The sequence below is a fragment of the Aquarana catesbeiana genome, linkage group LG02, assembly GCF_042186555.1.
Source record: "Aquarana catesbeiana isolate 2022-GZ linkage group LG02, ASM4218655v1, whole genome shotgun sequence".
Lineage (NCBI taxonomy): Eukaryota > Metazoa > Chordata > Amphibia > Anura > Ranidae > Aquarana > Aquarana catesbeiana.
Genome location: NC_133325.1, coordinates 260,921,943 through 261,066,121, shown reverse-complemented (window position 1 = coordinate 261,066,121; position 144,179 = coordinate 260,921,943).

Genomic DNA, 144,179 nt, shown 5'->3' with positions numbered 1-144,179 from the left:
GGCACCAGCACCAGTGCCTAAGGCCTAATTTTTCAGCTCCTGTTCAACAGGGGCATGTAATTACAATTCTTGATCTAATATTTCACAGCAGGGCCCTGTGAGGGCTTACAGTGTTGTGGCCACAGCAACACCTAAGGCCCAAATTTCTGTTGAGTATATAGGGCAGGACCCTACTTTCAAACAACTAACTTTCAAACGACTCCTACTTGCAAACGGAAGGAGACAACAGGAAGTGAGATGAAATCTACCCCTAGGAAGGGAAATTCTCTCCTGTAAGAGTTAATATGGGAAAAACATTTCTCCTTTCCACTGATGCTTTCCAATCCATTGGGACAAAAAGTGAGGTGAAATCTTCTGAAGAGGAGGAAAGACAGCAAAACAAATGTCACAGGGGTGATAACCCTTCCCTATGTTTTCCAAAAAGCTTAAAAAAGATTTTTTGGCTGGAGCTAAACACGTTAAAAATGTACCCATTCAAAATTACAAAGAGATTCTACTTAACAACAAACCTACAGTCCCTGTCTTGTTTGCACCGCCTGTATACTGCTGTTCAGAGTATATAGGGCCTGGTGGCCCCACACCTTTCCTTATTTTAATTTGGGTGTGGGGTTCCCCTTAATATCCATACAAGACCCAAAGGGCCTGGTAATGGACTGGGGGGTACCCATGCCGTTTGTCTCACTTATTTTCATCCATATTGCCAGGACCCAGCAAGCAGTTTTAAATGAGATTTTTTCCTTTAAAAATGACATTTGGTGCAGGGACTGTTCTAAACACGGGAAACACGCGTCACTTTACAGGCATACTATAGACACCCCTCAGGTACGATATTTAAAGGAATATTTCACTTTTTTTTTTTTACTTTAAGCATCATTAAAATCACTGCTCCCGAAAAAACGGCCGTTTTTAAAAGTTTTTTTTGCATTGATACATGTCCCCTGGGGTAGGACCCGGGTCCCCAAACCCTTTTTAGGACAATACCATGCAAATTAGTTTTTAAAATGAGCACTTTTGATTTCGAACGTTCGAGTCCCATAGACGTCAATGGGGTTCTAACGTTCGTGCAAACTTTCGGTCCGTTTGCAGGTTCTGGTGCGAACCGAACCGGGGGGTGTTCGGCTCATCCCTACTTCTCAGTTACAAATTCACTCTACTTTACTGAAGATCCACTATAACATTACATACACAGCAAGGCAGACTAATGCCGCGTACACACGGTCGGACTTTTCGTCTACAAAAGTCCAACGGACGCCGACGGACTAAAGCTGGCTGGTAATCCGATCGTGTGTGGGCTTCTCCGGACTTTCAGCAGACTTTTTCAGCCTCAAATCCGACGGACTTTAGATTTGAAACATGCTTCAAATCTTTACGTCGTAACTACGACGGACCCCGAAATCCGCTCGTCTGTGTGCTAGTCCGACGGACAAAAACCCATGCTAGGGCAGCTATTGGCTACTGGCTATGAACTTCCTTATTTTAGTCCGGTGTACGTCATCACGTACGAATCCGTCTGACTTTTGTGTGGTCGTGTGTAGGCAAGTCCGTTCGTTAGAAAGTCTGCTGCAAGTCCGCCGAAAGTCCGCCGGAAGTCTGTCGGACAGGCTGTCGGACTTTTGTAGACGAAAAGTCCGACCGTGTGTACGCGGCATAATACCTGAAGCAAATGTTAGGTCACTTCCAGCTAGTGCTCCAGCTGGGATAACTAAAAGTTAATGAATTTGAATATTTTCCAGGCGTTAATGAACAACCTTTAAACCTAAATGCACTATTAAAGATATAAAATTCTTTTAGGTGAGAACTATGTAAAGAATAGAATAGACTGCAACAGTAGAAAATGGTACGAAAGTTAAAATTTAACAATTTATTCGAAAATGAAAGTAGATATGTGATTTAGGCTTTAGAGTACCCATGTGAAAATTTTTGATTGGCCAATTTTAGAGGTCAGATTGCTGAAGCACTTTTATAACACTGAAACAAAGAGAAAAATTCAATGTGTTCCATTACAGTTTAGAATTTGTCAGAATGCTGACCCTAAAGGTAAGATAATCTTGGGGTTAGAAGGTAAGAAGAAAAATTCTGATGACTAATTTAAAGATGGAAGTCTTAAAAAGGGAAACATGCTTGGTTCATAAATTAAAAAACATTGAAGCCATATAGGATGATGTCACAGACCTAGCCGGGACAGAGGCTGTTGGAGAGGACTGTATGCAAGCCTGTTGCCTTTTGATTATGGGCCCTGGATTTTCAATGGATTCATTCTGTTGGGACACATCCTGTGAGGAGATGCTGGTGTCATCAACCTGTGTTTATGTTAATTGAATGAGCTAATGACATTGTCCTCTATACAATGTAGGAGACGGGACGACTGCTATTGTGTTAATTAACTGTATGAAGCTCGGTGACCACAAGACTGGGCGAAAGGTCATGTCTCAGTCACCTAGGCTGTATAAAGGATTAGATAATTAGCTCATGTTAATTAAGTTACAGTTGTATTGTTAGAGGAGGTTCCAACGGCATATAAAGTCTTGTAACTTTGATTCATAATAAACAGTCCATGTTAGCAGTGAAGCAAGTGTCGCCTTGTTTTCTGCTCAGAGAGGTTGGAATATCTGATATCTGTATACAGACTGGGAGGAAGTGGTATATGACGGAAGCACTCAAGCGGAGTGTGGGACGTTCCGTGACATTGGTGGCAAGCAGCGGGAAAGCTTCCTGCAGTCTGGGACATCCAAACTTCCATCTGGATCCAAGGTCCAGATAGCAGGAGAGGAGAGGTACAGATACCAGCCGCCATGGATGAGGAATTCAGAAGGAGGTTGCGAGAGATGCAGATGCAGCACAGAGGACCAGTATCAGAGCAGGTCCTGCTGGGATGGTGTGATTCTATTCGCTGCAAACTCTGGAAGGAAGCGCTAGCCCGTGAGCAGCGACACCAGGGAAAAGTTCTCCCCTCCATCGAGGAAAGGTACTGGTCGCAGTACGGACTGCGGGTGCGGTTTTTGGGAGAAAAACCACACAAGAAGCAGACAGCTGAATTAAGCAGGCTGGTCTGGGCAGAGATAAAGCTGGATGAGAGCTACAGAGCCCTCCGGTGGCATGTATCCCAAGCATGTCCCTGGATAGTGGATGACAGCCCAATGGAAGGCTTAAGCTACGGCGGCTTGGGACTGTTGTTTGCGAAGCTGACAGGGGACCCTAACTTTGGGAATGATTTGGAGCGGCGGGTGGACGAAATCATGGATTTCAGAGAAGGGCTACTGAACATTTCGGAAGTGCACTGGGCACAGGAAGATTTGGAGTTTCTGGCCGTTCAGGAATGGGAGCTAGAGATCGCCTACAGACGGCTGCTAGACATTGCTCAGTGCCAGGGCTGGGCTCCCTTTGCCTGGGACTATCAGGAAATACCAGCTGACAACCCTGAAATCCTGGCTGAAGAGTCGGCAATGTGGCAGAGCAATAGTGTGCTTTGCCAACCTGCCCCCACAGCTATGGAGGCGGAGGTCTTATGGCGGATGCAGCAAGTGCTGACTGACCTTGATGATCCTGTTTCTGCATGGGATGATCTTAGATGGAGGAATGTGCCTGTCCAGCAGCATGCCAGAGAATCTGCAGTGGAAAATCTGGAGATTGCCGTTCCCAAACCTGAAGTGCTGACAACAGGGCAGAGCTCTGCTAACCTCTGCCCAGAAATGATAGCATCTTCTGGGTTCCATGGACAGGAGATGGTGAACCTCTATCCCCAGACATCAGTTGCAGAGACATGGGATTTGATAGACTTTTCTGCTGAGGAAGAACAACCTGATGAGCCTCCAGCAGAAGAGCTGCTATCAGGGCCAAAGTTCACTGTGTTCTGCCCAGCACCAACAGTGGCTTCAGCCTTCCTGAGAGAAGAGGTAGTCGGCCTTTCTCCCATAACACTGACAGGGACATGTGATTTTCTGCCAGCAGCATCTATGGAGTTAAAACAAACTTCTCCAGCTGAAGATCTGGTAACTGAACAGAGGGTCCAAGACCTCTGTCCCACACTTTTACCAATTCCAGAGACTGGGGATTTAATAGATGTTTCTGTAGAGGAGGAACCACCTGGCAAACCCCCAGCAGAAGTGCTGGCAACCGGACAGAGGGTCCAAGACCTCTGCCCCACACCTGCAGCAATTGTGGAGGCTCAGGCTGAGAAGATGGCAATCACTTCCCAGCAGCAGATACAGGGGGAGAAGGGAGAGGAGGTGTGTGTTGTCCCTCCCCAACAGTTGGCCAGGGTGGAGGAAGTGGGCTTTCCTCCCCAGCAAAGATCCGTGTACCTGGGAGACAGTACCATCGACATGTCGTCCCAGCAGCCAGATGAGGGAATGGAAAAGGAAGCAGCCGGCTCACCTCCCCAATGGCAGCTACACAGTTTGGGAGTGGAGGAAGCCAGCCTCCTGCCCCAACAGTTAGCCGGAGCAGAGGATGCGGAGTCCCCAGCAGAAGTGCTGGCAACAGGGCAGAGTGCTACCAACCTCTGCCCAGCACCGGCAACAACTACAGAGTTCCAGGGAGGCGGGGCAGTCTTCGTCCTCCCTCTCCAACAGTTAGCCGGAACAGATGGTGTGGGGTTTCCAGCAGAAGGGCTGGCAACAGGGCCGAGGACTGCTGGACTCTGCCCTCAACTAACAGAGGATGGATTTCCTGTGAAGGTGGATGGGACTTCAGTCTCCACCTGTATACCCCAGGGATGCTGGGCAGTGGGCCCCGATCCCCAACAGCATGACAGAGTGAGCCCAGACACCCTGTCTTCTCTCCAGCGGCAGAAATGATTCCAGGGAGAAGAGCCAGTCCAGGCCTCTCCCCAGCGGCAGATATGTTCTCTGAGAGAGGCAGAGGTTGGCTAGGTGAGTAATACTCTGTTTGGAACAATTTGTTTGGGGTACTGTGTGGGTACAGGCAGTAGAGGACTGGAACTATGGACTAACTTCGGAGTCAACCCGTCTGGGGTCTCCTCCTGTGTTAGTCTCCTGCCAAAAGGGGAGAAATGTCACAGACCTAGCCGGGACAGAGGCTGTTGGAGAGGACTGTATGCAAGCCTGTTGCCTTTTGATTATGGGCCCTGGATTTTCAATGGATTCATTCTGTTGGGACACATCCTGTGAGGAGATGCTGGTGTCATCAACCTGTGTTTATGTTAATTGAATGAGCTAATGACATTGTCCTCTATACAATGTAATAGACGGGACGACTGCTATTGTGTTAATTAACTGTATGAAGCTCGGTGACCACAAGTCTGGGCGAAAGGTCATGTCTCAGTCACCTAGGCTGTATAAAGGATTAGATAATTAGCTCATGTTAATTAAGTTACAGTTGTATTGTTAGAGGAGGTTCCAACGGCATATAAAGTCTTGTAACTTTGATTCATAATAAACAGTCCATGTTAGCAGTGAAGCAAGTGTCGCCTTGTTTTCTGCTCAGAGAGGTTGGAATATCTGATATCTGTATACAGACTGGGAGGAAGTGGTATATGACGGAAGCACTCAAGCGGAGTGTGGGACGTTCCGTGACAGATGAATGTAGATATAAAATTGAATTAATAGACGTAGATACATTGGGCAACCATATCTAGATTCCATTTGATCATGGAGGCTATGTAGGATCAGGCTTGGTCAGTACTTGGAAAGGAGACCTCCTAGAAATACCAATTGTCAATTACAGAGCAATACAGTATATGCAGTAGAATGCATTAGTGTCATTATGAATCATGTACAGTATATTTCACAATGTTTTAAGTACCGTAATGTTTATTAGATACACACAATATGTATTAAGTTTAGGTAGTGTAGAGATGGGCCACCACACACGCTTGTAGGTGTATTAGCCTTTGTGCAATCAATGAAAAAATGTTAGTAGTGTAGCGCATGACCCCCGTAGGAGCTGCAGTTTGTGTGTTCTATCTAAATCACATTCACCATCTAGCCCATCGCAACCCATAAAAATAGAAACAGTCCATATTGTACTTTTCTCTTGCTATTATTTGTATAACATTAACCACTTGCTTATTGGGCACTTAAACCCCCCTCCTATCCAGACCAATTTTCAGCTTTCAGAGCTAACGCACTTTGAATGACAATTGCGCGGTCATACAACACTGTACCCATATGAAATTTGTATCATTTTTTCACCACAAATAGAGCTTTCTTTTGGTGGTATTTGATCACCTCTGCAGTTTTTACTTTTTGTTAAAAAAATGTAAAAATCTGAATTATTATTATTATTATTATTATTATATTAATAATTATTATTATTAATATTATATTTTGTTATAAAAAATTTAAAACAGGTAATTTTTCTCCTTCATTGATGTACACTGATGAGGCGGCAGTGATGGGCACTGATCAGTTACACTGATAGGCAGCACTGCTAGGTGGCACTAATTGGCACTACTGGTGGGCATTGATAGGTGGCACTTGTGGGCATTGATAGGTGGCACTTGTGGGCATTGATAGGTGGCACTTGTGGGCAATGTTAGGTGGCACTGTGGGCACTGTTAGGTGGCACTGTTAGGTGGCACTGTGAGCACTGTTAGGTGGCACTGTGGGCAGTGTTAGGTGGCACTATTAGATGTCACTGATGAGGCAGATGTGCCTCTTCCACTTCAGGACCAATGTCCCTGACATCTGAGCCAGTGATCGGCTTCTTTTTCTACTCACGCTGTCAGTGTGAGTAGAAAAAAAAAACAATTACCGATTTTTTGTTTACATCATGTGATCAGCTGTCATTGGCTGACAGCTGATCACATGGTAAGGGGCCGGGACCGGCCCCTTCCTTAGATCGGTGATCACCCGAGTCTCAGTGACTTGGTGATCACAGCGCGCTCGGCACAGGGGAGGCCGTCATATGACAGCCTCCCGGGAATTCAGGTCCGTGCTGTGGCCGTCATTCGGCCATAGCGCGGATGCCAGGTGGTTAACTGGGATAGGAAAAGAGGTTTTCTGAGATGCTCTTTTTCTGCTTCATAATCTTCCCTTTGCCTTCTTATGCAAAGACTTAGAACAATGCGAATAATGAAAAGTCACTCTGAATAACTTTTGTTCGGGAAGGTGGGAGTAGTCTGGTCCTTGAGAACAATGAAAGCGAATAGCAAAGAGCAACTCTGAATAACTCTTTGCATATAGACTTGGGTAGATTTATTAGAGAATACATAGGCTGTTGTCGTAAAAAGTCACTCTGAATAACTTCTTCACCCGTAGACCTTCTTAGAACAATCTGTATCTCTATCTGTGCTCGGAGCTCTACCGCCACCTTTTGACCACTACTTCCCATCTGTACAGTACTTCCAAGTTGAGCTAAAGAAGAGATTACTCTGAATAATTCCTCCCGCCTGACTGATTAGAACCCCGGGGCATTGTTGAACCCAAAGTCACAGGCCATCATCACCTGTCTTACTGACTTGAGTACCAACATCCCTCAGCCTCTGGTAGTACCGTTCCCCTGGGCTTTCACTCACTTGATCAACAGTCCATGTGCCACTCACAAACGGTCGATCGCCCAGTTTTCTTCCGCTTAGTTGCTACTTCTTCCCGATGGTTTCTCCATCCCTCCTCTCCGGTCTGGCACGCTCCCCTACACCACTACATGCTGTGTGGTGTCACTAACTCTACTCCTCTGTGTGGCCTGGTCCCCCCCTTCCCCATAGGGGGGGCTCCGCTTTTCTCCCCGCAGGGGGCTCTCTCTCTGATCTCTCCCTCTCCGGAACTCTCAACCAGCATGTGACCCCAGCTTATATGGGAGTCCCGCTTCCTGCCAAACAAATTAATGATTGTCCAGAACTCTGCACATGAGCTGCCTGCCACTCAGATGCCAAGTCCAACCTTTCTTCCAGAACCATTTCCACTGAAAGTACAAGGAAGCATCTCTGGGTCCAAGCACAGGTGGCCACACTCTGCACTACACTGACACTCCCAGTTCACCTTTAGGTGAGTAGAAACTTACACACAATAGGAAAAGGAGGTTGGCCTTAGCCTAACCCCTCCCAGTCTAGCAGGCTCCCTGTTAGTAGCAAGGAATAGGAAAGCAGACACAGAGGTGTGGGAACCCTGTTTTCTGTGATACAATTAAAGGAAAAATGTTACAGCTAAGTAAAAAAATCATGTTTTCTTCATTGTACATCCCAGAACACAGGGTTTTCCAATCATTACCGTTGGGACATCCCAAAGACAGATGTTTATGTCCATGTGTCGTGCCTGTGATTGTTACTGGGAGCCAGTAGCCAGTTGGAGTATAGCCCTAGAGGGACAAAAGTGCATTTGACCTCGACTATTGATTAAGGTCCAGCCCAAGAGGTGAGCATAAATAGTTCACTGGGTGTTATGCATGTGACACGTGGGTGATCTAATAAAGAGTAGGCTGGGATGTCTAGTATCCACTGGTGGTTGGCCACACATACATATGTGGGACGTTTTTGTTTCACTGTTGGGACTTGTTTAATTAGGAGACAAGGCTTGTTATTTACAAAAGGAAAATCCACTTTGCACTGCAAGTGCACTTGAAAGTGCACTGAAAGGGGGGGCAGGAGGCGGAGCCTAGCGGAGCAGACATGCATTGTTAGAGCTCCACACCGCTGAGGAGAGAAGAGAAGGACAAAGCGGAGCCATTTGAACCTTTTTGCCCCAGGGAACAAACTGTGAAAGTTTGGGCAGGAAATATGGTACTGGGAGGAAACCGTGGCAGAAATAAAAATCACCTCACAAAGAGCTCACAGGCACTCACTGCAGCTGAAGCAGCTCCAGTCACCTCACAAGATACAGCATCAGGGCGCTCTCACAGACAGAAAATGTCACAGCAAGACTCTCCATTTGAGTCAGATACAGAACAAATCCTCTCACAAACTTCTCCACAAACCTCTTCAGTATCCCCAGTAATATTATTACAATTTGAAAAGATGCTTCATAAGGCTTTAAAACAAACCTCAGACCAAATAACAAAAAGCCTAACCAAAGAAATAAGAGAGCTGGGAAACCGCACCGCAGCCCTAGAAATAAAAATGGATGAAATTGAAATTACAACCCAAGAAAATATAACAGAATTGGAACAATTAAAAAAAGAGAATTTAATACTTCAAACTAAGCTCGAAGATTACGAAAATAGAGCCAGACGCGTTCAAACTTGCGCATAAGGGGAATACCTGAAACTGTGACAGACCTGCAATCTACTATTACTGCTCTATTACAAGAACTAAAGCCAGATATCCCTATTGAACGTTTAGAACTGGACAGAGTACACAGAGCCCTCACAGCTAAAAAGAAAGATGGACCCCCACGTGATATAATCACAAAATTTCATTATTACAGAACGAAAGAACAAATACTAATTGCTGCAAGAGAAAAAAAGGAACTTAATTTTCATGGACACAATTATCAAATTTTTGCTGACCTATCCCAACTTACTATTACTAAAAGACGATCCATGAAACCCCAACTAATGGAACTGCAATGCCACAACATTATGTATCAATGGGGCTTCCCCTTTTCAGTCAGATTTAACTACCAAGGTACAATTTACAGAAGCAGATCAGCAGATGAACTACAACAAACCCTTTTAAAATTAAATCTGACAGAACCCACAAGCAGCAACACTCCCACACGTAGAAGAATGGCATCATCTTCACCTTCAGGCAGCACTCAGAAAATTTCAGAACAAAGTGGGAATCATCATTCTCACAAAAGAGGCCGTTATGCCACATCATCCATGGACCAAGAAGATTCAATGGACTGACATCCTAATTCCTGATATCTCTTCATTTATTATACTAAGAGATGGTTCTCTATAAAAAACCTATATTTATAACTGAATGTAACTGCATTACAGTTACATTCCAGTTATATTTCTTATTACTTCTGATTCATATAGCCTTAGAATATATAAGTGAAATAAGGAAATTCTTGTTCAGTTATATATTATCAGGTAATAACAATAGATTTATTACTTTTTAGGACAAATATGTTCAATAATCCATAAGTAATGGAAGCTTTTTCTTTCTTTTCTTAGAACAAATATATTATTACCTAACTAGTTCCTAGAATTATTTTTTTGTTTATTCTAATCTGAAGCAATACAACCTCAATTTTATGAGTTAACATATCTAAACAGTTACATATGAATAAAATATGTAATTGTTTACTCTAAAAGGGTTAAAATCCCAAAATAATTCAAACTATCTTCATCAATACCAAAGTTATTAACAGTACCTTTCTAACTGAATTATTTAGCCTAGGGCAAGACTAACCATATACAACCACCCTGGAATAAATAATTTCAACAAAAACTATATTCTGCACTCCAATTAATGAAACATCATTTTGATGTCTTTTGACATAGCACTTCTCTCCTGTAAGCGGAAGATCCGTGTACCCCCATTAGCCCTCCTCATTCTCCCAACCATATTATGTGGGAGTGTGACGAAGGCACTTATTCCCCTGAGAGAGATATTTATTCTCTTTCACGGGTAAATTGTGATTACTTGCAAAAAATAATTTATACAATGTATCATCTAATCTCATATGTTTTTTGTTTACTCTTTACTCCAGAATTCACTGGTTTCTTTTCTATCTATTCATCTCTTCAGTCCACACAGGTTGATCTGCGCAGTCAGCTCTGCATAACAAAAAGTAAGTCAAAACTATTTGATCTATTGCCATGGCACCACTGAATATACTTTCCCTGAATGTTCAGGGAATAAATGTCCCTCAAAAAAGGACCAAAGCCTTCCGTACTTTCCATAACAAAAGGCTCACATAGTATGCCTCCAAGAAACACACTTCACCAAAGATTCTACTCCAAAATATATTTCTCCTTTTTATCAACAAATTTACACGGCTTCTGCCTGTACCAAGCAAAGGGGAACTCTAATTGCATTTCACCGATCCACACCATCCACCTTATCATCAGAAATTAAAGACCCAGAAGGTAGATACCTGATACTCATGGGTTATATAATGGATACAGCAATCACGGTGATTTCCTACTACGCTCCTAACAAACAACCTACACCATTCCTCTCACATATATTACAAGTGATTAATACACACAAAATAGGAACAGTGATAATGTGTGGGGATTCGAACCAGGTCCTCCTCCCATTTCTAGATAAATCACCTTTTACACCATCCAAAATAACCTCTAGATTACCTTTTTCTCAACTTCTTTCCAAATACAATCTGGTAGATTCATGGAGAGAAAGTAACCCAATGAAAAAGAAATTCACTTATTTCTCGCACCCTCATCAAACCTTCACCAGAATAGATCATATTTTTCTAACAATAGGAATGCTACCAGAAATTATTGCATCAGATATAATTCCGATTCCGTGGTCTGACCATAATGCAGTATACACTACTATAGCCTCAGCCATACCAAAAGCGCATGACCCAACGTGGTACTTACCGGACATAATGCTCAAACACCCACTACATCAGATGGCCATTGAACAAGCTTTAAAGGAATACATATCAATTAATAATACAACAGACATCTCCCCAATAACACTGTGGGAAGCTCATAAGCCTGTCTTGCGTGGTACAATACAAAGACAAATGGCACTATTTAAATGGGAACGCAAAAATCTAGCAAAAAAACTAGAACTCAATTTTAATGCAGCCTACATATCATTTCAAGATAATCCATCGCAGAGTACAAAATCTCATCTGGAAAAATCTAGATTGGAATACGATCTATTTCTCACTGAGTCAGTTGATAAATCCCTCAAACGCTCCAAACACAATTTCTACATGAATACAAACAAACCAGGTACATATTTGGCTCGGGCATTAAATTCAACTAACAAATCTTTCAAACCAATACGTTTCAAATTATCAAAAAATGTTTACACTTGTAATCCAGTTAAAATAGTCCATAAATTTCACTCACATCTCGCAACTTTATACAAGACAAACAATGAATTTAATCCTACAGAGGCTGAATCCTATTTCTCAAAAATAACCTTACCTGAGTTATCTCAGAATCAAAAAAGCAGTTTGGATGAGCCTATAACTATAGATGAAGTTGCTAACGCCATAAAAGACCTAAAACTTAACAAAAGACCAGGCCCAGGCGGATACTCGGCTTTATACTATAAAACATTCTCAGAAATACTCTCTCCCATTCTCACTGAAACTTTTAACAAACTTCTAGATGGACATTCTTTTCGGCAAGAAACACTAATGGCAATTGTTTGTATGATCCCAAAACCCCTTTCTGATGATACTTCCTGTGTAAATTATCGGCCTATCTCTCTGTTAAACCTCGATATTAAATTATTAGCAAAAATAATAGCAAAACGCCTCAATAGCATTATAGGAAAATTAATACATATAGATCAAGTAGGCTTCATGCCAAATAGACAGGCAGGCGATAATATACGCAGGGCAGTGTTATTGGCACATATTGCTAAAAAACGGAAAATCCCTTTATGTTTTCTATCTCTCGATATTAAGAGGGCATTTGACACAGTATCCTGGCAATATATGCAATATTCATTACAAAAATGGGGTTTTGGACCCCACTTTTTAACATGGATCAAAGCATTATATAATAAACCCAAAGCCTATATAAAATATGCTGGATACAAATCTGAAGCCTTTAATATCGAAAGAGGTACCCGACAGGGTTGCCCATTATCTCCCTTATTATTTGCCCTTATACTCGAACCCATGGCCCAATACATCAGAACAAACCAAACTATAACTGGCATTGAAGTAGGAGGTATTACACACAAATTATGTATATTTGCAGACGATATATTACTTTTCCTATCATCACCACAGGTCTCTGGTCCTAATTTAATACCAGTTCTTGATGGGTTTGCAGCCCTATCCGGCCTTATGATTAATCCTAAGAAATGCCTAGTGCTTAATATTTCACTCACAAACATGGAATTGATCCCGGCTAGGGCTGCACTCCCATTCACATGGGCAGAAAAATCAATCCCATATCTTGGAATTCATTTAACAGCATCTCATTCTGACTTATTCTCAACCAATTATCCTCCTGTATTAAGACAGATCACAAATCTAATAAAATAATGGTCGCAACTTCCTTTATCCTGGATAGGGAAGATTAATGCAATCAAAATGACTATTCTACCCAAATTGCTTTATCTATTCAGAGTCCTCCCTATTCCAATTCCTTCCTATTTTTTGAAAATAGTACAAAAAAGAGCAACTTCGTTTATATGGGGCTCTTCTAAACCACGTATACCTATACACACACTACATCTTCCCAAAAATAAAGGAGGCCTGGGATACCCTAATTTTACTAACTACTACAGAGCAGCACATTTGACCAGTCTGTCCAAATACCATGCAAAACAGGAAATCCCATTATGGGTATTTATAGAGGCTTCAGAAAATGACCCTCTATTAATATCAAATTTATTATGGCTTGATCCTAAAGACCGCTTTAAAATTCATAATCCCATAACTAAACACTTCTTATCTCTCTGGGATAAACTAAAAACCAAATATCAGTTACAATCTCCACACAATCCTCTCCTTTCTTTTATCAGAAATCCGGCCTTTTATCCGGCATGGATCTACCCAAATTCTTTTAAAGCTTGGACAACATCAGGCATTCAGACACTAAATTACTTCATAGCATCTAAATCATTCCTTTCATTCCCATCGCTTAGAGAAAAATATGATCTACCAAACTCTGAGATATTTAGATATCTCCAAATCAAAAATTTCTATACACCATTCCTAAAGGGGGATACACCATTATCCCAATTATCCATTTTTGAATCAATCTGTACAAAAGATCCATTTGCTAAAGGTACAATTTCATCACTTTATAATCAATTATATGGAGTAGAAAATCTTAATAGACCCTCTTACGTTCAGAAGTGGGAGGAGGACCTGGGACGAACTTTAGAAGACACGGACTGGTCTAACATATGGCTCACATCTAAGTCATCTTCACCCAACATCTTAGCACTGGAGACAAATTATAAAGTCCTAACTCGCTGGTACCTTGTACCCGCTAGAGTGGCAAAATATTCACCTAATACCTCAGCTCTTTGTTTTCGAGGATGCCCAGAAATAGGCACATATTTACACATATGGTGGACATGCCCAGTAATCCAAACCTTCTGGAAGGAAGTCTTCGTGATTGCATCTAAAATATTTAAAAAAATAATACAACCAGATCCATATTTAACTTTACTTAATCTAAAACCGGAATGGTTAACACTCTCTCAATTCAAACTTATGATCCAACTAATAACGGCTGCAAAACAAACAGTGGCCAAGGCATGGAAATCTCCTACATTGGTACTAGCAGAAACAATTCACAGAATGAATAATACAATGTCCCATGCTAAGATGGTAGCCATCGATCAAAATCAAATTCCAAAATTTGAAAAACTTTGGCATCCTTGGATAAAACAACAGTTCCTGTCAAACTTCAATGACTCTGTCCTGTTGCCATGGTAACAGATTAAATGACTTACAGAGACACCCATTCTAAGGCTTCAAAGAGAACTAAAAAGAATAATAAACTGACGAGCGGGACAACCTTGTGGACCATACCTCTACCTTTCAACCCTTTTTCTTCTTTCTCTTTCCTTTTCTCCACCTTACGATTAAAGCTCATTATCAGAATTTATTTGACCTATATACACTCTACTTGTAAACAATATGTATAGTAGGTATAAATCATTTAAATACCTACAAAGGTAACTAAGGAAATGATATATATCTTTAATTTAGGTTTACGTGAACCCAATGTTTAATATTTGAAATTTCATGATATTTACCTATATAAACCCTACTATAAAACAATGAGCTTACTTTAGATCCTTGTAAACTTACTTTATGTATCTTTATAACATTGTGTACTCAATAAACTTCTTTTGACAAGGAAAGTGCACTGAAAGTGCACTTGGAAATAAAGTCGCTGTAGATCCAAGGGGGACATGCAAGGAAAATAAAAAACAGCATTTTAGCTTGCACATGATTGGATGATAAAATCAGCAGAGCTTCCGCTCATTTCAGATCTACCCCATAGATTTAGAGCGACTGCACTTCCAAGTGCACTTGCAGTGCAAAGTAGATTTGCCTTTCGTAAATAACCCCCAATGTTTTAGTTTCCCTACATCATTATTTGTATCATATCTTAGGGGGGTGGAGTGAAAATGCCTAACAGTGCTGGACAGCAGCTAAGAATTCACAAATTTGTGAGCTTGTTGATTTGCTTGTGATTTATGTACAATAGGTTTATACAGTGCCTTGAAAAAGTATTCATACCTTTTGATATTTTCCACATTTTTAAGAACCAAAACGTAAATTTATTTTATTGGGATTTTATGTGATAGACCAACACAAAGTGGCACATAATTGTGAAGTGGAAGGAAAATGATAAATGTTTTTCAAAATTTTTTACAAATAAATATGTAAAAAGTGTGGCGTGCATCTGTATTCAGCCCCCCTGGGTCAATACCTTGAAGTACCACCCTTTGCTCACTTACAGCTGCAAGTCTTTTTGGTTGTGTCTCTACCAGCTTTGCACATCTAGAGAGTGACATTTTGCCCATTCTTCTATGCAAAATAGCTCAAGCTTTGTCAAATTGGATGGAGAGCGTCAGTGAACAGCAATTTTTGAGTCTTCCCCTTCCACCACCTGGATTCTGTTTACATGACCCACACTCTATGCTATCCTCCAATTTGCTTGCAATTGAGGATTGGTGAGCTGACAAACTTTATTTACCATCCCGGTGTGTTTCAGAAAATGATAACCTGCAACCAGATATGTTTAGTTTCTGGCATGCGTGGTAAATCTGTAGACCCTGGTGCATAGGCGTGAAGGGGTTAAGGGGAGTTGAGCCATAAAAGTGATGTTAGAGCCATTTTGAATTGACCCAACAATATAAAGGTCTGAAAATGCCATGACAGCAGGAATACCCCCCAAATAACCCCGTTTTGGAAAATAGACAGTCCAAGGGGATGCCCAAAATCTGACTATCTTAGTGCAGACTTCTGGGAAAATCAAAATCTTCACATCTTATACAGTGCCAAGGGCTGATCTTGTTGGGAGACCATCTGGACATGGAGAAAGGCCTTGGCTGGGCTAAAGCCACAAGCGCTAACAATCACTTGTAATGAGGGATCAATAGGAGCTGGTAAGCGAGCCTTTCAGCTGTTGGTGGAGGCACTGATATTAAAGATCACTATGGTGGTGGATAGTGGAGATTGACAACGGGATTTATTTTCACACCACTTGTGGACTGTTCTAAGCATCTAATTTTTACATTTGTATAAACATTATTGAATAGCGCAACCTTTTCTATTTTAAATTTGTAATTGTTGCCACAGATTCTCAATTGGATTTAAGTCTGGACATTGACTGGGCCATTCTAACACATGAATATGCTTTGAGCTAAACCATTCCATTGTAGCTCTAGCTGTATGTTAAGGAATGTTGTCCTGCTGGAAGGTAAACCTCTGCCCCAGTCTCAAGTCTTTTGCAGACTCTAAACAGGTTTTCTTCAAAGATCGCCCTGTATTTGGCTCCATCAACTCTGATCAGCTTCCGACCAGCTTCCCTGTCCCTGCTGAAGAAAAGCATCCCCACAACATGATGCTGCCATCACCATGTTTCACGGTGGGGATGGTGTGTTTAGGGTGATGTGCAGTGCTAGTTTTTTGCCACACATAGCGTTTTGCTTTTTGGCCAAAAAGTTCAATTTTGGTCTCATCTGACTAGAGCACCTTCTTCCACATGTTCGCTCTGTCCCCCACATGGCTTCTCACAAACTGCAAATGGGACTTCTTATGGCTTTCTTTCAACAATGGCTTTCTTCTTGCCACTCTTTGGCCAGATTTGTGACGTGCATGACTAACAGTTGTTCTGTGGAAAGATTCTCCCACCTGAGCTGTGGATCTGTGTAGTCCTCCAGAGTTACCATGAGTCTCTTGGCTGCTTCTCTGATGAATGCTCTCCTCACCTGGCCTGTCAGTTTAGGTGGATGGCCATGTCTTGGTATGTTTTCCAGTTGTGCAATACTCTTTGGATTTTTTAATGATGGAATGAACAGTGCTCTGTGAAATGTTTAAAGCTTGAGATTTTTTTTATAACCAAACCCTGCTTTAAACTTCTCCACAACTTTATCTCTGACCTGTCTGGTGTGTTTATTGGCCTTCATGATGCTGTTTGTTCACTAAGGTTCTCTAACAAACCTCTGAGGGCTTCACAGAACCACTGTATTTATACTGAGATTAAATTACAAGTGGACTCTATTTATTAACTAGGTGACTTCTGAAGGCAAATAGTTCCACTAGATTTTAGTTAGGGGTATTAGAGTAAAGGGGGCTGAATACATGCACGCCACACTTGGTAAAATGCTGTTTCCACATAAATTTGCAAATGTGTGCAACAAAAACCCTTTGTTTTTAACGTGAATTGTTAGACAGGGTCAATTTGGTTTGTTTGCAGGCTAGCTGGTAAGTATGATGGGAAATTTTTGTTTGTTTGTAATCTAAGAACTCTACCCATGTTTTTCACTTTGACACAACACATTATTGCAACTTCCTAAAGTGAAACTGAGCATATGGTACTGCTTTGAAGGAGACTACAATCAAACCCAACATAGAATGCTTACTTGCCAGTGAAAATAAAAAAAAGGAAAACATTGTGCATAGAGGATTGGTAAGCTGCCAACACACCACTAGACATATAGGGGGTCAGTTACTATAGAGCTGCGGCACTAATTAGCGCTAATTACCGCGAATTAGCTCTAATTAGCATTAATTTGCGGTAATTAGCGCTAATTAGCGCAAAAACGGTATTCAGTATAGTGCTGGTGAGAAAATACTCCCAAAATCAAATTTACTATAGTTCCCTGAAACCAAATAGCGCCCAAACCCTTACTCTGCTAAAACCTGGAGTAGTGCACATGGAAATAATGTTTGGAGCATGATATAATTGCATAAATGGTACTGAAATATGCGGTATATAATTTAGAAATAATCTGCTTTTAAACTGTGTGAAAAAGTGATTTCGACACTGAAATATCTTTAAAAGTCTGAGAAGTGAAAAATTTCCCGTTTTGTACAACTAGGTGCCAACACAACTGAGCATGCTCAGACCTGAAAATAGCTCTCATTTTAACTCATGTCTTTTTTAGCCGGCGCTATAGTAAATACCAAAATGAGAGCTAATTAGAGAGCTTTTTTTGAAGTGAAAATCTGCTCTATTTTAGTCCAAATTAAGTTTCAGCCATTGATTCTAATGTAACAATTCTTTCACACGATCGGACCATTCAGGTCCGCCTGTCAGTTTTGACGGCGGACCTGAACGGGCGCTCCATGTTAGCCTATGGAGCGATGGATGTCAGCAGAGACATGTCCGCTGACATCCGACCCGGTCCAATCTGCTGAAAGCAGACGGATGGCCCTACGTCCAGATCCATCGCTGGCGGATCAGATCGGGTGAGATCTGATGAAAACGGACACGCTGTCCATTTTCATCCGATCCCTCCATAGGCAGCAGCGCCGCCTGACAAGCCCCTCCTCGCTCAGTGAGCAGAGAGGGACCTGTCATCCGCCGGCTCAGCGGAGATGAACGGAGAGATCTCCCGCTGAGCCGGCGGACCGAGGCGGGCTCCGTGGAAGCGGAGTCCGCCTCGTGTCAATGAGACCTAAATGTTGAGATGAAATGTATCTTTCTGTGAAATAAATTTTCCTTTGCAACATTGTTGCTTCTACTTAAAATATTTTGATTTTAAAAATGCTAGAATGTGGAATGTTTTGATGTTTTGGTAAAATATATTTTTCTCTGTCACTTTCACTTTCACAATCTTTACCCCAAACTTACACAGGTGTCTTTACAATCCACAAACAATACCATTGCTGATGCAAATTTAAAATGAATCACAATTTTTTGTGCTTTTTATTATTTCCAAATATTCACAATTTGAGCCCAAAAAATGTGATATGTGTACCAACATCAGAAAGCAAAATGTAATTCCCAAAAATTTGAGGGTAATATTCTACTCTCACCCACAAAAAACACCAAATATCACAGGATAAATCAAGAAGAATAACTCTTGAGTAATGTAATTCCATCACTTGTATGTCCAAAGAAATGCAGTATTTATGTGTTTTTATGTGTATTTATGTGTTGGATGTTCTCACATGTGGCAGCCCTGTGGCTTAGAGGTTAGAACTTCTGCTTAGTATCCCTGAGGGTCTGGGTTCAAATCCGAACCATGTTGCTTCATGTAGAGAAGTTGTCTCATCTCCCAGGTCCTTTAACTATGTCTATTTATGTGTAGGAGGGTATTTATTTGTAGGAGGGTTCCACCACCATTGTAAGTCTTTTCCAGATACACTATTTAGCCAAAAGTATTGGGACACCTGCCTTTACACACATGAACTTTAATGGCAGCCCAGTCTTAGTCCGTAGGGTTAAAATTTGATTTGGCCCACCCTTTGCAGCTAAAACAGCTTCTGAGAAGGCTGTCCACAAGGTTTAGTGTGCCTATGGGAATGTTTGATCATTCTTCCAGAAGTGCATTTGTGAGGCCAGGCACTGATGTTGGATGAGAATGCCTGGCTCGCAGTCTCTACTCTAATTCAGCCAAAGGGTGTTCTATCAGGTTAAGGCCAGGACTCTGTGCAGGCCAGTCAAGTTTCTCCACCCCAAGCTTGCTCATCCATGTCTTTATGGACCTTGATTTGTGCTCTGGTGTGCAGTCATGTTGGAACAGGAAGGGGCTTTCCTCAAACTGTTTCCACAAAGTTGGGAGCATGAAATTGTCCAAAATGACTTGGTATACTGACGCCTTAAGAGTTCCCTTAACTAGAACTAAGAGGCCAAGCCCAACCCCTGAAAAACAACCCCACATCATAATCCCCCCTCCACCAAATCATTTGGACCAGTGCACAAAGCAAGGTCCATAAAGACATGGATGAGGGAGTTTGGGGTGGAGGAACTTGACTGGCCTGGACAGAGTCCTGACCTCAACACAACAGAACACCTTGGGGATGAATTAGAGAGGAGACTGTAGGTCAGGCCTTCTCGTCCAACATCAGTGCCTGACCTCACAAATGCACTTGGAAGAGTGGTCAAACATTCCCATAGACACACTGTAACGAGCCCCTTGCTCGCTCGGTTCCACTCTCCCGACACTCCTTTGCTGCTATAGAATCAGATTGCAGATCGCAACATCTGATTGCTCGGTCATCCAATGCTCCGGGATTAGAACTACAGCTATGTGCCGTTCTAACCCAGTTGTGATAGCTCAGAACAAACACCAGGCAGGCTGTATGTAAGTTCAGCCAGGAATATATATTTATTGACAGGAATACGGTCTTATTTATACAATAAAAGAGGAGGTGCAGACCTCCTGCTCATATTACTCTAACAATACAGCTGTAACCTAATTAACCTAATTAACATGAGCTAATTAACTAATCCCTTTAGACAGCCTAGATGACTCAGACATGACCTTTAGGCCAGACTGGCCGTCTTGTAGTTCAGAAAATCCAATCAACATTATCATAATAGCAGAGTTAATTAAACACAAACAACAATGGGGATCTAATGACTCTTAGATCCCATACTACAGACTTATTTACAATACACATTTTAGCAGACAACAGACAGGTAGCTGGAATTGATGACATTAGCATTTAACAGTAGGAGTCCCAACGGTATAAAACAGGCACTATTCCAATATGGCAAATCCAGGGTCCCCAAAATCTGTGTGTCCTGGGGGGACCAGGACCCTAATCCACAGTAATACCACCTCAAGGGTCCCCAGGCATACAGCTCACCAAGAGCACCATTCCCCCAAATGCCAGGGCCCACGATCGATTGGCAAGAGACTAGCATACAGTCCCCTCCAAAAGTCTCTCTCCTGGCTAGGTCTGTCACATTTCTCCCCTTTCGGCAGGAGACTAACACAGGAGGAGACCCCAGACGGGTTGACTCCGAAGTTAGTCAGTAGTTCCAGTCCTCTAATGCCTGTACCCACACAGTACCCCAAACATATTGTTCCAAACAAAGCATTACTCACCCAGCCAACCTCTGCCTCTCTCAGAGAACATATCTGCCGCTGGGGAGAGGCCTGGACTGGCCCTTCTCCCTGGAGTCCTTTCTGCCCCTGGAGAAAAGACAGGGTGCCTGGGCTCACTCCGTTATGCTGTTGGGGATCTGGGCCGACTGCCCAGCATCCCTGGGGTATACAGGTGGAGACTGAAGTCCCATCCACCTTCACAGGAAATCCATCCTCTGTTAGTTGAGGGCAGAGGCCAGCAGTACTCGACCCTGTTGCCAGCCCTTCTGCTGGAAACCCCACACCATCTGCTCCGGCTAACTGTTGGGGAGGGACAACACACACCTCCTCTCCCTTCTCCCCCTGTATCTGCTGCTGGGAAATGATTGCCACCTTCCCACCCTGAGCCTCCAAAACTGCCACAGGTGTGGGACAGAGGTCTTGGACCCTCTGTCCGGTTGCCAGCACTTCAGCTGGGGAAGTTCCTTGTAACTTCACAGATACTTCTGTTGGTGCTGGGCAGAGCACAGTGAAGTTTGGCCCTAATAACAGCTCCTCTTCTGCTGGAGGCTTACCAGGTTGTTCTTCCTCAGCAGAAAAGTCTATCAAATCCCCTGTCTCTGCAACTGGTGTCTGGGGATAAAGGTTCACCATCTCCTCTCCGTGGAACCCAGAAGATTCTATCAGTGCTGGGAAGAGGTTAGCAGAGCTCTGCCCTGTTGTCAGCACTTCAGGTTTGGGGACGGCAATCTTTAGATTTTCCACTGCCGATTCTCTGGCATTCTGCTGGACAGGCACATTCCTCCATCCAAGATCATCCAATGCAGAAACAGGTTCAGCCAGGTCAGTCAGCACTTGCTGCATCCGCCATAAGACCTCCGCCTCCATAGCTGCAGGGGCAGATTGGCAAAGCACACCGTTACTCTGCCACATTGTCAACTCTTCAGCCAGGATTTCAGAGTTGTCAACTGGTATTTCCTGATAGTCCCAGGCAAAGGGAGCACCACCCTGCTGCTGAGCAGTGTCTAACAGCTGTCTGTAGGCGATCTCCAGCACCCATTCCTGAACGGCCAGAAACTCCAAATCCTGTGCCCAGTGCACTTCTGAGACATTCAGTCTTCGCTCTCTGTGCTTCATTATTTCCTCCAAACGCCACTCCCGATCACTCCCAAAGTCAGGGTCCCTGGACAGCCTTCAGTAAAACAATCCCAGCCCACCGTAGTCAAAGCCTTCCGTGGGGCTGTCATCCGCTGTCCACGGGCACACTTGGGCTACATACCACTGGAGGGCTCTGTAGCTCTCGTCCAACCGCATTTCTGCCCGGATCAGCCTGCTTAACTCAGCTGTCCACTCCTGGTTCGGCTGTTCCCCAAATAACAGCATTCGCACTTCATACTGCGACCAGTACCTTACATGGATGGAGGGGAGAACTTTTCCCTGGTTTCGCTGCTCACGGGCTAGCGCTTCCTTCCAGAGTTCGCAGCGGATAGAATCAAACCATCCTAGCAGGACCTGCTCTGATACTGGTCCTCTGTGCTGTATCTGCTTCTCTCGCAACCTCCTTCTGAATTCCTCATCCATGGTGGCTGGTATCTCTCCTCTCCTGCTATCTGGACCTTGGATCCAGGTGATGGTTTGGATGTGTTCACGGCAAGGAAGCACAATCCCACCATTCCCTCCACGGCTCTCAAGTAAGTCTTTCAGTGTGGCTCTCCTGCAGGCTGGTTTGGAGTGTCCCAGTAACTGGAGAGCAAATCCCACGGCTGCCAACAAATGTAACGAGCCCCTTGCTCGCTCGTTTCCACTCTCCCGACACTCCTCTGCTGCTATAGAATCAGATTGCAGATCGCAACATCTGATTGCTCGGTCATCCAATGCTCAGGGATTAGAACTACAGCTATGTGCCGTTCTAACCCAGTTGTGATAGCTCAGAACAAACTCCAGGCAGGCTGTATGTAAGTTCAACCAGGAATATATATTTATTGACAGGAATACAGTCTTATTTATACAATAAAAGAGGAGGTGCAGACCTCCTGCTCATATTACTCTAACAATACAGCTGTAACCTAATTAACCTAATTAACATGAGCTAATTAACTAATCCCTTTAGACAGCCTAGATGACTCAGACATGACCTTTAGGCCAGACTGGCCATCTTGTAGTTCAGAAAATCCAATCACCATTATCACAATAGCAGAGTTAATTAAACACAAACAACAATAGGGATCTAATGACTCTTAGATCCCATACTACAGACTTATTTACAATACACATTTTAGCAGACAACAGACAGGTAGCTGGAATTGATGACATTAGCATAGCATTTAACAGTAGGAGCCCCAATGGTATGAATCAGTCACTATTCCAATATGGCAAATCCAGGGTCCCCAGAGTCTGTGTGTCCTGGGGGGACCAGGACCCTAATCCACAGTAATACCACCTCAAGGGTCCCCAGGCATACAGCTCACCAAAAGCACTGTTCCCCCAAATGCCAGGGCCCACGATCGATCAGCAAGAGGCTAGCATACAGTCCCCTCCAAAAGTCTCTCTCCCGGCTAGGTCTGTCACACACACTCCTAAACCTTCTGGACAAGAAAAGTTGAAGCTGTTATAGCTGCAAAGAGTGGGCCAAATGAGTTTGGAACCCAATACTAATACTGGGATGCCATTACAATTCATGTGCGTTTAAAGACAGGCGTCCCAATACTTAGGCCAATATATTGTATATTGCTTGTGACACTGAGCATGGCTATGGACTTAGGGCTGGTTTACACCACAGAGATGCAGAGAACATGTGTGGGGCTGCCTGGTGGCAGTTCTGTCTAGCAGCACCTGGGATGTAGGTTCAATTCCCCAACATGCTAATCCTTGTGTTGAAGTTTATATGTTTTCCCTATTATTTATATAATTATTTGTCTCCTGTCGAAATAGGTTCTAATGTAAGAAAGTTAATTTTAGACTTTAAATTGAAAGCTCATTGCAGCCAATGACTGATGGTAATGTATATTAGCACTAATCATGCCCAGGGACTTGGACATTTCAAATTTTAGGGTTTACACTGCATGGGTACATATGCTTAGAAAACTGTTGCTTTGTTTATGTGGATGCAAATGGACTTTGATCTTTGGCCTGTAGTTGGAGATTTGATGCACATAGCCAAGAGCTAACAGTTGAGAATACTATTATGTGTTCCTGCTCATCAGGTGCAATCACTTTAGACATACATGAAGAGACAGATTGAAAGATACTGGTGGGCGTGTACTTCTATTGGGTGTGTCAGTGTGCTAACAATACAACCTCTCTTATATAAAGGCCTGCAGTAGGGGGGTTCGTTTGGCCTAAGAAGGTCAGGTTTTTTGCCTGTGATTTGTGGGGAGAAGGAGGGCCTAAGAACAGGCCAGAACCTTCCTTACAGAGTGCTGCTCGGCCTCCTGACTTACGATCGTGTGTCATATTCGCCTAGGCTTTGAGTTGGGGGTGTTCTGGGGGGACCCCCGGATAAACGAGAGGCCAAATAAAGGCGGAACCAAAAAAGGACGTCGCCATGTCACGAGGTATGATGAGTTTGAGAAATTCTATGAGAATCCAGGTAAAGCCTGAATATCGTGGTTAAGTGGGTCTGAAGACGATCGCTGTGGATGTTTTACAGAAGTTGCTGAATTTACAGGTCAGTGATATATTTGCTCTCCAAGATTTTGTGGTCAGTGGTCAATACAATGTTTCTTTTCATACTGAGGATACCTGCCAAGCTGCATATGAGAATTGGGTGAAGGTGGATCTGGGAGGAAATTTGCTAACTAAGAAGATGGACGCCAGTTTATTGTTTGATCCCGGATTGAAGACCATGACTGTACATTGTTATAATCCTTTTTTGGAGCCAGAATTGGTGAGACAATTTTTGTTGCATTATTGTGTGGGGGCTGATCGAGGAGAAAAGCTTTATAACCAGTATGGCATGTATAGAGGTAAACTGCGTTTTAAAGTACACATGAAGAGGGATGCATCAGGTTTTTGTGGCGTGTGTCACCCTCCCCCAGCATTTACCATTGCTGGGGAGCGGTGTACTGTTTTCTATTCTGGGCAACTCCGTTACTGCAGGGCGTGCTTTCAGTATGAACATATTCATGATGACTGCCTCTCTAAGCTTTGCTGTAGAGTGTGCTTGAAGCCGGGACACAATGCAGTGGAGTCCAGAAAAATAGTGGGGAGGAAGATGTTCTCGTATGCAGAGGCTGTGCAGAGATGGTGGTTTACAGGGCAGAATGTGAGCCGAAAACCGGAGGAGCATGAGACTGAGCGGGCGGATGATGGGGGTGAGCAGGTGGCCGGAACGGAAGGTGGAAAGGCGCTGACCCCCCAGACGCTAAAAACCTCGGTAGTAGCTCCAAGGAAGGTGTCGGACAGGAACTGCAAGGGAGTATGGGTAAAAGTGGAATGAATATTAATCTGACAGAGGGGGATAATGAGATGCAGGTTGGTGAGGAAGAAGAAGCTGTGGTGGATGAAGGGAGGGAGGGAGGTGAGTGGAGTGTGTGAAGAGTTGATTGCTTTGATAAAACAGGTGGAGGCAGAACAGGATAGTCAATATGTAGATGAGGAGCATGGTGAGTGGGCTGAGGATATGGAGGTGCTGGAGGTGAGGAGGAAGGAGGGGTCAGGATCAAAAGACCTTTTAATCACTACTCAAAGACAAGGGCCTGAGGTGGAGCAGGAGAGTGAGGCATGGTGAAAGAAGCCTAAATGGGACTTGTCTCTGGGTTTGAGCTCAGGTGGTGGTGGGTGTGTACTGCTGAGTTTAAGTATGGTTTCACAAGTGTCAGATGGTTCAAGTGGAGCAACCTCACCATTGGGCTTGGTGGATTCTCCTCCCATGGAATATTTGGAGAGTGAATCAGTTGATCCTCTTGTAAAAGGTACAGGGAACAGAAGTGGAAAAGAGCTTCCTGATGGAGGGGTTTAGTGTGTTCTGCAGGATTTTTTTGATCCTTCTCATGGCTTTGTCTATATGTAGTGTGAATGTGCATTCGATTGGATCTGTCTATCGTCATGCAGCTGTTTTGTCTGAGTTGGCTAAGATTGAGTGTGATGTCTTGTGTTTGCAAGAGTGTGGTTTGTGGTATGCTCCAGGCCATGGGGACTGGTCTGCAGGACCAGCGGTTTGGTCTTGTGCTGCGGAAAATAGAAGTGTAGGGGTGCTCTTTAAAAATCCAGAAATTAAAGTTGAATCATGGGAGGAAGTGGTGATAAGAAGAGTTCTGAGTGTAATGTTTACCTACCTGGTAGAATCCTTTAAGTTGGTATGTGTTTATGCACCAGTGCGAAAAAATGCCAGGATGGATTTGTTGGAAATTTTGAGGCTCCACCTTGTGGGGAGAGGAAAAACCATTGTTGCTGGAGACTTTAATCTTATTAGGACTGCTGAAGATAGAGTAGGCCAAAGTGAAAGCCAGACCGATGTCACCAGCACAGCTTTTAATGCAATTTTGCAGGATTTTTGTATGCAGGATGGAGCGGTTTGCTACTATGGAAATGGTAAAGCCCCAGCAACTTTTTTTTCAGATAAGGGAAGCGTGAAATCCCGAATTGACTTTATTTTAGGTTCCAGGGCACTGAAGGTCGCAGAGTGGAAGCAATGGGAGGTGTCTTTCTCCGACCACCAGGTTTTGTGGGAAAGTTTATTTTTGATCAAGATGTCAAGACTGGGAGAGGAATCTGGAAATTAAGTAATCTGTTATTGGCAGACCAAGGGATTTTTGATAAGTTTGCTCTGCAATATAAAGTGTGGTTGGGAAGGAAGGGGGATTTTGAATCCTTTTTCGAATGGTGGGACTGGCTGAAGGAGCGAATCAAGCTCTTCTTTCTTCAAGCAGGTGTAAAGAAGGCAAGGAAAGAGAAACAAGAAGGGAGGGCTCTCCAGCATAGGTTGAGACTCCTGCTTAAATTAAGGCAGGGAGGCTGGGAGTTAGAAGAGGAGATTGGAAAGCTTCGGGAGGAGGTAAAGAAAGCTTGGATGATGAGAGGGAAGAAGCTAATCTTCCAAGCTAAAGTGAAGGACGTGGAGGAAGGGGAGACATGTTCGCGGTTCTTCTTCAAGAAACTCTTGAGGGGACGCAATGTGATGAAATCGGTGGTGGTGCAGGGACAGGAGGTGAATGGTGAGAAGATGATGGAGGCGGTGAGTGAGTTTTATATGGATTTGTTTGCAGGCGGACATGGAGTAAGCGCTGAGGAGATGCGAGAGTATTGCGAGAAAGTGGATGCAAGATTGTCTGAGGAGGATAGGTTTGATATGTGTGTGGTTGTGTCTGAGGAGGAAGTGAGGCGAGTGATAGATGGGATGAACCGGAATAAGACACCAGGGAAGGATGGGTTGACTGTTGAGTTCTTTTGTAAAGCGTGGGAGGTGATGAAGAATGAGGTGTGTGAGTTGGTGAGGCTGGTGTTTGAAGTGGGGGAGATGCCAAAGTCCTTAAGGGAGGGGGGGATTGCCCTCATCTATAAAAAGGGCGACAAGAGAGACATTCAGAATTGGCGGCCAATTACACTGTTGAACGTTGACTACAAGATTGTGGCAAGATTGATTGCTGATCGAGTCAAGCTTGTGATTGGCGAAGTTATTGGGGAGCAGCAGGTGTGTGCGGTTCCTGGTCGACGGATTTCTGACAATCTATCGTTACTGAGGGATGTCATATACTACGCACAATCTAACAACTTGCCGTGCCTTCAAGAGTCGATTGACCTTGAATAGGCCTACGACAGTCTCGCATCAGTTTTTGTTTCAGATTCTGGAGGTCCTAGGGTTTCCGGACCAGCTGATGAAGGTTATCAGAGGACTATACAAAGGTGTCTCAAGTCAGGTTTTGGTCAACGGTACCCTAGGGGGGAGTATCCCTGTGATGCCTGGTGTTAGGCAGGGGTGCCCCCTATCGCCTTTGATGTTCATCTGCGTGATGGAGCCATTACTGAGTGCAGTGAAGGACAAGGCATTCAAGGGTGTGCTTGTGCCTGGCAGTGGTGGAAGGAGCGTGAAAGTGTTGGGGTACATGGATGATGTTGTGTTGGTGGCTGGTGGAATGGCTGATGTGCGGTGTGGAAGATTGCAGGTGAGTCTGTTCTGCAGTGTGTCTGGGAGTGTGAATTGGAGTAAGTGTCAGGTGTGTAGTGTGGGCTGTGAGGTGGAGGTGAATGAGGGACGGAGTCAGAAGATGGAAAGGATGCAGGTGCTGGGTGTGTGTTTTGACAGGGAGTTGAGGGGAAGTTGCAGTTTTCAGAAGGTGACTGAGCGAGTGGAGGAAAAGTTGTCTATGTGGCGGATGCGTGAACTGTCCTGCACCGGGAAAGTTCTGATTATCAAGTCAGCGATCCTCCGATTATGTTGTATGTCTCTGTTATATTCCCGCCTCCTGATGGTTGGGTGAGGAAGATGACGAGGCTACTGTTCTTGTTCTTTTGGGGAGGGAGGATGGAGAAGTGTGCAAGGGAGAAGATTACTAAACCAAGGTCCAAAGGTGGCTTCGGACTTCCAAAGATTGGGGACTTTTTAATGCTGCATTACTGGGTGACATTGATAAGGACCCTAAGAGGTAACAGAATCGGGAAGGAGATGATACAGTACCTTGGAGGAAGATTGTTTACAAGATGGGGACTCTACAGGCGGGCCCTGGAAAAGCCACAGGCATGGGTCGTTCCTCAGTATTTTTTGGTCCTAACCAAGATCAGGGAAGGATGGAGGTTGGGGGGTCTGGGGAGGGAGGTTGGTGATAAAAAGAAACTTAAAGCTTGGATTGCTGGGGAGATTTTTCCTAATGGGATACAGTACTTAAGAGAGAAGGAAAGTGTGCAAATCTGGAAGAGTATGAGCACAAGAGGAGTGACTAACCGCCAAAGGGACATATCCTGGATGACCTTTATGGGGTGTCTGGGGGTCCCCCTAAATTTCATACCAGGCCCTTCAGGTCTGGTATGGATATTAAAGGGAACCCCGGCCAAAATTTTTTAAACAATGGCGTAGGGTCCCCCTCAAAATCTATACCAGACAAATTCACGTCTGGTATGGATTTTAAGGGGAACCCCGCACCAAAATAAAAAAAATGACATGGGGTCCTCCCAAAAATCCATACCAGACCCTTATCTGAGCACGCAACCTGACAGGCCGCAGGAAAAGAGGGTGGGATGAGAGAGCGCCCCCCCTCCTGAACCGTACCAGGCCACATGCCCTCAACATTGGGAGGGTGCTTTGGGGTAGCCCCCCAAAACACCTTGTCCCCATGTTGATGGGGACAAGGGCATCATCCCACACAACCCTTGCCCGGTGGTTGTGGGGGTCTACGGGCGGGGGGCTTATCAGAATCTGGAAGCCCCCTTTAACAAGGGGACCCCAGATCCCAGCCCTCCCCCCTGTGTGAAAGGAGGTACAAAAGTACCCCTACCATTTCACAAAAAAGTGTACCCCCCAAGTACGAAATTTAAAGGAATATTAAATTTTTATTGTTTCACTCAAAGCATTATTAAAATCACTGCTCCCGAAAAAACTTTTTTGGCATTGATACATGTCCCCTAGGGCAGGACCCGGGTCTCCAAACACTTTTTATGGCAAAGAACTTGCATATAAGCCTTCAGTGAGAACTTTGGATTTTGCAGGTTCGAGCCCCACTGACTTCCACTATTCCAACATATGTGATCTGACAGGCATTATTGCCACAATAGCGCTGCTTTCCATTTGCATTAGCACTGATTTTCTGAGAGTTGAAGTCTTTCTGGCCTTTTTGAGAGTTATTTTTTGGTACTGCAGGAGAATTTTTAGGCGCTATAGCAAATGACCCCCATAGTGCGAAAAATATAAATTTATTCAAATAGTAGCACTTTCCAGTCAGATTGGTTGTTTATTCACCTTTTGATCTGTATATGTTTCATTTGTTCACCATTGAGTGCCATACTATTGTTTTCTTTACTTACCAGTGGTTTAGAAGCAAAAATATACTTTTACCACCTGTAATTTTGTAAATGAAATTATCTAAGGCATTGCCAAACAAATAAAAAAATTATATAAAAGTGCAGCGCTGGAAAATATATGATGATTATCTGTAGTTCTTAGTATACATAGTGACAAGAGTTGTTAGTGATTGAACAAATAATCAAATTGGCACACTAGTTGAAAGTAAAGTCCAAAAAAATGTCCACTTAAATGTATGTACATCAAAATAGAAAATAGTAAGAAAAATGTGAGTTTATAAATTGTTCATTGGGGTGTATATAAACACCAGAAAAAGTGTGGAGAAATATTAACGTATTATAATATTAATCAGCAAACGGGGCCGGCACGTTTCGTCCTACTGGACATCATCTGGTGTGCCCTACCACTCCACTCACTGCCCTTTATATATAATAAGTGACCCCCCTGTAAAATTATGGCTCCAATCCGTGTTCGTGTGAGAAAAACATTACTTCTGGGTGGAAGCAAGATGGCGCCAGTAGGACAAAACGCGTCGGAACCGTTTACTGATGCCACCTACACTGCCTTGTTTTTTATCTACTCTCAGCGCTGTATTTTGCCTTCACAAATGTGAGTGTTTTTCTTAAATGAATGGGCTGTAAAGCTTCTTTTATACAGTATTATGCTATGTGCTTTTGCATCTTTTTTATACATGCTGTGGATATCTGACCGGATTTACCACTGCCATATACAACCCCTACAAGCATCCTGGTCATCTTTACCACATTTCCAGAGATCCTCATCTATACAAGCCCAGTTGGCACAGTAGGTGTACGCCTGTCTGTGTCCAATTGTTCTGGTAAGCCCTCCATTTTTCCATATGGTGGTGGATCTGCTATCAACACTACAGTATTATTTCTCCATACTCTGGTTTTCCTCACCGCATCTCTAGAGATTCTATTTACACAAGCCTTATTGGCACAGCTGGTGTATACCCGTCTGTGTCCAATCACTTTGGTAAGCCCCCCACTTCTCCACACGGTGGTGGATCTGCTATCAACACTACGTTAATATTTCTCCACACTTTTTCTGGTGTTTATATACACCCCAATGAACGATTTATAAACTCACTTTTTTCTTACTATTTTCTATTTTGATGTACATACATTTTAGTGGACATTTTTTTGGACTTTACTTTCAACTAGTGTGCCAATTTGATTATTTGTTCAATCACTAACAACTCTTGTCACTATGTATACTAAGAACTACAGATAATCATCATATATTTTCCAACGCTGCACTTTTATATAATTTTTTTATTTTGCTTTGCACAGGTTTAGATCACTTGTTTGTGTCAGCTGCTTATGTTTCTTTTTTGACAGCGCGGTATTTTACACATATTTTCTATTGCCAAACAAATTACCTCCCTCAAAAGAATTTTTTTCCAACTGTTCTTTGAAGGGAAGCTCTCCCAAACAATACTTAGTTACATAGTTACATAGTATCAAATTGAGGGGGGGAGGGATTTTTGGGACTTTAAATGAGGCACATATGTGATGTGCCTCCATCCCAGGTACATGTATGTAGAAAAAGAGAAGGAAAAGTGGGACTTTGAATTAGGTTGCTGATATGGTGGATTGAAGCAAATGCAAATTTTATTGATCAAGAACATTAATGGAACATGGCAATATTAAAAACCATATAGACAATAGATATAATGATTCATATTTAGTCCACCCATATGTAACAAACAGGTGTGGCATGGGTAAGGAGGTACATGAGTATGATAGTTCTAAAACAATGAATTATTACATTGCATTGGATGAATTCATATAAACGTATATCATATGAGCAGCACTGACAGCAAGAGTAGGAGCTTCTAAAAAAGTTCTGTATCAGCACAGAGTGGCATTGTGGATACGATGCATGAATAACTAGTGCCACGTCCCGATATTGAAGATCATTGAAAAATATTTTGAATAATGGTCTTTATAGGCATAACATAAGAAGTTAAAAAAGAGTTTAAATATTTATTACAAAAGACTGTGTTTGGGATGCCCTTTACTGACCCAGTCTATATTTGGTCATACTGGATGATATTAATATCCCTGGGACAAACTCACTGCCAATTTCCTACAGGACTTGGCTGTCTCAGGATTTGCTGGGTGAGATTACAATTATATTTACCATTCCTTTCTCCTCTCCCCCCCCCCCCTATTTTTCCCCCTCCCCCTCCCTTTTTTCAAATTTAACTAGCCTTATGGTACTGAACGTGATTATATTATAGATAACATTATTTAAATATATATATATATATATATATATATATATATATACAGATCGCATTATCCAAATTCGGGGACCCCTTTTATGGACGCCTATCGAGTTTAAGGACAGCACTTTTCATCTAATTGAATTTATTTTGCTATTTCCCTTCTGCTTTTTCCCTTTATGGAAAATGTAAGTAAATGCCTGGTTATGTTTATTACTATAACTCCTGGACAAAAATATACTGATAAATTCAATTTTATCTGTTTAACTATTTGATGTATCTGTCTTTATAGTTTCCCTATTGCACATTTCAGCCCTTCTTTCTCATTCAATATTCTTCCTCCTTTCTTTCCTTTTCCCTCCCCTCTACCCTTACTTTTTGAAACATTACTCATCAGAGGTGTGGAGCTATGACATAGTTTTCAATTGCATCACTCCACAGGGGTGGTAACATTATATATGTTTTATATATATAGATACATGCTATAAAGAATCTTTTACCCTTTTTTAATGTAGAAATGCAATGTACTTACGTCTATTCTCTTGTTCATAGAATATGCCAAAGCTCCTGAGGAAGCGTTACTGAACGCGTAACATGTAGAGCAAGTTGAGCAATTTTGTACACTGTCTCCTTTGAAACCTATCACGATTGAATAAGTTAAATGATCAAATACTTTGTTTAAAGATATACTTATTATGTATATAGTGTATTCAATTTGCTCCCAGGTATTTCTTTGTGACAATATGTAAGTTTATGTATATGTGTTTTTTAACAATTTTTGTAATAAATATTTAAACTCTTTTTTTAACTTCTTATTTAATGCCTATAAAGTTAATAGTCTATTGCAGGCAAGGATCAGCATCCTGAATGTCCATTACAGACATGAGTCAGCATCACATATGCCCAACGCGTTTTGTGTAGGAACACTCTTCAGGGGCGGATGCTCAATACATCTATAGAGTATAAAGAAGTAATAACATTAGCCTGGTTATAATTAATAATATGAAGGAGAGGCAGATTAGCCCATCCTAAATACTTACAAGGGGTACAATATTGTGGAATACTGCAACCATACAAGCAAGGTCCCAGAAATGGTCTCTCCCGGGAGCTGAAGTAATTGAAGCCGTGTGCAGCAGGGCGCATACAACCAACCCCCCGATGACCCAAGACACAAGTTGCTGGTGCATAGGTGAAAAACCATGATGACCTTGTGATGGCTGCTTGGGGTGATCTAAAAAAAGTGCCTGGACTGTATGTGAATAATGTGAGTAAGTATGGGTGAAAAAAAAATAAAAAGGTATATATGATGTGATGATGAGGAGTTAATGTGTGGACTGTGTGACCATAGCCCAAATGGCGTGTGAAAGAGTGAAAGATGAAAGACAATGGGGCAAAAGAAACAAGTCCAAATGGTGGAAGGCATTAGAAAGAGGGGAAAAAATTGACATAATAGGTGTGTGTTGCCTAGTGAAAAACTTACACATTGGAACAAAACAAGAAACAAGATTGGGTGCTGGAATGCAATGTGGCGTCTTGAGTGTGTGGCAACAAGATTGTGTCAGGGGAGGCAATATATTTGGGCCCCGCACTCGTGCAAGATAGCTTATACCAGCGTCATGCTAGCGTGGCATATGCTGGGAGGGGCTCCAGCAGAGGCGGTGACCACCACCCTCGGCAGAAGCCCATATTCCCCGCCAAGATGGCTAAGCTGGAGATCATGTGCTCTGCGTTTTGGCGCCCTATGCAGCTCCCTGCCCCTAATGGGCAGGAAGGAGGGGGAGGAGGGGACACATAGAACACATTGCAGCTCCTGGGTACAGACTGTGGAGGGACCCTGGGTCATAGAGGCGCAGGATACCCCCATAACTTGGCAAAATGGTGCTGCAAAAACTTATGGACATAGTGTTATTGTGTCCCGAGTATGCAAGGCCTGGGTTTGGTACATTGCCACCCAGGGTCTGCAAGCCTCTCACTTGGGTGGCAGAGGAACACTGCCAACCCAGTTAGCAAACCTCCATTCCTATTGTGTATCAAATGGAGGGAGGAGGGATTTTTGGGACTTTAGATGAGGCACATATGAGGTGTGCCTCCATCCCTAGTACATGTATGTAGAAAAAAGAAAAGGAAAAGTGGGACTTTGAATGAGTTTGCTGACATTGTGGAGGTGGATTGAAGCAAATGCAAATTTTATTGATCAAGAACATTAATGGAACATGGCAATAATAAAAACCACATAGACAATGGATAAAATGATTCATATTTAGTCCACCCACACGTAACAAACAGGTGTGGCATGGGTAAGGAGGTACATGAGTATGTTATTACTTCTTTATACTCTATAGATGTATTGAGCATCTGCCCCTGAAGAGTGTTCCTACACGAAACGTGTCCGGTATATGTGATGCTGACCTATGTAGACATAATGGACATTCATGATGCTGATCCTTGTCTGCAATAGACTATTAATTTTGATTGTTAAGTATCCATCTATTATGGTCCTATTGTTCCATATACTCCTACTCTTGCTGTCAGTGCTGCTCACATGATATACGTTTATATGAATTCATCCAATGCAATGTAATAATTAATTATTTTAGAACTATCATACTTATGTACCTCATTAACTACCGGTGGTGGTTCTATTGTCTGTCTCTTCACCTCAACATTGATGTCACGTAAAATCTCACTTCTAGTTATACAATTTGTTTTCACCATCTATGGCACATGAACTTTAGTTTGGGTGTGAATTTCACATCTCTTTTTCATTGTCATTAGTCTTTGCGATCATTGCACAGTGTATATTAGTTTGTATATACATGATTTTTTCGTTTTTTTGTGAGTGCTGCCCAAAAATTGTACTTTTCACCTATTTTTTGATTTACACTTGTCATAGTGTTGTGCTGGCTGCTATTAGATATATGTCAGCGCAATATACACCAATTTTTCTATTTATATTTTTCTTTTGCTGCTTTATAGCCTGGCATTGACTTTTCCTCCTTAATGATATTGGATCGGTCTGGCATATTCCAGTACAATCCTGTCTCATCCACAATAAAAACCTGCTTGGGTAAATACTTGCCTTCATCAATAATTTCTCAAAGCGTTTCAGGAAATTCGTGGGCAGGTGCCGTATCTGCACTTTTTTTAATTCAAAATTGAGCTGAGCAGGACTTAACATTGATGCTGATCCTGTATCCACACATTGAGAACTTTCTCCATCTCCTCCGTCACTTTTACATGCTTCTTTGATATCATTGTCGACATAATTGGCACAGCAGACTTCATACATTCCACAACCTTGTCCTAATTCTTTAGAGTCATGGTTGAACGATTCGTGTTATAAATAAAGTTATGGTGAACGGATCAAGCAGAGCATAAGTTTGGCCTGAACATTAGCTGTTCGCCCGGTCGGCTAAGACCTGAATTTGTGGGGCACTAGGTGGGATGCGTGGTCAGAGCTCTGATCGGACAAAGTGATGATCACTTTGTCCAATCACGGCTCAGTGTTCATAGTCTCACCCCACACTATAAAAGGTTCCTTCCCACAGGAAGCTTTTGCAGTTTGTTGTTGGAGTGGAGCAGGGCTCAGTTTGCTACTAGCGAGTTATTGTGTTCACTTATTATGACTCTAAGTTTAGAGTATTAGTGTAGCATTAGTATAGTGTAAGTATAGTGTGCCACTATAGTGTAGTGTGAGTATAGTGTGAGTATAGTGTGTCAATATAGTGTAGTGTGAAAATAGTGTGTCAGTATAGTGTGAGTATAGTGTAGTGTCAGTATAATGTTTTAGTGTAGCACACTGTTTAACACAGCATTACATAACATATAGTGTAGTGTTGTACACAGTGCTGTATACCCTTTTTTTTGGTTGCTGTGTGGGTTTATTTGTTTTTTTTTGGGGGGGTTGTCCTTTTTTGTCCCCTGCCTGTCCCTTTTTTTAAATTGTCAGCCACAGCTTTTCTGACTGTGATGTTGGTGTCTCCCCTTTTTATTTATTTATTTTATTGTTTTTACATTTCTGTCAATGTCAGACCTCAATTTAAAGTACACCAAACACCACTTTTCGTTCAATAAAGTTCATCCAGTCACACATTTTCTAGTTTCTATTAAATTTGTGTAATAAGCCCCCCATCATGTCTGGGAGGCCAACAAGGAGAAGCAGACGTTCCCATGCCATTATGAGGGGGCCAGCAGCATCTGTGTCAACAGGCAAAGGTGGACATGGTCCGTTCTCAGGCAGGGCACATTTGTCTCTGTTTAGTAATGTTGTTCGTGCAGAGGAGGTGGTGGACTGACTTACTAAACCATCCTCATCCTCCTCATTCTCTATGACCCATGCTGACATTTTTGCGCAGTCTACGGCAGCTGCCAGAGTGGCTTATTCTACTTCTAGAATGTTACTGGGTGAAGGCACCACCAACGCCCAAAGACTAAGTTTTCTGCAAATGTGTGACAGGGACATCAAATTTAAATTTTTTACAGCAAGGCCAATTCTTTCTTTTATCAAGAGTACCTCTAGCTGGTTATGGGATGGATGAAGGCACCACCAACACCCAAATACCAACTTTTTGGCACCTGTTACTTCTATCCAAAGTCTTAGAAAGAGACTTTATCTAAAAAAAACTGTTAAGCTTGGCTTGAGTTTACTATAATTTAACTTCTTCACATAAGGTCTGCTCACTGCTAACTTTGTTATTTCCATCCAAAGTCTGCCAAAGAGACAGCAGAACTTATCCAAAAAATCTCTTGTTTCGGGTGCACTAAATTGTGGCCCCAAATCATTGTTTATTAAATAAAGAAAGCTCGCAGGGAAAATAAATTTAAATGTCATGTTTTTCCTTTATAAATCTCAGTTTTGCTGCAGCAGGTTCTATACATGGTACAGATGTGACACTTTACAGGCAGACTAAGGGGACACCCAGTCAATATATTTAAAGGAATTGTTCATTTTTATTTTTTCACTTTAAGCATCAATAAAATCACTGCTCCTTTAACTGCTTCCCAACCAGCCACTGTACATAAACAGCCGGGTGGGCATTTTGTCCTCCTGATTGGACTTTCCTGAACGTCCCTCAGAAGGAGCGTGATCGCGCAGCCTAACGATCCCGGTGTGCCTGCGTCCCCCGGACACAGCGCATCACCGCTCGGCAGGAGGGCTCTGTGGTTGACCCTCCTGATCACATGATGGCTGTGTCCAACCACAGCCATCGTGTGATGTAATCAGAGCCAGCAGTCAGTTGATCGGCTCTGCTCCTTCTCACACTGAGCCTGTAAATGAGGAGAAGGAGAGCTGGTCTGTGTTGCCAGCTGGGATCAGTAAGTGTAAAGTGCTTTACATTCACTGATCACACAGTAAGTGTCCCCACACAGTAAAACACATCTGTCCCAGTGATCAACAATAGCACACATCTGTACCAGTGATCAATATCTACACACATTTATACACGTGATCAACATCTTCACACACCTGTACACATGATCAACATCTGCACACATCTGTCCCAGTGATCAAGATCTACACACATCTGTCCTAGTGATCAACATTTGTTGAATGTGCTCATTTTGTGGGTAATTCCATTGTCCTGGTGCTCTAGGGCCCTCAAAATGTCATAACTAGTCAGATGTGTATTTTCCATAGGCTGTGTAAAAGTCTCACACATGTGGTATTGCTATACTCAGGAGAAGTAGCAGAATGTATTTTGGGGTGTAATTTTTGCTATGGACATGCTATGTGTTAGAAAAATCTTATAAATTTACATTTTCTTTCCACATTTTCCAAAAACTTGTGGAAAAAATGACATGTTCAAAAGACTCATTACGCCTCATAGAATATACATTGGGTGTTTGCTTTCCAAAATGGGGTCATTTTGTGAATGTTTTCATTGTCCTAGTGCTCCAGGGCCTTCAAAAGTATGATAGGTCTTCATGACATTAGATGGGTAATGTATGCTGTATGCTCCTAGAACACCTGAAGGGGTTTCTTGGAAGTTGGGCCTCTGTATGTGGCCAGGCTGTGGAAAAGTCTCATACATGTGGTATTGCCATGCTCAGGATGAATAGGAGAATGTGTTTTGGGGTGTAATTGCAAGTATGCCTATGCAGTATGTGAGAAATAACTTGTAAATATGAAAATTTGTGAAAAAATTTAAAATTAAAAAAATATATATTTCTTTATTTTCCAAAGCATTGTGGGAAAAAAATGGCAACTTCCAAAAATTCACTAAGCCTCTTACGAAATACTTTGGACTGTCTTTTTTCCAAAAAGGGGAATATTTGTACAGTCCTGACATTTTAGGGCCTCAAGTAATGAGATAGACCTTCAGTACATCTGGATTGATCAATTTTCAATGGTACGTAGCATAGCTCATAGACTCTATAACTTTTACACAAACTAATTATCATACACTAATTGTGATTTTTTTTTTTTTACCAAAGACATGTAGCAGAATACATTCTGGCCTAATTTTATGACAAAATTAGATTTTATTGGATTTCTTTTACAGAAAGGAGAAAGTTTTCATGTTCTCCCTGTGCCTGCGTGGGTTTCCTCTGGGTACTCCGGTTTCCTCCCACACTCCAAAGACATGCTGATAGGTTAATTGGCTTCTGTCCAAAATTGGCCCTAGTATATGAATGTGAATTGGGGACCTTGGATTGTGGGCTCCTTGAGGGTAGGGACCAATGTGAGTGTGCGATGTATGTGTGGAACGCTGCGTAAATTGACGGCTCCATATGGGTACCACAAATAATATATAAGGAGGAGTATCTTAATGAGACACTGTGTACAGGGATAGGGACAATTGTAGACATGCAACCACACTCACTCAGATTGAACTAGATGGACTGGTGTCTTTATTCAACCTTACTAACTATGTAACCATGAAGGAAAAATCTTGAATCAGGTTGCTGCCATTGTGGAAGTGGATTGAAGCAAATGAAAATTTTATTGATCAAGAACATTAATGGAACATGGCAATATTAAAAAACACATAGACAATGGATATAATGATTCATATTTAGTCCACCCACACGTAACATACAGGTGTGGCATGGGTAAGGAGGTACATGAGTATGATAGTTCTAAAACAATTAATTATTACATTGCATTGGATGAATTCATATAGACGTATATCATATGAGCAGCACTGACAGCAAGAGTAGGAGTATATGGAACAATAGGACCATACTAGTTGGATACTTAACCATTAAAATTAATAGTCTATTGCAGACAAGGATCAGCATCATGAATGTTCATTACAGACATGGGTCAGCCTCACATATGCCCAACGTGTTTTGTGTAGGAACACTCTTCAGGGGCGGATGCTCAATACATCTATAGAGTATAAAGAAGTAATAACATTAGTCTGGTTAAAATTAATAATATGAAGGAGAGGCAGATTAGCCCGTCCTAAATACTTACAAGGGGTAAAATGCGGTGGAATACTGCGACCATACAAGCAAGGTCCCAGTTAGGGATGAGCCGAACACCCCCCCGAACAGACCGAAAATTTGCACGAACGTTAGAACCCCATTGACGTCTATGGGACTCAAATGTTCAAAATCAAAAGTGATCATTTTAAAGGCTAATTTGCATGGTGTTGTCCTAAAAAGGGTTTGAGGACCCGGGTCCTGCCCCAGGGGACATGTATCAATGCAAAAAAAAGTTTTAAAAACGGCCGTTTTTTCGGGAGCAGTGATTTTAATGATGCTTAAAGTTAAAAAAAAGTGAAATATTCCTTTAAATATCGTACCTGGGGGGTGTCTATAGTATGCCTGTAAAGTGGCGCATGTTTCCCGTGCAAAATGACATTTTTAAAGGAATAAAAGTCATTTAAAACTGTTTGCGGTTTTAATGTAATGTCGGGTCCTGGCAATATGGATGAAAATCAGTGAGACAAACGGCCTGGGTACCCCCCAGTCCATTACCAGGCCCTTTGGGTCTTGTATGGATATTAAGGGGAACCCCGCACCCAAATTAAAAAAAAAGAAAGGTGTGGGGCCCCTAGGCCCTATATACTCTGAACAGCAGTATACAGGCGGTGCAAACAAGACAGGGGCTGTAGGTTTGTTGTTAAGTAGAATCTGTTTGTAATTTTGAACTGGTACATTTTTAACGTGTTTAGCTCCAGCCAAAACAATCTATTTTAAGCTTTTTGGAAAACATAGGGAAGGGTTATCACCCCTGTGACATTTGTTTTGCTGTCTGTGCTCCTCTTCAGAAGATTTCACCTCACTTTTTGTCCCAATGACAAATGTTTTTTGAAAATTTGGGGTTTTTAGTGAAACAAGGATTGGTGATAAAGCATCAGTGTAAATTAGATAAGTTTTTCCCATATTAACTCTTACAGGAGAGAATTTCCCTTCCTAGGGATAGATTTCATCTCACTTCCTGTTGTCTTCTTCCGTTTGCAAGTAGGAGTCATTTGTAAGTTGGATGTTTGAAAGTAGGGGCCTGCCTTGCATACTCAGCAGAAATTTGGGCCTTAGGTGTTGTTGTGGCCACAACACTGTAAGCCCTCACAGGGCCCTGCTGTGAAATATTAGATCAAGAATTGTAATTACATGCCCCTGTTAAACATGCTCTAGTTGGAGCGCAGGAACTAGCCCTGCTGCAAAGAATTGCATCAAAAATTGTAATAACACGCCCCTGTTAAACAGGGGCTGAAAAATTGGGCCTTAGGCACTGGTGCTAGTGCCACAACACTGCAACCCCTCACAGATACTCTAGTTGGAGCGCAGGAACTAGCCCTGCTGCAAAGAATTGCATCAAAATTTGTAATTACACACCCCTGTTAAACAGGGGCTGAAAAATTGGGCTTTAGGCACTGGTGCTGGTGCCACAACACTGCAACCCCTCACAGATACTCTAGTTGGAGTGCAGGAACTAGCCCTGCTGCAAAGAATTGCATGAAGAATTGTAATTACATGCCCCTGTTAAACAGGGGCTGAAAAATTGGGCCTTAGGCACTGGTGGCGGGACTGGCGGCCCCCAGAACCAAAAATGTTCTTACAAGCTATCATCATGATCATTAAGGAGGAAGAGGATAATTACTCAGTATAACAGGATAGTCACTCAGCATCAGCATAGGCAGTCTTTGAAGGGATCTGACATTTCATAAAAAATTATTCGGTTACATCAGCATCAGGTGCTTGGTAGCTGGTGGTGATCCAAGACTGATTCATTTTTATGAAGGTCAGTGGATCTACCGGGTCGGTGGACAGACGCACCCTGTGATCGGTTACAAAGCCTCCAGCAGCACTGAATGTGCGTTCCGAAAGAAAGCTCGAAGCAGGACAGGCCAGTAGCTCAATTGCATACTGTGCAAGCTCTGGCCAGTGATCCATCCTCAAGACCCAGTAACCCAGAGGATTTTCGGTGGGAAAGGTGTCCAAGTCAGATCTTGCCCCTAGGTATTCCTGCACCATATAAAACAGACGCTGGCGATGGTTGCTGGAACCGATCATACCTTGGGGCTGCAGACTAAAAAATTGTCTGAATGCATCAGACACCGCTCTTTGACCAAAGCTTCAGCAACACGTTGTCCAGAAACAGGAGTTTGTAACCTCCCAGTCTCTGGGAACGCGTTGCACAGACCTTTCTGTAAGGCCTCCCGAAGATGTTTCATCCTCTGCTCCCTCTGCAAAGGCAAGATAAGGTCCGCAACCTTACCCTTGTAACATGGATCAAGGAGGGTTTCCAGCCAGTATTGTTCCTTCTCCTTGATACCACGAATACGAGGATCCTTCCACAGGCTTTGCAGGATCAGGGAGGCCATGCAGCGTAGGTTTGCTGAGGCATTCAGTCCGGAGTCCTCTGGGTCACTAAGGACGACATGATCCGCAGCCACCTCCTCCCAGCCATGTACAAGTCCATGTATTACTTGGGACTGTAAATGATCCCTTAAAGACTGCTGCTGACGCTGAGTGCCAGGCTCCATCTCCATATTGACACAATCCTCCTCCTCCTCTTCCTGTGTGATCGACGGGCATGCAGAACACTGTCTGGATAAAGGGGGCCTTAAGAGCTAAGGAAGTCCTTCTCTTCCTGCCTCTGTTCTGCCTCAAGTGTCCTGTCTATTATTCCATGCAGCGTGTGCTCCAACAGGTGGACAAGTTGGACAGTGTCACTGATGCATGCACTGTCACTGCTCACCATCCTAGTGGCCTCCTCAAATGGTGACAGGACAGTGCATGCATCCCTGATCATGGCCCACTGGCGTGGGGAAAAAAAAACTAAGCCCCCCTGACCCTGTCCTGGTGCCATAGCCACACAGGTAGTCATTGATGGCCCTCTGCTGCGTGTGCAGCCGCTGCAGCATGGCCAACGTTGAGTTCCACCTGGTGGGCGGTTCTTGGGCAGGTTAAATTCCTTTTGAAGGTCTTCCAGCCAAGCACTGGCATTATATGACCAGCGGAAATGCACACAGACTTTCCTGGCCTGCCTCAGGACATCCTGTAAGCCCAGGTACCTGCTCAAGAACCGCTGCACCACCAAGTTAAGGATGTGAGCCAAACAGGGCACATGGGTCATTTGAGGAGGTTGGTGCCATTGTTGCAAGCCACCATTCCTGCCTTAAGTTGGCGTGGCGTCAATCACCTCTGAACCTGCCCCTGCAGAGCTGACAGAACCTCTGCCCCAGTGTGGCTTCTGTCCCCCAAGCACACTAGCTCAAGCACCGCATGGCATCTTTTGGCCTGCGTACTTGCGTAGCCCCTTGAACGCCTACAGAGCACCGCTGGTTCCGAGGACAAAGCACAGGAAGAGGCCATGGAGGAAGAAGAAGAGGAGGGGGTGGAGGAGAGAGGTGTGTCAGAATCACTAGTAGTGGCATTTTGGAGGCGTGGTGGTGAAACAACCTTCAACACTACTGCCCCTTGTCCAGCATCCTTCCCAGTTGCCAGAAGAGTCACCCAATGCACCGTGAAACTTAGGTAACATCCCTGTCCATGCCTGCTGGACCATGAGTCAGCGGTAATATGCACCTTACCGCTGACCGCCCTGTCCAGCGAGGCCAAGACATTGCCTTCCGGTAGAGAGCCGGAATTGCCTTCCATGAGAAAAAGTGGCGTTTGGGAACCTGCCACTGAGGAACCGCACATTCCACAAACTCACAGAAGAGGGCAGAGTCTGTGGATGGCTGGGAGCAAACTTCTTTTTGTGGTGCAGCAGCTGGGGCAGGGAAATTTTCCTGGTACAATCTGACGTTGATGTGCCGATAGCAGATTGCCCGCAAGTACTTGGCTGTGACACACCTAATTCTACACCTTCATTCCTCTCAGTTAGGGATGAGCCGAACACCCCCCTGTTCGGTTCGCACCAGAACATGCGAACAGGAAAAAAGTTCGTTCGAACACGCGAACACCGTTAAAGTCTATGGGACATGAATAATCAAAAGTGCTAATTTTAAAGGCTAATATGCAAGTTATTGTCATAAAAAGTGTTTGGGGACCTGGGTCCTGCCCCAGGGGACATGGATCAATGCAAAAAAAAGTTTTAAAAACGGACGTTTTTTCAGGAGCAGTGATTTTAATAATGCTTAAAGTCAAACAATAAAAGTGTAATATCCCTTTAAATTTCGTACCTGGGGGGTGTCTATAGCATGCCTGTAAAGGGGCGCATGTTTCCTGTGTTTAGAACAGTCTGACAGCAAAATGACATTTTGAAGGAAAAAACTCATTTAAAACTACCCGCGGCTATTGCATTGCCGACAATACACATAGAAGTGCATGGGAATTCCCCAAAGGGGAACCCCGAACCAAAATTAAAAAAAAAAAATGACGTGGGAGTCCCCCTAAATTCCATACCAGGCCCTTCAGGTCTGGTATGGATATTAAGGGGAACCCCGGCCAAAATTTAAAAAAAAAAATGACGTGGGGTTCCCCCTAAATTCCATACCAGACCCTTCAGGTCTGGTATGGATTTTAAGGGGAACCCCGCGCCAAAAAAAAAAAAAAAAAAAACGGCGTGGGGTCCCCCCAAAAATCCATACCAGACCCTTATCCGAGCACGCAACCTGGCAGGCCGCAGGAAAAGAGGGGGGGACGAGAGTGCGGCCCCCCCCCTCCTGAACCGTACCAGGCCACATGCCCTCAACATTGGGAGGGTGCTTTGGGGTAGCCCCCCAAAACACCTTGTCCCCATGTTGATGAGGACAAGGGCCTCATCCCCACAACCCTGGCCGGTGGTTGTGGGGGTCTGCGGGCGGGGGGCTTATCGGAATCTGGAAGCCCCCTTTAACAAGGGGACCCCCAGATCCCGGCCCCCCCCTGTGTGAAATGGTAAGGGGGTACAAAAGTACCCCTACCATTTCACTAAAAAACTGTCAAAAATGTTAAAAATGACAAGAGACAGTTTTTGACAATTCCTTTATTTAAATACTTCTTCTTTCTTCTATCTTCCTTCATCTTCTGGTTCTTCTGGTTCTTCTGGCTCTTCTGGTTCTTCCTCCGGCGTTCTCGTCCAGCATCTCCTCCGCGGCGTCTTCTATCTTCTTCTCCTCGGGCCGCTCCGCACCCATGGCATGGGGGGAGGCTCCCGCTCTTCTCTTCTTCTTCATCTTCTTCTCTTCTTCTCTTCTTCATTTTCTTCTCCGGGCCGCTCCGCATCCATGCTGGTATGGAGGGAGGCTCCCGCTGTGTGACGGCGCTCCTCGTCTGACAGTTCTTAAATAACGGGGGCGGGGCCACCCGGTGACCCCGCCCCCCTCTGACGCACGGGACATGACGGGACTTCCCTGTGGCATTCCCCATGACGTCACAGGGAAGTCCCGTCAAGTCACCGTGCGTCAGAGGGGGACGGGGTCACCGGGTGGCCCCGCCCCCCGTTATTTAAGAACTGTCAGATGAGGAGCGCCGTCACACAGCGGGAGCCTCCCGCCATGCTAGCATGTGTGAGGAGCGGCCCGGAGAAGAAAATGTAGAAGAGAAGAAAAGAAGAAGAGAAGAAGATGAAGAAGAAGAGAAGAGCGGGAGCCTCCCCCCATGCCATGGGTGTGGAGCGGCCCGAGGAGAAGAAGATAGAAGACGCCGCGGAGGAGATGCTGGACGAGAACGCTGGAGGAAGAACCAGAAGAGCCAGAAGAACCAGAAGAACCAGAAGATGAAGGAAGATAGAAGAAAGAAGAAGTATTTAAATAAAGGAATTGTCAAAAACTGTCATTTTTAACATTTTTGACAGTTTTTTAGTGAAATGGTAGGGGTACTTTTGTACCCCCTTACCATTTCACACAGGGGGGGGCCGGGATCTGGGGATCCCCTTGTTAAAGGGGGCTTCCAGATTCCGATAAGCCCCCTGCCCGCAGACCCCCACAACCACCGGTCAGGGTTGTGGGGATGAGGCCCTTGTCCTCATCAACATGGGGACAAGGTGTTTTGGGGGGCTACCCCAAAGCACCCTCCCAATGTTGAGGGCATGTGGCCTGGTATGGTTCAGGAGGGGGGGGGTCGCACTCTCGTCCCCCCCTCTTTTCCTGCGGCCTGCCAGGTTGCGTGCTCGGATAAGGGTCTGGTATGGATTTTTGGGGGGACCCCACGCCGTTTTTTTTTTTTTTTTTTGGCGCGGGGTTCCCCTTAAAATCCATACCAGACCTGAAGGGTCTGGTATGGCATTTAGGGGGAACTCCACGTCATTTTTTTTTTTTAATTTTGGCCGGGGTTCCCCTTAATATCCATACCAGACCTGAAGGGCCTGGTATGGAATTTAGGGGGACTCCCACATCATTTTTTTTTTTTAATTTTGGTTCGGGGTTCCCCTTTGGGGAATTCCCATGCCGTTTTTATCAATGAACTTCTATGTGTATTGTCGGCAATGCAATAGCCGCGGCCCGCGGGTAGTTTTAAATGAGTTTTTTCCTTCAAAATGTCATTTTGCTGTCAGACTGTTCTAAACACAGGAAACATGCGCCCCTTTACAGGCATACTATAGACACCCCCCAGGTACGAAATTTAAAGGGATATTACACTTTTATTGTTTGACTTTAAGCATTATTAAAATCACTGCTCCTGAAAAAACGGCCGTTTTTAAAACTTTTTTTTGCATTGATCCATGTCCCTTGGGGCAGGACCTGGGTCCCCAAACACTTTTTATGACAATAACTTGCATATTAGCCTTTAAAATTAGCACTTTTGATTTCTCCCATAGACTTTTAAAGGGTGTTCCGCGGCATTCGAATTTGCCGCGAACACCCCAAATTGTTCGCTGTTCGGCGAACTTGCGAACAGCCAATGTTCGAGTCGAACATGAGTTCGACTCGAACTCGAAGCTCATCCCTACTCTCAGTGCAGGTCTCAGAGAGAACTGAAGGTATAGTGGGGTTGGAGATCCCAGCTGATGAGGAGTAAGGAGAGGTCTTCTTTGTTTTTTGGTGTGGGTCTTTTAGGTACGCTTGCCAACGTACTGCATGGCAGGTCAACATATGTCTGGTAAGGCATGTGGTGCCCAAGCGGGAGATGTTTTGGCCACGCGAGATACGCTTGAGACATATGTTGCAAATAGCAGCTGTGCCATCTGATGCACTCGTCTCAAAAAAGGCCCACACCAAATAACTTTTGGAATAACGCACAGAGACAGCAGTGCCCTGCACATGCGGAGCTCTGAGGTGTGATGCAATCAGTGTGCTGCCCCTGGAGGGCATCCTGCCTCGTCAGTGATGTGCCTCCTCCTCCCCTCTCCTATCAGGCACCCACGTTGAGTCAGTGACCTCATCATCCCCTCCCTCCTCATCACTGAAGCAAACCTGGCAGCATGCTGCAGCAGGGGGAACATGACTGCCAGATTGCTGTCCTTCTTGGGCACCCCCTCGCTCACGTTACTGCCTTCATCTAGCTCAATATCATCATCAGAGCCTTCTAAATGCTGGGCATCCTCCTGGAGCATGTACCCAACACTGTGGTCAAACTGTTCGAGGGACTCCTCAGGAGGACATGGTGGGGCTAGGGAAGGGGTCACTGATGCCATTGAGCCGAGGGAAGAGGCTGCGTTGGCAGCTGCTTTGACAGACAAAGTACCCTGAGCATGGGTGAGAGAGGATGAGACAGATGATGACGGCTTGGTCATCCACTCGACCAAGTCTTCCGCATGTTTTGGCTCAACATGGCCAGCTGCCAAAAAAAGGCCAAGCGCGTCCCACGGCCACGTGCTAATGAGGATGCACTGTGTCCATGACCAGCACTGTTGCCTCTAGACACAGATCCTGCTTACCCTCTTTTATTGGCTTGTGACTGCCTGCCTCTCCTTGTTGGCCTTCCATACATACTAATGGCCTGCAGTGAGATGTAGCTGCACTAAGCTGGGATATATATATATATATATATATATATATATATATATATATATATATATATATATATATATATAATGATAGTGCAGCTACCAAAATCAACTTCCTGCCTGTAGTATTATTAGTATGAGAACACCACCAATCTTCTACAGGTAGCTTTAGCTGAACACTGTGCAGAGGTCGCACTACACTAAATTGTAGCTTTAGCTGAGCACTGTGCAGAGGTCGCACTGCACTAACTTGTAACTTTAGCTGAACACTGTGCAGAGGACACACTACACTAACGTTTAAATAATGTAGCTGCCTGCGGTAGTGATAGGATCAGGAAAACACCACCAACCTTCTACAGGTAGCTTTAGCTGAACACTGTACAGAGGTCGCACTACACTAACTTGTAGCTTTAGCTGAACACTGTCCAGAGGTCGCACTACACTAACTTGTAGCTTTAGCTGAACACTGTGCAGAGGTCGCACTACACTAACTTGTAGCTTTAGCTGAACACTGTGCAGAGGACGCACTACACTAATGTTTAAATAATGTAGCTGCCAGCGGTTGTGATAGGATCAGGAAAACACCACCAACCTTCTACAGGTAGCTTTAGCTGAACACAGTGCAGAGGTCGCGCTACACTAACATGAAAATAATGTAGCTGCCTGCAGTAGTGATGGGATCAGGAAAACACCACCAACCTTCTACAGGTAGCTTTAGTTGAACACTGTACAGAGGTCGCAATACACTAATGTGTAAATAATGTAGCTGCCTGCAGTAGTGATAGGATCAGGAAAACCCCACCAACCTTCTACAGGTAGCTTTAGCTGAACACTGTGCAGAGGTCACACTACACTAACGTGTAAATAATGTAGCTGCCTGCGGTAGTGATAGGATCAGGAAAATAACACCAACCTTCTACAGGTAGCTTTAGCTGAACACTGTGCAGAGGTCGCACTACACTAACTTGTAGCTTTAGCTGAACACTGTACAGAGGTCGCACTACACTAACTTGTAGCTTTAACTGAACACTGTGCAGAGGTCGCATTACACTAACTTGTAAATAATGTAGCTGCCTGCGATAGTGATAGGATCAGGAAAACAACACCAACCTTCTACAGGTAGCTTTAGCTGAACACTGTGCAGAGGTTACACTACACTAACTTTTAGCTTTAGCTGAACACTGTGCAGAGGTCGCACTACACTAACTTGTAGCTTTAGCTGAACACTGTGCAGAGGTCGCACTACACTAACTTGTAGCTTTAGCTGAACACTGTGCAGAGGTCGCACTACACTAACTTAGAGCTTTAGCTGAACACTGTGCAGAGGTCGCACTACACTAACTTGGAGCTTTAGCTGAACACTGTGCAGAGGTCGCACTACACTAAAAAATAATGTAGCTGCCTGCGGTAGTGATAGGATCAGAAAAACACCACCAATCTTCTACAGGTAGCTTTAGGTGTACACTGTGCAGAGGACGCACTACACTAACTGTAAATACTGTAGCTAATAGGATCAGAAGAATACCAGCAATTTTCTTCAAATACTGTAACAACACCTGCCTGCCTGCCTGTCAGTAGGAAGATAATAACTGGAACGAATCTATATATATATATATATATATATATATATATATATATATATATATATATATATATATATATATATATATATATATATATATATATATATATACACAACACCTGGGATGCATATATATATATATATATATATATATATATATATATATATATATATACACAATACACTGTAAGTGCAGCTAACTGACTGACTGTCCTGCCTAATCTATCTAACTTAAATCAAATGACACTGTCTCTGTGTCTCTGTCTCTCAACGCCGGAACACACTACACAGGGCCGACATGCAGGCGGCCTTATATAGTGTGGGGTGTGCACTAAACCCCCTGAGCCATAATTGGCCAAAGCCACCCTGGCTTTGGCCAATTACAGCTCTCTGTACAGATGGCGCTGTGATTGACCAAGCATGCGGGTCATGGTGCATGCTTGGCCAATCATCAGCCAGCAATGCACTGCGATGCCGCAGTGAATTATGGGCCACAACGCGCCACTCGAATTTGGCGCGAACGGCCCATATCGTTCGCAATTCGGCGAACGATCGAACAGACGATGTTCGAGTCGAACATGGGTTTGACTCGAACACGAAGCTCATCCCAAGTCCCAGTTAATCCTAGTTAATGAACACATAGCTCTAGTTTAGAAAGGTGACACTAAACATAATGTCCCAAGACATTATCGACAGTTTCATAACAGAGATCCTACAGGTACCGAATTTTTAATTATCAATAGGTATATTCCCCCTTGGAGGGGCGGGGCTATGACCAGAGGTGTGTCATGCCTCAAAACTTTTTGGATTTATGAGCTCCAATGCCACTCCCCCTCGGGCCTTAAAATTGAATGGGACATCAATGCTTTCATTAATAGAGCCTAAGGTGTAATTCATATGAATTTTTTTTGAATATTCTAATTATTTTTATACTACAAGGGATTTTTTTTAAAGAATTTTTTTACATTAATTTCAATTAATGTATTCACATTTACTTACTATTCAATTTGATTATGTATAGACCAGTCATGTGATCAAATTGTTTAAATTTAAGTTAATTTTCTGTTTAATATATGATTAGTTGCTTCCCTTTTTTTCAAATTTGATGGCATCACGGCTGTTTACACTTCCTGTTTAGATTGCGGTTGATATTTTGACCTCTCTGTTTATTCAGTTTGAGGTATGTACTGCATTCTGCCTATAGGTGGCGAGCCAAATGCCGATGATCATTGTATTTTTCGTTAATGACATGATGGATGTGTCTGCTGATTCTGGCCTCTCAAAGTGAGGCTTGAACCGCGTGCTGTCCATGAGTATATGAGGCTTGGTTTATGTCCACGTCCCCATAGGACGCTCTGTTTCAGCTGATCCATTTACTTCCTATGCAGATCATAGTGAGACTTGACTCGCAAAAGCCAGAATCCTCACATGTCAATGGATTTTACAACTCTATCTAGAGTGAGGCTTGGAACACACACCCGGCACCATTTTATCCAAATCAGGAAGTGCAGTGTCCACATGCAGAAAGCATCAATTATGATCACAGGTTGGTAATCTCATTATTGGGCTTCATAACATATAAACACAATGACTACAGCAGGCTCATACCCCAGATGATGTCTCTTTAGACGAAACGCGTCAGAAGGAGCCCTGCTGATGTCATTGCATTACCCACAAACCTCAATTTTAAGTGCTTGATCCACTTTCTAAATGTGAGTGTTTCCAATTTTCTTTTAATAAATTTTTTCTGTTTATACGGATTCACACTATGTGGAGTATTTTCTTTTTTGGTCATGCTATTTTGAACACTTGAGAGGATTTGGTCTGACAAGTTGGCTGCTTCTGAGGATTGTTCTCAGTGACATCTCTTGACCAATTGGATTGTCTTACAACTTGACCTGGAGCCCAGATGTGGAGGTCCCATATTTTGGTGGTTGCACCATAAGCCTTGTTGACTCACTGAGCATATGCCCATTTGAGTCTTCTCACTCCGGTAAGCATTCATTATCATTAGTCTTTGCTGTCATTGCACAGTGTATATTAGTTTGCATATACATGGATTTTTCAATTTTTTGAGCGCTGCACAAAAATTTTACTTTTCACTTATAAAGCAGCAAAAGATAGCCTAACACTATTTTTTTGTTGTAATGCTTCCTGCAATATGAAGCTGAAGCTTCTCTAAGTTTATCATTGATAGAACCAAAGAGCCTTTAAAAACATAGCCAAGGGCTGTCTTCCTGTTGTGTGGAAGAGTAACCCCAAAGCCTGGGTTTCAAAGGTAATTTTCCAGGACTGGTTTTTCCATCACTTTATCCCAGAGGGAGAAAAATATTGTTTGGAGAAGGATGTCCCATTCAACATTATTTTGCTGCTCAATAATGCTCTGGGCCAACCCCCCATTCATGGATGACTTTCATCTCAACATCAAAGTAGTGCATATGCCACCAAATACTACATCGCACATCCAACCTATGGACCAGGTAGTTATAGCGACCTTTAAGAAATATTATTTACATCACACTTTTTTTGTCAAGCAGTAAAGACAAGTGATGAATTAGGAACAACCTTGCAAACAATTTTGGAAGGACTATGAAGCTGCATACACACAAGCGGGATGTCCAACAGAAAAAGTCCAATGGAAGCTTTTCACCCTCTATTCCGATTGTGTGTATGCCTCATCAGACTTTTTTTTTGAAAATTCTGATGGACCTAGAAATGGAACATGTTCTAAATATTCCTATCAGGAAAACCGCTCATCTGTATGCTGTTCCGACGGACCAAAAACGGCACATGCTCTGAAGCAAGTACGAGACGCAAGCTATTGGCTACTGGCTATTGCACTTCCCTTTTTTTCTAGTCCCGTCATAAGTGCTGTACGTCACCTCGTTCTGGACGGTCGGACTTTGGTCAGACTTTGGTTTGACCGTGTGTAGGCAAGACCGCTTGAATGGAATTCCATTGGAGAAACCTTCGGAGTTTATTCCGATGGCAAAACTGGTCGTGTGTACAGGGCATAACATCTACAAGGTCATAAAAAACATTGACTTTGCTTGGCGTGAGGTTACAGCTGTCACCATAAATGGGGATTGGAAAAACCTTTGCCCGTAATTTGTTCACAATTGTCATGGATTTGAGAAGGTGGATGAGGAGTTCAAAGAGGTCTTCAGTAACTTAGTGACCCTCAATGAGAAACTGGAGCTAGATCTGCAAGAGGAAAAGAGCAACTATCCAGACATCACTGGATGGGTTTTTTCAAGAAGGTAGTTAGCATTGAATACAACAAGAAACCAGAATCTGTGCCATCAACGTCAGGGATGAATGAAATTGCAGTTTGCACTCCGTCTACCAACTACCTGTCTGTTCTGTACTGCACTACTGTATTGTACTATTCAAGGTAGTGAACTATTAAAAATGTTTTCATTTTTTTTTTTTTTTTTTTTTTTTATGAATTATTTGTGTGAAAAGTACTGTATTAGAAACTGTTTATAGTACTGTACAGTATTATATAAACAATTGTGTTAGGTACCTAGGCTAACTTTGTTGAAACAAATTGGACGTACAAATGTGCGCTCAGAATGGAAATTGTTCATGTAGGGTTACTTAATGTATGCTTATTTATGTAAAAAGATGTATGATTTGAAGAGAAGAGAAGAGAAGAGAAGAGAAGAGAAGAGAAGAGAAGAGAAGAGAAGAGAAGAGAAGAGAAGAGAAGAGAAGAGAAGAGAAGAGAAGAGAAGAGAAGAGAAGGCTTTGTGGAAAAATGGGTCAGTATAAGAAAATGGACTGGAAACTCCATCAAGAAAAAAAAGGATACTAATCGATCCATTATATAAGGGTTAATACCATGTGGTCAAGGGCAGAAAGCTTAAAGGTAATCCAAGAGGCATTCAGATTCTTACAAAAAATGATGGAGTTGAGAGGAAGGGGGTTGAGGGATGAGAAGAAAAAGAAAGACGTGTACAACAGTGAAATAGACTAAAGGTTAGAGGTATGCACCTTTGTGGTCATGAATAAGTTACTCTGGGACATGAAATAAATGCCTGTGGTTGGTGTGAGACCATATGTGGCAACTGATGAAATGAGCTGGTGATTGTGCTGTTAGAATTCTTTGATATAAACAACCTGGCCATCACCCTTCTCCAATATGCAGTCTCATTAGGGAGGGCATCAAGAAAAAAGTGCAGATTAGGTCTCTGCTGAGGAGAAGGTTTCATCCCCTGAAAAGTTAATTAGTAAGACTTTACTCCCTTACTACCTGTGCATACCTGTGTATGTGAAGGCATGAACACTGAATATCTGAAGATCAGTACCATTCCATTTAAATCAACATTTATTTTTTAGAAAAACTTTGTATGTGCTCCATTTAAGTTTTTAATGAGTTGCTAAGCTACAAAGCGTTTGATATTGACAGCATCATGCTTTCTGTGCTATAGATGTTTTCAGTGAGAAACACATTTGTAAGCAATCACATTGATGCATTTCATTGCTGAATCCAACACATTCAGACAACAGTAGAATCATTTATAGTTCTATAAAGTGGTATGTCAGTAATATATAAACATTTATTTTTCTTTCTAACCTAGTTTTTGTGCACGTGGGGAATATGATGGCCAAGTTATTATTTTAACAAATGCATTATTTTCTGAGTAACTTTTTAATAATCATGTTCATTTTCAAATGTCAGCAGGTCTTTTGCACAAAATCTCAATGGAGCATAGCACACCTGATTAGATGCCCTTATTTTTGAAGGAGCCATTATTCTTATTAAGATTATTTTAATGCACTTAATATGAGCTGAAGTTCATGCACCCATAACCTAATTACTCCATCTAAAATGTATTATGCACCCTAGATAAACTCTGACTTTTTTATTGCTGAGGTACCTTATTAAGTGAACTGTATTGTTAACGTGCAGCATTCAAAGTTCTCTGTCAGTGCTTCTTATAATTCCCATCAATTGCTTTAGGGATGAGATAGGATATTAATATTTCAATAGGTTTTTCAATGCTCACTTCAAAAGCTGTTATAGTCTTAGCCATTTTGATCTAACCTCTGCATACTGCTACATTCATTCTTAAATTGATACATAAGTGCCAATGTATCTATAATTTATTGCAGGAAATATATGCACATGTTTTGTACTGCAGATATATAATGGACTATAGACGGAAATGAACTAGTTACTTTATGATGTCAAGGCTGTAAGTTTACAGATTTTAAAATACAGGTTTTAAAATTATAGGGTAATTTAGAAAAGAGCACATGTTTACATGAAGATAGTTAACCTGTGCTTATTTCAAATATCCATTAAGCTTAAGGATAGTTTCCCTAGAACCTGACTAAATATTTGTGCAAAGAGCATCATGGGGAGAAACATTTGCAGTGTGGCAGGGAATGCTTAAAGTGGACCCGAAAGCAAAAAGTGTTAATTTTGCTCAGCAAAAAGGAAAGAACAATCTACCTTTTTTATTTAATTCCCCTTGAAAGAACAAAACACTTCCAAATCCTAAGATTTACCTAGACACTCCTGTCCTAGGCACTCTTCATCTGTAGCTATATATCTGGTGTTTTTGAGAGGCACTGCTGCCTGTGACTACATGTCTTGTAAGATTTAGAGTGAGATGTGGTAATGTTACAACTGTGCTGCTCACTGTTCTCTATTCTAGAGAAAAAAGGTGTATGAGGATCAGCAGAGCAAAGATCTCTCTGTTTCTACTTCATAAGTTCTGTAGATCAGTTCTTTCTACACCTCATCTTGATCATTAACTTACCAGTCATCAGTTCACCACTTGCCAGTTATCATTGGGGCAGCTCTGATATGAGGAAGTAAAGTCCTGTTTTTCTAACCAAGAAGGCCAACTCCACAGAGAGACACAGTGCAGAACAGGACATGGCAATTCATGAGAACAATTTTAGCAGCAGAGAAAACACAATTAACATGGCTAACTAGTCTTTTTCCTTCTTTATGTCTTTATAGAGAACAGCTACCAAAGTTCAGATTCTCTTTTAGACTACCTGGAGATGGCATATTGGTGAAGGCAAAGTTGTGTTTCACGAACAAGTGGGTTTCTTTTTGGCTGGAGTTTAGCTGTCAACCTTGTGATAGTTTTGCTATCCACTATAAACTCCTCCATCCACCACCTGCAAAAATAAAGGCTGACTCAGACTGTACTGTTGACTTGCATCAGCTATCCCTTCTCTGGAAGTGATATTTTACTAGTTGATCTTTTTTCCTTCTGCTTGCATCTGTTGCAAAAAGTGCTGTGAATGCTAATTACTGTTTCTCAGGAAAATTAATCATTAGCTAAATGGTGTCACCACAGGGCACCAGTTGCCCAACAAGCTGCACCTACTCACCTTTGTATCTTTCCTCTGCTACTGTATTCTGCAGCTTCAAAAAAAACAGGGGACACCCTGAAGGAGAATAAGTCCCATATGTCCCCATACCTATAAGTACTTCACATTTCACTACATTACATATACATTTGTATATGTAATAAAATCCCAAAATTCCACCAGCTAGGATAGAAAATGTGAGCAGGAGCATGACAGAAAAATGATTAAAGAGATCTAGGTTGTAATTTGTTTTGTTTTTTTCATATATACTTTTTCTAAGGATTACATCATACTTTTTTTTTAGAAATTTACAAAAGAGAAAGAAGAAAGAAAGAAAAGAAAACTCAATTAGCAAAAATAAGATTTTCAGTAAAATCCATAGGTGCCCTAAATATACTTAATAATATGTCCATAAATATTGACATAGGTTGCCATGAAAAATATCAAAATTGAATTGCCAGTGAGCATCCAAAATTAAACATTAAAAATTAAATTAAATATAAGAAAAGATGTTTGCAACATTTTCTTTAATTCAATTCTTGATTGTGAAAAAAAAAAAAAAGAAAAGAGAAAGAAAAAGTAAAAGTGAAAAAAAGAGAGAAAAAACTACATGGGCCTGTCGACAAGATGCCCAGTGGTATGTGAAAATAAAAAAAAATGTCTATATATGGGTTTTGCGTTTAAGTGGAGTAATCCTAAGATAATAAGGCTCAAAGTTCAAAGTTTTCCACAAAAGATATTCAAGGAAGCCATATGTCTTGGAAATTAGAATATTGGTTATGTAAATGTGCCGATAGTTCTTCCATTCTCATGAGCTTATTTAATTCAGTTATCCATTCTGGTAATGAGAGAATGTGCTGGGATTTCCAATATCTCAGAATTTTTGCCCTTTCAGCCACTAAAAAGAAACAAAAGATCCCCTTCTTAACTTGTGAAACAGATTCTGGGAACATAGATAATAGATAATAGATAATTTGGGGTGTTTGGGGCACTGTCTCTGAGGCAAAAACAGTGTATATTTTAAAAACATTGTCCCAAAATGGGCTCAAGGTGAGGCAACTCCACCATGTGTGTTGCATAGTGCCTACATGAGGTAGACATCACCGACATCGGTCTGATGAATTTGGAAAAATTTTGTAGTATCCAAGGACAGAGATACAATCTCGTGATGACTTTTTCATTTTGTTCCTTTATTTTACTCTCAAAAGAAGATTTATGAGGATTTACAAACTTCTGCCATTGAAAAGTTGACTCCTAGCTTCCTTTCCCATTCCACAAAGTAAGAAGATTTATCAGAAAAAATCTCAGATAGGAACAGATTATAAATGAAGGAAACCATATGTGTAGGAGGTTCAGGTTGTATACATAAAGATTCCAAAACAGTAAGAGGACGATGTAAGTTGCCCCTTGTTTTTAATGAATTATAGAAATACCGAAGTTGGAAATACAATAACTACCTACTTAAGTGACAGGGCAGAAGCTTATTCAATTGTGTCAAAGATTTCAGACCGGTTGGGTCAATAACATCCGTCATCATAAAATTAATTTTAGAAGTAGCAAAAGAGGAAGGAAGCTTTGATCACAACCCTGGGGGGAATTCAAGATTACCTGAGTGGCATCAATGGTCTTATGTATGAGGATAGTAAAGCAATATTAAGCAAGTGGTCCCAAGATTTAAGGGTTGCTAAAATGCAAAAAGATATAGAGTTTGCTTGAGGACATAAAGGTGGCAAAATCCACGGTAGAGATATAAGAGGGTAAGGAGATAGTAATTCCTCAATTTGTACCTATAGTTTCCTTGAAGAGTTCTGAAACCAGTCTAATGCCCTGTACACATGGTCATTTTCCGACGGAAAATGTGTGATAGGATCTTGTTGTCGGAAATTACGATCGTGTGTGGGCTCCATCACACATTTTCCATTGGAATTTCCGACACACAAAGTTTGAGAGCTTGCTATAAAATTTTCCGACAACAAAATCCGTTGTCGGAAATTCCGATCGTGTGTACACAAATCCAACGCACAAAGTGCTCAGAATAAATTAACAGACGAAAGCTATTGGCCACTGCCCCGTTTATAGTCTAGACGTACGTGTTTTACGTCACCACGTTTAGAACGATCAGATTTTCCATCAACTTTGTGTGACCGTGTGTATGCAAGACAAGTTTGAGCCAACATCCGTCGGAAAAAATCCATGGATTTTGTTGTCGGAATGTCCGATCAATGTCTGACCGTGTGTACGGGGCATAATGCTTGAGCTACGTAAACTGCTTCGTGGAAGTGACCCAAGTAGGGAAGACTTACTCCTCCAAAATATTTGGGCCTAGTCAAGGTGTTGTAACTGATTCTAGCATGAGAAAAGAGATTTAGGTTGTAATATCGCTACTGTGTATGCGCATATGTTTAACTAGTTGCTGCCCGCCCACCGACGGTGAGACGGTGCCACTCTTGTTCTGGGACTATGTCATATGAGGGTGTCCCAGAACGGCCACTCCCGCACGCCCGCGGAGGGGGACACGACACGGCTCTCTGTAAAGAGCCGCGTCCGCGTCTCCTCAACCATGTGATTGGCTGTGTCCAGACACAGCCGGTCACATGTAAACACGGAGATGCCAGTAATCGGCACTCCTCGCGTCACACTGACAGAGTGTGTGGTGAGGAGTGCCAATTAGCGGCATCTCCTCACAAGAGACATCTATGCCCTGATTACCATAGCGACACCAGTGCCACAAATCAGTGCCAGAGATGAGTGCCCACCAGTGTCAGCAATCAGTGCCCACCACTGCCCATAAGTGCCACCAATCAGTGCCCATTAGTGATGCCAGTCCGTGCTGGCTATCAGTCCCGCCTATCAATGCTGCCCATCAATGCCCATGACTGCTGTCCATCAATGCCCATCAGTGTCGCCCATCAGTGCCACCCATCAATGCCCATCAGTGCCCATCAGTACTGCCTATCCATTCCACCTATCAGTGCCCACCAGTGCTGCCTATCAGTGCCCACCAGTGCCGCCTATCAGTGCCCATCAGTGCCACCTATTAGTGCCCATCAGTGCCACATATCAGTGCCACCTATCAGTGCCCATAAGTGCGGCATATTAGTGCCTCCTCATCAGTGCCACCTAATCAATGCCCATAAGTGCCACCTCATCAATGTCCACCAGTTCAGCCTATCAGTGCCCATCAGTACCTCCTCATCAGCACACATCAGTAAAGGAGAAAAATTACTTAATTACAAAATTTACTGACAGAAACTAAATAAAATTTTTTTTTTAATCAAATTTTTTGGTGTATTGTATTATAGATTTTATTTTAGGTGGTCAAATGCCCAGCAAATTCTCCAAGGGAGACATCTAAATCAGATCCAATGTTCACTTGCCATCTCAGGATTCAGGTGAGGATCAGGTCACCTTGAATCGCACAGGACTAAAAACAGGAATCTAATAGCGTAATTCCATTTTATTAAATCCAGAAGAAAAACTTAAAATACACACTTACATTTGACAAGTGTATAACAGAATAGCATCTAAAGTTCACCTTTTTCATGTTGTTACATATGACACCAATATTTAAGGTGTAACATGGTGTAAATGACTTCCACTCTCTGCCCGCACAGTCGTGTCATTTATTGACAGAGATCTGTGTATGAATGAACCAAAGGTCCCGTCTGCCACCATGGAAGACAGACTTGTAGTTCTTAGTGGACTATGAGTGCAGTAATTCATGCACTTGTAGTCCATTGTGACTTCTACCAACTCTGCAACAGAAAGCCCTTACAGATGTATGGGTAGAGAGCTGGAGGAAGTGTTTACCGGAGCCTGACTTTGATTCATTGATCCTGAATATAATTCTTTGCAGGCTACTGTAAATAAATAAATGCACATTTATTTCTTAAACATTATGTGCATTTATTTTATTTTTGGGGGGAACTTAGCCTTTAAAAAAATTCAGTATTATCCACTTGTCCTTAAGCAGAACTGGTGTTGTTGAGATACAAGATAGCACCAGAACAGCATGCAAACTCTCAGCCAGTTTCATGAATCCACAGAAACAAAAAGCAGAAGTGACATATCCTACTTGCCACATCCTGCGTTTTTCATTGTATGGCTTCATATGACTTTCTCAATAGAGCAAATTCACTTTCTGTCACTGTTGCAAAGCTATTCCACATTAGCTGCCCATGTAAGTACAGCTTCTTGCACAGGCAATTTTGTGAGTACATGCCACGATTCCATCTGTTTAAGCATAGCTTTTGATTTCCTCCCTTACTTATTTTTTTCCTTTTTAAATCCCTTTAAAATGTACACAATATTCATAGTGGTGTTCATAGTAATGCCCAATTATGTTGAAGAGAAAAACACTAATACGTGCAGTATATAAGGTGTCCTTAAAGTTGTTCTAAAGGTAGACAGTTTTTTACCTTAATGCATTCTATGCATTAAGGTAAAATATCTTCTGGGTGTCCCCCTCAGCCCCCTTATACTTTCCTGAGCCCCATCTCAATCCAGTGATGTGCATAAGAGCAGTGGCTCTCCTGGGTCTCTCTCTCCTGATTGGCTTACACAGCAGCGGGAGCCATTGGTTCCTGCTGCTGTCAATCCCAGCTAGTGAACCAATGAGGAAAGAATGGGGGGCAGGACCGAACCATGCTCTGTGTGTGAATAGACAATATCCAGTCACAGGAGCATTGCTCGAATGTTACCATAGCAAAGGGCTTGCTATTGGGGGCACTTGGCAGGGGCGAGGAACCAGGCCCACCAGCCAGGGACCCAAAAAGAAGAGGACTGGGACTACTCTGTGCAAAACCATTCAACAGAACAGGTAGGGATTTTTATTAAAAATAATAAAAATACAACCTTTAGAATCACTTTAGCTCCTTGGCGGTATTCCTGAGTGTGGCTAGAGGTGAAATTTCAGTACCATTAGTGGTAACCCTGAGCCACACTCGGGATTGCATCACTGGATCCTGGAAGAAGTTTCTTACCTTGTCCCCATGATCCTGTGGCCGGATCTTCCGCTCAATGCTTTGTGTGTTCTGGCTTCGGTTCCCTGCGAGCGTCGCGACGCAGGGGGGTGGAACTGGTGGCAAATTAAAAATGTAAAAAACACAACACACACAATACATTGTAATCTTATTGGATTACATTACTGTATCAAATCATTTGACCCCAGTTTGTCCCCAGTACTTTGTCCAGTGCCCTGCCTGCAGTTTTACTGTTCTTTCTGACATTCTTTCTGCCTGGAAACTGTAGAGCGACCATGGGATCCAAAAAGCATGCCTCTACATCAAAAGTGGTTTATGACCTGCTTGAAAACAGCGATGGCTTTACAGAATCACTTGCAGAATTGAGTGATAGCGATTTGTGGGGAAATTCGTCATCAGACACAGAAACTGATTTCAGCAATGATCCTGCGACTGAGCTCAGTGATGTGCGGACTTCATGCTCTATTGATAGATCAGTGCCCCCAAGATTCCCCTTACTGGAGCACCTGATATGAAAGTGGACATTGAAGATGACAATCCCTTGGCATACCTACAACTATTTCTGATCGATGAGGTTATTGAAAAAATAGTTAGGAGACAAACCGGTACCAAGAGCAACAAGCTACCACACATCAGAAGTTTTCATGCAGTAGAAAGTGGGAACCAGTGAACAAAGAGGACATTTGGAAATTTCTGGGCCTAATAATACTTCAGGGAGTGGTGGGAAAACCCCTGCAGAAGTGGTATTGGACAACAAATAAATTACTTGCCACTCCATTCTTTGGCATGGTCATGTCAGAGTACAAATTTTCCCTGATCATGAAGTACTTACACTTTGAAAACAACGAAGAATTTGATGAAACTACTCATCTAGCACCAAAACTCAAGAAAATTTGGGAAGTATATCAAATTATTCTGAAGAATTTACAACAGAGCTATGTACCAGATAAAGATATTAGCATAGATGAAAGTCTAATGGCCTACAAGGAAAGGCTCAGCTGGATCCAATACATGGCCTCAAAGAGAGCACAATTTAGCGTAAAATCCTTCATGCTATGCAAATCATCAACTGGTTACATTTGGAATTCTGTCCTCTACACTGGGAAAGGAACAAAATTCAACCCAAAATACAGTAACTATGGAATGGCAACATCTTCCGTTCTTTCACTGATTAGGCCATTGCTAAATCAGGGCTATTGTGTAACTACCGATAACTTTTACACATCTGCTGAACTTTTTGAGTTTCTTCTGCAGAACAAAATGGATGCCTAAGGATACCGTTAGGGCTAACCTGCGCGACATGCCGCCAATGTTTGGCAATAAGAAGCTCAAGACTGGAGAAATGGTTGCCTGGCAGAAAGGCAAAATTATGGCACTGCGATGGCATGACAAAAAAGATGTGTGCCTAATGAGTACAGACCAAAATACCTCCGCTGTTTTGGTACGCACAAAAGGTGAGAAAGAAATCCTGAAGCCACAAGTAGTGATAGACTACAATAACACCATGGCAGGTGTTGACAGAGCCAACCAAGCAATGACATTCTATCCAGCAATGCGGAAACAGCAAAAAAAGTATTACAAGAAGGTCTTCAGGCATCTTCTTGAGCAATGCTTGTGGAATGCCTACATTCTACTAAAAAAAAGAGTGACAAGCCTATGATCCATTCTTGCTTTATTTGGAAAGTTGCTGAACTGATCTTCATGAACCACCAAACACCAATGGCTGTAAATAGAGCTGGACGTTGTGCGGCTGACATTGTCAACCCGGAATGCCTGACTGGACTACATCCCACCAACTGAGAAAAAGTCAGCACCTACAAGGATGTGCGTGGTTTGTTGCTCAAAGCAAGATGACACTGGAAAGAAAATCCAAAAGGAAACCAGGTTCCTTTGTCCTGATTGTAACGTCGGACTTTGTGCAGTTCTGTTTCAAAATTTTTCATACCCGGGATGTTTACTGAACCAATATGACTAGTAATATTGCACCCTTGTTTGGACAAATTTCTGTGTTTTTGATATGATTATATTATTGACTAAAATGTATTGAATAAAATGTATTATTATTATATTATTAGTTATTATTTATAGTTATTTATTATATTATACTTTATGATTTTGTGTTTCAAACTTTATCATACCCGAGAAGTTTACTAGACTCTTGTTTGGACAGATTTATTCCTAAGAAATACAGGCCTTCAATATAAAACGGCAAATTTCCATTCAAAACAATGTACCGCTTTCAGCATAAAAAATCAGACATGATCATACGAACAGGGAGGTTAAGGGTCCATTCACACCACCATATTATGGTAATGCATTGCTTGTTATTGCAATGCTTAGTGCCACGTTATGCATGCATTAGCACAGCACACTGCAGTGCATCACAATGCACAATGTGCATTGTGCCATGCTTTGCTACAGAGTGACCTATTTTTTTTTTCTGTGCTAATTAGCATCACATCAAATTTATTTTATACAATGGAAAATAAAACAGTAGGAACTCTCAAAAATGTGGACAGGCACCACAAGAACTGTTAGGTGTAGGGAAAAGAACCTATTAAAACATTGTAGAGTAAAGTGTTTAGTTGGGGATTTACACTGGGTGGGGAGTTAAAAGAAACTCAGCCAAAAAGATTAAATTCCTAACTGAAATATGGCTTTTGTGTAAAATGACAATTTTATCCATGAGCGTTTTGGAACACCATAGCACTTTATCAACGGATCATAATTTGACTCAACATGCTAATTTTTTTTTTTATATCTGCATTATTATATATAGCTGCTATAAAAATGCTACAGCAAGTGTTGCTTTATTCATTTTATAGAAATCTCACTCAATGAACTGCGTGAAATGCTAGAAAGATCAATACAAGTTGTTACATTCAAGGTTTCTTTGAGAATTTATTACAGTTGACAAAAGAGTCAGTGCATTGGACCATTCACAATGAAATACAGTGCACATGGCTACACTGTGTGCTGCCTAAATTTATTTAAATTGTTATGTAAAAAGGAGTTGGCTGTATGTGAATTTTGCTCCTAATATTTGAGTTTTAGAATGTCTTAGCTGAATTTTTAAAAGAACATTTCTAGCTGCTGACATTGCTTTCCTTTTTGTAATAATTTTGAATGGTACAGTCTAAATTCAAACATGTAACTTTAAATTAAATCACCTTAAAGGAAAGTTTTTTTTTTCTATATTTTTAAAATACTCTGATTGATTTACTAAAAGCAAATAGGCTATTTACTTTGCTAGAGAATTTCCCCCAGAGCTTAGTGAACGTGGTGAAATGCAAAGAATACCCAATCATGTGCAAGAAAAAGGACACAGCCTTTTGGCTTGCTCATGATTGGAGGATGAAAGTCAGTAGTGTTTGAACTCATTCACTAAGCTCTGGGAAAAAAATTATATTGCAAAGTGCAACTCCCCTTGCAAAGTAATCAGTCCATTTGCCTTTAGTATATCAATCCCTTAGCCTCATGTACAAAACTGGAGAAAGAAGTGGCAGAGATAATGGTTAAATATTCAATCAGCTTGAAGCTGCCATCAGGGCCATATTTAGACATTATGCTGCCCCAGGCCAACCTGAATGATAATGGGCTCCATTCACAGAACCTGATTGCATGTGGTATGTAGGTGTCCAAGCACATTTTGCCTAAATATCTCATGTGATCTTGCAACTGTCAATTCAACTATACTGTTTTGCTGTATTTACCACAAAATGGTCAAAACTGTTAATAAATGCCACATAGAAAGTGGTTGCAGGGATGAGCTTTCTGTTCGGGTCGAACATGAGTTTGACTTGAAAATTGGCTGTTGGCCCGTTCATCGAAAACCGAACATTATGGGCCATTCGTGCCAAATTTGAGCGGCATGTAACGGCCCATAATGCACTGCGGGACCGCAGTGTATTGCTGTATGATGATTGGCCAGAGCATGCACCATGACCTGCATGCTTTGGCCAGTCACAGCACCCTCAGCTAAGAGAGCTATAATTGGACAAAGGCAGGGTGCCTTTCGCCAATCATGGCTCAGGGGGACTGAGTCCACACCCACACTATATAAGGCTGACTGCACGTCGGCCTTGTGTAGTGTGTCATTGCCGGCGTGGACCGAGAAACAGTGTCATTTACAGTGGGGACGGAAAGTATTCAGACCCCCTTAAATTTTTCACTCTTTGTTATATTGCAACCATTTGCTAAAATCATTTAAGTTAATTTTTTTCCTCAATAATGTACACACAGCACCCCATATTGACAGAAAAACACAGAATTGTTGACATGTTTGCAAATTTATTAAAAGAGAAAAACTGAAATATCACATGGTCCTAAGTATTCAGACCCTTTGCTCAGTATTTAGTAGAAGCACCCTTTTTATCTAATACAGCCATGAGTCTTTTTGGGAAAGATGCAACAAGTTTTTCACACCTGGATTTGGGGATCCTCTGCCATTCCTCCTTGCAGATCCTCTCCAGTTCTGTCAGGTTGGATGGTAAACGTTGGTGGACAGCCATTTTTAGGTCTCTCCAGAGATGTTCAATTGGGTTTAAGTCAGGACTCTGGCTGGGCCATTCAAGAACAGTCACGGAGTTGTTGTGAAGCCACTCCTTCATTATTTTAGCTGCATGCTTAGGGTCATTGTCTTGTTGGAAGGTAAACCTTCGGCCAAGTCTGAGGTCCTGAGCACTCTGGAGAAGGTTTTCATCAAGGATATCCCTGTACTTGGCCACATTCATCTTTCCCTTGATTGCAACCAGTCATCCTGTCCCTGCAGCTAAAACCCCCCCCACAGCATGATGCTACCACCACCATGCTTCACTGTTGGGACTGTATTGGACAGGTGATGAGCAGTGCCTGGTTTTCTCCACACATGCCGCTTAGAATTAAGGCCAAAAAGTTCTATCTTGGTCTCATCAGACCAAAGAATCTTATTTTTCACCATCTTGGAGTCCTTTAGGTGTTTTTTTTTAGCAAACTCCATGCAGGCTTTCATGTGCCTTGCACTGAGGAGAGGCTTCCGTTGGGCCACTCTGCCATAAAGCCCTGACTGGTGGAGGGCTGCAGTGATGGTTGACTTTCTACAACTTTCTCCCATCTCCTGGCTGCATCTCTGGAGCTCAGCCACAGTGATCTTTGGGTTCTTCTTTACCTCTTTCACCAAGGCTCTTCTCCCCCAATAGCTCAGTTTGGCCAGACGGCCAGCTCTAGGAAGGGTTATGGTCGTCCCAAACGTCTTCCATTTAAGGGTTATGGAGGCCACTATGCTCTTAGGAACCTTAAGTGCAGCAGAAATTTTTTGTAACCTTGGCCAGATCTGTGCTTTGCCACAATTCTGTCTCTGAGCTCTTCAGGCAGTTCCTTTGACCTAACAATTCTCATTTGCTCTGACATGCACTATGAGCTGTAAGGTCTTATATAGACAGGTGTGCGGCTTTCCTAATCAAGTCCAATCAGTATAATCAAACACAGCTGGACTCAAATGAAGGTGTAGAACCATCTCAAGGGTGATCAGAAGAAATGGACAGCACCTGAGTTAAATATATGAGTGTCACAGCAAAGGGTCTGTATACTAAGGATCATGTAATATTTCAGTTTTCTTTTTTAATAAATCTGCAAAAATGTCAACAATTCTGTGTTTTTCTGTCAATATGGGGTGCTGTGTGTACATTAATGAGGAAAAAAATGAACTTAAATGATTTTAGCAAATGGCTGCAATATAATAAAGAGTGAAAAATTTAAGGGGGTCTGAATACTTTCCGTTCCCACTGTAGATTGAGCAGGCAGGCAGATTATTCAGTTAGCTGCAGTGTATTTCATATATATACAGTCAGTCTAGTATATATATATATATATATATATATATATATATATCCACTGCATACAGTTTAGCTAGATCTCACTGCGGTCCTTTCCTGGTGTATTGTTTCTGCTCACTTGATTCCACTCTCCCGACACTCCTCTGCAGCTATAGAATCAGATTGCAGATCGCAACATCTGATGGTTCGGTCATCCAATGCTCCGGGATTCGAACTACAGCTATGTGCCGATCGAATCCAGTTGTGATAGCTCAGAACAAACACCAGGCAGGCTGTATGTAAGTTCAAACAAGAATCTCACTTTTATTGGATGCACACAACACAATTTTATACACAGCAGTTTGAACACCCCGCCACCAACAACCACTTTCCTATTGGTCAATTGTAAAGTACACTTTAGTCTTCAATTAAGGTCCTCTTGTCCATGCAAATGAGGACTTGAAACAGGGTCAGCAGGGATTGGTCCAATAGCCTAAATAGGAGGACTGATATGTGTAATGACACAGAGAAGCCCCAGGGGGTAATTAAAGTACATAAACAAACAGTCAAACACAGAACAATGCCTTCCTTCCAGACCATGGAGCCGTCTGGAGGGGGTTAGCCTTAAAACAGGGCAGCAGATCCCCACCACTGTGTAATAGAATCAAAGGAGAAATACTTCAGTATTCCAAGCTTCATGACAATACTCCCCCCTGGAAAACATTCCAACAGCCACAGTGGGACCCTGAACGGGTCAGCTCGAGGATGTTGGAAAAGTAGTCTTAAAGTTCCAACAGTATGAATCTGTCACACTGTAATATGGCAAATATAATTTCCCAGAGTCTGTGTCTCTTAGGGGGATATGGAACTGAATCCAAAGTAACACCACCTCAAGGGTCCTCAGGCATACAGCTCACAAAGAGCACCGTTCCCCCAAATGCCAGGGCCCACGATCGGTCGGCAAGAGGCTAACATTCAGTCCCCTCCAAAAGCCTCTGTCCCAGCTAGGTCTGTCACATTTCTCCCTTGTCAGCAGATGAATAACACAGGAGGAGTCCCCAGATGGATTTACTCCGAAGTTAGTCCATAGTTCCAGTCCCCTAATGCCTATACCCACACAGTACCCCAAACAAATTGTTCCAAACAGAGCATTACTTACCCAGCCAACCTCTGCCTCTCTCAGAGAACATGCCCACCACTAGGGAGAGGCCTGGACTGGCCCTTCTCCCTGAAGTCCTTTCAGCCACTGGAGAGAAGACAGGGTGACTGGACTCACTCCGTCATGCTGTTGGGGATCTGGGCTGACTGCCCAGCATCCCTGGAGTATGCAAGTGGAGACTGAAGTCCCATCCACTTTTAGTAGGTGAAAATCCAACAGTGCTTGCAAAGCATGGCTGACATCCTCCTGTCTCAGTGTCGCACCATTTTCTGGGGTTGTGTCAGTGGAGACCAAAGTCCCATCCATTACCACAGGAACTCCCTCTTCTGTTAGTTGAGGGCAGAGGCCAGCAGCACTCTGCCCTGTTGCCAGCACTTCTGCTGGGGATTCCACATCCTCCGCTCTGGCTAACCATTGGGGCAGGAGGCTGGCTTCCTCCACTCCCAAACTGTGTAACTGCCATTGGGGAGGTGAGCCAGCTGCTTCCTTTTCCATTCCTTCATCTGGCTGTTGGGACGATATGTCTGTGGTACTGTTTCCCAGGTGCACGGATCTTTGCTGGGGAGGAAAGACCGCTTCCTCCACCCTGGCCAACTGTTGGGGAGGCACGATGAACACCTCCTCTCCCTTCTCCCCCTGTATCCTGATCTGCTGCTCTGAAGTGACCACCTCCTTTTTACCTTGAGCCTCTTGAACCGCCACAGATGTGGGGCAGAGGTCTTGGACCCTCTGTCCGGTGGCCAGCGTTTCAGCTGGGGAAGTTCCTTCTGACTACACAGATACTGCTGTTGGTGCTGGGCAGAGCACAGTGAAGTTTGGCCCTAATTACAGCTCTTCTTCTGTTGGAGGCTCACCAGGTTGTTCTTCCTCAGCAGAAAAGTCTATCAAATCCCCTGTCTCTGCAATTGGTGTCTGGGGATAAAAGTTCACCCTCTCCTATCCGTGGAACCCAGAAGATGCTATCAGTGATGGGCAGAGGTTAACAGAGCTCTGCCCTGTTGTCAGCACTTCAGCTTTGGGGATAGCGATCTCCAGATTTTCCACTGCCGATTCTCTGGCATTCTGCTGGACAGGCACATTGCTCCATCCAAGATCATCCAATGCAGAAACAGGTTCATCAAGGTCATTCAGCACTTGCTCCATCCGCCATAAGACCTCTGCGTCCATAGCTGCGGGGGCAGGTTGGCAAAGCACACTGTTACTCTGCCACATTGTTGACTCTTCAGCCAGGATTTCAGAGTTGTCAACTGGTGTTTCCTGATAGTCCCAGGCAAAGGGAACCCCACCCTGCTGCTGAGCAGAGTCTAGCAGCTGTCTGTAGGCGATCTCCAGCTCCCATTCCTGGATGGCCAGAAACTTCAAATCTTCCTGTGCCCAGTACACTTCCGAGACATTCAGTCTGAGCTCTCTGTGCTCCATTATTTCCTCCAAACGCCACTCCCGATCACTCCCACAGTCAGGGTCCCTGGACAGCCTCCAGTATAACAATCCCAGGCCATCGTAGTCAAAGCCTTCCGTGGGGCTGTCATCCACTGTCCACGGGCACACTTGGGCTACATACCACTGGAGGGCTCTGTAGCTCTCGTCCAACCGCATTTCTGCCCGGATCAGCCTGCTTAACTCCTGGTTCGGTTGTTCCCCCAATAACAGCATTCGCACCTGGTTTCGCCCTGGTTTCGCTGCTCACGGGCTAGCGCTTCCTTCCAGAGTTCGCAGCGGATAGAATCAAATCATCCCAGCAGGGCCTGCTCTGACACTGGTCCTCTGTGCTGTATCTGCATCTCTCGCAACCTCCTTCTGAATTTCTCTTCCATGGTGGCTGGTATCTGTACCTCTCCTCTCCTGCTATCTGGACCTTGGATCCAGGTGATGGTTTTGATATGTTCAAGGCAAGGAAGCACGATCCCACCGGTCCCTCCCGGCTCTCAAGTAAGTCTTTCAGCGTGGCTCTCCTGCAGGCTGGTTTGGAGTGTCCCAGTAACTGGAGAGCAAATCCCACGGCTGCCAACCAATGTAACGAGCCCCTGCTCGCTTGATTCCACTCTCCCGACACTCCTCTGCAGCTATAGAATCAGATTGCAGATCGCAACATCTGATGATTCGGTCATCCAATACTCCGGGATTTGAACTACAGCTATCTGCCGATCGAATGCAGTTGTGATAGCTTAGAACAAACACCAGGCAGACTGTATGTAAGTTCAAACAGGAATCTCACTTTTATTGGATGCACACAACACAATTTTATACACAGCAGTTTGAACACCCCGCCCCCAACAACCACTTTCCTAATGTCAGTTGTAAAGTACACTTTAGTCTTCAATCAAGGTCCTCTTGTCAATGCAAATGAGGACTTGAAACAGGGTCAGCAGGGATTGGTCCGATAGCTTGAATAGGAGGACTGATATGTTTAATGACACAGAGAAATTAAAGTACATAAACAAACACTCAAACACAGAACAATGCCTTCCTTCCAGACCATGGAGCAGTCTGGAGGGGGTTAGCCTTAAAACAGGGCAGCAGATCACCCCCACTGTGTAATAGAATCAAAGGAGAAATACTTCAGTATTCCAAGCTTCATGACAGTTTCTAATATACTTCAGGCAGGCAGGCGATTCAGTGATCTGCAGTGCATAAAACATCTATACAGTCTCCTACATATATATATATTTCCACTGCATACTAGTCTAGCCAAGCCTATATCTGACTGCAGGTAGTTCCTGGTGTACATTTTCAAATACACTTTCGGGCAGGCAGGCAGGTGATTCAGTGATCTGCAGTGAATAAAATATATATAAAGTCTCCCACATATATATATCCACTGCATTCTAGTCTAGCCAAGCCTATATCTGACTGCAGGCCCCTGCTGGTGTACATTTTCAAATACACTCTCAGGCTGGCAGACAGGTGATTCAGTGATCTGCAGTGCATAAAATACAATTTATATACAGTCTCCTACATATATATATTCACTGCATTCTAGTCTAGCCAAGCCTATATCTGACTGCAGGTAGTTCCTGGTGTACGTTTTTAAATACACTTTCAGGCAGGCAGGCAGGCAGGTTATTCAGTGATCTGTAGTGTATAAAAATTATATATATATATATATATATATATATATATATATATATATATATATATATATATATATATCCACTGCATTCTAGTCTAGCCAAGCCTATATCTGTTTGCAGGCCGTTCCTGGTGTGCTTTTTCTAGTAAATTTCAGGCGGTGTTTTGCTAATAAAATTTTACAGCATGTCTGGAAGGCCACCAAGGAGAGGCAGATGCTCACAGACCACAAGAAGAGGGCAAACAGGCTCTGTGTCTACAGCCAACAGTGCTGGTCATGGACACGGTGCATCCTCAGCATGTGGCCATGGGGCACGCTTGTCCTTATTTCGGCAGCTGGTCGTGTTGATCCACAACATGCAGAAGAGTTGGTAGAGTGGATAACTAAGCCGTCCTCATCCTCCTCATCCTCTGTCACCCAGGCTCAGAGTAGTTTGCCTGCCAATGTAGCTGCCAAAGCAGCCTATTCCATCGGCTCAATGTCATCAGTCACTCCTTCCCTAGCCCCACCATCATGCACGGAGGAGTGCCCTGAACTGATCGACTACAGTGTCGGGTACATGCTGCAGGAGGATGCGCAGCATTTTGAAGGCTCCAATGATGGTACCAAGGTTGAAGAAGGCAGTAATATGAGCCAAGAGAGAGGGGGTGCCCAAGAAGGACAAGAAACTGGCAGTCATGTACCCCCAGCTGCAGCATACTGCCAGGTTTGCTCCAGTGATGAGGAGGGAGGGGATAATGAGGTCACTGACTCTACGTGGGTGCTTGATAGAAGAGAGGGGGAGGAGGAGAAGGCACATATCCAATGAGGCAGGATGCCCTCCAGGGGCCAGCTTAAGGGCAGCCACCCTACTGCATCACACCACAGAGCTCCACATGTGCAGGGCGCTGCTGACTCCCCGTGTATTTTGAAAATTTCTTTGGTGTGGGCCTTTTTTGATACGTGTGCAGCAGATCACACGGTTAGTGTTTGCAACATATGTCTGAAGCGTATCAAGCGTGGCCAGAACATCAGCCACTTGGGCACCACATGCTTGACCAGACATATGACAACCTCCCATGCAGTCAATTTGCAACAGTACTTAAAAGATCCACACCAAAGTACAAGGCGGACCTCTCCCCCCATCCTCCTTCTCCTGATGCATGCACTGTCACCTGCTTGACGAGACATATGACAACCTCCCATGCAGTCCATTTGCAACAGTACTTAAAAGATCCACACCAAAGTACAAGGCGGACCTCTCCTTGCTCCTCATCAGCTGGGATCTCCAACCCTACTATACCTTCAGTCCTTCCAGAAACCTGCACTGAGAGGAATGAAGGTGTAGAATTAGATGTGCCAAGCACTTGCAGGCAATCTTCTATCACTACATCAACATCCAATTGTAGCAGGCAAATTTCCCTACCTGAGTTGCTAAACCATCAACAGACATTCGGTCCCAGTCATCCACATGCTCAGCAGCTGAATGCTAGCTTGGCTAAATTGCTAGCACTCCAACTGCTGCCTTTTCAGCTGGTAGACTCTGCCCCCTTTCGTGAATTTGTGGAATGTGCAGTAACTCAGTGGCTCTCTACCGGCATGTGGAAGGCAATGTCTTGGCCTTGTTGGACAGGGCAGTCAGTGGTAAGGTGCATATTGCCGCTGACTCATGGTCCAGCAGGCATGTACAGGGACGTACCTTTCTTTCACTGGGCACTGGGTAAGTCTGCTGGCAGCTGGGAAGGATGCAGGACAGGGTGCAGTATTGTTGGAGCTTGTTACGCCCCCACACCTCCAAAATGCTAGTAGTGGTGATTCTGCCACACCTCTCTTCTCTACCCCCTCCTCTTCTTCTTCCTCTATGGCCTCTTCCTCTGCAGATCTGAACCAACAGTTCTCTGTAGGTGTTCAAGGGGCTACGCAAGAAATCAGGCAAAAAGATGTCATGCGGTGCTTGAGTTTGTCTGCTTAAGGGATAGGAGCCAAACTGGGGCAGAGATTCTGTCAGCTCTGCAGGGGCAGACTCATATGTGGTTGATGCCATGCCAGCTTCAGGCAGGAATGGTGGTTTGCGACAATTGCACCAACCACCTCTCCGTCCTCCGACAGGGACACTTGACCCATGTTGCCTGTTTGTCTCACATCCTTAATTTGGTGGTGCAGCTGTTCTTGTGCAGGTACCCAGGCTTACAGGATCTCCTGAGGCAGGCCAGGAAAGTCTGTGGGCATTTCCGCCAGTCATATAATGCCAGTGCTTGGCTGGCTGACCTTCAAAAGGAATGCAACCTGCCCAAGAACTGCCTCATTTGTGAGTACCTGTGTGAGTATGGCACCAGGACAGGGTCAGGGGAGCTTGGCTTTTTTTCGCCACGCCAGTTGCTACTGATCAAGGATGCATGCACTGTCCTGTCACCATTTGAGGAGGCCACGAATATGGTGAGCAGTGACAGTGCATGCATCAGTGATACTGTCCCTCTTGTCTTCCTGTTGAAGCACACGCTTCATGGAATAATGGACAGAGGAAGAAGAGGACTTCCTTACCTCTCAAGGCCCCCTTTATCCTGTCAGTATTCCTGCGGGCCCACCGATCACACAGGAAGAGGAGAAGGAGGATGGGGGTTGTGTCAGCATGGAGGTGGAGCCTAGCAGTCTTCAAGAGATTGTTTTCAGTCCCCAGAAACCCATGGACTTGTACGTGGCTGGGAGGAGGTGGCTGCGGATCATGTCGTCCTTAGTGACCCAGAGGACTCCGGACCGAATGCCTCAGCAAACCTACGCTGTATGGCCTCCCTGATCCTGCAAAGCCTGCGGAAGGATCCTCGTATTTGTGGTATCAAGGGGGAGGAACAATACAGGCTGCCAACCCTCCTTGATCCATGTTACAAGGGTAAGGTTGCAGACCTTATCTTGCCATCGCAGAGGGAGCAGAGGATGAAACATCTTCGGGAGGTCTTGCAGAAAGGTCTGTGCAATGTGTTCCCAGAGACTGGGAGGTTACAAACCCCTGTTTCTGGACGTGTTGCTGAGGCTTCGGTCAGTCAAAGAAGGAGCAGTGTCTCACGTCCTTAATTTGGTGGTGCAGCTGTTCTTGTGCAGGTACCCAGGCTTACAAGATCTCCTGAGGCAGGCCAGGAAAGTCTGTGGGCATTTCCGCCGGTCATATAATGCCAGTGCTTGGCTGGCTGACCTTCAAAAGGAATGCAACCTGCCCAAGAACCGCCTCATTTGTGACATGCCCACTAGGTGGAACTCAACGTTGGCAATGCTGCAGCGGCTACACACACAGCAGAGGGCCATCAATGAGTACCTGTGTGAGTATGGCACCAGGACAGGGTCAGGGGAGATTGGCTTTTTTTCGCCACGCCAGTTGTTACTGATCAAGGATGCATGCACTGTCCTGTCACCATTTGAGGAGGCCACAAATATGGTCTCCCTGATCCTGCAAAGCCTGCGGAAGGATCATCGTATTTGTGGTATCAAGGAGGAGGAACAATACTGGCTGGAAACCCTCCTTGGTCCACGTTACAAGGGTAAGGTTGCAGACCTTATCTTGCCGTCGCAGAGGGAGCAGAGGATGAAACATCTTCGGGAGGCCTTGCAGAAAGGTCTGTGCAACGCGTTCCCAGAGACTGGGAGGTTACAAACTCCTGTTTCTGGACAACGTGTTGCTGAGGCTTCGGTTGAACCTTCAGAGAAGGTTGCGTTCAGACAATTTTTTAGTCCGCAGCCCCAAGGTATGATCGGTTCCAGCAACCATCGCCAGCCTCTGTTTTACATGGTGCAGGAGTACCTAGGGGCAAGATCTGACTTGGACACCTTTCCCACCGAAAATCCTCTGGGTTACTGGGTCTTGAGGATGGATCACTGGCCAGAGCTTGCACAGTATGCAATTGAGCTACTGGCCTATACTGCATCAAGCGTTCTTTCAGAACGCACATTCAGTGCTGCTGGAGGCTTTGTAACCAATCACAGGGTGTGTCTGTCCACCGACTCGGGCGATCGACTGACCTTCATAAAAATGAATCAGTCTTGGATCACTACCAGCTACCAAGCACTTGATGTAACCTGATGTAACCGAATAATTTTTTTTGAAATGTCAGATCCCTTCAAAGACTGCCTATGCTGATGCTGAGTGACTATCCTGTTATACTGAGTAATTATCCTCTTCCTCCTCAATGATCATGCTGATAGCTTGTAAGAAAATTTTTGGTTCTGGGTTCCGCCACCAGTGCCTAAGGCCCAATTTTTCAGGCCCTAACAGGGGTGTGTGATTACAATTTTTGATGCAATTCTTTGCAGCAGGGCTAGTTCCTGCACTCCAACTAAGGAATCTGTGAGGGGTTGCAGTGTTGTGGCACCAGCACCAGTGCCTAAGGCCCAATTTTTCAGCCCCTGTTTAACAGGGGCATGTAATTACAATTTTTCATGCAATTCTTTGCAGCAGGGCTAGTTCCTGTGCTCCAACTAAAGTATCTGTGAGGGGTTGCAGTGTTGTGGCACCAGCACCAGTGCCTAAGGCCCAATTTTGCAGCCCCTGTTTAACAGGGGCGTGTAATTACAATTTTTGATGCATTTCTTTGCAGTAGGGCTAGTTCCTGTGCTCCAACTAGAGTATCTGTGAGGGGTTGCAGTGTTGTGGCACCAGCACCAGTGCCTAAGGCACAATTTTTCAGCCCCTGTTTAACATAGCGTGTAATTACAATTTTTGATGCAATTCTTTGCAGCAGGGCTAGTTCCTGCGCTCCAACTAGAGTATCTGTGAGGGGTTGCAGTGTTTTGGCACCAGCACCAGTGCCTAAGGCCCAATTTTTCAGCCCCTGTTCAACAGAGACATGTTGTCCCTCTTGTATATAATGGTGTTCCGCGCTTAGGACGGGCTTATAACCGAACTGCAGCCCCCCTAAAAGAGAAAGCACCAATGGTGCAATCCAATAATAGTGTAGTCTAAAGAAATAGGGGATTGGCGCTGTTCACTGATAGAGAATGATAATGAATAAATCAATAAACTATACAAACTGCTAACAAAAGGAAAACATAACCCCTCAATGTTGGGTGGATAAAACGTGTAACACAATGTAAATAATTGTTAAAAAATGGATATATGTGCTAAGAATGGTCAAAGGATGTGCAGAATACCTAAGTTGCAAAAGTTGTTATCACAAAATAAAATTGGTAAATAAAACACCAAGCATTAACAAAGGTGAATGATCAATCAGGTGTATATAAAAAAAAAAAAAAAAAAAAAAAAAAAAAATGTATGTGTGCAATGAAAGATATGAGTGGATATACCTAAAAAAGAGGGCAAAACACTGTGTTGCCCACTGGAAATAAATATGTGTACTGGTAAAGCTGGATACTTCAACTCAACATTATAGAAATTACCCTGGATGCTCTGTAGGATTGTGGTGGAGAGGATATCGTGACCGTGATACCCCATTATTTTTGCCCCCTCCTTTGGGGTTGGTGGATCCGGGGAGCCATTGGGAACACCTTAAATCAACAGCACGGAAACCACCTGAATGCCCTACATGATCGTGGTGGAGAGCTGACCGTGATCGAGATACCCTATGCTGTTTTGCCCCTCTTGGGGTCGTTGGATTCGGAACCACCATGGGATTTACTCTGAACACATTGTGACATTAGGTGTGGCATGGGTGTATGAAGATCCCTATTCCCCATTCCATAAGGAAGAGAAAGATTGAAGCTTACCAGCACACAGTGATCGGGTGACACAGGTGGAAATTAGGTGGTGAAGGGGACACCAACCGCTTGGATCATCGGATCATCTACATGCTCATTACCCCTGCAGGGGTTGGGCACTCTGGTGAGTGGGGGCACTAGAGGGGACTCCACACGGGACAACATATACTCATTGGGACAGACCTATCCGCAACCTTTGAAGATATATCAGCTGGCTGCATAAGAACTGTTTTTTATTCACGGATATAATAACTTTTTATATATTTTTTAATAATTGATCTGGTTGCTTGGACTCTCATTTTCTTTTTGGTTTTTTCACCTTTTTGTTTTTTGTGCACTTAGATTGTCTGCACATCACATGCCGATTATTATACATATTTCCACATTTTTTATATATATTCTTACATTTTTTCACATATAAATTTTCCAACACGTTTCAGCTTTACCAGTACACATATTTATTTCCAGTGGGCAACACAGTGTTTTGCCCTCTTTTTTAGGTATATCCACTCATATCTTTCATTGCACACATACATTTTTTTTTTTTTTTTTTTATATACACCTGATTGATCATTCACCTTTGTTAATGCTTGGTGTTTTATTTACCAATTTTATTTTGTGATAACAACTTTTGCAACTTAGGTATTCTGCACATCCTTTGACCATTCTTAGCACATATATCCATTTTTTAACAATTATTTACATTGTGTTACACGTTTTATCCACCCAACATTGAGGGGTTATGTTTTCCTTTTGTTAGCAGTTTGTATAGTTTATTGATTTATTCATTATCATTCTCTATCAGTGAACAGCGCCAATCCCCTATTTCTTTAGACATGTTGTCCCTCTTGTCTTCCTGTTGAAGCACACACTTCGTGGAATAATGGACAGGGCACTTGAGGCAGAACAGCGGGAGGAAGAGGAGGACTTCCTTACCTCTCAAGGCCCCCTTTATCCTGACAGTATTCCTGCGGGCCCACCGATCACACAGGAAGAGGAGAAGGAGGATGGGGGTTGTGTCAGCATGGAGGTGGAGCCTAGCACTCAGCATCAGCAGCAGTCTTCAAGAAATTGTTTTCAGTCCCCAGAAACCCATGGACTTGTACGTGGCTGGGAGGAGGTGGCTGTGGATCATGTCGTCCTTAGTGACCCAGAGGACTCTGGACCGAATGCCTCAGCAAACCTACGCTGTATGGCCTCCCTGATCCTGCAAAGCCTGCGGAAGGATCCTCGTATTTGTGGTATCAAGGGGGAGGAACAATACTGGCTGCCAACCCTCCTTGATCCACGTTACAAGGGTAAGGTTGCAGACCTTATCTTGCCGTTGCAGAGGGAGCAGAGGATGAAACCAATCACAGGGTGTGTCTGTCCACCGTCTCGGGCGATCGACTGACCTTCATAAAAATGAATCAGTCTTGGATCACCACCAGCTACCAAGCACCTGATGTAACCTGATGTAACCGAATAATTTTTTTTGAAATGTCAGGTCCCTTCAAAGACTGCCTATGCTGATGCCGAGTGACTATCCTGTTATACTGAGTAATTATCCTCTTCCTCCTCAATGATCATGCTGATAGCTTGTAAGAACATTTTTGGTTCTGGGCGCCGCCACCAGTGCCTAAGGCCCAATTTTTCAGGCCCTAACAGGGGCATGTAATTACAATTTTTGATGCAATTCTTTGCAGCAGGGCTAGTTCCTGCGCTCCAACTAGGGAATCTGTGAGGGGTTGCAGTGTTGTGGCACCAGCACCAGTGCCTAAGGCCCAATTTTTCAGCCCCTGTTTAACAGGGGCATGTAATTACAATTTTTCATGCAATTCTTTGCAGCAGGGCTAGTTCCTGCGCTCCAACTAAAGTATCTGTGAGGGGTTGCAGTGTTGTGGCACCAGCAACAGTGCCTAAGGCCCAATTTTGCAGCCCCTGTTTAACAGGGGCGTGTAATTACAATTTTTGATGCATTTCTTTGCAGTAGGGCTAGTTCCTGTGCTCCAACTAGAGTATCTGTGAGGGGTTGCAGTGTTGTGGCACCAGCACCAGTGCCTAAGGCACAATTTTTCAGCCCCTGTTCAACAGAGACATGTAATTAGAATTCTTGATCTAATATTTCACAGCAGGGCCCGTTTCTGCGCCCACCAAGAGTAACTGTGAGGACTTACAGTGTTGTGGCACCAGCACCACCACCACCACCACCAAAGGCCCAATTTTTCTGCCCCTGTTCAACAGGGGCATGTAATTACAATTCTTGATCTAATATTTCACAGCAGGGCCCTGTGAGGGCTTACAGTGTTGTGGCCACAACAACACCTAAGGCCCAAATTTCTGCTGAGTACATAGGGTAGGCCCCTACTTTCAAACATCCAACTTACAAACGACTCCCACTTGCAAACGGAAGGAGACAACAGGAAGTGAGATGAAATCTACCCCTAGGAAGGGAAATTATCTACTGTAAGAGTTAATATGAGAAAAACTTTTCTCCTTTACAATGATGCTTTATCACTAATCCTTGTTTCACTAAAAACCCCAAATTTTTAAAAAACATTTGTCATTGGGGACAAAAAGTGAGGTGCAATCTTCTGAAGAGGAGCACAGACAGCAAAACAAATGTCACAGGGGTGATAATCCTTCCCTATGTTTTCCAAAAAGCTTAAAATAGATTTTTTGGCTGGAACTAAACACGTTAAAAATGTACCAGTTCAAAATTACAAACAGATTCTACTTAACAACAAACCTACAGTCCCTGTCTTGTTCGCACCACCTGTATTCAGCTGTTCAGAGTACAGAGCCTGTATACTGCTGTTTCCTTTTTTAATGTGGGTGCGGGGTTCCCCTTAATATCCATACAAGACCCAAAGGGCCTGGTAATGGACTGGGGGTACCCATCCAGTTTGTCTCACTGATTTTCATCCATATTGCCAGGACCCGACATTACATTAAAGCCGCAAGCTTTAAATGACTTTTATTCCTTTAAAAATGTCATTTTGTGCAAGGACTGTTCTAAGCATGGGAAACATGTGCCACTTTACAGGCATACTATAGACACCCCCCAGGTACGATATTTAAAGGAATATTTCACTTTTTTTTTTACTTTAAGCATCATTAAAATCACTGCTCCCGAAAAAACGTCCATTTTTAAAACTTTTTTTAATTGATGCATTGATACATGTCCCCTGGGGCAGGACCCGGGTCCCCAAACCATTTTTAGGACAATACCATGCAAATTAGCCTTTAAAATGAGTACTATTGATTTTGAATGTTCGAGTCCCATAGACGTCAATGGGGTTCTAACGTTCATGCGAATTTTCGGTCCGTTGCAGGTTCTGGTGTGAACCGAACCGGGGGTGTTCAGCTCATCCCTAGTTAACACCTATACTAAGTTACTGAGTAATCCTATGTTCAAGTGCAGGAGAGAACTTGAACAAGTTGTACATTTAGGGGTTAAGAAAAATATACTTAATAAAAAAGAAGCTAGATTTTTAATCCTGGATTCTTGTCGTACACTGATTACATATTCACTACCAAAAATCCACAAAAACTGAACAAATCCACCACCAAGGCCGATAGTGAACGGTATTGATTCACTTACGTCTAGAATGGGCCAATATATAGATGTCTTTCTGCAACCAGCCATCCAAAGTACAAAGGCGTACTTGAGGGATACTAAACAAATATTACAAACTATAGAGAATATCCCAAAAGAAGAAGGACCGTGGATGATGGCCACTGCAGATGTTTCATCTCTATTCACAATAATACACCATTAGCAAGCATGCAAAGCTGTGAAATGGGGTTTGAGGAAATACACCAAGCTAACGTGTATGCAGAGGAAATTTTTAATTAAATGTCTTGACTTCAGTTTAAAGAATAACTATTTCTGGTACAATAAAAGGTATTATCACCAATAGACTGGAGTAGCAATGGGAGCCAAATTTGCTCTGAGTGTAGCCGGTATCTTCATGGCCCAGTGGGAGGAAGAAAATGTTTTTAACAATCGACCGGATGAACTGGTGATATATAAAAGAAACATTGATGATATCTTTAAATTATGGTGGGGAGATGGCAACCAGCTGACCCTATTCCTTGAAAAACTCAATATGAATGACAGAAATATAAAACTGTCCTGGGACATTAGTGAGAATAAAGTAATTTTTCTAGACCTAGAGATCATACAAGAAAGTTCTACACTGAAGACACAAACGCACTTTAAAAATGTCGACAGGAACAGTTATCTCCCTATAGAGAGCTGTCACCATAAAAGATTGGAGTCAGATTTACCTCGAAAGGCAATGATCGTCGATTTATTGATAAGAAGATAGTAGAAGTGTCAGAGATGAATCGGAACAAATTAATTGAAGACAAGACAATACCGAAACATCCAATGGAAGGAGTACCGTTAATCCTGGATTTTAGTGTACAACACAAGAAAATAGAAAAGATTATTAGACGCCATTGGTATATTTTGCTGGCGGATAAACAACTACACAATACCCTATCCGTGAACCCTAGGTTCATATACAAAAGGGCACCAACGATTCGGGATAAAGTGGTGAAAAACGTCATAGATCCACCTAAGAAGACCTGAACCTTCTTTTCTGGAAAAGGCTTTTACCCATGTAAGAGATGCTTCGCATGCCTAAGAACCAAACGTCCAAATGAAAAGATATTTCATTTCTCATCTACAAGTACGGGAGACACTTATGAGGTCAAAAATTTTATTTGCTGCAACACTGAAGGGGCAGTATACGCCCTGGAGTGCAGCTGCGACCTTCAATATAATGGCCGCACTAAAAGACCCCTCAAAGTGTGAATTAAAGAGCACGTCCAAAACATTATAAATGTATACAACAAACACAGTGTATCTAAACATTTTTTGTTATGTCACAATAAGGACCCCACCCACTTGAAGTTTTGGGGAATTGAACCATATGTTGGACACTGGTGGGGGGACATAAGGTTAGGACCCTCAGTCAGCTGGAATCCAAATGGATTTTCACTTTAGATACATTCTCGCCTAGGGGTCTGAATATTGAATTCGACCTCAACTGCTTCCTCAGTGATTTTTGATATTTTAACTATTTTTATGGTTTTAAAATCATTTTCAACCGTTTATTTTTATTATATAATTTCTGTTTAGTGTTTTATTCTTCTCTCTGCGTTCTATTCTACCCGCATCTAAATTTGTAATATGCTCTCCAACATACTTATCTAGATTCGATATGGTTTTAGCGTCCTACTGTATATTTTCTTGTTTTTATTATAGATTTGCCCACTGCCCTCTTCCCCCCATGTTCTTTTATATATATTTTTTTTGTTGTATCTTATATGTACCTTGTAGCTGGCGATATGGTCTCTTGCCTGTTGCCATCATTTTATGATAGCTTGTTGTTTAGAAGTGGGGGTTCCCTCACTTCTATACTTGTAATATCTGCCCATGTCAGCATTGAGGTTTATCCCATCTGATCAGTTTTCTGTTTCTTACAGTGTTTTTAGTAATTATATTTTTAGTTTTATTTTAATATTTTTTGGAAATTCTACTTCGTTTATGTTGTTGTTTTTAAATTATTTTGGAAATATTTAATATACAGCATAGAAAGGCACTGTTTTTATTTATCTCCCCCTTTGCTGACAGCTTGTGTCACTCTAACTTCTTGGCCGTGTCCATAGGCTGTTAGCACGTAGCTGATGATACGAGACATCAATCATAGCTCTATTTGCGGCCATGTTGCTACATAGCTGATAACCAAGAAAATGGCGGCGTCAGTGAATCTTCGGGAAAATGGCCGCTATGTTATCTTTTAGCGAGCTACAAGAAAATGGACGCCCATTAGCGACTATGAGATAGCTATTTAAAGACATCTATTGTGCCTCCATGCACCCCCTGATGAAGTCACGTGGTGTGTGACATCACGCGTAGGGACGGGACAGGCACTCTATGCTGACTGAGGCTTACGAGCTCGCCGCTCGTCAGAGATAAGCCATTTGTTTATCCATGTTATGTGAGTACCTTCTACTGTGTGAATAAAACTGAGTTTTAGCCTTGCAATATTACACTATCTGGGACCTTCCTTTTTTCTATTTGTGCCCCCTCTACCTTTTGAGGTTCCTGGATCAGGATTTTGGGTCTAAGTATAGAAGAAAAGGCTGCTATTCCCAGCACTGGTCATATGCTGATACCCTATTACCTTAAGGTAAGGGGCCATAACTTATTAGTGTGTGGTTTTTACATGAACAGGAGCACTATCTTTTGTTTATTCAAGCACTTCACTTCAATATGTGCATGTCAGAAAGCTGATCCACCTTGTGAAGGAGTATTCTCATACGTTTGTGTTCACCTACTACTACATTTAGATATCATGGACTGTCTGAAATATGTAGTCACTTGGACTTGTTCGAGGCACTAGACACTTTGTTTTTACTGTACGCTTGCTGTGTGCATGTCACGCACAGCACCATACTGTCCACACCGTACATTTTGCACTTTATAGAGGAAGGTGTTTTCCTGCAGTATTTTGCACATTTTTTGTATTGCACATGATTTTCTTATTTTATTAAGTACTTATTAGTGCTATTTATGTTTATTGTGATTGCACTTTTCACTTTTAACACTTCTGCAACTGTTTTTTATATATTTTTTGTCACATATTATTTATTTATTCTCTGTCATTGGTATCAGTTGCTATCTAACCCTTAGGGTTCTGTTGTGTTCTAGCGCTGTACCCCACTAGCACTGTCACTTTAGTATATTTTCTTTTTTTGCTGGATTAGCGCAGCACCACCCCATTATTTTATTTTATTGACACAGTGCCAAATCACATAAAATGGCCTGGTCATTCAGCAGCAATTCTTCCGGGTCTGAAGTGGTTAAACAAATACATACATATCAAAACATGAACAATATGGCCTTTGTCTATTGTGGAACCAAGCCCAAAAACAGACTTATGCCCCGTACACACGGTCTGACTTTGTTCGGACATTCCGACAACAAAATCCTAGGATATTTTCCGACGGATGTTGGCTCAAACTTGTTTTGCCTACACACGGTCGCACAAAGTTGTCGGAATTTCCGATCGCCAAGAACGCGGTGACGTACACCACGTACGACGAGACTAGAAAAGGCCGGTTCAGAACCAAGCGCGGCACCCTTTGGGCTCCTTTTGCTAATCTCGTGTTAGTAAAAGTTTGGTGAGAGACGATTCGCGCTTTTTCAGACTCGTGACTTTCAGATCGTTTTCTGCCGTTCAGTTTGTGCTTGTGGGTTTGTATCTGCTCTTCAGTGCGTGCAGTCAGTTCGTATCAGAGTTTTCTGTGCGATCTTGCCCGCTCGTTGCTGTTTTTCAGGTCGCTCTTCACAGGCCTTGCTGCTCTTCAGTGCGTTCTGTTACTTCGTTCTGAGCAGCCGACCGTTTTCTAGCCATGTTTCGTATGCGTACTCCTCGTAGAGTTCGTGCTGTGCGGGGGCTTGGTGTTGGGGTCCTGACCTTGACACAAGTCCAGTCCATGAACAGGGTGGGGAGGAGTACATGGACCAAGAATTGGTTGCTTCAGCGTGACCAGTTCTCTCATATGCCTTTGCTCCGTGAGATCCGTGAGAATAATCCTGATGATTTCAGGAACTTTCTCAGGATGACGGACCCCGTGTTTCACCGTTTGTTGGCTTCGCTGACCCCCTATATTAGCAGGCAGGATACCTGCATGAGGCAAGCCATCACTCCGGAGCAGAGGTTGGTCGCTACCTTGCAGTATTTGGCCACAGGGAGAAGTCTGCAGGACTTGAAGTTCTCGACAGGCATCTCCCCCCAGGCTCTGGGGATCATTATCCCAGAGACCTGTTCTGCCATCATCCAGGTCCTGCAGAAGGAGTATATGAAGGTAAGATTTTTATCCTTTAATATCACATTTTATTGTATTGAATGTTTGCTAATGTATTGTATTTCTTTCCTCATTCCCTAATTATCATGATTGTAATATGCTGTGAATGTCCCCTTTGTCCTCATGCATGCTGGATTTTTAGGTAATTATTATTTTATGTCCTTCATACATATTTGCCCTTCACTAACCTCCCCAGCATGGTCTTTCCTAGCCTATATTCACCTCATGTAGTCACTTAACAATGTATTTTATCAGCTCCATAGTAGTGCTTTACCCCAAACACCCCCTAAAATGTTTGGAAATGTTATTTTTGATTTAAATTCAGGCAGAGTGCCAGAGGGTTTTTTTTGTGGTGTCCCCAAATTTTTTTTAACCCTCCCTCCCCCAACTGCTAAGTCACCTGATCCCAATTCTCTATCCTCAATCATCTATCTGCTGACTTTGCCAAACCCATATACACTATACCCATCTCTTTACTGGTCAGATTTATGGATGAATTCCCCAAAGCATGTAGTGCTAGGGCCTGCCTGTATACTTTCCAATGGTACTGTTTAAAGTTTTTGTATCGTTTAATTATCTTCATAGGTAATAGTAGAATATCCAAATGTCCTCAAATGTGTACAGTGTGTATTTATATCTTTGTATTATGACACTTCTTACCTGTCCAGTGGTCTGCCAATAGTGTAACTAAGGAGGGGCTGTTCCAAGTAATACCCTGTATTTAGGCATTAATCTCTCAATGAAGTGAAGAGGGTTACCTGTCCAAGAGTTCCCCCCCTATAATGTTAGAAATGGCCCATGGGAGGGGGGGAGGGGGAATATGATAGGTGTACCTTATACTTTGTTGTTGTTAAATTCCCCTTAGTAAATGCTATCTGGAGGTTGCCCCATAATGTTTGTGTCTAATCTGCTTGCCATGTTTCTGTGAAAAAATAGTAATGTTTATTTTTTTTTCCTCAACAGTTTCCTTCAACGCCACAGGAATGGCAGACTGTGGCCTCCCACTTTGCCCAGCGGTGGGACTTTCCTAACTGCGGAGGGGCAATTGATGGGAAACACGTCCACATCGTCCCACCACCCAACTCGGGGTCGTACTATTATAATTACAAGGGGTTTAATAGTATAGTGATGTTGGCGGTGGTGTCGGCTAATTACGACTTCTTGTATGTGGACGTGGGGAAGAATGGCCGGATGTCCGATGGTGGAGTGATCGCCCAGACGGAGTTCTACAGGCGTCTCCAGAATGGCAGCTTGGACTTGCCACCTCCAGAGGACAATGTTGAAGGTCTCCCATTTGTGTTTGTTGCTGATGAAGCATTTGCGCTGGGGGACCACCTGATGCGGCCATTCCCGATGAGGACCCTCACCCTGGAACAGAGGGTTTTTAATTACCGGCTGGCCAGAGCCCGAAGAGTGGTGGAGAACACATTTGGAATCCTGGCCAGCTGGTTCCGATTATTTCTGACACCCATCCATATGGCGGAGTATAAACTGAACCATATAATACTTGCCTGCTGTGTTCTCCATAATTTTTTAAGAAAACATTCAGCCAACTATGCTGGCTCAGTTGGGCCTGAGGCCAGAATCCCTAATCCATCAACACTGACGGCGCTTGAAAGTGGCCATCCTGGCTTGCCCTCCCTGGATGCCCGTGATGTCCGGTTACGCTACCTGGAGTTCTTTGTGGGTAGGGGGGCTATCAATATGCCAGACAATCTGTGACACCTTTTTCAAATAAAAAACAACCAAAAGAAATTCTTTGTGGACATTTACTGCTTGTGTTTGTTTTAGCTGACCCTGACAGAAATGTGTTGAGTGCAGAAAATGTCGTGATTGGGTAACCTTATAAAAAACAGTGTTGGCTGGTACTTCCTAAATGCAAAAACACATTTCACTACAAGTGCACTTGCAACTGCACTGAACCTGCACTTGTAGTGCAAAGAGGATTTGCCCTTAGGAAATAACCCCCATTTTTGCAGAAAACAGCAATTACATCACCCCAAAAGCGTTGTAGTGTTGAGACAATAATCCACACATTCTTGAGTAAGGCACTTTTTTATACCTGCACAATCATATGTGCATTTCCCAAAGGTTTTTAAAACAAACCAACATGTTTGTTGTATAACAATGTTTGCAGTAGCATTATCAAAAATCGAAATATCCATTTCAGATAAAACAGGCCTGTGTAAAACCAACAAGAAAGCCAAAAAACTTGAACTTACAAAGTTCACATATGGTAAAACCTGAAGGCTATATCAGACATGAGTATTTATGAACTGTGTTTGATATAGCGTTCAGATGGGGGGAAATCACCCCTGGAAAAGCCAAGTTTGGAAGATGCACACCAATTTACGAATGTCAACATGTGCTATCTGCCATCAGGGGGGATCAAGGGACGTGTTTTGGGGGAGCAAGCCCTTCCTCAACGCTACTTTATAATTGAGGAAGGGGTTGCACCCCCAAAACGCGTCCATTGATCTCCCGTGATGGCAGATAGCACATGTTGGCACACTGTGTGCATCCTCCAAATTTGGCTTTTCTAAACATTGAAAAAATTTTGGTACGATAAAACAGGTGATTTTGTGGGGTTTAAATTCGCCCCAAAACATCAATGATGTTATTATTTTTTTTAATAACATCACTGATTTGTTGCTGGATGTTTTGCAATTGGAGATTACACCCCATGATCTCCCCGATCAGTATCTGGGCACTTTCAGATGTAAAGCGTTCTGGATCACGATCACCTAAAAAGAGATAAAGAACAAAAAAAAAGTCTCAAAAATCTGCCACCATCCATCTCTTTTACCTGAGCCTGTGGTCGCAGACACTCAACTGTTGTGGTGCCAATCTCCACCACGTCTTCTTCTTCCTCCTGCTCTTCTTCTTGTGTTGGTATTTCCCATTCTTCCGGGGGGGGGGGGCTCTGGTCTCTTGGGATGAGGGGTGTCCGAGTCTTTTCTCCCCTATGTAAAACAAAAATGGTATAATTAGCACACAGATATTTGATGGCAGAACTAGAAATAGGAAACATTGCTCGGAAGTGGGTTACAATTGTCTATTTTAGCAGAGTTCCAAGATGTATATTTTTTATTGCCCTTTGTCAAGCTGCAATACTTTACCTGTTTGGTACAAGCTTCACAGATGTAGCCCCCCCTATAGTATACACTGGAGCACCTGTGTGCCCCCCCTAATAAAAATGGTGTTCTTGTGTCCCACACTAGTGCTCCAGTGTCCAGATGTGAAAACAGCTGCTCAGTGTCCTCTCCTTACACACAATCTAGTTTGCATTTCATTCTAGTAACAAACCCATCTACACAAACAAATATTTGGCATCCAAGTAGGCCCCCAAAAATGTGTGAAAATGCATATGGCCTAAATAATGGTGTTCTAGAGGCCGAAAGAAAAATGTTTGATATGAACGAATAATGTGCCCATGAACATTAAAGTTGACCTTTTTAAACGTTACAACTAATAAAAGCATATGGAGCAGAACGAACGTAATAAAGACAGAAAGAATAGGAACACAGCACAACTACTTACTTTTTTGCAGCACTCTCCGGATCTTTCGGTACTGCTCTGGCTCTCTCAACTTCAGGTCCGACCACCGCTTCCTGAGCTGATCTTTAGACCTTCGTACCCCGAAATTCCGCTCTAGACTCCTGACCACTTTCGCCATGATCTTGGCCTTTCGGATGTTCGGGTTGGGGTAAGGCCCATATTTTCCTTCATAGTCGGACTTCCTCATGATGTCGACCATCTCCAACATCTCCCCAAACGACATATTTGTGGCCTTAAAACGTCTCCTTCTGGATCGGGACGTGCCTAGATCCGCCCTTTCCTCCTCCACGTTGCTACAATTAGCCCGCACCTGCTGTATGTCCGCCATCATGCTCTTCCCCCACTGCGCCGAACGAAAAGGGGCGGGGAATACACTAGAAAGAACGTCAGGGGTGGGCAGAGTTACACGCATGCGCAGTGTGTATAAAGCGTAACACGCGTGCGTATTACGTTTGATCTGTGAGCGGAGGAAGGAGCATTGGACGCGCCGATCGTAAGAACGAAGGTAAGAGACAAACTTGTGCCTATACTGCTTCTAGATTGAGGCCTATATTGTAACAAGATTAGGAGAGTTTTGTCTGACACTAGGCTTTGTCTTGTGTTGTGTCTTGCAGTGAACATGGATATCTTAAGGAAAGATAATGACTTCATTTCAGTATTCATAGAGATGCTAAGGGAGCTGCCCTGTCTGTGGGAGATTAAACACCCCCATTACAAGAACCAAGCAAAGAGGAAGGCAGCACTGGAGCAATTGTGTGAAATTGTGAAGCAGGTGATCCCTACGGCAGACATCACTTATTTAAAGATTTTCATTGGTGGCCTGAGGAGCACATATCTGAGGGAGCACAATAAAGTCCTTGATTCGCAGAGATCCGGAGCAGCAGGTGACATCTATGTCCCCAGGATGTTGTACTACGACAGGCTGCACTTTCTGGCAGGCCAGACTGAACCCAGGCCATCCCTCTCCAGTCTTCCTTCCACGCTTCCTTCCCCCCCGGCTGAGGCTTCTGACGCCCAACCTGGGCCTTCCAGGCCACATGTGGAGGAGCCCAGATTGAGCCAGGTATAGCATTCCTCTAAATATTTCTGCTTGTCCAATCAATGATGTGAACTATATGTTAGTTGGGAGTACTAATTAAGGATTGTGATTGATGATGCAAAATGCAGAGGATGGAGGAGGGCCAAAAAGCCATGTGTGAGGCCCTCATATCGGAGGCTTTGGAGGTATGAGGGGCCAAATTACACCTCACACACAGCTTTGGGATGGTCCTCCTCCTCCTCCTGCAGGTCCTACTCCTCCTCCAAGTCCTACTCCTCCTCCTGCCACATCTCCAACTGCACAGCCACAGCCGGGAATGAAGCGTGAAAGGAAGACCAGACAGTGAGGACCCTGGATCCAGCCTGTTGGGCAAAAAAATGCAGCCTCTTGTGGTACCACAGCCTGCGGACACACATGTCATCTGCTGCTATCCAAGTCTCTGTGAATCCCGGACCAGACTGCCCTCCCTTACATATGGACTCCTCAGGCCACCAATTTTGATGTTGAAGAATTGATGTCTGCCGTGGGGGTCCCAGGCTTCCCTAATTTCTCTTGTTGATCCAGTGTTGCCTCCCTCTTTGTTTGGTTCTGATCCCTTAATAAAGGATTTTTGTTTTGAATTATACTCTCCTATGTGTTTTACTTCAAAAAGGACAGTTTGTTTGTGAGGATTCAGGTACATTTCAAATATACAATGTGAAATGAACAAGGGACACCAACACCAAACAATCTCCTTGAGATTAAATAATAAAAGATATCAATGGTGTTGGGGTAACTTGACACACAAAACACACCCAAAAATATTCTGGAGTAAAAATAAAAATAACATTGAACAAAGATCAGCCTTGGAAAAAATCCAAACATTAAAGAAAAAAAAAGGCTTAAAATCCAAAAAAAATTAAAAAATATAAAACTGTCAGATGTGACAACTAATAACAATATATTCAGGGAATCCCACTAAAAAACACAAATAAAAGTTTGTGAGAAGTGTGTGTGAATACGAGCAGCAAAACTACTTAATTCTTGTCACATTATAAAGAAGAAGAGAGTGCGCTGTATTAAACCATTTTTAACATTGCAGCGTGACGAAAGTGCTGTATCCATTGTGAACGCTAAGTTTACCAGAACGAGCTGTCCCGTGTTGGAATTTCTTCTGAGCATGCGTGGCACTTTGTGCGTCGGAACAGGCCACACACGGTCGGAATTGACGCAATCGGATTTTGTTGTCAGAAAATTTTATCTCCTGCTGTCCAACTTTGTGTGTCGGAAAATCCGATGGAAAATGTCCGATGGCGCCCACACACGGTCGGAATTTCCGACAATACGCTCCGATCGGACATTGTCCATCGGAAAATCCGACCGTGTGTACGGGGCATTACATGTTGACAATGGAGAATCGCATATTAGCCACAATCTCTATTGTTATACATAATACGTACATCGGTTGTTGGTGTTATATCACCACTAGGGATGGGCGAACGGTTCAGCCCGAGCATAAATTCGAGCCGAATTTTGGTTGTTCGGATGTTCTGCGAACACCGAACAATATGGGGTGTTCGGGGGAAATTCGAAAGCCGCCGGAACACCGTTAAAGTCTATGGGACAGTAACATGAAAAATCAAAAGTGTTCATTTTAAAGGCTTATATGCAAGTTATTGTCATAAAAAGTGTTTGGGGACTTGGGTCCTGCCCCAGGGGACATGTATCAATGAAAATTTTTTTTTTTAAATGGCCATTTTTTTGGGAGCAGCAATTTTTTAATGCTGTGAAACAATAAAAATGAAATATTCCTTTAAATATTGTGCCTGGGGAGTGTCTATAGTATGCCTGTAAAGTGGCACATTTTTCCTGTGTTTATAACAGTACCACAACAAAATTACATTTCTAAAGGAAAAATTATCATTTAAAACTGATTGCAGCTGTAATGATTTGTCGGGTCTCGGCAATATAGATAAAACTCATTGAAAAAAAAAACATGGGTCCCCCCCACACTTACCAGGCCCTTTGGGTCTGGTATGATTATTAAGGGGAACCCCGAACCAAATTTTTTTTTAAAAAAATGTGTGGGGGTGCTCCTAAAATCCATACCAGGCCCTTTGTGTCTGATTTGGATGTTAAGGAGAACCCTGCACCAAAATTTAAAAAAAAATGGCATAGGGGTCACCTTAAATCCATACCAGACCCTTATCCGAGCACACAACCTGGCAGGCCGCAGGAAAATAGGGGGGACAAGAGAGCATCCCCCCTTCCTGAACCTTACCAGGCCACATGCCCTTAACATGGGGTGGGTGCTTTGGGGTAGCCCCCCAAAGCACCTTGCCCCCATGTTGATGGAGACAAGAGCCTCATCCCCACAATCCTTGCCTGGTGGTTGTGGGGGGTGGGGGGGGCTTATCGGAATCTGGAAGCCCCCTTTAACAAGGGAACCTCCAGATCCCTGCCTCCCCCCGTGTGAAATTGTAACAGGGTACAAGTACCCCTACCATTTCACAAAAAAAGTGTCAAAATGTTAAAAACGACAAGACACAGCTTCGGGACAAGTGATTTATTTAAAAAAAAGTCCCACGATGTCCATTCATCTTCTTCTATTTCCCCGCGATGGAGAGAAAAAGAAAAAAAAAAAAGCTGAGACCGATCCTCAATGGGAGGCTCCCGCCATGTGATGCCTCTTCGCTGATGACAGTTCTTATATAACTGAAGGCAGGGCCACCCGGTGATGTCCCCGGGTGACCCCGCCCCCTTTGACGAGACAGGGACTTTTCCATGGCTTCCCCGTGGTGTCAGAGGGAGCGGGGCCACCCAGTTACATAAACAGATGACCCCGCCCCCCCTCTGACGCCACGGGGAAAGCCATGGGAAAGTGCCCATGGCATCAAAGTGGGCGGGGTCACCGGGGGGATGTCACCGGGTGGCCCCACCCTCAGGTATATAAGAACTATCAAAGGCACTGAAGCGTCACACGGTGGGATCCTCCAATTGAGGAAGATCGGTCTCTGCTTTTTTTTTTTTTTCTTTTTCGGTCCATAGCTGGGAGATAGAAGAACATGAATGGACATCGTGGGACATTTTATTTTTTAATTTTTTAATAAAGGACTTGTCCCCAAGCTGCGTCTTGTCCTTTTTAACATTTTGACACTTTTTTGTGAAATGGTAGGGGTATATTTGTATACCCTGTTACCATTTCAAACAGAGTGAAGGCCAGGATCTGGGGTCCCCTTGTTAAAGGGGGTTTCCAGATTCCGATAAGCCTCCTGCCCACAGACCCCCACAACCACCAGGCAAGGGTTGTGGGGATGAGGCCCTTGTCCCCATCAACATGGGGACAAGGTGCTTTGGGGGGCTACCCCAAAGCACCCTCCCCAAGTTGAGGGCAAGTGGCCTGGTACGGTTCAGGAGAAGGGGCGCTCTCTCATCCCCCCTCTTTTCCTGCGGCCTGCCAAGTTGCGTGCTCAGATAAGGGTCTGGTATAGATTTTGGGGGGACCCCTACGCCATTTAAAAAAAAATTGGCACAGGGTTCCCCTTAATTTCCATAGCAGACCCGAAGGGCCTGGTATGGATTTTAGGGGGACCCCCGCGCAATTTATTTTTTTCAATTTTGGGTTGGGGGTTCCCCTTAATATTCATACCAGACTCAAAACGCCTGGTAATGGACTGGGGGGGATCCCATGCTCTTTTTTTCAATGAATTTTATCTATATTGCCGAGACCCAACAATTCATTACAGCCGCAATCAGTTTTAAATGACAATTTTTTCCTTTAGAAATGTCATTTTGCTGTGGTACTGTTCTAGACACGGGAAAAATGTGCCACTTTACAGGCATACTATAGACACCCCCCAGGCACAATATTTGAAGGAATATTTCATTTTTTATTGTTTCACTTTAAGCATTAAAAAAATTGCTGCTCCCGAAAAAACTGATATTTTTTAAAACATTTTTGCATTGATACATGTCCCCTGGGGCAGGACCCGGGTTCACAAACACTTTTTATGACAATAACTTGCATATAAGCCTTTAAAATGAGCACTTTTGATTATTCATGTTCATGTCCCATAGACTTTAACAGTGTTCGTGTGGTCTGCCAAATTTTTTGCCTGTTCGGTATGTTCTGGTGCGAACCGAACCGGTGGGTGTTCGGCTCATCCGTAATCACCGCTAGGGCCTCTAAAATCCCAGAAGGGGGAACCCTGTTCTCTTTATATTGTACACAGGAATGTTGGCCCACCTCTATCCCTCTCTATCTTAACTTTTTTCTGTACAATTATTGATTCTTGTTGCAGAGCCATCTATCCAAATAGACCGAGGGGATATTGAACAATTCGAGAGACCCATCCAGAAGGGGGAACTTTTACTGGCAATCAAGTATTTGAAACCCGGAAAGAGCCCTGGTCCTGATAGCTTCTCCTCTCCCTACTATAAATTTTTCACCAGTATTCTCAAAACACCTCTTCTGCAGGCACTGAACTCTGTGAGAGGTTCCAACCACATTTTTGCAGGCACATATCACAGTACTTACAAAGTCTGGTAAGGATCCAATAGATTGTGCCAGCTATAGGCCAATCTCCCTATTGAACCTAGAACTGAATTTACTAGCAACAATTTTGTTTAACTGTTTAAGAACATTGCTCTTACGACTATTTGGCCCTGAACAACTAGGTTTTATGCCTCATAGTGAAGCAAAACATAATGTTAATAAGTCTTTAAACTTAGTTCACTCTGCACATATGCAAAAGGTTGAAGGTCTTCTCCTGTCCACCGACACAGATAAGGCCTTTGACCTAGTAGCTTGGGGTTTCTTAAGGGCTACCTGTAAACACGTTGGTTTTGAATCTAAAATGCTTTCTTGGATTGGAGCTTTGTGTAAGAATCCTACAGCTTTGATTAAAGAGGAGTTCCACTGGTTGTTAAGTTTATTAAAAGTCAGCAGCTACAAAAAGTATAGCTGCTGACTTTTAATAAATAGACACTCACCTGTCCCAAGGTCCAGCGATGTGGCCGCCTGATGCCTTGCTCCACTCCCCCACCTCTCCGCGGTGCTGGCATTGTAAGTGTGGGCACCCGGTTGTGACAGTTTGCAGCTGTGCTCTGTCAGTGGCCAGGCAATCTTCTGGGACCTGTGACATGTCCCAGAAGATTGCAGGGAAGAAGGGGTCGCCTAGGGTGTGCGGATGAGTTGCCTAGTCGGCCAAAAGACGGAAGGAGGAAGTAGGACAGGAAGTTCCTCTCAAAACTAGGTACCCACCCCCCCCAAAAAAAAATTACATCCCCTCTATTTTAATATTAGTAGTATAAAGTGGCCACATATGTGGGTGATTTACTGTTTTTTCCTGTCACAACCTCACACCTCAACCCCTAATCTTATACAGGCCTTCAGTATCTACGGTTATGTTTCAAACTCAAAAATAAATTATTCTAAGTCTGAGGCCCTAAATCTTACCAAAGAAATTGGCTAAGAGACTGCAGGAAAATTGCCCCTTCAAGTGGAAACCAAAGGCTAACTCCTTGTTTATCTTCTCTTTTTGACAGTAATTATATACCTCTTTTAAGATCGATTAAGAGAATTCTAAAGACGTGGAACTTGAAACACTTCTCATGGTTTAAAGCAGCAATTTTCAAAATGTAATTTCTACCTAAACAGTTATAAGTCATGCATGCATTACCAATTCCAGTTCCCAATATCTTTTTTCAAAAACTCTGCACCCTGCAGATAAGGTTTGTATTGGCACGTAAGCTACCTCATATTAGATTACAGCTGATTACCAGACTCAAGGCTCAAGGAGGTATGGGCTTACCAAACTTCCATCTTTACTATTTTGCTACCTATTTGACCAGAGTTATTGACTGGCATTGCCATGGTGCATATAAAGATTGGGTGCAGCTGGAATTTGATACTGTTGCTTTATCTCTACACTTTAACCCATGGTTTTCGTGGGCCTCCATACTGTAATCTCTCCCTTTAATAGGCAACACCTTGAATATTTTGCACAGTGTGGCAAATGCTTACAATTTAAATACTATTTAAATACTATACCAGGCCCCCCGGTCTCCTTGGTCGAACAATCTGGACTTTCCACCAGGGTATGATAATCCTCACCTCCAACTCCCTAATGGCAGACCCTTGCTTGCCATGCTTCTTTTAAAAAAAAGCCCATTAAAACTCTGACAGAAATTAGGGCAGATAAAAACCTTCCTAATATGCCTTTTTGGACATACTTTCAGGTACATGCTTACCTTAACAATAAGAAGCAGAAATTTCTGCTTTGCCGAAAATGGACAGAGTTAGAGAAATTCTGTCAGAAAGGCGAGGAATGTAGGAGGCCGATGTCGACATTCTACTCTTGGTTGCGATTAAACCATAGCCAGGAGCAGACTAGTTTCAGGGGAAGATGGGAATCCGATTTTCAACACACAATTTCCAAACAACAATTTTGGTACATAAGTGCTCTATCAGCACTAAGACACAAGAAATTGATTATAAACTGATTTATTGGTATGCAATACCTGTTAAGATGAGAAAGTGGTTCCCCCTTTCCTCTGACTTATGCTGGAGGTGCGGTGAGGGCTTGGATACTTTATACTACATCTGGTGTCAATGTCCCCACATAGCCCTTTTTGGTCCCAGATGTGTGACCTTATATCTAAGATCATCGAAACAACAATCCAGTTAACACCAGAATGTTGCCTTTTACATATCACTTCACTACCACTATGGACGTACAAGAGATCCTTAGTTAAACACCTACTAAATGCAGCCAAGGCTTTGCTCCCCTTGCACTGGAAATCCCATCCCAATGGTCAAGGGCTAGTTGCAAAAGGTAAACACATTTTATAAAATGGATAAATCCTTGGCCATTGCTACTGACAATATGGCTAGCTTTCACATAATTTGAACAGCATGGTTTACCTTTAAGCTGTCTGCTGATTACAACATTTTAAGGTGAATTTGAGTAAGTTCTTTCTCCTCCTTCACCTTTGGCCATATATAATATTTGATTGTAGCCATGCTATTCTCTTGCCACCTGTTGACACTTTCTTAGGTGGCACTCTCACAAATTAATATGCTTGTGCTGTGCCGTAGAAAAGATGATGACCTTTTCATATTTCTCCCTTCTCTCCTGAGTCTTCATTTCATTGTTTTTTTTTCCTTTTTTCTTTTTTTTCTTTTTTCTTCTTTGTTCAATCTTTATTGACACCACTCACAATACCTTTTTTTCTTACAATTTTTTTTTTTTATGGTGACTAACCTATGAGTTTTAGAATAGTTTCTATGCGATATCTTAAATTTGTTCCTCTTTCTATGCTATTGGTTATGATTTAATATATGCTGTTTATAGGCATTACTTTGATTGTACTACCTCTGGATTTGTTTTTTACAATTTCTGATAATTGAATTTTATGTTTTTGAATTGTAGATTTGTCAATTACTGGAGTCTTTATTCGTGATTCCTTTATGTGTGCTCCTTAATCATCTACAAGCTTGAATTTTTGGTACATTCTTGAAAATTATACACCCTTTGTATCATTCAACATTTAAAAAAAAAACTTTAATGTGAAACGATCAGGTTTTTATTGGAATTTTTTTAAAAAAAATGCATTTTTGCTTGCAAATGATTGGATGAAGTCCCCCTCCTTTACTAAGCTCTGTCATTTAGCCAGATTTTTGGAGACTTTTTTGTGTATAGAAGCATATCCATCACTTGCTGCTTCCAATCACTCCAAAAACATAATATAATGTACTTGCACATCACAACGGTCTAATCCCTTGTTAGAACAAATGTCATATGTAGTAGGGATACTTTACCTATTCACAATTATTTTTAGAAATATTAAATATTCACAAGACAGAATGGGATTATGAATAGAAAAGTATTCTTACAAAGGTTTGGAATTTGAGCTGTAAGGAGAAGGGGGTCATCAATTTGAAGGTTTGACAGATGGATACCAGAATGACACTTCCAAGAACATGAGAGATTGACAATGGCTATTCTCTAACAATAAAAAACAGACCTGTCCAAAGATATAGCAATGACTTTGCCAAATATCACAGCAAAATTTACTTTAAAGCCAGGTTTCTTAACTAGCATTCCTCCAATGGTTAGCAAGGGAGAATAGTATAAAAAATACACAGATATATAAATACCCTTCTACCAATAAAAAAGACAATGTTGTATCTTTTTTGGTGGAAGAAGGGTATTTATACATGTGTATAATTTTTTAAGCTATTTTCATTCAATGTTTGGCATTTTTGAAGATATTTTGTATTTACTTAATTGAACTTACCGGTAGTTGTTTTTGATACACCACATGTGTCCTGTGAAAGCAGCTTCCTTTTGTCTTGTGTTCTAGTCACCTTTTGGCTTTTGTATTAATACATATGCTGCCGGTACCGCACTGACTTAGTGAGTTGGCATATTTCTATTGTTTAAACCATTTTACTACTTTATTAGCAATTAAAACTGACATGGGTTGTAATTCTTCTCCACTGTATCCGTTCTTTTGGATATTTCAAAATCCCTGCTCCAGCCCCTACAGTCTCAATAGGCTCAATCCCAATATCCTCAATTTGCTTATCTGTCATGCTGGTCCAGTGGCTTTAATACCTTCTAAATCACTCACTTGGAACAAGCATATAGAAAATGAAAATCCATTGTGACTTCTCTTTTATATAAATGCTTGTTCCAAAATACTGAAACAGTTTCAGTATCAGAGATGGGCAACTAGCATTTTCAGAAGGAGAGGTCAAAAATAGCCTACATGTGGGGGGCGTGGCCGGATCCTGAATGAGATGGCTGCTTGTTAGCAGGGCTCTGATCCGTGACAGCTTTACAGGGCACATTAAGCCAGGTGATCAAGACCCCATAAAGACACAAATCACCATCAACTACCGGAGACACCCACCAGCATGTCCAAGCGCAGACAGGAGAGCTCAGCTCCCCGCAAACTGACAGAATTTTATCCGCTGGAGAAGCTGTCTACCCAAAATGGCGCCGGCGGGACCGTACCTCACAATACGAGGCAGACAGAAGGAGACCGCAATGCGATCACACACCGTTCAACACCCGGACGACTTACCCCAATACGCAGATGGCAACTCAGTCACCTCCACACCATCCAATAGCCCAGCCAAATCGAAACTGCGGCTCTCACAGGATGCGGACCCAGCACAGGATGTAGGCTCTCTACCACAGCACCATCTGGTGAGCACAGTACCTCATAACTCCATTGCAGCATTTCCCACATCAAACCAGCCTGTGCTGGACACCACATTGAAGGATATGCTAATGTCAGTGCAGAACTCCATACACTCTGAGATCTTACATATGATGCAACGATTCACCTCTGACATATCTCATATGGAAGACAGAGTGTCTAATGTGGAAACAAAAATGGGGGAAGTCACAGCTTCTGTTAATGATTTAATTGATGCCCATGGGGAAGAAGCTGATGATATAGCATGGCTTAAAACTAAAATGGCCGACCTGGAAGACCGTTCCAGAAGGAACAACCTTAAAATCAGAGGCATTCCGGAGTCAGTTCAACAATCCGCTTTAAAAGATTACTTCTTACATATGTTGGTGACTTTTCTACCCGATTCCCCACAAAGCGAGCTAATAATTGACCACATTCATCGATTGCCAAAACCTCCTCATCTGCCGGAAACCGTCCCAAGAGATACTATTGTCCGCATCCACTTCTTCCACATAAAGGACAGATTCATGAGAGCTGCCAGAAACACTTCAGAATATCCACAGCAATACGCCAACTTCTCCTTCTACGATGATCTTTCTAAGTTCACAATGCAGCAATGCAAGAATCTAGCAACCATCACAAAACCTCTAAGGAACCATCAGATCCCATACAAATGGGGCCACCCGGTGAAGCTCATCATCACGAAAGATAGCAAATCCTACACCGTGAGATCTCTGGAAGAAGGCCTTACACTCCTCCGGCAATGGAATATCCTGCAAACACAGGAACAGCGTCAACCTTCGAGAGAACCACTCACACTGCAATGCCAACTGGGAAGACGACATGACCACCTGAATCATATAAGCATCACAAAGCGACTCAGTGTGCCCTGGATTGCTTGAACGAGCTCAGTTCATTTGTTAAGCACCCCAGATATTTGACACGGTTACCACCGCGCAGGCAGAGTTCTGTGTTTCCTTCTTAAAAGTTCTGTTTTGAATCACTGATCTCTGTAATATTTTCATTCTGTTTTTTTTTTCGTTTTCTTTTTCTTTTTTGCTGTGTGCATCTGTTGTAGACTTTACAATTGTTCACTCTTTATTCCATTCAAACCACCCTCAAGCGAAAACACCAGTAGCAAACTTTAGTCAGCTGAATTGTGACAAACCCTAGAAACAGAAGAACTCTCAAACAGTAAGTTATCCTCTTTACTAAGTCATATACACACAAATACTGCCAACCTATCTCTCCTAATTCTTGACTCCCCCACAGAATCATCATGCCTTTCAAAGTCACATCCCTGAATGCCAAGGGCCTGAATCATCCAGGTAAAAGGCACTCTCTATGGTCAGACACCCGTATGCTTCACTGCGATGTACTTTGTGTCCAGGAGACACACTTTAGTCAAACACAAGCGCCTTCCTCCTCACACAAAAATTTTCCACACTTATTCATGGCGAACACACCTACCAAAACCAAAGGAGCATTGATAGCTGTCAAAGACACAGTAGCCTTAAAACTAATGAACCTTCATACAGATACGCAAGGTAGGTTTATAATACTAGTATGCGAAATAAATAACACCGTTTACACACTGGTAAACCTATACGTCCCAAACACGGGCCAAATCTCATTCCTCAACAAAATATGGGAAAAAGTGACCAAATTAAAACAAGAAAAACTCATTCTCTGCGGTGACTTTAATCTAGTTCCAGATGGTACTATAGATGTGCAAGGATCTACACCGAAAAAACCCAGAACATCAACACTTCTAACCTTCCTACACTCAAATGAGCTCTATGACATCTGGGGATGTCAGCATGCCTCGGAGAGAGACTTTACATTCTTTTCAAAGCCGCACTGTACCTACTCCAGAATAGATTTATTTCTAGGAGATAAACAATTACTACAAGATGCCATTAAGTCAGACATCCACACCACAACATGGTCTGACCATGCTCCCATCTCAATAACACTGGGGGGAAAACAAGAAAGCATGACCTTCACTAATTGGCGCAACGACCCATACTTAATGTCGCTACCTGACAACAACATCCAGATTCAAAACCAGCTGAAAGACTTCTTTCACCTGAACGACCATTCAGTCAACAATCCATTTACAGTATGGGCTTCTCACAAAGCCTTTATAAGAGGTGTCCTAATCAAGATTAGCTCGCGGGCAAAACGCCACAGGACACAGCAGCTTACAACCCTCTTAGATACCATAAAAGGCCTGGAAGTCACCAACAAAAAGGACCCAAACCCATCCACTAGTAACAAACTCTGGCAAGCAAGGAGTGAACTTAGATCCCTCCTCAATGCCAATCATGCTAAACTATTACTCAAATTGCGAGCCAATTTTTATGCCCATGGCAACAAAGCTGGCAAATTGATGGCAGCGCTGATCAAAAAACGTAAATCCAAACAAAAAATTTAAACCCCACCCAAGACAACAAAATGTTCCACCCGTGAGACATCGCAAACACCTTTAAAGAGTACTATAGAAAATTGTACAACTTAAAGGATGACCCCTCGGTAAAACAACCCACAGACTCGAACATTGAAAACTTTCTAGCCTCCCTACAACTGCCTACACTATCTGACAAACAACTGTCAACCCTCAATGCTCCATTCACTATAAACTAAATTAATCATGTAATCTCATCTTTTCCGAACGGCAAAGCCCCAGGTCCGAATGGGTTCTCTGCTGAATATTACAAATCATTTTCCAAAACTCTAAATCCTTACCTATGTCACATATTCAATGCTGCTGTGTCCTTGGGCGAATTTCCCTCAGAAATGTTATCAGCTAATATAATTACGCTACCTAAACCAGGGAAGGAGCCGGTGTCACCACAAAACTTTCGCCCAATTTCGTTACTAAACACCGATCTCAAGATATATGCAAAATTGCTGGCCCAGAGACTAGCACCACTGATGCCAAACATTATCCACCCAGATCAGGTGGGCTTCACTTTAGGCAGACAGGCACCCGACGCCACTCGAAAAATTATAAATCTTATACACCTTTCTAAATCTACTAAAACTCTGGCAATCTTTGTAGAGCTGGACGCCGAAAAGACGTTCGACCGGATCCATTGGGGATACTTAACAAAAACACTAAATTTGGATTTCAAGGCAACATATTAAAAGCCATACTAGCCCTGTATTTGTATCCCTCAGCCCAAGTATTCACAGACGGTATCCTCTCTGAACCCTTTAAAATCACCAATGGTGCTAGGCAAGGGTGCTCTCTCTCCCCTTTAATATTCACACTCATGATGGAACCCCTGGCCCAAACAATTCGAAATAACATATCAATCCAAGGCATACAGGTAACAGACCAAAATCATAAAATCACCCTATTTGTGGATGATATCATCCTTACTCTCACGGAACCGGCTTCTTCCCTCCCAGTGGTGTGCGACATTCTTGACAAATTTAACGCATACTCATTTTACAAAGTTAACGAGTCAAAATCCAATATTTTACAAACAGGTGTAGCAAATCCCATAAAAAGAGAACTACAATCCAAAATTCCATTTCAATGGGTATCCTCCTCTATGTCCTATTTAAGCATATCCCTAACCATACCAATGAATAATCTATTCTCACATAACTTCACCCCGTTCCTAAACACTTGTAAACAAGATCTGCAAAAAATCAGCAAACAGCACCTATCGTGGGCAGATAGGGTTGCAGCATTTAAAATGTTCACCCTTCCAAAATTATTATACCTATATAGAGCATTACCGATAGTCATTCCTGACACATTCTTCAAATCCCTACAAAGCATGCTGCGATCTTATATGTGGTCACATAAAAAACCACGCCTAATTCTGTTACTATTAGACTTAAAAAAGCAGGCGGAATGGGACTCCCCGATGTGAAAGATTACTACATAGCAGTACTTCTAGACCAGATTCGCCATTGGTTCACTCCCACACTGGGTAAGCAATGGAGACACATAGAACAATCCTTTATAACCAAAGGAGATCTGGGGACACTACTCCTAGCTGAATGGCTAACTCAAACAGAATATTGCATTAGTCATCCAACAATCACAGCTGCCCTTAGGGCGAGGAAATATTTTGTCTCCAATATCCAGGGAATAACATCTGACACAAAGATCCCGATTAGATTGGAAATATTCCAATTTATTATCCCAGATCTCTCTTTAGGATACTGGGAGGACCTCAGAAAGGAAACACTGTCTGCGGTAATTCAGGACAATAAACTCCTTCCTTATCATTCACTACAAACACAGTACAATCTATCGCAGAAAAGCCATTTCACATATAGACAATTAGCTTCCTACATGACACAGAAAGAAGTCCCCATACTGAGATTACCTAAAAAAGTGTGGGAATTTTTATCCTCCACATCGCTAGCATTAAAAGGAACATCTCTGTTCTATACACACATCCATGACAAAGGCACGTTCACTAAAGATTCAGCCCTCAAGAGCTGGGAAAGAGATTTAAACACAACTTTTTCTGACCAACAATGGCGCCAAGCCATCCACTATAACCACACAGCCTCTAAGAGCATCAACTACTGGGAACTTTCTCAAAAGCTTCATCTACGCTGGTACCTAACCCCGGTCCAAATGTACAAATTTGCAAACATAGATGATAACACATGTTGCGAGGCTGCTCACACAAGGGCTAACTGATGCATATACTTTGGGACTGCCCACATATATTCCCCTTCTGGAAAAAAGTATTTACGTTCATATCAGACCTCAGTGGAATTTTCTTAAAACCCTCCCGCTAGCAATCCTTAGCTTAGGGATCACAAATATTCCAATTAATTTTAGAAACATAACAATGCACATTTTATTCGCTGCTAGATTAATGATAACAAGAAAATGGAGACAATCCATAGTCCCTAACATCTCTGATGTCAAGACCCACCTCAAACTGATTAACCACTTCAATACCAGGCACTTAGACAACCTCCCGCCCAGACCAATTTTCAGCTTTCAGCGCTGTCGCAATTTGAATGACAATTGCGTGGTCATGCTACACTGTACCCAAACTAAATTTTTATCATTCTGTTCCCACAAATAGAGCTTTCTTTAGGTGGTATTTGATCACCTCTGCGGTTTTTATTTTTTGCGCAACAAATAAAAAAAGACCAACTTTTTTTTAAAAAACAAGTTTTTCTTTGTTTCTGTTAAAATTTTTTGTAAATAAGTATGTTTTCTTCTTCAATGATGGGCACTAATACGGCGGCACTGATGGGCACTGATACAGCGGCACTGATGGGTACCGATGAGGTGGCACCAATGAGGTGGCACTGATGAGGTGGCACTGATGGGCACTGATGATGGGCACTGATATGCACTGATAGGTGGGACTGATGGGCACTGATAGGTGGCACTGGTATGCGGCACTGATGGGCACTCATAGGTGGCACCAATGGGCACTCATAGGCAGCACTGATGGGCACTCATAGGTGGCATTGATTGGTACATATGGGTGGCACTGATGGGTACGTATGGGTGGCACTGATAGGTGCCACTGATGGGCACTGATAGGTGGGCACTGATGGGCACTGATGGGCACAGATGGGCACAGATGGGCACTGACATGTGGCACCGATGGGCAATGACAGGTGGCACTGATGACACAGATTGGTGGCACTGATAAAATGTATTGGTGGCATTGCTGGGCATAACTAAAACATAATGGTGCCAATCAGTGCCCATTTGTGGCACTGATTGGCACAGATTGGGCACATTGGGCACATGTGGATGGCCATGGGGTACATACTTGGCCATCCACATGTTGTCCCTTCCCTGGTGGTCCTAGTGGCGATCCCTGGTGGTCCAGTGTGGTGATCTGAGGGGGGGCTGTGCTGATAAACAATCAACGCAGACCCCCCCTGTCAGGAGAACCGCCGATCGGCTCTCCTCTACTCGCATCTGTCAGATGCGAGTGAGGAAAAGCCAATCAACGGCTCTTCCTATTGACAGAGTGATCAGCCGGAGGCTCTTTTCCAAGGTCGGTGTAGCGGTGTGTCAGGCTGACACACCGCTCCACTGATCGCCGAGATGCGTGCCCCCGCGGGCGCGCGGCAGCATGTTGTCCTGCTGGACATCATATGACGCCCAGTCAGGATAACTGAACCACTTCCCGGACATCAATCCGCTATAGGGCGGGCGGGAAGTGGTTAAAGAGTACGAACAATACTAGGCCTTACAATCGGGCTCCACTGGGAAATTTAGGAATTCTTGGGAGCCATGGCTCCAACTCCAGCACGATGTCAGTTAGAAATAATCTTCTGTAAGTGACTTCACCATGAAACCTTTTTGAAACACTCAGACTATCTAACATGTTGAGTTTACTATTAACTATTTCTATTAGATGTTGTATGAAAATATTGTCCGACGTACATACCTTTGGTGTCTACATTATTACCAACTGTCAAAATGTTAAACTTCATGTATATTCGCAATTGTAAAGTGTTGTTAATCTTTATGAACAAAAAACAATAAAAATTTAAATTAAAAAAAAAAAATAGCCTACATGTTTCCTTAGTACAAGTTTCCTTTAACCCTTTTACTGCCACCACCATATGTCTTATGGTAGTGGCAGCGAGGGTCTTACACTCACTTCCAGCTGCTACAGTAGCCAGGAATGTGTGTAAACTATACAGACTGACTTTCTTTATAAATGTGATCTGGTGGAGAAACAGCCCCCTGGAGATGTGTGTGCCCCCAGAGCTGTACCCCCCCATGCCCCCTCTGCCATGCTTCCCTAGCTCCACTGTCACAACTACAGGCCTAAAACCTGCATTGTGGGTGCCACTGGGTGGAGGGAGGGAGACCAGCAAACACTATTCCTTATTGATGTCCCCCAGGAGAACCCAAAAACAATTTGTATTATGTCAATTTCTGGTGTCACTTTCCCTGGCCACTCAATTCTTCATGTGATATAAATAAAGTTTTATTAAAAAAGTGTAAAAAAAAAATAGTTACACCAAATAAGTCCGAACCACCTTTAAAATATTTTTACCCCACACTGCCCCCACATACATGCACATGTGAACATAAACACACCAGTTGGGGAACCTACGTATGCAAACGTCGCTTTCACTGTACATATCATCACGTATGCCAGAGTTTGAGCAATAATTCTAGGAACAATATTTATGGTAAATTGATTACCTGTAGGGACTGTTAACTAGGTTACATGTTTGTGTGCATACACTTCAATCACTATAGGAGTAGTTACAAAAAAAAAGATAGTTCCGTCTACAATACACATTTATTGATAGGGTTACATACTGTAATACATACAAATTACATACTAAACAGTATTTACAACATAATGTACAGTATAAGTCCCCTGGCTTATATGATATTTACAAAGTACACACAACACCATATTTACAATGCAATGTAAAATACAAGCTTACCTTTCAACTTTAGGTCTGGTCATGCTGACTGCTGTGTGCCCTAACACAACGAGAATGCACAGCTTTGTGAAAAAGCATTACATTCCCCTATACTTTCAATACTATGGCTAATATAATGCTCCCTGATTGGTGACTGCACCTAGCAAATGTATATTGGGCACAGCCCGATTGAAGGATTCAAAGAAGGCTGCTGTTTACAACCCATGTGATAAGGGAAAACAAATGGCCAGACCTTTGAAGTGGAAAACTATTTACAGTAACATCAACATAACACTCAATGGTTTAAACAAATTTCCACCTAACTAAAATATATTTTTAATTATAATATTATTTACATCAGTTGATGGAGATTTCACATAAACACACAGGACTTTTAAAGCATGGCCTATGGAAAATATAGGTTACCAAAGTTTGTCATCATCTTGTGGGCATGGGTAGTTTTAAAGCTTGACATGTTTGGTATCTAATTACTCGGTGCATTTTCAACTTTTAGATTTTATCACAAAATTATAGTAATATATTGCATACTATAGCTCTAAAATTAACTTTAGTGTATTTTTTACAGAAAATTTGCACTTGGTAAACTATTGTGCAAATATTGGGTGACATAAAAAATTAGAACTACCACCATTTTATTCTTAAGTGTCTCTGCTTTTAGAAAATATGCAGTGTTTAGGGGTTTCAAAAAATCTTCAGACCTAAAATGATTTTTTTAAACATGTGTGCAAAAAAAACTGCAAAAAATGGCTCTCGCAGGAAAAGGGTTAAACTACCAAGTAAAAAAGATTTATGTTGAGGATATAAAATTGGCTAAGAAAAACAATTCTAATGCTGCGTACACACGACCGGACTTTCTGTCAGAAAAGGTCTGATGGAATCATTCCATCGGATATTCCGATCGTGTGTGGGCTTCTTCTTTTCTTTGGAAAATTCTGACGGATCTAGAAATAGAACATGTTTTAAATCTTTTCGACGGAATCCATCCTATCGGGAAAACCGTTCGTCTGTATGCTATTCTGACGGACCAAAAACGCAAGGGCAGCTATTGGCCACTGGCTATTGAACTTCCTTTTTCTAGTCCCATCGCACGTCATCGCATTCTAAACAATTGGACTTTGGTGTGATGGTGTGTAGGCAAGCCCGTTTCAGCGGAACTCCATCGGAACTCCGTAAAAAAACCCATCAGAGTTTATTCTGACGGAAAAAAACGGTCGTGTGTACGCGGCATAAGGGTAGGAGTCAACAGCGGTAAATAGGATTTAGTAACACAGTGACTAAGAGCCCTTTCATACTGCAGCAGTGTGGTTTGACCTGCAGGTTTGGTGTGGGTTAGCTGTATTTTTCCATAGCCTTTCAGAAAACACACCAAAACTGAAGGAGATAATAGAAGTTGGGAAAGCATAGCTAACCAGCACCAAACCAACAGGTACACTACCCTGTACCTGCCGTAAGGTCAAACTGCATTGCATCAATGTGAAAGTGCTCTAAATGGTTAACACTCTCCATTTGCATCTCTGGATCCTGGAGAGAGACATTTAATTATCATTTTGGAGCACCTCTAAAATGCATTTATATTGGCTTTGATGAAGATATAAAGGAAACCAATGATATAAGGAAAATCAACATTAAATGTATGATTATATCAATCCATAAGTTTAATTCAAAATGTATATATTCCAGATCCTTTAGAATTGCTTTATAATTGCACATCAAAAGCAAAATATAAATCTCTGTGTATATTTGCCCTTAGGCTCGATTCACACCTATGCATGTTGCTTTTGAGCGTTTTTGGAGGTTTTTTTTTCATGCTTGGCACGTTTTTGAGCCGCGTTTTTGCCGCGTTTTTTGCGGCGTTTTTGCCGCGTTTTTGCCGCGATTTGCGTTTTGCGTTTTTTTTTTTTTTTTTTTTTCATTTTTTTTACAGTCTTAAAAAAAAATTACAAAAAAAAAAAAATAAAAAAAAAAAACGGCAAAAACGCACCAAAAACGCACCAAAAACGCATCAAAAACGCTGCAAAAACGGTGCACTTGCGTTTTGGATGCTTGTCCATTGAAAACCATTACATGCAAAACGCTGCTTTTTGCATGAAAAAAAGTCCCCGACCCTTTCCAAAAACGCAGAGATACAAAAAAGCATTGATGTGAACATGTTCCATAGGAACCCATGTTAAAAAATTCCCGTGCATTTCTGCAAAATGCAAAATGCATCAAAAAACGCGCTAGTGTGAATGGGGCCTTATGCAGGAAGTATTTTAAATGAGGCAAGACCCATGAGTTGACAAACAGTCAACAAAACCTATGGTACAACTTGGGACCATTGACATCACTGCATTGGAATAACACATGATGTTACATGTGTTAGTGAAATGTGGTGACAATAATTTTGTATGTACTACATCCAGGCAAAATATGTGCAGAGGGAGAAAATAAATATATTATTGTTTGAAGCTTGCAGAATGTTTTGTAAATGCTTTCAGTACACACTGCTTTTAAACAAATTATAACCTGTGTGACATACATGTCAAGTCAACCTGCCTCCTAGGCATCCCCTTTGGCAATTTGTAATTGTTATTGTAATAACAAACCAATAGGCAGGCTTTGGAGATGGAAAGAGATTGCATAATCTCAATTTTTACAGTTAAATAAGGATTTGCATTTTGCAATTTAAGTTGCCCATATGTCTAATTCCATGGACTGTTTTGACATGTGGATTTCACTTAAAGTATTTTCATACATTCATGCATACATTGATTAGGTGTTTTTCCATAGGACTGTGACTATTAATATATTTTATTACGAAAAGCCTGCAGTAATTTCACATTGTCATTAAAACACGACTAAGACATTTCATTTAACAATAAGGCATTATTCACACATTTACTTTAAATTTTGCCACCTACTGTATATAAACTGTAGATAAATTGCTTCCCAGCCAGTACCAATTATTTTTAATTAGCTGATTACCAAATATGATTATAAAAAACACACCGAATGAATAACATTTATGACATTTCAAGCCATGTTTCATATTTTAGGCTTATGTTTGCTTTTTTTTAACATGTATTTTGAGATTGCTGCTGACAGAAAAAAGGGGTGACTATTTAGAACTGACAGTTAATTGATAAGGCGTTTCAAAGTTCATTCCAAATGGTTGTTTATGAGAGATTGCAGGATCCATACCATACCTTGTTCGAACCTGGCAACTAACTACTTCAGATTATCACTTGAATGAAATCTAAATCCAAGAACACAAACTGTATCTTTTACAGATACCAGTCCTTAGATGTGGTGGCTGTATTATTTTTCCATTTCTAAGTAGGTTTTCCCCAAGTAAAAAACAACACTTATCCAGACATCCAATGTCCTTGTTGCTTTATGTGCACAGAACTGAAATCTCAATCAATGATATTAGCTCTCCTAACCACTTTAATACCGGGTACCTTTACCCCCTTCCTGCCCAGGCCAATTTTCAGCTTTCAGTGCTGTTGCACTTTGAATGACAATCGTGTGGTCATGCAACACTGTACCCAAACAACATTTTTATAATTTTGTTCACACAACTAAAGCTTTCTTTTGATGGTATTTATCCACCACTAGGTTTATATTTTTTTGCTAAATAAAAGAAAAAAGACTGAAACATTTTGAAAAAGAATGAGTTGTTCTTTGTTTCTGTTATAAAATGTTGCAAATAAATAATTGCTCTTCATAAATTTAGCCAACATGTAGTATTCTGCTACATTTCTTTGGTGAAAATAACCCAAATCCGTGTATATTGTTTAGTCTGAAGGAAAGTTATGGAGTTCACAAACTGTGGTATATATCTGAAAATTGATCAATCTCGATGTACTGATGGCCTATCTCATTTCTTGAGGCCCTAAAATGCCAAGACAGTACAAATAACCCCCAAATTACCCCTTTTTGGAAAGTAGACAGTTAAAGATATTTAGTAAGAGGCATGGCAAGTTTTTTTTAAGTAATTTTTTGGGAAATAAAGAAATAAAAAAAAAGAATCACATTATTTTTTTCACATCCTTTCACCAGCGCAGTACAGCTTTATCATATACATGGCATGGTGGTGTCAGGTACACTGACTGGTGACAGTACGGAAAAAAAATAGTTTTTTGTTTTTTTACAATTTTTTTAACACACTGTTACCAGATCAATATAATGTTACCATAGTAACATTTTACTACTCTGGGGAAATGATCAGGGTTTTTCTTTTTTACGCATTATGATTTCTTATAGTAGTGAATTTAATTTCTATCTGCAAGCATTTTACTAATGAAACTGATTCATTCAGTTTGTTTTGTTGTGAGTAGCTGTGATTGGGCAGAACATTTTAAACATTGTCATAAAGCCAGTGAAGAGTGCAATATTGATGTTGTTGTGCACCTTGGCACAAATTATTAGTCCCAGAATAATGTGCATTTTTTTGTCTAAGGATTGAAAAAAAAAATCATTTTTGCAAAACAATATCATGAAAAGAATGCTTGTTTGCCCTTAAGAAAACAAAAGTTGTTATCTTAAGTAATGACAAAATTATTCAGCAATAAACAGTTCAATTTTAGGAATTTAAAATTGCCCGGGTCCATAGGGGTGTAGGTGTGAGAGGTAAAGGGGTTAAAACGTTATACTCTATGGTGTGGTCTTTTTTTTAAATTAAAATTTCCTTTCTGATTTAAAGTAATACTTTAAAGACAATCAACTAAGACATATTTTGTTACCAACAAACTAAAAAATATTTGTATAATAGTTCCCAATTGCATACACATGAATAACATTTAAATAATTGTGTTTAGATGTTTGCTTTATAAATGTCTTGTCTTCAATTAAAATGAAATAACTGACCATGAAAGTATCTAGTTTATAGACATTTGTAAATTCAAAAATGATAACCATCATGAAAAAAAATCCATCATGTAAACCAACTAGTGTTTTTAAAACAGATGCTATGCTATAAAAAAAGAATATGCATATGGAAGGATTTACTAAAACGGGAGCAGAAAGAATCTGAAACAGCTCTGCATAGAAACCAGCCAGCTTTTAATGTTGAAAATGAAAGCTAGAAGCTGATTGCCATGCACAACAGCTCCAGATTTTGTCTGTCCCCGTCTTAGTACATTCCCTAAGGCTCCTTTCACACGGGCTGTCCGATCAGGTCAGCCTGTCAATTTTTTCAAGCGGACCTGATCTAACCCTCCAATCTCTCCTATGGAGCGGTGGATGTCAGTGGTGACATGTCTGCTGACATCCGCCGCTATCCGATTTGATCCTGTTCACAAAATCCAGATGGATGGTGGTTCTATTTTCCATCTGTCTAATGGATTGGATCAGATATGATTGGATATATTTTTTTTCATTAACCTTTTCATGTCCAGAAGTGATCTAAACCTTTGTGATAAGACCAAATCATGAAACTTTGGTATGTTGAAGTTTAATTAGCAATGAATTAACTGATTTGCATATTATAATGATTTTCACAGTTTTTTTTAACTACCTGAGATCCGCGCTATAGCCGAATGATGGCTACAGCGCGGACCTGCTTTGCCGGGACTACGTCCATTGACGTCGTCCCGTGCACGAGCGGCCTGCGTGCCCCCTGCAGGGCGCTCGCAGCGTGCTCTGTAATCAGCGAGTCCATGAGACTCGCCTGATCACAGATCAGAGTAAGGGGTCGATCCCAACCCCTTACCACATGATCAGCTGTCAGCCAATGACAGCTGATCATGTGATGTCAACAGAGCCGGTAATCGGCTAATTTTTCTCCTCGCACTGACAGCATGAGGAGGAAAAAAAAGTCATTCACTGGCAGCCATGAGAGGAGCATCACTCCCGATCACAGCAAGCTGCTAAAGATCTTCAGTGCCCACCTGTGCCCCCTTGCCTGTGCCACCTAGCAATAGGCAGCAGTGCCACCTACCAGTGCCCACCAGCACCACCCATCAGTGCCCATAGTGCCACCTATCAGTGCCCACAGTACCACCCATCAGTGCCCACAATCAGTGCCTCAACAACAGTGCTGCACATCAGTGCCACCCATCAGTGCCACCCATCAGTGCCCATCAGTGCTGCCCATCAGTGGCCACCTATCAGTGGTACCTATCAGTGCCCATCAGTGCCACTCATCAGTGCAACCCATCAGGGCCCATCAGTAGCCATCAGTGCTGCCTTATCTGTGCCCATCAGTACCGCCTTATCTGCCCCATCAGTGCTGCCTTATCTGTGCCTATCAGTGCTGCCTTAACTGTGCCCATCAATGCTGCCTTAACTGTGCCTATCAGTGCTGCCTTAACTGAGCCTATCAGTGCCCACCAGTGCTGCCTCATCAGCGCATATCAATGAAGAAAAATTACCTGTTTGCAAAATTTTATAACAAACTATGAAACATGTTTTTTTTTTTTTTTCAAAATATTCCATCTTTTTTTGTTTGTTTAGCAAAAAATAAAAATCCCAGCTGTGATTAAATACCACCAAAAGAAAGCTCTATTTGTGGGAAAAAAATGATAAAAATTTAATTTGGGTACAGTGTTGTATGACTGCGCAATTGTCATTCAAAGTGCGTCAGTGCAGAAAGCTGAAAATTGGTCTGGGCAGGAGGGGGGTTTAAGTGCCAAGTAAGCAAGTGGTTAAACATGTGTGAGGTATTCACTTTTTTCTACATGCTTGAAAATTCCCACTTGAACAAGAAATTGCTGTTTCACTTTGTTTAATGTATAATTTAGTTTGTATAATTGATACTATTACAAATATTTTCACTGAATTATTTTCTCCTATATATTTATTCTTAGTACAGTGACCCAAAATACGCAACTATTTGTATGATAGTTCCCAATTATATACACATAATTAAAATTTTAATAATTGTTTAGATAGTTTCTTTATAAATGTCTTGTCCTCAATTAAAATGGAATAGCTGACCATGGAAGCATCCAGTTTATACACATTTGTTTTAAATTCAACAAGAAATTCTAACTAGCATGAAAAAAATCCATCATGCAAATCAGCTATTATTACTAAAAGAGGAACATTGTTATTAAAAAAAGAAAACACATAGGGAGGCATTTAGTAAAACTGGAGCAGACAAAAACTGGAGCAGCTCTGCATAGAAACCAGCTTGTAATGTCAGCTTTGAAAATACTTTGGTGTGTTCTAGTTTAATCAACAATGACTGAACTGCTATGCATAATAAAATTATTTTTACACAATTTTTTTAGCATGTGGTTGTTCAATTGGGAAGTTTAAAAAAAGGTCAACAAAAAATAAGTAAATAATTGCAGTTTTAGTTTGTTTAATGCATAATGTAGTTTATATAATTGGTACTATTACAAATCACTTATTTTTTTCGTCCTATATATTTATCTTGTATAAGGACCCAAAATATAATACATTTTGATAAATACAATATGTCAGTGCTGTCGAAAAACTCAACATATTTTACTTATCTAGATATTAGGTATTTTTCGAGTACAATAGAAGTGACCTGTCTAGAAGGATGTTGATGCAAAGAAGGACTGTTGCAAATGGGTTGAATAGAAATATGAGATGTGTTGTATATTATACCTAATGAGGTTGATTTAGTAAAGACTTTGAGAATATTCACACAAACAAAGTGTGAAGGTTCATTTTAATCATCCAATCAATTGAAGTGAATCTTCACACAGCTTATTGGGTGAACACTCTTAAACCCTTCAGTAAACTGGACTAAGAGGTATTTTAGTAAAAGATTTACCAGGAAGTTCACCCAGTGAAAAAAAAGTTAATGTTAATTCTCCCAAATGAGATTCAAAAGTATTCAACCAACATTTTCTGGCCAAATATGGGCTATGATACCCCCAGCGCACCCTGTTCATATACTGTGAAACTGTGCCTAGCAAAGAAAATATGAAAGTGCTTGTTCAAATGAGAATTTGAGAAATGAAAGTGAGAAAGGAAGACTATGTTCTTTATTCCTCTAACCTGTCGACACTGAATTGGACACTGGGGGATATCTTTAGCATTGCTGGACCCTGCAAAAGGTATCTATTAATTAAAAAAAACAATAATAATGGCCTTATCATGTGTGCTTTTCTCACTTACATTTCTTAACCCCACATACCGGTGAACTGGTTAGGGACTGTCGGAAGGCGCTAGCACTATTACAGCTGAAGCTTCTAGACCTCCACAGGCGCACAGGCCCATATGTGCGGTTGCCCATTTGCCTGTGCATAACCCTGCCACTGCTAATGTTAGCGCCAATGACACTATTTAAATTGCAGCAGTGCTATCAGACAGTGCTGTTTGATCTGCAGCTATTACCTGTGTTCCTGCATCTGTGCCTGTATTGACTCCTGTTATTGACCTGGCTTGCCTTGACCTAGCTTGAACGCTTCCTGCCCTGACTTTGGCCTGTCTCTGGATTTGTCCTGTCTCTTGTTCATCTGCCTGATTCAACGTTGCCAACCCCTGCTTGTACCCTGACAATTCTCTGCCTGCCATTTATGCCTGTATTTAAATTTTCTGTAAAATGCAATGCAATATGATTACCTGGAGGTGTTCTGTACACAGAAGATGTTGTACGTAATTTGCTGGTTTTGTGATTGGCTTACTCCCAAAAGTCTGCACTAAGATGCAAAATCAATTTTGGGCATCCTCTGCAAAAAAAATTGCATTTTTGGTAAGATATTAACAATGGGAAATCACATCTAAAGGGATGCAGACTCTGCAAGTTTCCTCATTAGAGCCCTGCAGATGCAGCAGCTGACTGATTATTACAAAACCACTCCCATACAGATTCACTCTGAACATGAACACAGACAAACAACCAGCTATTTCTCCAGAATAACAAAAGGTAGGAGTCTGCAACAAAGTTTGTTACAATCCTTTCAATGTACATAGATCATCCAGAGCGGAATACTTTTTTTCAATAAAAGTGGAATTACTCTTTAATTTCTGCTTGCAGTGTTGGAAATCAGCAATGAGGCAGAGTTTTATGATGCAGGCTGCTAAAAGGTACCTTTTTTTTTCACAGGTTAAGATTACTTTGATTTTCTTTATGATATACATTCACTTTCTGTCCCAGATTCAACAGACATGAGTGGAAATCTCTCCCAAGCAAGGTTAAATCCCTCTATTGACAACTAAATTGCAGATTCCACTTCACTTTCTGTCATTATTGTTTTCATTAGGGTACCAACAGCAAAAAAACCTGACAGATATTCTAATGCCGCGTACACACGAGCGGACTCTCCTGCAGACTTGGTCCGGAGGACCGGACTCCGTCGGACAAATCGATCTCCAACTTTCCCCAAAAGTCCGACTGACCTAGAAATAAAACATGTTTCAAATCTTTCCGACGGACTCGAGTCCGGTCGAAAAATCCGCTCATCTCTATGCTAGTCCGACGGACTAAAACCGACGCTAGGGCAGCTATTGGCTACTGGCTATCAACTTCCTTATTTTAGTCCGGTCGTACGTCATCACGTACAAATCCGTTGGACTTTGGTGTAATCGTGTGTAGGCAAGTTTGTTCGTTTGAAAGTCCGGCGGACCTACGCTGCAAAGTCCGTCGGAAAGACTGTCGGACCTAGTCCGTCGAAAAGTCTGCTGTATTTACGCGGCATAACCCTTCTACACTGCATTAGAGCTCAAAAAAAGCTTGAGCTAGGGATACACTTCACATTAGTATCTACAGAGAGAACACATAGCTTTCAAAGAGGCATTTTCCTTTATCTTAGGTATTTTGTAAAATAAAAGATCAAATTTGATAGGCCATTAGAAAGTTATTGCCAAGCAACAGTTTTATATAGGCATACCATCGTTGTCAAGACATTTTCAGTATTAATTCTGAAGCTACACAGCAAAGCATAAATAAAAGAAGAATAAGGAAGACAAAAAGCAGTTCTAAATTTAAAAAAGTCTGCCATCTGCCTCAAAAGTCTATATAAAAGATATAACAGCATTTTGGCTAGAGTCCATCTTGTTATAAAATCACAAATATAGTACATTTGTACAGTCTGTACTACTTCACCTAACTGGCTGCGATCTGAAGGATCCAGAGTTCTTTGCCAGTGGTGGGTAGAGAGAATCCTCTATTTTTTAGACAGGTGAGTTAGACACCTACTGGTGAGTTTGTCATCAATTGGTTGTCTCTGACAAAATTGAGCTGAAAACAGTCCTTGCAAAGTACTCCATTCTTGAGTGGGATCCTTCAGCCTTAAAGGCATGGTTGGAGAGAGTCCACTTAGGGCCTGAACTTTTGGGAGCAGATTACAACTTTTCGTATCAAAATTCCCAAAGGGACAAACTCCAAAATGTTTCTTCTATGGGAACAGAATGAACAATTTTTGTTTAATGTGTACCATTTTCATATGATTTTCATACAAAAAAAATAATAAACAAAATAAAAAACCTTTTGTCTGATGAGATTTTTCAGATGAATTTTCGTTCATCGGTTTCGATTTGGATTTGCTGTGAAACATTGAGGAAAATCGGACAATCGTTTACCCGATTTTACAGTTAGCGGAGGCTTAGTAAATCCTATTTATTCTATGGCTACAGCGTGAGGTGTAAGTGCTGTAAGGAGGGGGTTATATCTAATGACCCCACATTCATAGAAAATTTTGCGTGAAACATGCAGTATAATGGAATTTAGATCAAAAGAGGGACTAGATTTTAAGATATACTCTCAGGTTTCTTCTACATCCCTTATTTAATAATCTCAAATAGTGTTAGCTAATAATGTGTCATACCACTGGTTGCTTACATTCCCTATAGTAAAACTGTGGCAATGTCAATTAAACAGTTTACAGAGTATTTCTAGAACACAGTGTAAAGATGGTTGTAGGTATGTTTTAAATCTGTCAAGGTCAATACAAAGTTTAATTAGCGCATTCACCCACATTTTTAATAGGTTGTTTAAAAGATAAGTCCGCCACTAAGCATTGTCTTTTTAAGTATAACCAGTGAAGCCTGCCAAATTGACTCAGATTCATATTTAAGTTAATTTGTCTGTGTTATCAAGACAACTCTGTAATTATAAATTGTGATTGTCATGCATTAAATGTATCCGTGTTCCTGCAAGGATTTATAATTTCATGACAAATATTCATTATACCTACAACAAGCATTAGATTTTCATTTTTGACAAACATGTAATTTACGATGCTACTCCACCACTTTTATAAAAATGTATCCAGTTTTTATGTCCTCATTCAACTGTGTTCCTGCACACTTTCTGAATTTCTGAAAGGTCTTCTCCTTATTATTAAAATTACTTACGTATTAATATTTGCAAAAAAAATACTTTATTCTTTACCATTATACATATAAATAGTAGATGTATTTAAAGTGTATTTCTTCCACCTTGTGAGTTAAAAAATAAAACAAAGTTACAATCATGACTGGGATATAAAACTCCACAATAATTAATGTTTTTTAAGTGTCTCACTTTTATGGTGTGTCAAAATGATGGTACCTTAAGAGTATCTTTAAAAAAGTTGTGGGACTAAAGAAGGTCGGCCAGCAGAATGCCCTAGAAAAATTTGCCTTGATGTAAGGGCCCTGCATGTCCTGAAAACGTAACACAATTTACTGCAAAAAAGATAGCATATTTTTTAACCCATTTATTGCCAGAGAAATGTTTTAATTTTTCACACACACTTTAAAACCTTGCTGACCAGCGCACAATGCTATACGTCGGCACAGTGGCACTGCTGGGCAAATGGGCGTACAGGTAAGTCCCCTATAAATCGCGGCATAATGGGCACACCCCGCTGCTGGCAGGGCATGCGTGCGCCTGCCACATACTCCGTGAGCATGCCCGCGGGTCCCGCAGACTCAATGTCTGCTGGGGCCCGCGATCGTGTCACGAAGCAGCAGAATGGGGAGATGTAAACAAGGCATTTCCCTGTTCTGCCTAGCAACATGACAGAAATCATCTGGAGTAGTGATCTCTGTCATGTTCTAGTGAGACAATCCTCTCTACAGTTAGAATCACTCCCTAGGACACACTTAACCCCTTTATCGCCCCCTAGTGTTTAACCCCTTCCCTGGCAATGTCATTTACACAGTAATCAGTGCATTTTTATAGCACTGGTCGCTGTATAAATTACAATGGTCCCAAAATAGTGTCAAAAGTGTCCAATGTGTCCGCCATAATGTTGCAGTCACAATAAAAATTGCAGATTGCCGCCATTACTAATAAAAATTAATAATAATAAAAATGCCATAAATCTATCCCCTATTTTGTAGATGCTATAACTTTTGCACAAACCAATCAATATACACTTATTCCGATTTTTTTTACCAAATACATATCGGCCTAAACTGAGAAAGAAATTTGTTTTTTTATATATTTTTTGGGGGGATATTTATTATAGCAAAAAATAAAAAATATTGCTTTTTTTTCAAAATTGTTGCTCTTTTTTTGTTTATAGCACAAAAAATAAAAATCACATAGGTGATCAAATACCACCAAAAGAAAGCTACACAGTGCCGTATCGCAAAAAGTGTTTTGGTCAGGAAGGGGATAAATCCTTTCAGGGCTGAAGTGGTTAAACACTGCAGTTTTGGCATTAAAATTACTTATACCCCTCAAAACACAATATTTATGCAACTGCCTAACAAACCTACATTTTTAGTAGCCAATGCACTAAAATTATAAAATTATATTGGGGGCCCTTGATGACATCAAATCTGGGCTATGCATAAGGTTATTATTTTTTGCACTATTTTTCACATTTATTATAATTTACATTATTATTATACAGGATTTATAGAGAGCCAACAGTTTGCGCAGCTCTTTACAAAATTAAGGCAGACATTACAGTTACAATACAATTTGGTACAAGAGGAATCAGAGGGTCCTGCTCGCTAGAGGTTACAATATAAGAGGGAGTGTCAAGTAATACAAAGGGTAATAACTGTGGGGGTTGAGTTGATGGAGAAGGTAAAAAAAAAAGTGTATTAGTTAGAAGAAGGATAGGCTTCTGTAAAGAGAGTTTTCAGTGATCATATAAGTTAGATAGAATAGGAGATAGTTGGACAGATTGGGGTAGGAAGTTCCAAAGGATGGGAGAAGCTCAGGAGAAATCATGAAGGTGAGCATGAGAGGAGGTGCCAAGGGAGCTAGCGAGCAGGAGGCTTTGGGAGGACTGAAGAGAGCGGCTTTGTTGATATTTTGAGACAAGGTTAGTTATGCAGCTGGGGCACAGTTGTGGGTGGCTTTGTAAGTTGTTGATAGTACTTTGAACTTTATTTGATAGGTGAGTGGAAGCCAGTGGAGGGACTGGCAGAGAGGGGTGGAGGACACTGAACGGTTGGTAAGGTGGAGTCTTGCAGCAGCATTCATGATGGACTAAAGGGGAGATAGCCTACAGTATATGTAAAGGTAATCAATTGAGGAGGGAGTTGCAGACAAGAAATAACCAGGGAGTGAATTAGAAGCGCAGTGGTTTCAATGGTTAAAAAGGGGAGTATTTTGAAGATGTTGAGGAGGCATGATTTGGACAGGGATTGGATGTGGGCCTGAAAGGACAGTTCAGAGTCCAGGGTTACCCCTAGCACCCTGTCATGTGGGGAGCACCCTGTCATGTGGGGATGGACTGATAGTTGTACTATTGATCTTGAGAGCGAAGTCAGGGGAAGGGGGACATTGGGGGAGGAAATATTATAAGCTTGGTTTTGGATAGATTGAGTTTGAGGAAGTGGTGTGACATCCAGTCAGATATGTCTGTTAGTAAATCAGTGATGCCTGAGGAAATTGGTAGGGTGCACTGAGGCATAGAGAGATAGATTTGGGTGTCAAAGAGGTGGCAGCTCAGCCGGTTGTAGACTAGATGTTCAAGGAGTTTGTAGGTAAAAGGGAGTAAGGAGATGGGTCTTAGGTTGCTAAGATTTGTGGGGTCCAGTGAGGCCTTTTTTGGTATGGGAGTGACTAATGCATCTTTTAACCTCCCTAGCGGTATTCCCGAGTCTGGCTCGGGGTGAGATTTCAGCACCAAAAGCGGTAACTCCAAGCCAGACTCGGGATTGCATCGCAGTATCCAGGCAAAGTAACTTACCTTGTCCCCTGGATCCTGCAATGTCTCCCCGCTGTGTCTGCGAGCTGTCATCTTGCTTGATTTACAGTGCCGAGTGCCAAGCTCCGTTCCCTGTGAGCGTTGCGACGCACGGAGACGAAGTTCGGTGCTAAATTCAAAAATTTAAAAACACACAATACATACAGTACACTGTAATCTTACAGATTACAGTACTGTATAAAATAATTACACATTGCCTTTGTCCTTAGTGGTCTGTCCAGTGCCGTGCATGCAAACTGGAGATTGTCCATAGCAACCAAAAAGCATCCCTTTACATCAAAAGTGGTTTTAGACCAGCAAGAAAACAGCAATAATAAGTTGTTTTTCAAACTTTATCATACCCGGGATGTCTACTAGACTCTTGTTTGGATAGATTTAGGTGTGTTATTCCTAAGAATTACAGGCCTGCAATATAAAACGCCAAATTTTCATGCAAAATAATTGTACCGCTTTCAGCACCTAAAATCTGAAATAGTCATACTGCCAGGGAGGTTAAAGGGTTGGGGAAGATACCAGTAGAGAGGGAGATATTGAAGATATGAGTTAAAGAGTGTAGGATGGAGCCAGAGGGTGACCATAGTATTTGCAAGGGAACAGGGTCCAGGGAGCAGGTGGTTAGGTGGGTGTTATAAAAAAGTTCAGTGACTTCCTCTTTACTAGCTGGGTTAAACAAGGAAAGTATTGATTGTGCAGATGGGCAAGGAGTGTAAGGTGAGGGAGATATCTGTACAGTGGAGATCCCCTCACAAATTATATTGATCTTATTTTTGAAGTGATTAACAATCTCCTGGGCAGTAAGTTAGTGGGTTGAGGTTATGGTGGATGAAGCAGAGAGTTAAAGGTAGAAAAGAATTGATGGGGACTGCGTGAGAGGGTGTTAATAAGATTGAAAAAGTAGGTCTATTTGGAAGTGTTCAGCCAAGAATTGTAGTTTTGGAAGGCAGATTTATATTGGTTGGAGTCTTGCTGGGACATATGCCCCGTACACATGGTCGGATTTTCCGACGGAAAATGTGTGATAGGACCTTGTTGTTGGAAATTCCAACCGTGTGTAGGCTCCATCACACATTTTCCATCGGATTTTCCGACACACAAAGTTTGAGAGCAGGATATAAAATTTTCCGACAACAAAATCCGTTGTCGGAAATTCCGATCGTGTGTACACAAATCCGATGGACAAAGTGCCACGCATGCTCAGAATAAATAAAGAGATGAAAGCTATTGGCCACTGCCCCGTTTATAGTCCCGATGTACGTGTTTTACGTCACCGCGTTTAGAACGATCGGATTTTCCGACAACTTTGTGTGGCCGTGTGTATGCAAGACAAGTTTGAGCCAACATCCGTCGGAAAAAATCCTAGGATTTTGTTGTCGGAATGTCCGAACAAAGTCCGACCGTGTGTACAGGGCATTAGTCTTACGCCACAGATGCTCAAGAGCATGGCTAAATTATTTGAGGCCTCTGGTATTGTCTGTTTGCCAGGGGGTTTAGTGAGGGGGGCCAATGTGTCCAGGGTGGATTAGAGTGAACTGTTGTAGACAGAAGTGGCCAGGTTGGGGCAGGACGGGAATTAGATTTTGTTATAGAGACAATCTGTTGCAGAAAAAAGAAGAGAAGGGTTAAGATTAGGGATGAGCTGAACACCCCCTGGTTCAGTTCGCAACAGAACATGTGAACAGGCAAAAAATTTGTTTGAACATCCAAACATTGTTAAAGTCTATGAGACACGAATGTGAAAAATCAAAAGTGCTAACTTTAAAGGCTTATTTGCAAGTTATTGCCATAAAAAGTGTTTGGGGACCCGGATCCTGCCCTGGGGGACATGTATCAATGCAAAAAAAAGTTTTTTGCTCTTGTTGGGTGCAGGAACGGGCTCTGCTGTGAAATAGTATATCAAGAATTGTAATTACATACCCCTGTTAAACAGGGGCAGAAAAATTGGGCCTTGGGTGGTGGTGGTGTCACAACACTGTAACCCCTCACAGATACTCTTGTTGGGCGCAGGAACGGGCCCTGCTGTGAAATATTAAATCAAAAATCGTAATTACATACCCCTGTTACATTGGGCCTTGGGTGGTGGTGGTGGTGCTGCCGTAAACCAAAAATATTGTTGGAAGGTAGCATTATAAAGATTAAGGAGTAATAGGATAGTCAGCATAGGCAGTCTTCAAGGGATCCCACATCCATAGCAAATTCAATCAGTTACATCAACATCAGGTGCTTGATAGCTGCTGATCCATGACTGATTCATTTTTATGAATCTGTGCATTTTAGCAGACTCTGTGGACAGGCGCACTCTTTGATCCATTACAAACCCTCCAGCAGCACTGAATGTGTATTCAGCAAGCACGCTGGATGCAGGACAGGCCAGTAGCTCAATTGCATATTGCAGTGGTCCATCCTCAAAACCAAGTAACCCAGTGGATGCTCTGTTGGAAAGCTCTCCAAGTCTGCTCTTGCCCCTAGATATTCCTGCACCATGTAATGCAGACGCTGGCGATGGTTGCTTGAACTGATCAGACCTTAGCGCTGAGGACTGAAAAATTGTTTAAAGGCATTGGTCAGCTGGCCACCTTCTCCACCGCTCTTCCTCTGACTGAACAAAGCCTCAGCAACATGTTGGCCAGCACCAGAAAATTGTAACCTCCCAGGGTTGGGAAATGCGTTGCACAAACCTTTCTTCAAGACCTCCTGAAGATGTTTCATCCTCTGCTCCCTCTGCAAAGGCAGGATGAGTTCTGCAACCTTACCCTTGTAACGTGGCTCAAGAAGGGTTGCCAACCAGTAATGATCCCTCTCCTTGATACCACAAATCCTAGAGTCCTTTTGCAGGCTTTGCAGAATCAGGGAAGCAATGCAGTGTAAGTTTGCAGAGGCATTCGATCCTGAGTCCTCTGGGTCACTAAGGATCACATAATCTGTAACTACCTCCTCCTAGCCACGTACAACTCCTTGGGTTTCTTGTGACTGAAAACCATCCCTTGAAGACTGCTGCTGAGTGCTATCCTCTACATCCATGCTGACACAATCCTCCTCCTCTTCTTTCTGTGTGTTTGGCGGGCCCACAGGTATGCTATCTGGATAAAGGATGCCTTGAGAGGTAAGGAAGTCCTCCTCTTCCTCCCACTGTTTTGCCTCAAGTGCCCTGTCCATGATTCAACAAAGTGTGTGCTCCAACAGGAAGACTAGAGGGACAGTGTCACTGATGCATGCATTGTCACAGTTCACCATCCTTGTGGTCTCCTCAAATGGAGACAGGACAGTGCATGCATCCTTGATCAGTAGCCACTGGCGTGGCGAAATGAAACCAAGCTCCCCTGACTCTGTTCTGGTGCCATACTAGCACAGGTACTCATTGATGGCCCTCTGCTGTGTGTGCAGCAGCTGCAACATTGCCAGGCGGTTGGTGGGCAGGTTGCATTCCCTTTGAATGTCAACCAGCCAAGCACTGGCATTTGTTGTGGAAATTTTTATAAATTTATGTTGTCAAATGTCCCCCAGTGTCAGTTTTGCTGTAATACGCTCATGTGAGGGTATTCGCACATACAGACGTTGGTGGAAGACCATTGGATGTGGAAACCCTCCCGTGGACACAGCGGATCTGTTTGCTCTTTTGAGTTTATGCCTCACCAAGGAACTATGAAATATCTACTCCACATTTGTATCTAAATGTTTGTCTCATGTTTTAGTCTTCTCAATATTTGTATGTAGTAACATGAAGAATATGTATGAACCTACAGTGACAGCCCTCTTACGTGTTGTGGCTGCTGTATTTTAGTAAGAAAGTAAGATTTACAGAGGGTTTAGTTATTATCGGTTTTGTTGAATGTCAGTGACAATTTACCAATGTACACAAATGTTGTATTGTTTACCATTCTTTGAAGGACAGAGTAATAACTTTTGTTTATAAGTATCTTTTCAGGTCCAAGAAGTTTCTGAAAGTGTATGTACATAGAAAGCAGGTGTTTAAGAAGGTAAAAGTATCATAGGCTATTTCACAGTTTCATTGTTTGTTTCTGCACCATTCTAAACCCTGAGTGTTTTCCTCCAGTTTGTAATGAGGAGGAAAAAGGGGGGATGAGAATGGTGAGTGTCACAGACCTAGCTGGGACAGAGGCTGTTGGAGAGGACTGTATGCAAGCCTGTTGCCTTTTGATTATGGGCCCTGGATTTTTAATGGATTCATTCTGTTGGGACACATCCTGTGAGGAGATGCTGGTGTCATCAACCTGTGTTTATGTTAATTGAATGAGCTAATGACATTATCCTCTATACAATGTAGGAGACGGGACGACTGCATTGTGTTGATATAACTGTGTGAAACTCGGTGCCCACAAGTCTGGGCGAAAGGTCATGTCTCAGTCTCCTAGGCTGTATAAAGGATTAGATAATTAGCTCATGTTAATTAGGTTACATTTGTATTGTTAGAGTAATCTTCTCCTGTGTATATAAGACTGTATTCTGGTTCTGAATAAAGTGAGTCCATGTTAGCAGTGAAGCAAGTGTCGCCTTGTTTTCTGCTCAGAGAGGTTGGAATATCTGATATCTGTATACAGACTGGGAGGAAGTGGTATATGACGGAAGCACTCAAGCGGAGTGTGGGACGTTCCGTGACATTGGTGGCAAGCAGCGGGAAAGCTTCCTGCAGTCTGGGACATCCAAACTTCTATCTGGATCCAAGGTCCAGATAGCAGGAGAGGAGAGGTACAGATACCAGCCGCCATGGATGAGGAATTCAGAAGGAGGTTGCAAGAGATGCAGATACAGCACAGAGGACCAGTATCGGAGCAGGTCCTGCTGGGATGGTGTGATTCTATTCGCTGCAAACTCTGGAAGGAAGCGCTAGCCTGTGAGCAGCGACACCAGGGAAAAGTTCTCCCCTCCATCGAGGAAAGGTACTGGTCGCAGTACGGACTGCGGGTGCGGTTTTTGGGAGAAAAACTACACAAGAAGCAATAAGCTGAATTAAGCAGGCTGGTCTGGGCAGAGATAAAGCTGGATGAGAGCTACAGAGCCCTCCGGTGGCATGTATCCCAAGCATGTCCCTGGATAGCGGATGACAGCCCAACGGAAAGCTTAAGCTACGACGGCTTGGGACTGTTGTTTGTGAAGCTGACAGGGGACCCTAACTTTGGGAGTGATTTGGAGCGGCGGGTGAATGAAATCATGGATTTCAGAGAAGGGCTACTGAACATTTCGGAAGTGCACTGGGCACAGGAAGATTTGGAGTTTCTGGCCATTCAGGAATGGGAGCTAGAGATCGCCTACAGACGGCTGCTAGACATTGCTCATTGCCAGGGCTGGGCTCCCTTTGCCTGGGACTATCAGGAAATACCAGCTGACAACCCTGAAATCCTGGCTGAAGAGTCGGCAATGTGGCAGAGCAATAGTGTGCTTTGCCAACCTGCTCCCACAGCTATGGAGGCGGAGGTCTTATGGCGGATGCAGCAAGTGCTGACTGACCTTGATGATCCTGTTTCTGCATGGGATGATCTTGGATGGAGGAATGTGCCTGTCCAGCAGCATGCCAGAGAATCTGCAGTGGAAAATCTGGAGATGGCCATCCCCAAAGCTGAAGTGCTGACAACAGGGCAGAGCTCTGCTAACCTCTGCCCAGCACTGATAACATCTTCTGGGTTCCATGGACAGGAGATGGTGAACTTCCATCCCCAGACACCAGTTGCAGAGACAGGGGATTTGATAGACTTTTCTGCTGAGGAAGAACCATCGGGTGAGCCCCCAGCAGAAGAGTTGGGATTAGGGCCAAACTTCATTGCGCTCTGCTCAGCACTGATGGCATCTTCTGAGTTCCACGGACAGGAGATGGTGAACCTCTATCCACAGACACCAGTTATAGAGGTAGGGGATTTAATAGACCTTTCTGCTGAGGAAGAACAACCTGATGAGCCTCCAGCAGAAGAGCTGCTATTGGGGCCAAACCTCACTGTGCTCTGCCCCGCACCAACAGCAGTATCTGTGGAGTTACAGGGAACTTCCCCAGTTGAAGCACCGGCAACCGGGCAGAGTGCTACCAACCTCTGGCCATCACCTGCAACAACTACAGAGTTCCAGGGAGGTGGGGCAGTCGGCCTCCCTCCCCAACAGGTAGCCAGAGCAGATGGTGTGGGGTTTCCAGCAGAAGGGCTGGCAACAGGGCCGAGGACTGCTGGACTCTGCCCTCAACTAACAGAGGATGGATTTCCTGTGAAGGTGGATGGGACTTCAGTCTCCACCTGTATACCCCAGGGATGCTGGGCAGTGGGCCCCGATCCCCAACAGCATGACAGAGTGAGCTCAGACACCCTGTCTTCTCTCCAGCGGCAGAAAGGATTCCAGGGAGAAGAGCCAGTCCAGGCCTCTCCCCAGCGGCAGATATGTTCTCTGAGAGAGGCAGAGGTTGGCTGGGTGAGTAATACTTTGTTTGGAACAATTTGTTTGGGGTACTGTGTGGGTACAGGCAGTAGAGGACTGGAACTATGGACTAACTTCGGAGTCAACCCGTCTGGGGTCTCCTCCTGTGTTAGTCTCCTGCCGAAAGGGGAGAAATGTCACAGACCTAGCCGGGACAGAGGCTGTTGGAGAGGACTGTATGCAAGCCTGTTGCCTTTTGATTATGGGCCCTGGATTTTTAATGGATTCATTCTGTTGGGACACATCCTGTGAGGAGATGCTGGTGTCATCAACCTGTGTTTATGTTAATTGAATGAGCTAATGACATTGTCCTCTATACAATGTAGGAGACGGGACGACTGCATTGTGTTGATATAACTGTGTGAAACTCGGTGCCCACAAGTCTGGGCGAAAGGTCATGTCTCAGTCACCTAGGCTGTATAAAGGATTAGATAATTAGCTCATGTTAATTAGGTTACATTTGTATTGTTAGAGTAATCTTCTCCTGTGTATATAAGACTGTATTCTGGTTCTGAATAAAGTGAGTCCATGTTAGCAGTGAAGCAAGTGTCGCCTTGTTTTCTGCTCAGAGAGGTTGGAATATCTGATATCTGTATACAGACTGGGAGGAAGTGGTATATGACGGAAGCACTCAAGCGGAGTGTGGGACGTTCCGTGACAGTGAGAATGACAGTTTTTCAAACTATTAATACTAACCTTTGTAATTCTAACCAAGTTTGTGCCAAGACTGTCTTTCTTTGATGGAATTTGCATCAGCAAGCAGCAGTCTGGTGAAGTAGGCTCCCATCCCAGATGCTAAGAACATTTTTGTCACTGGTTCCAGGTATTACACCCCAGTTGTACTTTCCTCATTAGCTGTCACCTACATTCTCAGCTGATGGGGTAGGTGCAATCACTGTAACATGAACTTCAAAAGGTCCACCACAGGGTTCACGAGTCCCTTCCAGACCCTGACACAATAACCAGTTTACATTCTTTCCAACCAGGTGACTGGTTCGTTGTAAAGAAGCTTGAGGGATGAGACCACGCCAGCCACTGCAAGAAGTGGCTCAACCACACCAAAGAATTGAGGAGTATCTTTGTTTATTTATATTTTTTGTTTAGTAAATTTTAGCAAGAGTAATGATGAAAAGCATCCCAACTAGCTAAGAAAGCGAACAGTACACATGGTTGGGTCTACTAGTGCCCCAGCGATGACAGCTGTACATGATATATAGGATGTTCATATTGGTGTGAGGAGTTTTGAGCTTATGATACGATTGAACAATTCTCATCCATTGTGGATGGGATGTTCATTTAAACTGTTGAAGCCAGAGCTATAGCTAGTGAAGGTTGGAATCCTCTTAAGGGTCTGGGAATCTGTGGGGATTTAATATTTTTATTTAGCAGCAGATCATAGTTGAAGGAAGTAGGAGTATATTTACTCATGTTGTTTTTGTTTCTATTCCTTATATATGCCATGATGAGGTGTTGCCTGATTGGATGCATGACCAGAGCCCAAGCAAATGACCACATCTTCCTCAATGAGACGCCCTGAAGCCCAACCAACGTACAAGACACAGAGGATTCCAGACAGACCGGCGATTACTACAGCTCACCATGTCATGTCTCCTGAAGAACACCGTCTACATGTCAAGCCGTGTTTTTTTTTTATGGACTCATATGGACTGTAAAGAAGAAGATCAAGATTCATCGAGGGACACATGGGAGCATATGACAAAGAGGAGGGAAATTTTTATAAATGTATGTTGTCAAATGTCCCCCAGTGTCAGTTTTGCTGTAATACACTCATGTGAGGGTATTTGCACATACAGATGTTGGTGGAAGACCATTGGATGCAGAAACCTTCCCGTAGACACGGCGGATCTGTTTGCTCTTTTACGGATGTCTGTTTATGCCTCACCAAGGAACTGGCCACTCCATGGCGACCGCATTTCAACTCCTAAGTAAGCAAGTCTGCGTACTTTGGGAACCATAGCATAACCATACAAAATTATGGCCCACTGGGCCATAGTATAGTATGGCTCGCATCACTGGTAACAGTGGGAGTGTGCACACGGTTGTGTTCAAAGCCATGTGCTTGCCGCATGGTTTTGCACACCACCATCTGCACACGTCACTACTGTATTTCTATTTGAATGTATACATGTCTGTGATTGGTTCTGTATTTAACCCTGTTGGAAGGGTTTCTGTATTGTCATATCCTGTGTTAAATCCTTATATGGTCATATCCTGTGAAGTCACTTCCCAGAAGTGATTGGCTGCTGGAACCATTACTTCCTGTTTGTGAAAGCGTTTGTGTAAATAAAAGGGCTTGCTGGCTAGTGTGAGGAAGCCATGCAGAGATGAGGACGTAAGAATGTGGTAATGTCTGTTTACTGGGGAATGGGGAACCAGAGGGGAGACATACGATCAAAAGGTACGTTATATCATTAAAACGGAAATGGGTGCTTATTAGCACAAGAAATATGGCTGTGTTCATAGCATACAGCCATCTTTCCACCACACATTGTATGACCAGCGAAAATGACCACAGACTTTTCTGGCCTGCCTCAGGAGATCCTGTAAGCCTGGGTACCTGCTCAAGAACCACTGCACCACCAAATTCAGGACATGTGCCAAACATGAAACATGGGTCAAGTGTCCCCGTTAGAGGGCGGAAAGAAGGTTGGTGCCATTGTCGCATACAACCATTCCTGGCTGAAACTGGCGTGGCATCAATCACCTCTGAGCCTGCCCCTACAGAGCTGACAGAATCTCTGCCCTAATGCGGCTCCTGTCCCCTAGGCAGACCAACTCAAGCACCACATGGCATCTTTTAGCCTGACTGCTTGCGTAGCCCCTTGAATGCCTGCGGAGCACCTCTGGTTTAGAGGACAAATCTGCAGAAGAGGCCATAGAGGAAGAAGAATAGGAGGGGGTGGAGGAGAGAGCTGTGGCAGAATCACCACTAGCATTTTGGAGGTGTGGTGGAGGAACAAGCTCCAACAACACTGTACCCTGTCCTGCATCCTTCCTAGTTGCCAGCAGAGTTACCCAGTGCGTCATGAAGGAAAGGTAATGTCCCTGCCCATGCCTGCTGGACCATGAGTCAGCGGTAATATGCACCTTACTGCTGACCGCCCTGTCCAGCAAGGCCAAAACATTGCCTTCCACATGCTGGTAGAGAGCCGGAATGGCCTTCCGTGAAAAGAAATGGTGTTTTGGAACCTGCCACTGAGGTACAGCACATTTCACAAATTCACGAAAGGGGGCAGAGTCTACTAGCTGAAAAGGCAGCAGTTGCAGTGCTAGCAATTTGGCCAAGCTAGCATTTAGACGCTGAGCATGTGGATGACGGGGATTGAATTTCTTTTTACGGTTCAGCAGCTGGGGTAGGGAAATGTGCCTGCTAAAATCAGATGGTGGTGTACAGCTAGGAGATTGGCTGCAAGTACTTGGGACACCTATTGCTATACCTTCATTCCTCTCGCAGATTTTTGAGGGGACTGAAGGTATAGTAGGGTAGGAGATCCCAGATGAGGAGCAAGGAGAAGTCTGCCTTTTTCTTTGCCGTGGGTCTTTCAAGTGCTGTTGCCAACAGACTGCATGGCAGGTCGTCATATGTCTGGTCAAGCATGTGGTGCTGTTCTGGCCACGCTTGATCCGCTTCATACATAGGTTGCAAACAGCAACGGTGCAATCTGCTGCACACGTGTTGAAAAAGGCCCAAACCAAGGAACTTTTAAAAGTCAGCAGGGAGTCAGCAGCACCCTGCACCTGCGGAGCTCTGCATTTTAATGCAATAGGGTGGCTTCCCTTAAGCTGACCCCTAGAGGACATCCTGCCTCGTTGGAGTTGTGCCTCTTTCTCCTTTTTCTCCTCTCTTCTCTCAGGCACCCAAGTATAGTCAGTGACCTAATCATCCCCTCCTTCCTCATCACTGAAGCAAACTTGGCAGTATGCTGCAGCTGGGGGAACATGACTGCCAGTTGCTCATCCTTTTTGGACACCCCCTCTCTCTAGGACAAGGAGCCGGTGGAATAGGCTACTTTGGCAGCTGCGTTGTAAGACAAACTACTCTGAGCCTGGGTGACAGAGGATGAGGAGGATGAGGACGGATTTGTTATCCACTCCACCAACTCTTCTGCATGTTCTGGCTCAATAACACGGCCAGCAGCAGAAAAAAAAAAAGACAAGTGTGGCCCACGGCCCATGCAGAGGATGCACCATGTCCACGACCAGCACTATTGACTGTAGACACAGAGGCTGATTGCCTTCTTTTAGTGGCCTGTGAGCATATGCCTCTCCTTGGTGTCCTTCCGGACATAATGTATATTTTGTTTGGCAACACCACACTACACTGTATTAGATACTATGTACACCACCTGCACTGTATTAGCAACTGTACTACGGCTGCACTGTACTGTGTACTGTGTACACCACCAGAAGTGTAGTAGAAACTGTACACACTGTATTAGATACTGTGTACACTGCCTGCACTGTATTAGCAACTGTACTACGGCTGCAATGTATTGTGTACTGTGTACACCACCAGAAGTGTAGTAGAAACTGTACACACTGTATTAGATACTGTGTACAACACCTGCACTGTATTAGCAACTGTACTACAGCTGCACTGTATTGTGTACTATGTGCACCACCAGAAGTGTAGTAGAAATTGTACACACTGTATTAGTTATTGTATACAACGCCTGCACTGTATTAGCAACTGTACTACGACTGCACTGTATTGTGTACACCACCAGAAATGTAGTAGAAACTGTACACACTGTATTAGATACTGTGTACTCTGCCTGCACAGTATTAGCAACTGTACTTCGGCTGCACTGTATTGTGTACTGTGTACACCACCAGAAGTGTAGTAGAAACTGTACACACTGTATTAGATACTGTGTACAGTGCCTGCACTGTGTTAGCAACTGTACTACGGCTACACTGTATTGGGTGCTGTGTACACCACCAGAAGTGTGGTAGAAACTGTACACACTTTATTTGATACTGTGCACACTGCCTGCACTGTATTAAAAAATGTATAATGGCTGCACTGTATTTTATACTATGTACACCACCAGAAGCGTACTAGACACTGTACACACTGTATTAGATACTGTGTACACCACTAGAAGTGTAGTAGAAACTGTACACACTGTATTAGATACTGTGTACACCGCCTGCACTGTGTTAGCAACTGTACTATGGCTGCACTGTATTGTGTACTGTGTGCACCACCAGAGGTGTAGTAGAAAATGCACACACTGTATTAGATAATGTGTACACTGCCTGCGCTGTATTAGCAACTGTACTATGGCTGCACTGTATTGTGTACTGTGCACACCACCAGAAGTGTAGTAGAAACTGTACACACTGTATTTGATACTGTGCACACTGCCTGCACTGTATTAGAAACTGTATAATGGCTGCACTTTATTTTATACTATGTACACCACCAGAAGTGTAGTAGACACTGTACACACTGTATTAGATACTGTGTACACCACCAGAAGTGTAGTAGAAACTATACACACTGTATTAGATACTGTGTACACCGCCTGCACTGTGATAGCAACTGTACTACGGCTGCACTGTATTGTGTACTGTGTGCACCACCAGAAGTGTATTAGAAACTGTACCCACTGTATTAGATACTGTGTACACCGCCTGCACTGTATTAGCAACTGTACTATGGCTGCACTGTATTGTGTACACCACCAGAAGTATAGTAGAACTGTACACACTGTATTAGATACTGCGTACACCGCCTGCACTGTGTTTGAAACTATACTATGGCTACACTGTATTGTGTACTGTGTACAATACCAGAAGTATAGTAGAAACTGTACACACTGTATTAGATACTGTGCACACTACCTGCACTGTATTAGAAACTGTATAATGGCTGCACTGTATTGTATACAAAGTACACCACCAGAAGTGTAGTAGACATTGTACACAGTGTATTAGATACTGTGTACACCACCAGAAGTGTAGTAGAGACTGTACACATTGTATTAGATACTGTGTACACCGCCTGCACTGTGTTAGCAACTGTACGATGGCTGCACTGTATTGTGCACTGTGTGCACCACCAGAAGTGTAGTAGAAACTGTACACACTGTATTAGATACTGTGTACACTGCCTGCACTGAGTTAGCAACTGTACTACGGCTGCACTGTATTGTGTACTGTGTGCACCACCCGAAGTGTAGTGGAAAATGTACACACTGCATTAGATACTGTGTACACTGCCTGTACTGTGTTAGCAACTGTACTAAGGCTACACTGTAGTTTGTACTGTGTACACCACCAGAAGTGTAGAAAAAACTGTACACACTGTATTAGATACTGTGCACACTGCCTGCACTGTATTAGAAGCTGTATAATGGCTGTACTGTATTTTATTCTACGTACACCACCAGAAGTTTAGTAGACACTGTACACACTGTATTAGATACTGTGTACACCAACAGAAGTGTAGTAGAAACTGTACACACTGTATTAGATACTGTGTACACCACCTGCACTGTATTAACAACTGTAATACGGCTGCACTGTATTGTGTACTGTGTACACCACCAGAAGTGTAGTAGAAACTGTACACACTGTATTAGATATTGTGTACACTGCCTGCACTGTATTAGCAACTTTACTACGGCTGCAATGTATTGTGTACTGTGTACATTACCAGAAGTGTAGTAGAAACTGTACACACTGTATTAGATATTGTGTACACCGCCTGCACTGTATTAGCAACTGTACAATGGCTGCACTGTATTGTGTACTGTGTGCACCACCAGAGGTGTAGTAGAAACTGTACACACTGTATTAGATACTGTGTACACCGCCTTCACTGTATTAGCAACTGTACTATGGCTGCACTGTATTGTGTACAATGTTCACCACCATAAGTGTAGTAGACACTGTACACACTGTATTACATACTGTGTACACCACCATAAATGTAGTAGAAACTGTACACACTGTATTAGATACTGTGTACACCGCCTGCATTGTGTTAACAACAGTACTACGGCTGCACTGTATTGTGTTCTGTGTGCACCACCAGAAGTGTAGTAGAAACTGTATGTCACAGACCTAGCCAGAACAGAGGCTGTTGGAGAGGACTGTATGCAAGCCTGTTGCCTTTTGATTATGGGCCCTGGATTTTCAATGGATTCATTCTGTTGGGACACATCCTGTGAGGAGATGCTGGTGTCATCAACCTGTGTTTATGTTAATTGAATGAGCTAATGACATTGTCCTCTATACAATGTAGGAGACGGGACGACTGCTATAACTGTGTGAAGCTCAGTGACCACAAGTCTGGGCGAAAGGTCATGTCTCAGTCACCTAGGCTGTATAAAGGATTAGATAATTAGCTCATGTTAATTAGGTTACGTTTGTATTGTTAGAGTAATCTTCTCCTGTGTATATAAGCCTGTATTCTGGTTCTGAATAAAAACAGTCCATGTTAGCAGTGAAGCAAGTGTCGCCTTGTTTTCTGCTCAGAGAGGTTGGAATATCTGATATCTGTATACAGACTGGGAGGAAGTGGTATATGACGGAAGCACTCAAGCGGAGTGTGGGACGTTCCGTGACATTGGTGGCAAGCAGCGGGAAAGCTTCCTGCAGTCTGGGACATCCAAACTTCCATCTGGATCCAAGGTCCAGATAGCAGGAGAAGAGAGGTACAGATACCAGGAGAGGAGAGGTACAGATACCAGCCGCCATGGATGAGGAATTCAGAAGGAGGTTGCGAGAGATGCAGATACAGCACAGAGGACCAGTATCGGAGCAGGTCCTGCTGGGATGGTGTGATTCTATTCGCTGCAAACTCTGGAAGGAAGCGCTAGCCTGTGAGCAGCGACACCAGGGAAAAGTTCTCCCCTCCATCGAGGAAAGGTACTGGTCGCAGTATGGACTGCGGGTGCGGTTTTTGGGAGAAAAACCACACAAGAAGCAGACAGCTGAATTAAGCAGGCTGGTCTGGGCAGAGATAAAGCTGGATGAGAGCTACAGAGCCCTCCGGTGGCATGTATCCCAAGCATGTCCCTGGATAGCGGATGACAGCCCAACGGAAGGCTTAAGCTACGGCAGCTTGGGACTGTTGTTTGTGAAGCTGACAGGGGACCCTAACTTTGGGAGTGATTTGGAGTGGCGGGTGGACGAAATCATGGATTTCAGAGAAGGGCTACTGAACATTTCGGAAGTGCACTGGGCACAGGAAGATTTGGAGTTTCTGGCCGTTCAGGAATGGGAGCTAGAGATCGCCTACAGACGGCTGCTAGACATTGCTCAGTGCCAGGGCTGGGCTCCCTTTGCCTGGGACTATCAGGAAATACCAGCTGACAACCCTGAAATCCTGGCTGAAGAGTCGGCAATGTGGCAGAGCAATAGTGTGCTTTGCCAACCTGCCCCCACAGCTATGGAGGCGGAGGTCTTATGGCGGATGCAGCAAGTGCTGACTGACCTTGATGATCCTGTTTCTGCATGGGATGATCTTGGATGGAGGAATGTGCCTGTCCAGCAGCATGCCAGAGAATCTGCAGTGGAAAATCTGGAGATTGCCATCCCCAAAGCTGAAGTTCTGACAACAGGGCAGAGCTCTGCTAACCTCTGCCCAGCACTGATAACATCTTCTGGGTTCCATGGACAGGAGATGGTGAACTTCCATCCCCAGACACCAGTTGCAGAGACGGGGGATTTGATAGACTTTTCTGCTGAGGAAGAACCATCGGGTGAGCCCCCAGCAGAAGAGTTGGGATTAGGCCAAACTTCATTGCGCTCTGCTCAGCACTGATGGCATCTTCTGAGTTCCACGGACAGGAGATGGTGAACCTCTATCCACAGACACCAGTTATAGAGGTAGGGGATTTAATAGACTTTTCTGCTGAGGAAGAACAACCTGATGAGCCTCCAGCAGAAGAGCTGCTATTGGGGCCAAACTTCACTGTGCTCTGCCCCGCACCAACAGCAGTATCTGTGGAGTTACAGGGAACTTCCCCAGTTGAAGCACCGGCAACCGGGCAGAGTGCTACCAACCTCTGGCCATCACCTGCAACAACTACAGAGTTCCAGGGAGGTGAGGCAGTCGGCCTCCCTCCCCAACAGGTAGCCAGAGCAGATGGTGTGGGGTTTCCAGCAGAAGGGCTGGCAACAGTGCCGAGGACTGCTGGACTCTGCCCTCAACTAACAGAGGATGGATTTCCTGTGAAGGTGGATGGGACTTCAGTCTCCACCTGTATACCCCAGGGATGCTGGGCAGTGGGCCCCGATCCCCAACAGCATGACAGAGTGAGCCCAGACACCCTGTCTTCTCTCCAGCGGCAGAAAGGATTCCAGGGAGAAGAGCCAGTCCAGGCCTCTCCCCAGCGGCAGATATGTTCTCTGAGAGAGGCAGAGGTTGGCTGGGTGAGTAATACTCTGTTTGGAACAATTTGTTTGGGGTACTGTGTGGGTACAGGCAGTAGAGGACTGGAACTATGGACTAACTTCGGAGTCAACCCGCCTGGGGTCTCCTCCTGTGTTAGTCTCCTGCCGAAAGGGGAGAAATGTCACAGACCTAGCCAGAACAGAGGCTGTTGGAGAGGACTGTATGCAAGCCTGTTGCCTTTTGATTATGGGCCCTGGATTTTCAATGGATTCATTCAGTTGGGACACATCCTGTGAGGAGATGCTGGTGTCATCAACCTGTGTTTATGTTAATTGAATGAGCTAATGACATTGTCCTCTATACAATGTAGGAGACGGGACGACTGCTATAACTGTGTGAAGCTCGGTGACCACAAGTCTGGGCGAAAGGTCATGTCTCAGTCACCTAGGCTGTATAAAGGATTAGATAATTAGCTCATGTTAATTAGGTTACGTTTGTATTGTTAGAGTAATCTTCTCCTGTGTATATAAGACTGTATTCTGGTTCTGAATAAAAACAGTCCATGTTAGCAGTGAAGCAAGTGTCGCCTTGTTTTCTGCTCAGAGAGGTTGGAATATCTGATATCTGTATACAGACTGGGAGGAAGTGGTATATGACGGAAGCACTGAAGCGGAGTGTGGAACGTTTCGTGACACTGCACACACTGTATTAGATACTGTGTACACAGCCTGCACTGTGTTTGAAACTATGCTATGGCTGCACTGTATTGTGTACTGTGTACAATACCAGAAGTGTAGTAGAAACTGTACACACTGTATTAGATACTGTGCACACTGCCTGCACTGTATTAGAAACTGTATAATGGCTGCACTGTATTTTATTCTATGTACACCACCAGAAGTTTAGTAGACACTGTACACACTGTATTAGATACTGTGTACACCACCAGAAGTCTAGTAGAAACTGTACACACTGTATTAGATACTGTGTACACCACCTGCACTGTATTAGCAACTGTACTATGGCTGCACTGTATTGTGTACTGTGTACACCACCAGAAGTGTAGTAGAAACTGTACACACTGTATTAGATATTGTGCACACTGCCTGCACTGTATTAGCAACTGTACTATGCCTGCACTGTATTGTGTACTATGTACACCACCATAAGTGTAGTAGACACTGTACATACTGTATTACATACTGTGTACACCACCAGAAGTGTAGTAGAAACTGTACACTGTATTAGGTACTGTGTACACCGCCTGCACTGTGTTAACAACAGTACTACGGCTGCACTGTATTGTGTTCTGTGTGCACCACCAGAAGTGTAGTAAAAACTGTACACACTGTATTTGATACTGTGTACACCGCCTGCACTGTATTAGCAACTGTACTACGACTGAACTGTGTTGTGTACTGTGTACACCACCAGAAGTGTAGTTGAAACTGTACACACTGCATTAGATACTGTGTTCACTGCCTGCACTGTATTAGCAACTGTACTAGGCCTGCAATGTATTGTGTACTGTGTACACCAATAGAAGTGTATTAGAAACTGTACACACTGTATTAGATACTGTGTACACCGCCTGCACTGTGTTAACAACAGTACTATGGCTGCACTTTATTGTGTTCTGTGTGCACCACCAGAAGTGTAGTAGAAACTGTGCACACTGCATTAGGTACTGTGTTCACTGCCTGCACTGTATTACCAACTGTACTAGGGCTGCAAGTTATTGTGTACTGTGTACACCACCAGCAGTGTAGCAGAAACTATACACACTGTATTAGACACTGTGCACACTGCCTGCACTGTATTAGAAACTGTACTACGGCTGCAATGTTTTGTGTACTGTGTGCATCACCAGCAGTGTAGTAGAAACTGTACATACAGTATTAGATACTGTGTACACTGCCTTCACTGTGTTAGCAACTGTACTATGGCCAATCTGTATTGTGTACTGTGTGCACCACCAGAAGTGTAGTAGAAACTGTACACACTGTATTAGATACTGTGCACACTGCCTGCACTGTATTCAAAACTATATAATGGCTGCACTGTTTTTTATTCTATGTACACCACCAGAAGCGTAGTAGACACTGTACACACTGTATTAGATACTGTGTACACCACCAGAAGTGTAGTAGAATCTGTACACACTGTCTTAGGTACTGTGTACACCACCTGCACTGTATTAGAAACTGTACTATGGCTGCACTGTATTGTGTACTGTGTACACCACCAGAAGTGTAGTAGAAACTGTACACACTGTATTAGATAATGTGTACACCACCTGCCCTGTATCAGCAATTGTACTATAGCTGCACTGTATTGTGTACTGTGTACACCACCAGCAGTGTAGAAGAAACTGTACATACTATATTAGATACTGTGTACACTGCCTGCACTGTGTTGCCAACTGTACTACAGCCACACTGTATTGTGTACTGCGTACACCACCAGAAGTGTAGTAGAAACTGTACACACTGTATTAGAAACTGTATACACCACCTGCACTGTTTTAGCAACTGTACTGTGGCTGCATTGTATTGTGTACTGTATGCACCACCAGAAGTGTAGTAGAAACTGTACACACTGTATTAGATACTGTGTACACCACCTGCACTGTATTAGCAACTGTACTACGGCTGCACTGTATTGTGTACACCACCAGAAGTGTAGTAGAAACTGTACACAATGTCTTAGATACTGTGTACACCGCCTGCAATGTATTAGCAACTGTACTATGGCTGCACTGTATTGTGCACCTCCAGAAGTGGAGTAGAAACTGTACACACTGTAATAGATACTGTGTACACTGCCTGCACTGTGTTAGCAACTGTACTACGGCTACACTGTATTTTGTACTCTGTACACCACCAGAAGTGTAGTAGAAACTGTACACACTGTATTAGATACTGTGCACACTGCCTGTACTGTATTAGAAACTGTATAATGGCTGCACTGTATTTTATACTATGTAAACCACCAGAAGTGTATTAGACACTGTACACACTGTATTAGATACTGTGTACACCACCAGAAGTGTAGTAGAAACTATACACACTGTATTAGATACTGTGTACACTGCCTGCACTATATTAGCAACTGTACTACGGCTGCAATGTATTGTGCACTGTGTACACCACCAGAAGTGTAGTAGAAACTATACACACTGTATAAGATACTGTGTACACCGCCTGTATCAGCAACTGTACTATAGCTGCACTGTATTGTGTACTGTGTGCACCACCAGAAGTGTAATAGAAACTGTACATACTATATTAGATACTGTGTACACTGCCTGCACTGTGTTGCCAACTGTACTACAGCCACGCTGTATTGTGTACACCACAAAAAGTGTAGTAGAAACTGTACACACTGTATTAGTGTGACAGACCTAGCCGGGACAGAGACTTTTGGAGGGGACTGTATGCTAGCCTCTTGCCGATCGATCGGGGGCCCTTGCATTTGGGGGAACGGTGCTCTTTGTGAGCTGTATGCCTGGGGACCCTGGATTTGCCATATTGGAATAGTGGCTGATTCATAATGCTGGGACAGATACTGTTAGGAGATGCTGATGTAAATTCCAACACCTGTCTGTCTATTGTCTGCTGAAAATGTGTATTGTAAATAAGTCTACTATGGGATCTGTCACGGAACATCCCACACTCCGCTTGAGTGCTTCCGTCATATACCACTTCCTAAGTTCTGGAACAATACAAACAACAATCTACCCCCTCCTCAGCCTAGACCATTCGTCTCCTAGCCAGGGCTGGTGGCTAATGTGATCAGCTCTCTCAATTAACATAAACACAGGTTGATGACACCAGCATCTCCTCACAGGATGTGTCCCAACAGAATGAATCAGTCTTATCAGCAGGGGGCTGCTGGAGGAATCCCCCCTCCCTCTTCAGGGACACAGATCCACAGCAAGGAGTCCCCAACAGAATCAAACAACAAACAATATATACATATATACACGACTGAGTCCAATTAATACAGTTCAAACCGGACCTCCAATTCACCCCACAAAGAGCAACGTTCCATTGAAAATCCAGGGCCCATAATCAACAGGCAACAGGCTTGCATACAGTCCTCTCCAACAGCCTCTGTCCCGGCTAGGTCTGTGACATTTCTCCCCTTTCGGCAGGAGACTAACACAGGAGGAGACCCCAGACGGGTTGACTCCGAAGTTAGTCCATAGTTCCAGTCCTCTACTGCCTGTACCCAGACAGTACCCCAAACAAATTGTTCCAAACAGAGTATTACTCACCCAGCCAACCTCTGCCTCTCTCAGAGAACATATCTGCCGCTGGGGAGAGGCCTGGACTGGCTCTTCTCCCTGGAATCCTTTCTGCCGCTGGAGAGAAGACAGGGTGTCTGGGCTCACTCTGCTGGCAGAAAATCACATGTCCCTGTCAGTGTTGTGGGAGAAAGGCCGACTACCTCTTCTCTCAGGAAGGCTGAAGCCACTGTTGGTGTTGGGCAGAACACAGTGAACTTTGGCCCTGATAGCAGCTCTTCTGCTGGAGGCTCATCAGGTTGTTCTTCCTCAGCAGAAAAGTCTATCAAATCCCATGTCTCTGCAACTGATGTCTGGGGTTGGAGGTTCACCATCTCCTGTCCATGGAACCCAGAAGATGTTATCAGTGCTGGGCAGAGGTTAGCAGAGCTCTGCCCTGTTGTCAGCACTTCAGCTTTGGGGATAGCAATCTCCAGATTTTCCACTGCAGATTCTCTGGCATGCTGCTGGACAGGCACATTCCTCCATCCAAGATCATCCCATGCAGAAACAGGATCATCAAGGTCAGTCAGCACTTGCTGCATCCGCCATAAGACCTCCGCCTCCATAGCTGCGGGGGCAGGTTGGCAAAGCACACTATTGCTCTGCCACATTGCCGACTCTTCAGCCAGGATTTCAGGGTTGTCAGCTGGTATTTCCTGATAGTCCCAGGCAAAGGGAGCCCAGCCCTGGCACTGAGCAATGTCTAGCAGCCGTCTGTAGGCGATCTCTAGCTCCCATTCCTGAATGGCCAGAAACTCCAAATCTTCCTGTGCCCAGTGCACTTCCGAAATGTTCAGTAGCCCTTCTCTGAAATCCATGATTTCGTCCACCCGCCGCTCCAAATCACTCCCAAAGTTAGGGTCCCCTGTCAGCTTCACAAACAACAGTCCCAAGCCTCCGTAGCTTAAGCCTTCCGTTGGGCTGTCATCCGCTATCCAGGGACATGCTTGGGATACATGCCACCAGAGGGCTCTGTAGCTCTCATCCAGCTTTATCTCTGCCCAGACCAGCCTGCTTAATTCAGCTGTCTGCTTCTTGTGTGGTTTTTCTCCCAAAAACCACACCCGCAGTCCGTACTGCGACCAGTACCTTTCCTCGATGGAGGGGAGAACTTTTCCCTGGTGTCACTGCTCACGGGCTAGCGCTTCCTTCCAGAGTTTGCAGCGAATAGAATCACACCATCCCAGCAGGACCTGCTCCGATACTGGTCCTCTGTGCTGTATCTGCATCTCTCGCAACCTCCTTCTGAATTCCTCATCCATGGTGGCTGGTATCTGTACCTCTCCTCTCCTGCTATCTGGACCTTGGATCCAGATGGAAGTTTGGATGTCCCAGACTGCAGGAAGCTTTCCCGCTGCTTGCCACCAATGTCACAGAACATCCCACACTCCGCTTGAGTGCTTCCGTCATATACCGCTTCCTAAGTTCTGGAACACGAGTCCAATGGATCTGGCTATAGGAACCCCAAGAACTAGATGTCACGGAACGTCCCACACTCCGCTTGAGTGCTTCCGTCATATACCACTTCCTCCCAGTCTGTATACAGATATCCCAACCTCTCTGAGCACAAACAAGGCGACACTTGCTTGTTGCTACCAAGAACTGACTTTATTTAGAATCACAATTACAAGACTTTATATGCTGTTGGAACCTCCTCTAACAATACAACTGTAACTTAATTAACATGACCTAATTATCTAATCCTTTATACAGCCTAGGTGACTGAGACATGACCTTTCGCCCAGACTTGTGGTCACCGAGCTTCACACAGTTATATCAACACAATAGCTGGAGCTAATTACAATTAACAATACAAACAAAACCTAATTAACATGAGCTCCAATAGGAGTCGTCCCGTCTCCTACATTGTATAGAGGACAATGTGATCAGCTCATTCAATTAACATACATCCTGGGAGATATTGTGGACAAATATTACTGTCCCATTTTAAGCAGTCCAAGATATATTTTCTCCCTCACCCTGTGCCAGGATGGCACAGGGTGCCTTAGACATAAGATGTATTCTGAGTTCCACGGGCCCCCCCGTCACATCTCTCCCCTTTCGGCAGAAGACTAACACAGGAGGAGACCCCAGACGGGTTGACTCCGAAGTTAGTAAACAGCTCCAGTCCTCTACTGCCTGTACCCACACAGTACCCCAAACAAATTGTTCCAAACAAAGCATTACTCACCCAGCCAACCTCTGCCTCTCTCTGAGAACATATCTGCTGCTGGGGAGAGGCCTGGACTGGCTCTTCTCCCTGGAATCCTTTCTGCCGCTGGAGAGAAGACAGGGTGTCTGGGCTCACTCTGTCATGCTGTTGGGGATCTGGGCCCACTGCCCAGCATCCCTGGGGTATACAGGTGGAGACTGAAGTCCCATCCACCTTCACAGGAAATCCATCCTCTGTTAGTTGAGGGCAGAGTCCAGCAGTCCTCGGCCCTGTTGCCAGCCCTTCTGCTGGAAACCCCACACCATCTGTTCCGGCTAACTGTTGGAGAGGGAGGCCGACTGCCCCGCCTCCCTGGAACTCTGTAGTTGTTGCCGGTGCTGGGCAGAGGTTGGTAGCACTCTGCCCTGTTGCCACCACTTCTGCTGGGGACTCCGCATCCTCCGCTCCGGCTAACCGTTGGGGCAGGAGGCTGGCTTCCTCCACTCCCAAACTGTGTAGCTGCCATTGGGGAGGTAAGCCGGCTGCTTCCTTTTCCATTCCCTCATCTGGCTGCTGGGACGACATGTCGATGGTACTGTCTCCCAGGTGCACGGATCTTTGCTGGGGAGGAAAGCCCGCTTCCTCCACCCTGGCCAACTGTTGGGGAGGGACAACACACACCTCCTCTCCCTTCTCCCCCTGTATCTGCTGCTGGACAGTGATTGCCATCTTCTCACCCTGAGCCTCCACAATTGCTGCAGGTGTGGGGCAGAGGTCTTGGACCCTCTGTCCGGTTGCCAGCACTTCTGCTGGGGGTTTGCCAGGTGGTTCCTCCTCTACAGAAACGTCTATTAAATCCCCAGTCTCTGGAATTGGTAAAAGTGTGGGGCAGAGGTCTTGGACCCTCTGTTCAGTTACCAGATCTTCAGCTGGAGAAGTTTGTTTTAACTCCATAGATGCCGCTGGCAGAAAATCACATGTCCCTGTCAGTGTTGTGGGAGAAAGGCCGACTACCTCTTCTCTCAAGAAGGCCGGAGCCACTGTTGGTGCTGGGCAGAACACAGTGAACTTTGGCCCTGATAGCAGCTCTTCTGCTGGAGGCTCATCAGGTTGTTCGTCCTCAGCAGAAAAGTCTATCAAATCCCATGTCTCTGCAACTGATGTCTGGGGATAGAGGTTCACCATCTCCTGTCCATGGAACCCAGAAGATGCTATCATTTCTGGGCAGAGGTTAGCAGAGCTCTGCCCTGTTGTCAGCACTTCAGGTTTGGGGACGGCAATCTCCAGATTTTCCACTGCCGATTCTCTGGCATGCTGCTGAACTTGTTCTAGCAGTTTCCTGTATGTCCTTTCCAGATGCTGTTCCTTCCTTAGCAAATGGTCCAGATCAGGTTTGAGCTCTGAGACCTGCAAGACCGAGCATAGACTCTCTATAGTCTCTCAGGTCCTCAAGGTCAGGTTCCCCTTCATCGCCAAACATAAAAAGATCTGTAAGGTTCTCCCACAGCAATCCAGGGCCGACAAAGTCATATCCCTCCGGAGAGCATTCTGTCGTCTCCCCTAAATATCCCTCCTCTGCGTGCCATTGCAGAGCCCGATAACGATTGTCCAGCTCTATCTCCTGCTGGACCAACCTGTCCAACTCAGTCACCCATTGCTCCTGGGGCTGCTCTCCCAGGAATGCCATCCGCAATGCCCGTTGGTCACTGGCCCGTTGCTCTTGGGTTGGAAAGCACTTGCCCTGTTTTATACCAGCGAGACGGAGGGCTGCAATCCAGAGCTCCACCCGAATTTGCTGCCTAAGCTCCAGGTATTCATCCTCAGACACAGTCCTGGTGTATGTTGAAAGGATGATCCGCAGCAGCCCCGGGAATTCTGATGCCAGGTCCATATCTCCGCTGGGGTGACTGAAGTCTGCTATGCTGATCTTGGATCCAGTTGGAGGTTTGGATGTCCCAGACTTCAGGAAGCTTTCCCGCTGCTTGCCACCAATGTCACGGAACGTCCCACACTCCGCTTGAGTGCTTCCGTCATATACCACTTCCTCCCAGTCTGTATACAGATATCCCAACCTCTCTGAGCACAAACAAGGCGACACTTGCTTGTTGCTACCAAGAACTGACTTTATTTAGAATCACAATTACAAGACTTTATATGCTGTTGGAACCTCCTCTAACAATACAACTGTAACTTAATTAACATGACCTAATTATCTAATCCTTTATACAGCCTAGGTGACTGAGACATGACCTTTCGCCCAGACTTGTGGTCACCGAGCTTCACACAGTTATATCAACACAATAGCTGGAGCTAATTACAATTAACAATACAAACAAAACCTAATTAACATGAGCTCCAATAGGAGTCGTCCCGTCTTCTACATTGTATAGAGGACAATGTGATCAGCTCATTCAATTAACATACATCCTGGGAGATATTGTGGACAAATATTACTGTCCCATTTTAAGTAGTCCAAGATATATTTTCTCCCTCACCCTGTGCCAGGATGGCACAGGGTGCCTTAGACATAAGATGTATTCTGAGTTCCACGGGCCCCCCCGTCACACTAGACAACACCAGTCTTGGAGTACATCAGAACTAACTTTTATTTTGAGATCTCACACCCATTTATACAGCAGGGATGACTCAAAACTAACCTAATTAACATGAGCTAATTTACTACAAAATGTACCCAGACCAGATGACAGACTTGTGGGCACCGAGCTT